A 121,896-nucleotide genomic window follows, 5' to 3' on the forward strand; every position below is an offset into this window, starting at 1 on the left:
CATTGTGAGCTTGCAGATCGTCTACCTTTGTAGGATACTGTCATATGACAAACAAAGTATAAAACGATGCATTGATTTATGAAAAAAGGAAAACATGAAGAAACGAAATATGGAGATACAAGGTTTCTGCCCAACAGGTCAATATATACATTTGTGGTTTATGACTCTTTCACCAGTATAACTCTTGCATCGCTTACAGATAGACAAAACCTTTGGCACTAAATGTGAGCCAAGAGATATTACACAGTCTTAACAGTTAATTTAATAATAAAAAAACACCAAGCCATCCAAATTATTGTGTGATGTTTGACCGGACCATTTTCTCTTTTCAGCCGGAAGAGGATTTACAACAAAATAATATATATATATATATATATATATATATTTTTTTTTTTTTTACAAAAAAGTCGATTATACCGGTGTCAGTTACCTTATGTGGACTATGCGGTCGACACGTGCTGACACCTTAATCCCATGTACAATAAAGTTGTACATGGGATATATTATTTACTTCCGTAATATAATTCTTCCGTAATATAATTCAAAAAGTGAAAAGTTCATATATTCTAGATTCATTGCGCAGAAAGTTTTAATCTTGATGATTATGGCATACAGCTCATGAAAATCAAAAATCCATATCTCAAGAGACCACTCAACCGAAATGTCGACCATCTGAAAAGTATATTAATTCATGCACTCAATACTGGGCTACTTTTGAACAAATGACTTCATCAGTGAGGAGGTGATCAGCCTGTGGCACTGCTGAGGTGTTATGGAAGGCAGCCCAGGTTTCATTTGATAGCAGCCTTAAGCTCATCTGTATTGTTGATCCTAGTGTCTCACACCTTCCACTTGACAATACAACATACGTAGATTCTCTGTGGGGTTCAGGACAGGTCAGGCCAGTTGGTCAGTCAAGCATAGTCAGTAGGTAGGCTACACCAGTTACTAGTAGTGTTGGCATCGTGGGCAGGTGCCACTGCCAAGTCCTGCTGATTTATCATCTCCATAAAGCTTGTCAACATACGGAAGTGCTCTAAAATCTCCTGGTAGATGGCTGTGTTGACTCTGGACTTGATAAAACACAGTAGACCAACACCAGCAGATGACATGGCACCCCAAATCATCACTGACTGGACTTGGTGCCTTTCACTCTTCCTCCAGACACTCTGGGACCTTGATTTCCAAATGAAATGCAGAATCCAAGTAGCTTGAAGGTGTCATGCCATCTGCTGGTGTTGATGCACTCTGTTTATCAAGTCCAAAATCAACACAGCCATCTACTAGGAGATTTTTGAGCACTTTGTGTTTCCGTATGTTGACAAGCTTTATGGAGAAGAAGCTGATTGCCTTTTCCAGCAGGACTTGCCCACAGTGCCAAAACTACTAGTGTACTGACCATGGTATTACTGTGCTTGACTGACCAGCCAACTGGTCTGACCCGAACTCCACAGAGAATCTATGAAGTATTGTCAAGAGGAAGGTGTGAGACACTAGACTCAACAATACAGATGAGCTTAAGGCTGCTATCAAAGCAAACCTGGGCTTACATATCACCTCAGCAGTGCCACAGGCTGATCACCTCCAAGCCATTCCCCATTAAAGTAATTTGTTTGTTGGCCCAGACCAAGTATCTCATTCAGTGCCTGACTTATTTCTGGCAGTTTGGCTCTGAGTACCAGAGCCAAAATTCATTGTAAAAAAAAGTGCTTAGGAGCCGAGATACAGCCTTTTTCAGTAAGAAGTTAAACAAGAAGTGAATGGAGCAGAACATTTTCAAATCATGATATCTTGGGTTCTGAACATTTTTTAAGTCTTAGACGTCCAGTGGCACAGGGCTTATGATACAACGGACGTCTTAGACGTCGAGTGGCACTGAATGAGGTATTGAGTGCATAAATTAACATACTTTTCAGATGGTCGACATTTCTGTATTATACATCTTTGAAATATTTCACTGCGCAATGAATCTAGAACTATATGAAAGGTTCACTTTTTGAATTATATTTACGGAAGAAAATGAACTTTTCCACGATATTCAATTTACTTCAGATGGATCTGTGCACCTTGGTTTGTTCTAGTAAGAAAGAAAGACTCCATTACTCTTCTAGGTGCACATGAAGGAGGTGATGTCTGCAGTGTGGCAGAAGGGCCTTGATGCAAGCTATTTGCGAGAACAGGTAATTATAACCGATGTCATGACGCATCATATTTATTAAAAAAAAGATATTGACACCATGTCTTTGGCCTAATCCCATATTTAAAGTTGCCATTTCTGATTGACATTTATTTGCTTCAAAGACCGCATGACATGACTAGCAAATAGCAATCATGAAATAATTTGATTTCTACATATCTACACGTTTTCCTATAAAGACAGTAAGCTAGGGAAGGACATGTCACGGCTATTGATTGGTGTTTACAGTAGCCAATGGGGACTCAATAAAAAAACATGTTTCACCCGGTGGTGGTGCCTACAGCTCGTATTTTGTAGTCTTGTCATGTAAAACTAAGCAAAAATATAATAATTTAATAACCTAACCTTTGCTTTAACTTCAGGTTAAACCTACAACATCAAGCATAGTTGTAACTTCAAGATATAATGTGTGTTTACTGTTTATGTAAAACTACATATTTTATAGAAATGGGGCATAGAAATTCTATAAAATGATTTAATTTCACACAAAATTTGTTTAAAATGAATAAGTGCAGGATGAGGAAAGACTAAATCAAAAATACCATTAAACTGATTACAGTTACCTAAAAAAATCAACAATTGTTTGGGACAGATACTGCATATACAGCAGCACAAGACATGATGTGAAAGAACATAAACATAGCTTTTGCTGTCATAAGGTCTTTAATGTTGTCTAATTCTGTGGCTAAACCTGGTTCATTTTGCATCTGCTGCCATCAGGCCACGGGAGAACCCCTGATGAGGGAGGTTATCCGAGAATACTGTCTGTCAACACAAGGGGATGCTCAACTACAGGGAGAGGCCCTCCTTGCTGCATTCAAGCCACGAGGTTACTCTGAGTGCATTGTTATTGCAGGGGGAGAGGACCGGAAGTGAGTCGCTGTCTGTTTTGATTGTGCTGTGTCCAATCCATCTCATCTGTCAAACTGTTACACTCCTTCACCACTGGGCAACTTCATGGGAGCAAGTGGAGATTATGTGCCTTGCTTAATTTACTTAAAGGGATATTTCACTTTCAAATTAAATAAACATTAAAAGAAAATATATAAAATAAATGTAAAAGTAATGGAAAAATCACGGGCCCCTCACGCACTAGGACATTCTAATGCGTGAGGGGGCCGTGATATTTTTTCCATTACCCTTTTCATTTATTTTTGATATGTTTAATTTATTTGAAAGTGAAATATCCCTTAAACTACTATAATTTGTTGTACGTCAAATAGCGAAAATAGACCATCTACAATGTCATAGCACCTTGTGTTGTGAGCTTGTAGATCTGCTATTTCTGCAGAATGATTGTCTGTTTTTGCCGCAATGTTTGACTGTTTTTGCTGAATGTTTGTTTATGTCATGCACAGAATAGGGATGCTAGGGTTTATGTGGTTAAACTGCCCCAGTGTTCCATGGGGCAATATAAAAAATTTGTGACACTGAGGAAGTGAAAGAGTGATTTGCTAAAAAGCGATCATGACGGTATTTGAGGCAGAACTACTGTAGTGTGAGTGAGTGCCAAAGTAAGAGGTTAGACAGGCACAAAGTTTCAGAGACCAAGTCTGCGGTTTCAACCAGACCATACTGTCAACTCACATCCTGTTTGATGGTTCTTTCCTCTACAGAAGCAGGAAGCCATGTGCAATGACACGTTGTATGTGTCCGCTCTATGACGCGAACAGACAAGCCTGGATTGAACTTCAACCAATGAGCACTAGCCGTGTGTGCCACGGGGTGGTTGCTGCAGGTTAGTACAAGCATCAACATTTGAAAATGAGACACTTTGTACAAAATGAACCTATGCACTGTTCAAGTGCATAGGTTCAAAATGCAATTGGAAAGTGAATGAATGAATATATTAATTCATCTTCTTTATCTGAATAGAAACCTATTTATTACAACAATGTTTATTGAGTTGAATAACATTATTTTATATAAGATACATTTAATAAATCCCTTTATTATATAAATACAATTTAATAAATAATTCCGTAAATTCACAAATCAACTAATGATTTACATCAAATGAATCCTAAATGGCAACTGGAAAAAAAGAACAGCTCTATATAATAATATCTAAAGTGGTATTGGTAATTGATTATTCTTTCTTCAATCAGAGGGCTATTTGTTTGTGATGGGCGGCAGGGATGAACACAAGAAGCTCCTGGACACTGGAGAGAAATATGACCCTGAATCCAACACCTGGAGTCCCATAGCCCCCATGTTACAGGTATCCTAAACACTGTTATGACTTTTTTTTAGCTGTATCGGAAATTATGCAGCCGATTTGTCTCGGTTTTTAAACACGTTCACCCTGGCGTCCCTAATTTGGGCATGCTGCATGTATTATACGTAATTCTTTTAATAAATAGCAGATCTAGAAGCTCACAATGCATTGCATTGTAACTTACCGCACCTTAAGTTAGTAAATACTAAGTAGGTATCGTTTTTAATGTCTTCCTCATATGCCCTATAACTATTGCAGAATCAGACCAGTAATCTTATGGTTAAAGCAGTCAACTTGGCACAGCATATAATGGCAAGCCTGCCAACATTCCGTAGTGCCAATCTACATGGCTCTTGTTGTGGAGCTGTACTTGGATGATCTTGAGGCCCATTTATTGTATATTTGGCTGCATTGCTGCAGCCATGTTATGTTTCAGCTGCAACATTTTGTAATTGCTGCCACTAGGTGTCAGTGTTATAGTACCAGTACACCAACCAATTATAGAGCCGTATTGATAAAAAACAATTATCATATATATATATATATATATATGAAGACAAAAAACGAATTAGACCTGTAAGGGCTTAGCAATTCAAGCCCCACTCCAGACACTTTTAAAAGTAGGAATAGGTGATTTCTCTTTCTTTAACTCTGTGAATTAGCACGTGGGTCAGGTGTGTGTTCAAGAATTTGCATTTGCTAGTGCCCACTAGTAGCTACAAGTAACCAACCATCCAGGTTATAACATGATAGGCTGACACTTTGAATGCAAGCTTCAATTACGTCTTAATTTATAGGCTTCTAAACTCCTCGAAAAATCGATTGTCTCCCGTTCAATAATACCAATTGGCATTGTATTTTATATTGTTATCGTTGATTAGTCACCTTTACAACCAGGTATAACTTGTAAGGAGTAATCGTGGAATGAGCAACACAGCTAAACGTGTGGGTAGCGCCCCCAAGAAATTTGACAAAATCCCCCAATATACTTCTGCTGCTCTCTGCTGAGGGCAGGTTGCTCTCGTTTTGAGCGATCTGCAAGCACTGTGACTGGCACCTGAGCATGGGTCCTGCAACTTTGTTGAGTTTGTGTATGTTCCGAGCAGCAACTCTTCCCCCATGGAAAAATGCCACGTTTGTCCCTTCAGCATAAGGCCTGTGCAATAGGGCAAGTGGAAGCTGGTGTTCTGTTACGCAGAGTGGCAGCAATATTTGGTGTCAGCCCTGGTACCATTTCCAAACTTAGGACCAAGTTCCGTGGGACTGGTGACGGGCCGCAAAGTGGCTGTCCCAGGAAGACAACACCCAAAGAAGACCCTTGCTTCACTGAGGAACCATAGGCTTTCTTCCAGAGATTTACAGGCAAGATTTGCACAACGGTACCACAGACAGATCTCTGTCAAAGTTGCAGGAACCATGCTCAGGTGCCAGTCACACACCTGTGACTTGCAGAATCAGACCAGTAATCTTATGGTTAAAGCAGTCAACTTGGCACAGCATATAATGGCAAGCCTGCCAACATTCCGTAGTGCCAATCTACATGGCTCTTGTTGTGGAGCTGTACTTGGATGATCTTGAGGCCCATTTATTGTATATTTGGCTGCATTGCTGCAGCCATGTTATGTTTCAGCTGCAACATTTTGTAATTGCTGCCACTAGGTGTCAGTGTTATAGTACCAGTACCAGTACACCAACCAATTATAGAGCCGTATTGATAAAAAACAATTATCATATATATATATATATATGAAGACAAAAAACGAATTAGACCTGTAAGGGCTTAGCAATTCAAGCCCCACTCCAGACACTTTTAAAAGTAGGAATAGGTGATTTCTCTTTCTTTAACTCTGTGAATTAGCACGTGGGTCAGGTGTGTGTTCAAGAATTTGCATTTGCTAGTGCCCACTAGTAGCTACAAGTAACCAACCATCCAGGTTATAACATGATAGGCTGACACTTTGAATGCAAGCTTCAATTACGTCTTAATTTATAGGCTTCTAAACTCCTCGAAAAATCGATTGTCTCCCGTTCAATAATACCAATTGGCATTGTATTTTATATTGTTATCGTTGATTAGTCAACGATAACACACCAGCAGGTGTGTCGCTCAAAACAAGAGTGAATGCCAACAGAAGCATATTGGGGTAATTGGGCAATGATTTTGGGGGCGCTACCCACACTTTTCTGTGTCGCTCATTCCACGATTGCACTATCCTTACAAGTTATACCTCATTGTAAAGGTGACTAATCAACGATAGCGATATAAGATACAATACCAATTGGTATCATTGAAGGGGAGAAATAATCGACCAAAGTTACATTTCTGAACGTTCTGAGTTTTTATGAATGAAGACATTTTAGAGACTTTGTCCCATCTGTGTTTTCTTATGGACGGCAGAGTTGCAAAAATCAAGCAAACTAAACATGACAGTCAGTGTTGGCTTAGCCATGGATTTATTAAGTGGCTACGGTTTTCAGGTGAAGTTTTTCACCCACTAAGAAATGTCATAATGTTTACTATCAGAAAAGGGGTCTATATTCAGTATATTCAGTAAACGAATATCATAGGCCGTGTGCCCCAGCCACCACCACGGCCCAAAGCGAAAGTTCTTTGCACATTGGACCATGATAGGTTTGCAGGATAGGTGACATCACAGCCAGCTCAGATTTTGAGGAAGTACTGTACCTACCTCCAGTGGACAAATGCTAAATGGGCACTCTGATTGGAATATCTGTACATAATTATATCTGTATAATCAAAGTCATGCCTCCAAGCAGAATTAATTGTAGGAAAACAAATTGTTTTTGAGACTTTAATGGGAAGCATGGAGGAGTTTTGTGGCCCACTGACTGCCTCGTCACTTCCTATATCTACCCAGGCCCGTCAGAACTTTGGCGTGGCAGAGCTGGATGGCATGGTCTATGTCATGGGAGGTGAGGACCTCGAGATAGAGCTGCTGACAGTCGAGGTGTTTGATCCTCACTGCAACACCTGGAAACTGTCGACCAGTATGAACATGGTTCGCAAGGTAGGAGACACGATTCTATTTGCAAAGAAAAATAAATCTTAACAGCTGAAGAAATTATTGTACTTTCCATTATGTTTGGTTTTGAATTTGAATTTGAATTTGGTTGAATGACGTCCACAGCAAGTATTATTTCCACTGAGCAGAGGTAAAATAAGTAAAAAAGTTATTAAATGTGACATTCTTGAAAGGCATGATATGATTAAAGAGAACACCCATCTGTCTCGGTGTCGAGTTATAATTTAATATCAGATTGTTACCGTTTCCCTTAACCAATGCCAGTTTGCTAATGTTTTGCATTGCTATCTTTGCCAGATTGGATCTTATGCCACTATGAATAAAAAGATCTATGCAATGGGCGGAGGATCATATGGGAAGCTGTATGACTCTGTTGAATGCTTTGACCCAAAGACCCAGCAGTGGACCGGCATCTGCCCTTTGAAAGACAGAAGGTAAATGATCATCTTTAATTGACTGGCTTAGTAAGTAAGTAAAGTTGTAAGTAAAAAGGTCGGAGAGGCTTATTGTCGGTAGTAGAGTAGTAAGTAGAGTAAATCAAACTGAATATTCTGAATGAACATCGAAGTGATGGCAAGTAATTCTTTCCTCTCCTCCCAAGCTATTCCCTTACATTGTCCATGTATTAGAATTTACTCAATTTAGCAATTTTGTTGGCATCCTTGCCATGGCTATCAACTACATCCTGTCTAACTAGTTGGACATTTTCTGTCGGTGTACCAACAGAATAGTTCAAATTGTCTCTCTTGTATGCTTAGTCACAACACAAATTGCACAGCGGTCCTAACATAAATAACGTCATGCTCAACACACAGGATACAAATATGCATTTTTCCTTTTTGTCTCAACATTCCAGAATACCTCAGAGGAACATTGTTCTATGAGAAAGTATATTTGCTATTGTGCTACAGTCAAATAACAATTACACTGTAAGTGAAGTTGGGGAACAAATACAATAATAAATGCATGGACATTTCTCTCTTTTAAGACGAGGTCATTTTGGTAGCAGATATTATTCAGGGGAGAATAGATTTGTTTTCAGTGTACCTCGGAAAACCAGCCAGTGGCTCTGCTGTCCATCTGTAATGAGAGGATACGTTTTTGCCAGGTGGAGCAAGACCACATGATCACAGGGAAGGGAGAGCAAAGCTAACTGTTAAGTCATAAAAACTGTCATGACTGGTGGAGCCATGACTGTAAGGTAAAGGGATCCAGCACTCTAAATACAGTTGCCTACTCTTCTACCTGCCTACAGACAAAAATGATGGATTCTCAAATGAAATTGGTGTAGATGAAAAGCCTTAAAATAGAGTTTTTTTTTTTTTTTAAAGACTTTATTTTTCATTTTTTTACCTTTGTCATGTGGACAGCAATTGACAGTGCTGTCCTCAATCTACAACCCCACCTCCCCCCGCCCACCCCCACCAAGGCACAGTACAGGGGCTTGGCACATCCATCTACCAAAAAAACAAAAGTAAGCCGAGACAAAAAAAAGAAAACAAAAAAAAAAAAAAAAAAAAAAACAAAGGGAAGCGAAGGAAATAAAATAAAATAATAATAGTAAATAATAATAATGAAAAAAAAACACACATAAGAGGCACAACACCGACCGTGCTACACATACAGTAGAGCCAATATCAGTCTCCGTACTAAACGGCCACAGTCACATACATTTATATATATACATATATATAAGTAAAAATAATTAGGTAGTAAACCCAACCTCCTGGCACTGTCGCTGGCCCAAGATCCCATCATAGGCCACCTAGATCTGTTTATGTCAGGTGAACGTCAGGTTTGTGACATAATTTATAAATGGAGACCAAATGAGATTAAATTTAGTTAATGACCCATATGTAGTATATCTAATCTTCTCCAATGGTAATAGTTTCATCATCTCCTCAATCCAAACAAGGAATGAAGGTGATGTTGTAGATTTCCAATTCAAAAGAATGAGACGTCGCATGACTAGTGAGGCAAAGGCAATAACATTTGATTCATGCTTTGAGGACTTATATTCAATGGGGAGTACTCCAAAGATGGCAATATATGGATTGGGGTTAATAATTTTCTTAAAAATATAAGAGAATGTTTTAAAGAAATTGTTCCAAATGTTTGTCAACGATTGACAGGACCAGAACATATGTCCTACGGTTGCGGGGCTGTGGCTACATCTTGGGCACTTAGAGTCTATGTTTGGATACATTTTAGCCAGTTTCTCCTTTGAGTAATGTAATCGGTGAAAGACCTTGAACTGGATGAGACAATGTCTTATACAAAACGATGAGGAGTGAATACGTTCAATACTATGGTTCCATACAGCATCTGGGATCTCTATGCCTATGTCCTGCTCCCATGCCAACTTTGCACCCACCCAGGATAAGGGGTTCAAATTTTGAATCGTATTATATAGCCTTGAGATGGTGCCTTTCTGTGAAGGATTCCGAATTAAACATTCATCAAACTTTGACTTGGCCGTAAGGTGTGGAAATGAGGGAAGGTGTTGTATCGCAAAACTACGAATCTGAAGATATCTGAAAAAATGAGTATTAGGGATATTATAATTTTCTGTAAGTGTAGAGAAGGCAACAAAAGTATTATCCAGGAAAAGGTCACATAAAAAGTTCAAGCCATTTCTCCTCCAAAGCTGGAATGCAAAGTCAGACTGTGATGCAGGAAAAAGATGATTGGAAACCAATGGGAAGAGATAGCTTATCTGAGTGAGATTAAAATGTTTCCTAAATTGGAACCAAATTTTTATGGACTGTTTAACAATGGTATTGAGGATTTGGGTGCCAGGACCAGAGGGAGAACATAATAGGGACACCGGGGAAATTGTTCTATCTGATTGGAGTTCCATACGAGCCCATGTTGGAGCGTTTCTACTATTTTTAGAAGTAGAAATCCAATATATGCATTTATGTATGTTTGCTGACCAATAATAGAAAAGAAAATTGGGGAGGCCCAGTCCACCGTCGTTTTTGCGTCTTTCTAAAAATGACTTTCTAATTCTTGGATGGGTATTATTCCAGATGAAAGAGGAGATATAAGAATCTAATTGTTTGAACCATGATTTTGGTATAAAGACCGGAATCATCTGAAATAGATAAAGAAATCTTGGTAACACTGACATCTTAATAGAGTTTATACGGCCGGCTAGTGAGATGGGAAGGGATGACCATCTTGTTAGATCTAGCTTTGTACGATCTAATAGTACCTTAAAATTAGCTTGGAACAGATCCTTAAAGGAACGAGTGATTTTAATACCTAGGTACGTGAAAGCCGTTTTTTCTATTTTAAAAGATGATTGTTCCAATTGAGCATCGTCTACAAACTGGGTAATAGGGAAAAGCACGCTTTTCTTCAGGTTAAGCTTATAGCCGGAAATTTTACTAAAAGACTGTAGTATCTCTAAAAGGGGGGGTATAGATTGTAATGGTTCAGCTAGATACAGTAGGAGGTCGTCGGCATATAAGGAGACTTTATGGATGATTTCCCCTCTGGTTACGCCCCTAATTCTCTCCTCAGCCCGTAAGGCAATAGCGAGGGGTTCTATAGCTAAGTTAAATAGTAGAGGTGAAAGGCTGCAGCCTTGTCTAACCCCCCTATGCAGACGGAAGTAGTCTGACGTGTTGCTATTGGTGCGTACCGCAGCCATTGGGGTAGAATATAAAGTCTTAATCCATGAAAGAAAGTTTGGACCAAATCCAAAACGTTCTAGCACCGCAAATAGATAGCTCCACTCAATCCGGTCGAAGGCCTTCTCTTAAAATAGAGTTTTTAATACAATACAAACCGCTGGGGGTTGAAAGTAGGAGGGTAGAGTGTGAAATGGGAAATTCAAGATGAGACGTGTCACTATTTCACTTTATACTCAAGTGTTAAAAAGCGCTAAATACATTTGAGTTATTATTAAGTACCCAAAGACACTTTACATGGGGGGGAGGAGAAAACAACAAAAGAACAACTTTATTAGGGGGAAAAAACAGTGGAATGATGAGAAGGGGTGGGGGGGTGGAGTTAGCGGGAAAGCCGTATTGAAGAGGTGGGTTTTCTGGGGGCTTCTGTGAGAGTATATAATTGGCCCTTGGGAATGCATTCCACAGGGTTGGAGCGGCAAAAGCAAATGCTCTATCGCCCCAGGTAAAAGTGTTGCATTAGTATGTACTGCCCAACAAGGTGACTCACTACAGCACCCACTTGAATTCTTTAAGTTTTTGTTTCAGTCTGACTACCCTAAAATGGGTTATTTTTAGATGTAGTTGTCTCTGAGGAAGTTGAATGAGTTATGATGAGGGGAGTTGTGTCATCATGTCATATGTTTGTGTTAGTCATAGCAAAACCACAGGCTGTGAGACAAATGCGAAGAACCATTCACAGACATGAATCTGCCTGTCCATCATACCCTCAGGGATTAAAGTTGACAGATTTCCATCAATTGGATTCCAGAGAGGCCATTTAATGTGGTGCCTTCCTTGAGGCTCTGTCATTTAGTGCACAGGCGACAGGCCATAGGATCCTAGTGAGCGACTGAGCGCTAGGACCTTTTTCTTTGTCAGTTCGCAATTGCAGTTCATTCAGATGCAGATGGTCGCATCTACTTTACTGTTAATGTAACGCACTGGGAAAATAGAGCAACTGGCTCACACTGAGTTCTTTGACAGTTGTGTGATATCTTAAAATATGTACAGTTGAATTAGCTGTTTTCATGCCCCATGTCCTGTTTTGTAAGGTTTGGCTCAGTAGCATGTGGTGTAGCCCAAGAGCTCTATGTGTTTGGTGGAGTGAGGAGCCAAGAGTCCGACAACCCAGAGAATAGACAGATGACAACCTGCAAGTCTGAGTTCTACCACAATGAGATGAGGAGGTCAGTCAAAACGACCTACTTGTATGTGTATCAGTTAGGTTCACGATTTTAGCACATAGTCCTGTTGATCAATAACCAAACTGTTCTCCTAACACAGACCAATAATTCTAGTTATTAGGTCATTAAGTCATTGAGCAATGACAATACCAAGCCTAATTATAATTGTAGATAGGCTATTTCCACTATTTATTATTTTATTTTAAGTATAATTTATTACATTCTATAAATTATTTGTCATATCTGCCCTGTGCACCTTGTTTACGGAGCCTAAAAGCCAAACAGAAATGTAAATTGTATTCCTAATAATAGTCCAGTGTTCAACCACAGAATCGCATTTAAATAATTAATCGCAATTATTTGAGCGACAATTAATCGTCAAGTAAAATGTCATTATCGTGACAGCCCTAGTGACCAGGTGTACTGTATATAGATGAGGCTTTAATCACAATGGACTTACTTGTTCTCATGTTAAATAGCCTACACATACATGTTCAATCAATTATGAGTGTAACGTAAAAAAGTTAGATTTCACATAAACAAATTGTGGTATGCCATGCATCTTCTGTGCCCAGGTGGATGTACCTGGATGATCAGAATCTGTGTATTCAAACCAGCTCCTCCTTTGTCTATGGAGCTGTACCGATTGGAGCTAGCATCTACGTAGTTGGAGACCTCGACACTGGTCAGTTAACACACTGTGTGTGTGTGTGTGTGTGTGTGTGTGTGTGTGTGTGTGTGTGTGTGTGTGTGTGTGTGTGTGTGTGTGTGTGTGTGTGTGTGTGTGTGTGTGTGTGTGTGTGTGTGTGTGTGTGTGTGTGTGTGTGTGTGTGTGTGTGTGTGTGTGTGTGTGTGTGTGTGTGTGTGTGTGTGTGTGTGTTTATAATCTGTCAGATTATTTTGACAATTGCATCCGTAAACTATAATGTGATTAGGACAAGAGTAATCTAAGCAGATTACAATTATTCATCACTTTATCCCTCTGTCAAGCATAATGTTTATCCCTCTACACCATAATGTTTATCCCTCTACATCTGTACGTGTAGAATATGGAGCGGTTATGATTGATCAGTACTTAGCTTTATATAGAAAACACGTTCTTGGTTGTGCTTCAGAAGCATTAGTATGTGGAATAAATGTTCAAAGAAATCCTATTTAATGTTACCACTACCAGCATATTGGCATCTTTCACATTCTGCAGCACTATATCATGATCGTCTTGAAGCAACGCCCACTGAACTGGCTATCATCTGGTACTAAAGCTAACACAGTCATTATACGATGTCTATTTTAACCTTAAAAAAACACTTTCTGGTCAAACTAAGGTTAGTTAAGGTGCCATGCAGTTGCCCAACATTGATTCGGTTCTCATTGACAACATTTAAACGTTTCTTAATAGCTGAATGTCCTTAAACTATGGGTCTTAGAGCCCAACACAGTCACACAAAAAAGTACCTCCAAGTACCTGGTACCAGGTAATAATGGAAATGGAAAGAATCAGGGTAGTGCCATGGCGTGCCGAGCCGGCACTATTCAATGGAAAGACTCCACTGATAGCAACTTAGTTGTATTGTAACTGTTCGATAAATGCATGTTCCCTTCTTCTTGCGTTCACAGGTACAAACTTTGACTACATACGTGAGTTCCGGCGCAGCACAGGAACATGGCACCACACCAAGCCTATGTTGTCCAGCGACCTCTACCGGACATCCTGTACTGCCCTGCGCATAGCTAACTGCAAACTGTTCCGCTTACAGTTGGATCAGGGCATGTTCAGACGTAGGATAACTCACACTTAGGGAGTCGGGACCCTAGCAAGGGTTCTTGGCTTCCATATTCACACACTTGTACACTTGTACCCACTGTCTACTTCTGGTTATGGGGAATGTAATCACTTTAGTATACGTATATTGAGGAGGGGGACTCCTTTTGGGGACGTTATTGGCTCCCTGGAGATTTGTTATCCTTGTGACATGTAAAGGGGGATTGACACCAGAGAAGACAAGCAATCTTTTTTGAGCGGCGGATATCAATGTTGCAAATATATAATGTAAAGGCGTGACATTGAGCAATATTTCATGTATACGCCTGAAGCGGTCCAAATCATGTCATTTGAAAAGATATTCTCCAAAGCGAATAGAGTGACAGGTAGTGTGTATTTGTAGGACAAATCTCTCCAGGTGAAAAAGTTGTATCCGATGTGAATGCACCTTTACTGTACCTTGCTTTAGGACTGGGTTAGCTTGATGGGATGGTGCACTCAATCTAAAAACGTTTTTTTTTACATCATGGCTCATGACATTTTTATTATATTTTCTATATTATTAGAGTTTCTTGTTTACTTTTGCATTTTTTAAATTATTTTATTGATTCCCAGTGGCTTTCGATGTTTAATAATTGTTTGCCGCATGGTGAATTTTTAGAGGCTGTAATTTGGACTCTTGGTGAAAGAATTATCAAGAAAATGATAATAATAATGACTAGACTAAGCATAATAGAAAATGACTGCTTTAGACTGAGCATAATGGACTTGTCAGAGCCAGAGTAGGGTTGGTTCAAAAATAGATGTAGTTGCGGGTAACACTGTTAAGTTGCTGAATGTATTTTGCTGCCTTCATGGCCTCTGACCTGGCTTTCCAGTCAGTGTGGATGGTTTTGGCATCTGTTCACTCCATTTGTTGTATGTGAGTTCCAGCTGCTGCTGTCTGTCTCTGGCCCAGAGGCAGCCCATACACCCACCTCTCATAATGTCATAAAATAAACACTAACTGAACACATACAGTACATGTATGCACTGACCACACTTAAAGTTTGCACATTCGAGCAACAGGGTTGCACAACAGAAATTAGACAGTTTTGTCAAGCGAACTTTTACACACACGCGGCAAGTCTAAATTAGGATGAACCAAGTAATTTGGTGTAGCTAGCTGCTCAATCTCAGGACACTAGAAAGCAACAAGAACAGTCTGTTTCAGCCCTTCTGTGCATTTAATTGTGTAATAATGTGTGTAGTGCTTCATATTGTTGCATGGACACTTGACATTCCGCAAAGCCTCATCGTTTACTGTAAACACTAGTGTTTCCGCATCACTCTGAACCCCAAACAATGCTCGCTCTCACATGATAACACATTATTAGGTGTGGTTATAAAACATTGTAATGTACTTTAAATACACTCGGTTGGGATTACACTACATTTTTAACTAAAATACTCTTGTGAAAGTTAAAGGAGTTAAAAAAGCTATAGGTTCTTAAATTGATTTAAATGAAGCTTTCTATGGTATAAATGCCTATGAATGTAATTCAAATGTACAAGGGAATTAAAATACAATTGAGTGATGATATATTTGGCTAATTTTGTTTATTCTTTATTGGTAGGGATGCCCACAACAATACTACTTTATGTGCAGATACTTGTTCTACTGTAAGTAGGCTTACTAGACTTTAAGAGCTCGCCTGTACCAAATACAAATACATAATTACTGGCCATTAGCTGGAAGGCTAAAAATTAAGAATCAAGTACCTACTCATAGAGGTGCAAGAAGCTAAATGCAATTTTGTGAGGTCCACAAAGTACTGTGCTATGACAATAGTTATAAGACAAGAATAAAAAAAATAAGAAAAAAATCAGCAAAGCGTAAGAGCTGGGTGAAAATAAAATAATACATATATAAACTATTTTTTTCATGATGAGGTATAGTATCTATTATTTCTCTGTGGAAAAATGCAGAAAATATTTATTTTTTTGTTTTTCTAAAGCTGGCTCCAGACCAATCCAAATCGGCCCGACTTTGGGCCGATTTGGCTTCGGGAAGCGTCGGCCAGTCGGTTAGGGGTCCGTCGGCCAGTCGGTTAGGGGTCCGTCGGGACCTTTTCGGCCGACCCAGAGCCGACCGAACATGTTCAGCTTTTTAGCCGACTGGCAGAGCAGTGGCAGTGACAACAAAGGGCTGTCGGTGTTGCCAGATTATGTGAGAGAAACAAGCGACCATGTCTATGAAAACCTACATTCACTGTTTCTCGTTGTTGCTCCCAGAGAGAGAGAGAGAGATTGATTGATTTGACCTAGTTTTGCGCAGTTTTGGTGCGCAACACAACCCTCGTTTAAGTGAATTGCTTTCACCTGCTGCTGCTGTGTGGAGCGCAGTGGTGGAAAAAGTACTCAAATGTTTTACTTAAGTAAAAGTATCAATACTGCAATGTAGAAGTACTCCGTTACAAGTAAAAGTCCCGAATTAAAAATGTACTTGAGTGAAAGTACAAAAGTATTGGTATCAAAATGTACTTAAAGTACCAAAAGTAAAAGTACTCAAATGTTTGAAAATAGCAGATCTACAAGCTCACAACGCGTCGCTTCGCGACGCGTTGTGAGCTTGTAGATCGGCTATTTTCAAATAGCCTAGGTATAAAATAGAGCTAAAGTGGTTACTGTATGTTTTATAATGTAATAATTTATATCTGCAAAGTAACTAATAACTAAAGTTTTCAAATAATTGTAGTGGAGTAAAAGTAGAATATTTTCCTCAGAGATGTATGGAGTAGAAGTAAAAGTACTGAAAATTAGAAATACTCCAGTAAAGTAAAAAATCCTCAAAAGTGTACTTAAGTACAGTACTTGAGTAAATGTACTTAGTTACTTTACACCACTGGCGGAGTGTGCGCTACAGGGCATATCTCCAAGCCAGGGTGACCTACCCAGGCTCATGAAATTCATATGCAGGCATAGTAGCCAATTAGAATGAAATCCGCAAAAACGGACTCATATACTGATACAGAACCATATATTGGCTATTATATTATGGCTGTCGGGTGGAAATCTTGTATGTTCCTTTTTTATTATTATTTAAAAACAATTTAAAATCGTGAAAATAGCCAATCTACAAGCTGTAATTATTAATAATTAAGAAATACTATATTTTAAAGAGTGAAAAATCAACTAAAGTCATTATTAGTGCAAGTTCATTCACATTTCATTTGAATGAAAATAACTTGTGGGTAAAATACATTCTGTGAATCTAATGTGATTAATGTGACCCCTACTTCAGTCAGTGAAGTCCAGGGCTGAATGTGACATATTGAGACCTATATAACTAAATATTGGTCATTTGCCAACACATTATTTTGTGAAATAAATGGGTTATATTTCACAGATAGTTATACTATTCTTATAATATATTAAAATACAATGATCCTTAACCTTCAAGTTAAATGCATTATTTCCGTGGACTTAAAAATCATTTTTGGACTTAAAAATCATTATTATTTTTTTGGATGGCCTTCCTGCCCTGGCAGGAAGACCGGGCAGGGCCTTTGTGCCCTCCAAAAAATTACAACACCAAAGGCCAAGTGGCCTTGCCCCTAAAATGACGAAATTCCAGGCTTGAATGCAATAGATGTACTCTGAGTCTGTTACAAGTAAAAGTCCAGAATTCAACATTTACTTGAGTAAAAGTACTAAAGTATTGGTATAAAAATGTACTTAAAGTACCAAAAGTAAAAGTACAAAAATGTTTGAAAATAGCAGATCTACAAGCTCAGAACGCGTGCATCGCAACACGTTGTGAGCTTGTAGATCTGCTATTTTCAAATAGCTTATAGGTATAAAATAGGGCTAAAGTGGTTAATGTATGTTTCATAATGATTTATATCTGCAAAGTAACTAGTAACTAAACATTTCAAATAATTGTTGTGGAGTACAAGTATAGACAATTGGAAATACTCCAGTAAAGTAAAAGTACCTCAAAATTGTACTTAAGTACAGTACTTGAGTAAATGTACTAGTTACTTACACCACTGCACGTCAGTGAAGAAAAAACGCTGGGAACATCCCTAAGTGGCTTTGCAGGGAAACAAGCCCAAAGTCGCTTATAATAAGCAGACCTGGCAACGCTGGCACGCTAAAAGTCAAATTAGCACATGAATGGCCAGTCGGCTGACAGACTTAAATGGTAACTTTTGCCAACCGAATACCAGTCTGTTGCAGTCTGGAGTAGTCTGCAATAGTCTGGACGAGTCTGTTTGGTGCGGAGTTGCCTTTACAGAGGATTCTCTCTGAAGCGATACCTTATTTTAGTCTGTTATGACTTCAGCATCCATTACCATTGTTGATAACTTACATTGCTACTTCTTAATCAATATACTGTATAGGCAAGAGCAGTTGTAAAAAAATAAATCTCTTTTATTGATGCATACAGTATGTGGTATTATTTCTCCAATTAAATAAGCAACTAATTTCTTAGCTGAATTTAAGTTTAACAATTTAGTTACTATTTAGTAAGGATTTTAAGTCCATGTGCTGTAAGGGATATTTTTTGGTTAAAAGAAATGTGTTGTAACATTTAAAGGAGCACTTCACCCATTGTCAACCTTGTCACCATAATTAGTCCTCACTAATGCTCATTACAAGATGTCACAATTTCGTTCTGCTCACTCTGCGTCTCATCGGTGGGCTATGCACAGTTCAGAAACCTGTCTTCCGAAACCTGCCTACCAATGACGTCAAGGGGATTCCAAGCTAATGGAAACAAACGACAGGTTTTCTCGGAAAGATAGCATACTGAAATAGAATCCATTGTTAAAAAACGACCAAGCCTGCCCACCAATGATGTCACTTATAGGCAGGTTTGTGAACTGTCCATAGTCCTCTTGTGAGACACATACCGAGTAGACAGAAATTGCGTCATTTTACAATGAGCATTAGTGAGGACCATTTAAATGAACTTGGTTTGAAAATGGGTGAAGTGGTCCTTTAACCTCTATATTCTGATTGTAATCATTTCTATGTTTTGTTCATTAACGGGTCTCTCCAGCTCTTTAGTAAACACAAAATAAATGTTCATGTTGGGATATGAATCTCATCCAATGAGGAGAAAGAACCCCAGAAAGATCATTTATTCTGAGTTTTTGTTTCATCACTTCTGATTTCACTTGTTTATCCTGTACTGTACTGTATGAGTTATCTCTACTGATGAATGAAAAATTATATCCCAAACTGAAAATGTATTTTCAGTTTACTAAAGAGCCTGAGAGACGGGGACTGAATAACCACTCTATAGCAATGATTGCTATATAGGCGAATATAAGAGTTATTTAACATTTATTTTAATGACAATCCTTTTCAGATTCAGTGATAACATTAAATTGTGTTAGCATTTGTCTGCATAATGTTTCATGCTGAATGTAAGGGGCCAGCACAGGACATGACGTGTGTGAGTGTGCATGTTCTGTAAATACATGTGTGGTTAATGTGTATTGTGTGAGATGAGTTTGCATGCATATTTGGCTAAGTGACTCAATGCGATTTAAATTATATTTGGTGTGTGTGTGTGTGTGTGTGTGGGGGGGGGGGGGGGGTGAGAGATTACGTAATACAACAGGATTAATTGAACATAATCAGGATGAGGTTAATTCAATTACATTTAGCAGCTCTCAAGACGTCTCCCATAATTCAAGTAAAGCCTGATTTATACTTTGTCGTACAACTTGCGCTGCTTTGTGAGCTTGTATAGATCTATTTTTGGCGAGCAACACTGTCGTATGACAGAGTATAAATTAAGCATAACACAGGTCTTATGACTTGGGGGAGGGGGGGGGGTCATGGAGCTCAAGCTTGACACTCGTGTGAATGTTTGCTACTGTGTTGACCTGGGATTCTGGTTCAAATGTGAACACACACACACACACACACACACACACACACACACACACACACACACACACTGTATTAGTGGCTGGTTGTTTTGACCAGATACCTAGTTTGATTCTTTCTCTTCCATTTTCTCTCTCACACCCATGTCATCTTTAAAATGGGGATTTTTATCTCAACTGCAGGGGTTCCTGAACTAAACTGTCTTCAGTCCTTACTCTCACACCTGACTATTGTCTTTACTTGGCCATCATTTTTTAAGAAAGTCACACCAAATAATACATTATACAACATGGTCCCTTGTTTAAACATTAAAAAAAAATCATTGGCGGTCTGTAGGCCTACATAATTCATACTGACTGTTGATATAGACATACAGGTATATCCATATTCATTGGAGATATATGTATATTCATTCAAATATTCACTGCTGATAGACTACATTTATATTTAGTGATAGACTGTACATTATGTTAACCCATTATTCAGAGACCCAGTGCATATGTCTTGTGTCCAACTGTTTTATTTTGTTTTGTTTTTATTTTGTATTGGATCTTAACTCTTATTCTTACCTGTTGCTAAGTTTCAGTCGTACTGCTGTTGCTGCTATGACGTCTTAATTCCCCCCAGGGATCAACAAAGGTTTATCTTATCTTTGATGCCATATGAAACAGAGGTTGTGTTGGGTTGATTGGAGTGTTGCAACTCGTCTCTAAGACAGAATTGGCTTTGGCCAGAATGTTGCATTGTTGTGGTCTGAGAACTTGGCTGATGGGGGACTGAGAATGGGGAAAAGGGCTTTCTGAGAACTGTCTCCTCTTCCCAGTGGGAGCACTGGAAGCTCAGTGGTGAGACTGTATTTAAGCAGCCCAATGTTGTTTACAAGGAAATGTCGACCCTAGAGATGATGTGAACCCGGTCCCATAGTCATGATACACAATCAGTCTCACACCTACTGTATGTTTATGTCACTCTTGCTCACTGACACCCCCTGCCTGTTAAGATCATGCTTCTTACCCTTGAACCCACTTTACCTGTATTTCCATAGATATGATGAAACAGAGTTAACTGATCCAGCTCAAATGTCTCTCTCCAGTTTGGTTCATCACATATGATGTGAAGGTTTTTGTTCCTGAGGCAACTAAGCACAAATGAAAGAAAGTGGTTATTAGCTTAGTATTTATTTGACTTTATGCTTTTTATATGCTCATATTCAATGTAGACTTAAATACATAATTGTCCAGGAACACTTAACACATGTTTCATTATGCATGGCATTCCTGTAAACACGAGAGAAGCTTGTGGAGTACATATTGAGAACTTCACCCAGACCTAATTTCACTCAATAAACTTTCCTTTGAACAACAGGTTTGAGGTTTGTGATATTTGTGATTCAGACAGAATCTCCTGCGTACGGTGCAACATTAAACATAATTTCCCATAACCTCGCCAACCTGGCTGAGAGCAACTTGCGTAGGTCTGGCTGTTCTTTGTGAGTTCCCCAAATATGTTTTAAGTATGTCATGTTCTCACCACAATGTAATTGAACGTTACTGTCCGTTTATTTTAAAGCATTAGATTTGACTTACAAGTGTAGCCTTGGATTTTTTTAATGCCATTAACACTTACACAGCTCACTATTCTATTCTCATGAAGGTCAAGGTTCTTTATTGTCACTTCCATATACACGGCATATAGGGGAGAAACATATTGTTCTCTCCAGTGTAGCATACAGACATAGATGTAAACACAGACAAGACATCATCAAAAATCACTAGCTATAAAATGGAGGGCGTTACAAGGCACTGAAAGTGACCTTTGTAAAATTCTAAATACCTAGCAGTTATAAATGTAGAGATAAGCACATATATAAATATATACTATGCTAATATGCCATAATATATAACTTTGTATATTGCATGATAAAGTGATTGGTGCAGTTCAGTCTGATTACAGTACGAATAAATATATATATTGCACTCACATGGCTAGTTATACTCAGAGAGAGAGAGGGGTTTAATGTAGTATCCGGTAATTACCAACTGAGGGCCAATACTTTTATAATATTTATGTGCTTCAGTTAAAATGTACACCGTTTATATTTGTTAACCTGTTGGGTTTTTTATATTAAAAACAAAAAAGAAGTTTACAATTAATGTGATTAATAGGCTATATTTAAATATATGTTCTATTAAAATGTACAATGTAAGTCAAAATGGGACAATTCACAACAAGGAGGCTATCAGTCTGTTTAATTTGACCTGTAGGCTAGCTAGCCTACTTTGGCAAATTGGATACATAAAACTGAAATGTTAAACTGTCACGACAGATTTCATGTTAGGAATACTTGGCCTGCTGATGAACAACGTTGACCTTTTCTACAATGTCGTATTGTTTTTATGCCAAAGTGGTCACAATGAAGCGTCAGGCTGTGAACTATGTGTGCCAATCCTCAGTTCTCGTTTCACTCTTGAGAGATTCCTTTTTACGTACGATCTTATCCCAAATTGCCAAACCTTGGCTTCTCTCTCTAATCTGTACGCACCATCTTGGATTAAAAGAATCAAACAAGCGTTTCCAGATACTGTGATCATTTTACATGGTGTGCCCTCCTCCAGCTATTTAAAAGAACTGTCCGCCCTCCCCAATCACCAGCGTTGCCAGACTTTGTGAAAGAAATAAGCAACCAGGCCTATGAAAACAAGCCCAATAGAAGCGAATATTATAGGCCGCATGAGCACTTTAAACCTATATACTGTATCCTTTGTTGCTGCCCTACATGCCAGCCGGCATAAAGGGCAGTAAGTATCAGTATCAGGCATTGCCAGACTGATGATGTGGATTCACTAAATAAAGTACATCAATCAATCAATCACTCACACATTCCTCCAGTCCACGGTATCCGTCTGGACTTTGGCCCATAGGCAGAGAGTATGAGAAATCAGAAATTGACCGGGCCAATCAGTGCAGGCGCGTATCGTCATTGGGGCCAACGAGGCCATGGGTCTGTAAACCCAGCTTGTCCCTGTGTAGGGGCAAGATCCGCGATCCGCCAGGGGAAAACAACTAAAAATCAACATTAGCAGCACCTCACCCTATTCTGTTGTAGCCGACCACAGAAAGTCGCATTTGTTTTCAAATGGGGCTCATTTGCATTCGGCCGAATTGTTAATGAGTGGCCATTAAAAGCCAGTTTAGCCGTCAAACCGGTTCTGGCCCGGTCAACGTTAGAATCCACCAAACGCCACTGAATCAGTGGCTGCTTTTCACTGTTGTACGGACAGCATTTGAAACACAGTCACTGTTTTACCCGGTCATTTTTAGATTTCTCATACTCCCTGCCTATGGGCCGAAGTACAGACTGCCCTGAAAATAGCCGTTCTACAAGCTCAGCAATGCGTTGTGAGCTTGTAGATCTGCTATTTTAAAAAAAAAGTATTTGGAAGATTTTTGAAACATTCTTCTAACAACACAAATCTGGCACAAAACGTTTTCAGATGCGGTTTTAGGGCTTAGGGGACAAATACATATTCATTTGGGGGGTTCATGACCATGACCACCACGCGACGCATTTTGGGCGGATTTTGTTACCTTTTCCCCGGTTTTTGGTTACTTTATTTCGGTTTTAGGGTTAGGGTTAGGTTATTTAATTCCCATTTTTGCCTGATTTTACCGATTTATTATCAATATAAAAAAAAAAAATCATAAAACGTTTTTTTCGATTGGGTGGCCAGCTTTCTACGTGGGTGGGCCGCGTGGCTATGCCCCTGACCATGACATGAAAATGTTTGAGAGCCACTGGTTTAAACAACAATAAGAAACTAGCCCAAACAAGCAACTACACTTTAGAAGCAAACCCAAAAAATAAACGCAACTGCCAACTACCAATTTATACAGGCAACTTTACCGGAAAAGAAGCCCAAAGTCGCTTATAACAAGCCGACATGGCAACACTGGCAATCGCTCGGCAGACAGTCAAGGCAAAGACGCACAGCAGCGCATCCGCTCGCCTCCCCATTGACGTCACGTCGGTATCACATGAACAAGAAGGGACCAATCCAAATGTCTCTAACCAAGTGCTGCTTCGCTCTTTACACGAAGATAGGGGAAAAGACACAAAAGGGAACCGTGCCAATGAACCTTTAATCACCGAATACGCGCAGAAACGCCATTGGATTTTGGTATTCGATATCGAAGCCGAGTAGTTCGTGCACTGCTCTCACTGTGTGGATCGTGATATTTCTTTGGACTAGTAGAGCTGGCAGAATGGATAAGGCCACAGTCCCAACGTACTGAATAGCTCGTCGGGGGAGAGAGCGAGACGAGACGCGCAGCGGAGACGATTCATGGGGCTTTGTGCGAAAAAAAAATGTGGATTATTTGCATTGTCCGCGATTACAATTAGCGTCCCGAAACGTTTAATGACAGTTAAAGACGGTTTATAATGGCGTTTCGGTGTCTTTTCGCGGCGTGTCCTTTTCGCTCGCACTCACTCCTACAATAATTAAGGTCGTGGTCCCCCAGCTTCAATCCGACCTAATTCATTTATTTTTTTATACATGTAGGCCTCCGGATCTTAAAAACAAACAAAAAAAACGGACCTAATTCATTTATTTTTGTATACATGTAGGCCTCCGAATCTTCAAAGAAAAAACTAAAAAAAAAAAAAAAAAAACTATTATTACCTATCAAGTGGCGTGTTCATCCCTGGTCTAAATACACACAAAGTGTTCGCTATGGATTGCAACAGCAGCAGCGGCGGGGGCAACAACGAGCTGCACAACAACCACCAGTTCTATCAGTCGGAGGAGAATAAACCCTTGCTGGGGGAGATGTTGCTAGGGGAGATGTCTGCGCCCTGCACGGCGCCGGAGGGGAATAATAACAACAAGCTGCAGCAGCAGCAGGGAGCCGGCGGGCCGCCGGGCAGCAACAAGAGAGCCCTGCTCCACTGCAGCAGCGGCATGCGCTACAAACTGTTACAGGAGGGGGACATTCAGGTGTGCGTGGTCAAGCACCCCCGGACCTTCCTCAGCAAGATCCTCACCTCCAAGTTCCTGAGGCGGTGGGAGCCGCACCACCTCACCCTGACGGATAGCAGCCTGGCGTCCGCGACGGTAAGAAGAAAAGCTCCATCCCTGTGTGTGTGTCCTTTAGTTTACATGGTTCTCAAACTTTTTTTTGTGTCAAGGACCCCCCAAAATGCTATGTGTTAGGCCGAGGACCCCCCATCTCAAAATATTTTGTTCCAGGGACCCCCAGAAGCAAAGATTTGAAGTACAAATGTTGGCTTTAAAAATATATATATTCAAAGGTTTGCACAAAATGTTCACGATTTTTTCAAAAATAGCAGATCTACAAGCTTTATGAGCTTGTATATCTGCTATTTTTGAATAGCCAAAGTGTAAAAGCTTAAAGTGGTTAACATTATTGTGATGCTATATTAACACATCTTGCTGGGGACCCCTGGGGGTCCCCGGACCCCACTTTGAGAACCAATGCTTTACAAAATGTTGCATTTTCACACCAAAGTAGTTGTCTGAGGATACACGCACGGAGATTATGCATATGAGCCATTTGACGCAGTTTACAGTGGGAAATGTGTGATTGCTTTCATGTTCCATTTGCCCGGCTGATAATAACAGCATTGTTACTGTGGCCTTCATCCCCATCCGTGACGATTGCAACACCTACACAATCTTTTAACGCCGGGGTCACATATATACTGGACTTAACAGTGGTGTAAATTAACTACAGTACATTTTCTAAGTACAATTTTGAGTATTTCCAATTTTCAGTAGGCCTACTTTTACTTCTACTCCACTACATCTCGGAGGCAAACATTATACTTTTTTACTCCACTACAATTATTTGAAAACTTTAGTTACTATTGTTGCTTTGTAGATTTAGATTATTATTACAAAACATACATTAACCATTTCAGCCTTTTATACATTAAGGCCATTTGAAAATTTACAAGCTCTACAAGCTGAGCTTGTAGATCTGGTATTTTCAAAGGATTTTTATACATTTGAAAACTTGTGAAATGGGACCTTCTGCATAATGAGTACTCTTACTTTTGGTACTTTAAGTACATTTTGATACCTATACTAATACTTTTACTCAAGTACATTTTGAATTCCGGACTTTTACTTGTAACAGAGTATTTTTTACATTGCAGCATTGATACTTTCACTTAAGTAAAAAATGTGAGTTCTTTTTCCACCACTGGTACTTAACACTCCTTCATAGGTTGAGTCGTGGACGGAGACAACAAAGCACTGTCGTCAAGGCAGTCTAACCTCGGATTAGACTGCATTACTGAATAGGCTAGTGTATTACTGGATAGTACAGTCGAGGGAATATGCACTTGAGCCTTGGTATTGTTGATATGCCACTTGGCAGTATTTCAGTATTCCCTGCTAACAGGTTTATCAACCCAACATGCCTATCATAATAATATGATATAAGCGCTTCTGTGAAGTTGCATAAACATGTTAATCTCATGAATCATACTAAATCACCACACTAAGTTATTGCTTATTACTAGTGGTGTATGAACACAGAAACATTGTGATTAGTTATTACTACTTGTCAGGTCTACTACTATACTACTGCTAGTGTCATACAGTATTAAGTATATGGTAATCCAGTTTGAATAACAATAGATTTGACTTCAGGTGAATCGTGACTCAATAATATAAGCCGTTATTTCCCCTCATGTTTTTATCAACACTGTTGACATTTTCCTGTAAGCCATGATGTCCATTGTTTTATCAACACACCTTTTCTTTTCTTTTTTTGAATGGTTGTAGACCTTCTGCAAGAGTTCGTCATGTTGCTTATTGCTCATTTACACAGCAGTACAACTAAATATAAATCAGGTTTTACTGCAGTGCAATGTCTGGAAGACATCATTCTGAAACAGTAAATACGTTGTAATAAACAGGTAGCCTGTGGAAAGTAGCATTATGATCTGAAAGTAAATAGCTCCCAGGGATACCCAGAAAGAATCTAAAACTTTGAAACTTTTTGGGGGAATATATAACGTTCATTCATCATGTCACTTCCATTCTCAAGGAGGACTGTGCACAACACAGCTCCTTTCCTCCGCTCCACTGCATTACAGTACTATAGTATGTATGCTATTGTCAACACACCACTATGCTCATTTCAAAAAGACACACTGCTTACCATAGGCCTACTGTATACTGTATAAGCTGCTGTGTAAACACATACAGGTTAGGTTGAAATACTGCTGCAACAAGTGTCACTCGCGTATATACCTACCCATGCACACTTGCCTACAGGGATGTCTTAATAACAGGCATCCCTGTAATAATGGGTTTGCATGGAAATATTCTTCTGCATGTATTCCTAGTTGTTGACTCTGGTTCTCATAGCCAGTTTCACATCTGAAAAACTGAAAAAATACTGTTTCATTAAAGGTCACATCTGAGGAGACAGGATATATAGTGGACCTCTTCTACTGATGCCATATAAGGTTAAATGTTGGTATACTGTGATTATTATACAAATATATCTATTTAACAGCGTGGCTGTAGGCCTAGACACCTGGAGCAGGGTTTCTCTGTATGTAGAGTACTGTATTTCCCCTAAAAAGTAGACCAATAACAGGTCATGCGGCATTGCGGCATGCCCCTACTAGTTGAATGACGTCTGAAACAGAACCACCTTTGGCCACGAAAACCTGAAATGCCTGGTGAAGTGAAATTTAAACAATTGAGGAGGGGGCCATGAAACCCCCAAGAAAACCACTACTGAAGGTCCAGTATCTTCCCGAGGAGTGGCCTAACGGTGAGGCACGGGAGCTAACCATGCTAGTGGTGGACAAAAACCCTGATACATGTTATTCTTGCAATAATAAAAGACATGACTGAAAAGCTAGAACAAGAAGACCGATTTAACACACTGGTGGTGTCCCATGGATCTCCAGGACATAGACCAAGATCTTTGGAGTCACACAGATGACTCCCAAATATTGCAAAATGTTTTTAACCACTTAAACCCCATACATTGTTGAGCGGAGCCCCTCAGGGCTCTACTAGGGACTTTTCTGTTTTCGCGGAAAATAGCCGATCGACAAGCTGATAACACGTCGCAACGCAAGCTTGTCGATCTGCTATTTTCTCAGAAAATTTTCCGTGAATACCTATGGGGTTTAAATATGAGTAACACAATTCTGTGAAGTTGGCGATCAATTCCTGCGACTCAAACAATATTTTGAAACCCCACGTACTTAACTAGGGACATACACTGTCAGCTCATCACATCAGAGGACAACAAGCATTTGTATCCATGCTATATGGCGAGACTGTAAATTCCAAATTATACTTGCCTCATCCGCATAGCTGCGAGGATACGCTAATGTTTTATGGCGTAAGTTACCTCACCAACTTGTGTCCAACACTGTCCATTTAGTAAGCCGCACCTCCTAGATTTTGTGACCGTGTGTACTTTAGGTCTGTACAAGTACACTGATTGTGCTTGAATTACAGTACCCAATGTGCTTCAATTCTTGGAAAGAAAGTCATATTATGCAGGAATGGGGGAAAACATAGTGTTGTAATGGTACTGTAAATGCAATGGACATTTTATTTAGGAAGAGTCAACATTTTCAGAGATGTAAGTCCTGCTGTTTTGACTGAAACACACAGCTGATTAGAGCAGCAAACTGCAGTGTGTGATCACGTGACCTCAAGTACAAGTCTGTCTCAAACTAGAACGATGCATTATTTGGTCTTATGACAAGTAGGGTACAAACATCCCAAGGACACAAGTTTGTTTTGTATAGAGAAAAGTCCACAATGTATCTTTATTTAGCCTAAAAGCATCTTTATTCACCAACGTGCAACAGGGTGCATTTACAGTATATTTATGATATAATATAAATCTATATTTACGTTTTTGGCCCACTAGGGAAAGTGAGTGTGGGGAGCTAAGGATGGCAATGTCTATTGGATTGCAGGGCTTAAATTAGACTCTTTAGACTAATTTACCATCATAATGCCATGTACCATGGATTGATAATAACAATATTCTTGCTTTATCCCTTATGTTCTTTGGTTTCTTGTAATCACAGTGCTAGTCTTGGTATGCTTGCTTCAAATTGTTGGCAATTGTGTATTGATCCACATTGATTGATGTAAATGAGGGCAACCTGGGAGCTTTGGTCAGCACGTTGCTTAGATCAAGCCATGGATCATCTTTTCATGAGCAGCAAATACGAAATACCCAGAGCTTAAATCAGGTAGAAACTATTCTAAAACAAACCTCTCCAAATGAATTTAATAAACCCTTTTGAAGTGTGCTACCCAATTTCCTGTGTTGAGAGAGAGTTGACTTCCTAGGCAACTTTATTGCTAGCATTCTGTTAATTAAATTTCTGGCAACTATTTGATGGTTCTTTTTCAAGTAATTATTTTCTAAGGATAACACCTCCAAATTATGTGCTTGCTTTATGATGCTTAATTCTTCCATTAACTATGTGCGGGTTGTGTATCTGTAGATTAATCACCTCACAAATACACAACTCTAGTGACATTGGTGAATAATAAATATAGTGTAGAACAAGACACCATATTCACTGATGTCTGTGTTATTGTAAATAACACTTTTGGCCATATAATCCTTGGTTTGTTTCCACTTCTTTAGACAAAAAGAAACATCACATTTGATCACATGTAAATTAATTCGTTCAGTGTCTTTTCTTCCTCACTTCCTCACTAACTTTTGGATTTGTAGTTTGTTTTTACGCTTGATTTATTTGTTTCATAGTGTTTAGGTTAAAATGGTCTACCTGTGGTCTGTTTCATGGCATTTCATTGATTTATTCAGATAGGACAATAGAGAGCTTCAAGGAAACAAGGGCAGAGTCCTCTCTGAGATGACGTGCAACACAGGCCCACAGCTGGGAATCGAACCAGTGGCATTGCAGATATATGGCTGCTTTCTGGCTGAGCCAACAAGGCTCCCCTGGTCCAACGGTCCAACGCCTTAAGTAAAAATATGAACTATTAAGTAAAATCACTCACTACTAACATTTTAACTTCAGTACAATGTTTGTTAATATGCCCATCAGATCAGTATGTTGGTATTAAACTTCAAAACCTTTATCAATGTGTGTACCAAAAAGTAGGCAGTAGGCACCATATGAGTTGCCACATACACTCGGGGGCCTCTTGTGTTCTAGACTAAAATGTTCTTGTTCTACTTCTATCACAAAGCGCAACTCATTGCCTAGTATGCCTACCCTATATTTATGGTAGGAAACTGACTCACTCTCTGTCTGTTGGGACAGTATCATCAGTACAAATCTCAGAGGCTGAAATAAGACTTGGCTTCACCCTCAGCTCACAACTCTGTTTCTAATTGATGTATAGATGGGTCATGTGGGATATTATTTTCCCCAAAAAGTTATTTGTCTCTGTTTGTATGTATGTCGTACACACTAGTTTACATACTACAATTCTCTGTCCAACTGGTGCACACGCATAAACTATGTTGTCCAAACATGTTTAAATATTTTGACTTTGAAGTATGTCATAATTGTCTGTGATGACGAGTGTACTGGAATGAGGAGGATAGCTATGTTCCTGTTTGTCATGGTAGTGTCAGAGCTCGTCTGAAAGAGAAAATGGGAAATTCAGGAAACATCTATCTTTAAAAGGGGTCAGTTTCAATAATAAATCATTTAGCCCTAATAACATTCTTGATGTGAGAAGCTACTGTACTGTGTTGTACTGTATTGTACTAGGATGAATTGTGACTTTTAAGTAATTGTGAGCGATAAATAAAGGCCCTGTACATTAGGCCTTTGTCACCTTCTCAGGTTTGTAGTGCATAGTCATGTCCAGTGTTTGTTGATCAAAGTTAGTATCACTATGACACTATCACAGATAGATAGTTGAAATTGGATGAGGGGAACATTGTTAATCAAATGTGGTGGATGAAATGAGTCTGCTCTACGGAGGGTATAGTGTGAAGGTTTTGTTCTATAAATAGTGGTGTGAAGCTTACCTAATGAATCTTTCTAAATATTTAAATCAATACAATTAATATATTGTTGGGAATATCCAATCGATAGCTTGATGTTGTCATACAAAAGTTAATTCAGATAGTTGTGAAATTCTAGAAGTTGAGATGCAGTACAATTGATGATAAATAGTAAATTGTCAATGTAACAACCATACCAAGTATTACAGTGATACCATGGATTGACAGGATTAAGCATACATCTTCTCCCGATACCCAAGGTAAAGATATGCATAGTTAGAAGAAAACAAGAAAAACAACCGCCCATAGCGACACCAATGCATTGTTTGTCAATTTAATCAGTAAACAAAAACCTTATGAATAATCCAACCTGTAAATTGTAAAATAAAATAATTAGGAGGCAACGTTTCTCTTTTGGACAGTAAAATCTTTCAAAGAATAAACCCTTCTCATGATTGATATTGGTGTAAAGCCTCTGCACATCCATGGTGACCAAGTACTGAGATAGTGACTAAGACCAGCTATTGAGTTCAGTGGTGTTGCCAGTTCAGTTAAAGTAATATTTCCAGAGATAATAGGTCAGGCTGGAGGATTATCAAAAGATTTGTGTATTCTAGGAAGAAGATAAAAAGATGCCAACGTTGGATTCAACTCTATTGAGCTACCGTAGACTTATTTAGGAAGTCTGTATTTTCATATCAGAAATTGTATTACTTGGAAGCTTAATGCAATAATTATAGTCCAGTTGGTGTCTAGCCTAGTAGCCTCTAAAATTATTTGTCTTTGGAGAGAATCACCGTCGCTTCGCCCCCTCAAATTAGATTCAGGCATTTAGTGTGACCCAGAAGTGTCCTGAAACTTAACTTTGCCTATTTATGGATCCCCATTAGCACTTGTGTTGCCTAAGCATGGCTATTCTTCCTGCGGTCCGTCACACCCAAAAACACATCATACACAAAAACAATACACAGACAATAGTTCACCTACAAAAGTTAAGAAATACATTTCAGCAATTTTACAATATTGTACATTTCAAAAGGAGAAAAGGGTTACCCATACCTCTTGCAGGTTTTTGCAACAAATCATACATTTCATTTATTTATTTACTTTTAAATAAAACTGATTTTCAATTTCAAAATAAACCTTTTTGGTGAAAGCAATGAGAGAGGGATTCAATACAATCAGAGAAAACCGAGACTTGCGTCTGAAACTAAGAAAATAATCTGGAGGCGAATAAGAGTCCATCACATGATCAAGAGAAAACGGAGTCCGTTATAGGAACAGAGGCGGCAGCCAGGTTATTATGATTGTGTGTTTGTCCAGATTGATGGTAATACAATGGAAGCTACAGCCTTTCTCTCCCTGGAAAGTTGGCATGCTGAAATAGAAGCCATTGTTCTTGCATAAAAAAAATAAAACAAGTTTTTGAAATCTTGTTTATGATGATGATGATGACCAAAACCTGCTTACAGATGATGTCATTGGTAGGCAGGTTTCTGAACTGTCCACAACCTTCCTCTGAGACGTAGAGTGAGTAGAGATAACTTGCGACATCTTATAATGAGCATTAGTGAGGACCAATTAAATGAATATAGGTTGAAAATGGATGAAGTGTTCCTTTAAGGTTTGCATAGAGGTAGAGATTACAACTGTATGCCTAACAAGGGCAGAACTGGCTTAGCTGGGTGAAGTCAAATGGAACTAATAGAAAGGTAGTTGACTGTAACTAATGGTACCCTCTAGGTCAGTCTTAGGGCATTTCTCTTTATGTGTGCGTGTGTGTGTGTGTGTGTGTGTGTGTGTGTGTGTGTGTGTGTGTGTGTGTGTGCGTGTGCGTGTGTGTGTGTGACTATACCTGTGTTAGAATTTGAGAAATACACATTTCCATTGTCCTGCTCCACACAAGATAAATGGTTGTTTAATGGTTCCAAAAAAGATTTTTAGAGTTAGGCTTACAATTACGTTGGGGTTTGGGTTACAATTAGGCATTTAGAGGTTAGGTTTAGGGGTTGGGGTTGGAATTATGCCTGATATATATTTAGTTGTGCACTGAAAATATCAGTGCACAACTACAAGCTTGTGCACTCACAACTCGCAGCACTGCGACATGTTGTGAGCTTGTAGATTGTAAATCTATTTTTGGCTTTTTACGGTTAGTGTTAAAATTGGCAAGAAATTATAGATGTGTGTGTGTGTGTGTGTGTGTGTGTGTGTGTGTGTGTGTGTGTGTGTGTGTGTGTGTGTGTGTGTGTGTGTGTGTGTGTGTGTGTGTGTGTGTGTGTGTGTGTGTGTGTAATATCCTATGATTAATGATATGTATTTTGACAGTATGTTATTATTCGTATGTGTTGACAGAGCCCTTATGGTGTGACTGTGATCTTGTGTCTAGGAATGAGGTTGTCTGTGATGTCAGTAGTTGTGCATTACACAACTACAAACATCTTCCTCATACTTCTTACTTACACAATGTGTAAGTAAGAAGTATGAGGAAGATGTTTTCATCTGAATCATGATACTTACGCAATGTGTAAGTAAGAAGTATGGGGAAGATGTTTTCATCAGTTCAGTATTACTCATCAGTCTGAGGTTTTATTCATTGGTTTGGGGTGAATATGTAAATGTATATTTGTTTTACTTGATGAGAGCAACTTTGGTATGCAAATTCCTCTGGGATCAATAAAATATTTCTATTCTATCTCCGCATTATCTGTCTGGTTACGAAAACATGCAAGATTTGACACAGGCAATGCGCGAGGTGGGATGCTTTTTGTTTCGTTTTTTTCTTGTCTTATTGTTACGCAAATATAACACTGTTATTTGTATAATGATTACAGCTCTTTTTGTTCAACTAATTTGTTCCTTTTCATTGCGCAAGTCAACCAACATGTTGCTAGGTTTTCCATATAATGAGGATTCATGGGTGGTCTTTTATATACCCATAAAAAAACGTGCAATAGAGAAGGAGCACGGGGCAGGTTCCAAATGTTTCCAAATACGCACATCATGGTGGAGTGCTGTGGTCCATGGTGCTGATTCCAATACATTTTATAGTGTATAACTATATTTACCACTGCAATATCAACATTGCTTTACCAATATTTATAACACCAGAATTGTCCCATGGGGATCAAAAAAGGTCTCTCTATCCATCTATCTGTCTGTCAATGTCTGTCTGTAAAAAACAACAACAAAAGAAAGAACAACAACCGTGTTTAGACAATCAACCAAGCAGAGCACCCGTGTCCACCTGTCCCGTGCTCTTATTGGCGGTGTGATGTCTTTGCTCTTGTCTACTGGTCACAACACATTTCGTACTGCATTATTTGCAGTTGCCGACAGCTCCAGATATCAAACATGGCAGATATCTTGGGTGCTCGATGAGGCTCCTGCGAGTGCTAAAATCCCACTGGTTTGCGTCTTTTGAATCGTTCACACACAGCGAGCAAAAACTTGGGGAGCGAACACAGATTTGCCTCCTCCAAGGTGTGGCTTTGCTAGGTAGCCTCCTAAAAATGTCTGAGTGGATAATTGGGGCTAAAATCGTGTAGGACTGAACTCGGCATAACATACGGTATGTGGTTTGACAGTGCATTTGGCCAAACCCGATTTCAAGGCAAACCCAGTTATTCGTTATTTGAAAATGTTACATAAAGAATTGCGTAGAAGAGGCAGAACCACAGTCACTGGACCTAACCCAGTATTGCTCTAACTTTGAACACAAGGTTATCAAATTACTTGAAGCAAATATAGTATGTAGTATATAGTATAGTGAACCAAACATAATTTGAGTTTACATATGAATAAAATGACTTATATATATGTCATTCACATGAATTCAAATGGAATTAAATTTTTTACTTACAAGTCTTCAAAGATTGGATATATCAATCCAATTGACTCTAACCTTGATTTGAACAAAGTCTTGTGATACATTTTAGGCCTGGCCAGACCAGTGGCCACACACACACACACACACACACACACACACACACACACACACACACACACACACACACACACACACACACACACACACACACACACACACACACACACACACACACACACACACACACACACACACACACACACACACTATGTATTATTAACACTTGGAAATGCCTTCAGCAAAGCAGCCCTGCACATATGAAATGCTATATATCTACTAATCCAGTGACCACTGCAGTTATGTGAAAGTTTCAAAACTGAACATTGCATCAAAGACACCATGTGAGAGAATTTTACTGCTATACTTTTTATCCTATGAAATGTTCTTTACCTACCTTTGAGTCCTATTTTAAGATTTGATTTAATTACAAACAAAAATAGCAATGTGAGCTTGTAGATCTGCAAATGAAAAAAACAAAATGTAAAGTGGTTGTAGCATTATGTACTAGGCTACTTGTGAAAATATGTACAGTATGTCAGGCCTCTTATAAAAATGTTAATGTTAATTTAGATTTTTCTTAGTTTTCATTGATGTACTTCATGGAATCTTTGTGTGGATACTGCTTCATTGCCTTGTGTGTTTGAGATCTCTCTGGTTAACATTGAAGTGTTGTGACTCATCTTTCTTTCCTTGAACAGACCTGCCTGCCACAACTGTAGTTAGAACATAACCTACATCACATTTGCGTAAGAGGGAGCTAATGTAAGCACTTCCTGTGTTACTCTTTTTTCACAAAAGACCTTTAATGAAAGGTGTCTACAGTACTTGCTTCTATGGGCTAAGAGCTCATTTTATACAGAAAAGAGGGTTGAGTGTCTATGTGTGGAAACGTCTGTCTAATGTTTATGTATGGTACTGAGCAATTGAAGACAATGGTGACCCAGCAGACAACTTCAGTTAGGTATCGGTGTACTTTTAATTGTGAATTTGAGTAGACTCCATGTATAAATTGGTGAAACTTCCAAAGAAGCTCCAGGGAGTATGAAAGCACATAAACAAATGCTGTAGATACTGGTCAGACAAAAATAAAGAATTGTATTTGGACCAAGGAACTCTATTGCATATTAATGATCTGTTACATTAGTTTAGTCATAAGAGGTCATCAGGTTTCAGCTGTCAAAAGAAGCATTTTTCAATTATCATATGTTAGCTCCTTTGGCAAAACTTAAAAACTGAGAGCTAACTATAATGTGCAGAATAATGATACTTGATTATATTATACTAGAATGTAACATGTAGCTTTTGTAACAAAAAAAATCATACAATTTTAAACATGATGCAAAATGCATCACTTTAAAAGTCAAGCATTGCCCACAACTTTTATATGTGTGCCATTTTACCATCACGACCCACCCCTAAATGACTCAACTCTGCAATTTGGATATCATAGACAATTCCCAGTTATAAATACCACCTAAACATATAATCATAACACATCTGACATCATGTCACAATGTCAGTTAGACATAGCTTTCCTTTTTTATGAAGTAGGAAATTACTCTGAAGCAAGTCTTTGTTTGCAATTTTTTTTTCATGTGAATACAAATTATACTACTAATAAATGTCACTTGATTGATTTTATTTATTTGACATGGACATCACAATCACAGTGGACAGACCAGATGCATTGCTTAATTGTTCTAATTTTCAACACCTGCCCACAGTAAGATAAAAGATAAAATACATCTAAATAGAGGGATTAAATCACTAATAGTGGGATAGAACAACAAACCAGCCAAAATCTATTAATGTGAATTAAACATAATTTGAGTAGTGACTGGTTGACTAGTTTTACATCAGAGCCCCCCCCCCCTTTCCTGAGAAGACAGACAGACTGAGCAAAAATGAGCCCTGACATCTAAAATCTTCAAAAGTAGAAAGGTTATGTTTTCTTAAAATACTACAGTAGTGCCATCTTGCTGGTTTCTGGTCCATGATTGTTATTGCCTGTTTGTATATTGAAGTTATAGCTTTTAATATGGTTTGAGAAGCTTGCAAGCAATATGACAAGAGTCTGAGAGAATCATTGCATGCATGTTATATTTGTGCAGTTCCCTTCTCCCCATTGAACATACACTGTTGTCTCCCCCATGTACGACTTAAACCACTGTAGAGCTTCTGAAGACATTTTGAAATGATTTAACTTAGACAATAGACAGACACTGTGGTTAACAGTGGCAAATTCCTTTTCTAGGTCCAAGAACATGGTCCTGACAACATGTCCTTTATCCAGTAGACCTTTGACCCTCTCAAGTAAATAGTAATTAGCTGTTTCTGTGGAATATTTAGGTCTAAATCCAAACGGCTGTGGAGCAATTGGTTGGACTCTAAATATTCCATTAGTTGCTCAGCAACGATCTTCTTGAGACTTTCAAGGGATCTACAGTGTTCTTTGTGCCTTTTATCTGTGTGCCTTTTATCTCGTGTTCCTTTTGGGTCCAGAACCTGGATTTTTAAAAGGGTACAAGGGATACAAATAATGGAACAAGCTATGCTGTCAGATGAGTTCTGAAATTAGCCTGGCATGTAAATGCAGCAGAAAGATTAAAATGTTGCAAATAAGGTATACATCTGATAGCCTGATGTGAACCGATGTGATCTAGTTATGGTGGCTCTCATTACCACCCACAAAGATAAACAGGAAAACCCTAACTCTCTCACTTAGTGGTAGTGGTAGTGGTAAATGGTATTGTTTCAAATAACTAGCATTCACATACTGTGAACTGTCCTTATGTCTCTTTCTCACCCTATTTCTCTCACACACAAACATACTGTACACCCACCCCCCCCCCCCCCCCGCACACACACACACAAAGGCACCAGAAAGCTTCTGGGCAGGCTTCCAGGACAGGCTACAGTGTGTGTTCATATTCAAATACTGGATCCTCCCAGTTTTGTTTGAACAATGCAGCCATTAAGCCAATTTCAGTTGTAGTCTGGAATGAGGGTGTTCCCTGGCATATTGACTCATTATACTTGGAATAAATGGGCATTGAGCTCATTCTCCTCATACATTATGTATTCCTAGGAATGTCAAGCAAAACAGAAACAAGAGAATCTTGAATATTGAATATTACAAATAATAATAAATGAAGATTTGTTTCTTCTCTTGACTAGTAGGAGGGCCTATTAATGAGTTTAATGATAGTCAAAAATATACAAACATTCACCAACTTCATTCATTTAAGTTGATAAATAAAAAGCATTTCAGTTCTGTTAAAAAATATATTGTTGTCTTGTCTTTCAACCAAACGATAGAAAAGTATCGATAGAGAGTGACGGTTAGGAGAAAAGTTAGAGAGTATCAGCTGAGGTAAAATGCCCTACTGTCTGGTATCATTTGGCTTGAGGGGAAGTAAATTATCTGCCCCCACATCAATTGAGAGCAATGTTAGAGCACTTGTAGATCAGCTTTTATTTTGATCTCCCTCAGGCTGGAAGGCTGAAGGCTGGAGATTGTTTTCGGCCCTGTCCGTCCATCCGTCTGTTTGTTTGTTTGTCTGTGCATGAGCAAAGTTATCTCCTGCCCGGCTGGGCTTATCTGGAGTCATGTGATCAAGATGTATCAGACATATTTCTATATTCCATTCTGATAGGCTTGGATTGACATCCAACGTTGTTTGTGGGCCCTGGATAGCCAACCCGGCCTGGCGGAGATCTGCACTCCGAGGAGCACACCTTTTGTAGTTGTTTTTTCTTTTTGTTTTGTAAATGTTTTATAAAAATCCAAAATGGAGACGTCAGGGTGTGTGGTTAAAAGTAAGACCTGGTCTGCATTCAGTGTTGACAAAACTACTCTCCCCAGCAGATAGATACATCGATCACTCTGGGTACAAACAAGCACAGATTTGTAGAATCTCAATGCCTGTAATGTTGGCCGCTATATTGCTGTGCATGTGAAAATAAATCACTGTGTACCTTGAACATCTGCTCTGAGACTGTTCTCATGGGGCATTTATCCGTTTCTATAAGATCCTGGTGGAGAACATGACCGTGTGCGTGTATTGTTGAGTGGGTGTCCGCACAATCCGTGTATGTTTTTATATTTTTGTTTGATGAAAATTGCCTGTGACTTGCTACTGGACTGAAAGGTCCATGCTGTTATTTAAATAATACAATTTATGGGCTTTTTATACCACTGAAACAATCCATGGCAATCTGACATATTTTACAGTATGATTTATAGTTTTGTTTGCATATAAGTTTTATTTGTCCTGACCTGTAGAAATGCTATAAATCTTAGTGCCTTTACACTTCTGTTAAATATGTAATGTGCATTGTACAGGACTGACATTACGTCTGCGTAGTTGTTGCTGTTTTTGTTTGCTGTTGCTTCTTTTACATCTACGGGTCGTAACATACTGCCATTGTTCCCATTCTGATTGTTGTGATTGCCCCTACCCCGGCCCCAAAACCATTTCCTTATACTTTGATGTCAGGGTTCACAACCTCATTTTGTCAATCGCGCGGCCTCCAAGAGTTAATCCATAATGTGTTGTATGTCAGCGATGTGGCTTTTTCAAGTTTATGACCCGCAGTATGGTTCCTCCTTGACATGGAGAGAAGTACAGGGCCTTATCATTCGGGGAAGTGACTCTTAACAGCACTGTTTTGTTATGCTATCACGTCATAGATGCCCAGCAGGTTTACACGAGTTAAAAAAATGTGATGTCCCTAAAACTCCAATGCAGCACTTGGTGTGTTTATGTTAGGCTTTGATGAATCATAGTTAAGATCTTTTCTAAATGAAGTGTTATCATATCATCATCAGCCAACCTTAAAATCTAGGCCACCAGTGAATGTTCTTTTGTTTGGTATCTACTGTAGCGTGACTATTGGTAAATAGGGAAAGAGAGACTCAGGATGTGAAATTATAATTTTTGATGACGGAAACAAGATGAAATGTGTACTCAAATTCTCTCCTATCCAAGGCTGTCTGTCTTGCGCAGTAGTTCTTTGGCCTGATATCTATGATGCAAGCAAAATGCTGAGATGTAGAGATTTCACATCAACATATTAGCTAGCTAAAATGTTGCGATGTTAATGTGATTAACTATGTTAATATTGTTAATGTGATATAGCAATGTTTCACCTGTAGTGGGCTGAACTTTAAAATGGCTTCTCATCATTCTCATGCTGCTTGACAGTAAATCTGGCGACCAAATGTGCAAGGGCTCTCCCACCCTGTCAGCAGTATATTATGTCCTTCTCAAGAGCTGGCACTCCATTACTGCATGACATGTTACCCTGAATCACCCTGTGCTTCTGGACCTCTGTCACCTCAACACACGCACACTGAGATATTAGGTTTTATTAGAAACAATCTCTGAGAGATGCATAATTGCTAGGCATCTGTTGACCAACAGATTAACAATTGTATACCACTTTGCTTACACCGAAATTTTCAGTTAACATTTTATGCAAAATATAACAGTGGAGTGTAATGAACTTGAAAATAGTACTTTAGCTTTAATTTACCTTCCGTTGATTTAAAATTACTTTTGTATGGTAAATGTTGCCAAAATCTTCATTTGTGATAAAGGTTAATGTGCTACAAACTTAAAGATGGATTGGTCGTTGCTGGCAGTGAGTGACATGACTTGGAGCAGGATCAGTGCTGTTATATTACAACATAGAATTTTGTTTCCTGTAGGCAGACACCTTGTATCTCAATATTTCATCTTGTTTATGTGTTTTCATAAATTAATGCTTATGGACGATCGAGATATGTCCTGCAAAAGTAGTGAAATAGTCAATCTACAATCCTGCAACACCTTGTAAGCTTGTAGATCGGTAAGCAAACCTTTGTGAACATTTTCTCCTATAATGACATACCCAAAATAAGGACACCAGGTTGAAAGAAAGTGGTTAAGTCTGTCAGGGATCACCATAGGGCATAAAAGGGACAGACAGATTCAGTGATTTGTGCATTTATAGATAGATTTCTGGACAATCACCATTCCGAGCCAAGTCGAGCAGTTGCTCTCAAAATATGAGGGGGACAGACAGAGATTCTGTGCATTTATAGATAGATGTATCCAATGAGCATTAACAAGAGCTTGTGACTAAATAATAACACATTGGATCTACTGCAACACAACCTCTTTTTGACACTTCCTGAAAAGTAATATATTTGGACATACTGTACAGGGTTGCTACCCGACAGTGACCATATGTTTCACCTGAACTCTGTATTTTTCTTTATATTCTGCACTTCCTTCCATGTACTCCTTGAAAACAAACAGAAACGCGCACTGTCTCCATCTCGTCTGCTTGTTTCTATGGCAACACAGTAGTGGGGAGAGTCGAGCAGAGCTGTAGACTACCGCAATCCTCCTCAAGGAAACAAAGCAGAAAATAAAGATAAAAAAGAGAATGAAAAGAAAGAAAGAAAGACAAAAAGCAAGGACTTGAGAGCAAGGAAGCTATGCATGAAAATCAAATCAAGATGGGGAGAGAGATGTCTGAAAAAGAGGCAAGAGGGGTGTGTGGTGGAAGGCAGCAACAGGCAATCACTGCGTGTTCTAGTGCAGGATGTTGTATCTATGGTTACCTACGGTGGCTATCTGAATGTGAAGCCCCTGTTTGCTTGTGTGGACTGTGGCTGTTCTCTCTCCTTCACCTATCTGAGAGTATAAACCTGTTCATCTCCCCCTCGTCACAGCATTTCATATTCCAGTTGTTTATCCCCCCATTTGTGCGCACGGATGTGTGTGTTTGTGTGTGTGGTGCATTAACTACTTAAGACCTGTATACTTAGTCTTACGATGTATAGTGAAAATAGCCGATCTACAGGCTCACAACGCGTCAAGCTTGTTTAACTGCTGTTTTCGCTATTCTAGAAACTTTGGGAAGATTTGGGGATTTTTTTTACATTTTTGGAAAGATTTTGCCTGTATTGACGTGCCTAAAATAGGTAAGGTGGTTGTGATTCGTGTACCTGAGGCCAAATAGTGCAATATTCTGTGGTAGGCACTAGGCAGACATTTGCTATGCTAAGGAGACGAGCCATGTCACCCTGAGACAATATTTACAGCGTATACTATCCGTAATGAAAATCCCCTATGTGTGTTAGTTCACAACGTGGATTGTCTGCGTGATGTGTGGAGTGTGTATGTGGCCATCAAGGAGAGATGAGGCAAAGAGCAAGGGAGGGAGGAGAGGAGAGTGAGAACAGCCAACTCACTCTGTCAGCCAGAGAGGGGGGTGTAAATAAAGGAATAGTGTGTTTGTTCTCTAGTAGGGGGAGGGGAGGTGCGCTGGGGAACTGCATGTTTGTTCTATGATCACAGAGGGAGAGAAAGAGCGAGAGAACGAGGGAGATGGATGCAAATAAAGAGAACCTGTCTGCTTGACTTGACTGCAGAGAGAGGGAAGGACGAAAACAATATAAGCAGTGTTTCGTCTGAACAGAACAGGACAGGACACATGCATGGCGGTGGTGTTCTAAGCAGTTGGACAATGCTGATCCAGAGCTGTTTTGCTGTCTGGGAGCAGAAGTGTGGCAAGTTCAGAACAGAACTCGCTGTGGTACCCCATCGTAGACGGAGACTATAGTTTGAATTCTATTCTAAGCCGTATTGAACCAGTAGGCTTGGCTCAGGTCGGGTTGGAGCTGGGTGGATATATTAGTTTTTATTATGAGTTGTTTGGGTTTGAGTTCACACAAAGCTATTATATGCTGGGTTTTGTACTGTACTTGGTAGTAGGGTTTGGGTCAGAGCAGGCTCAAATCTTCTGTCAGTCAGTCAGTCTTTCAGAAAGAGACTGGGACCCATGTAGTCTGTGAGCCAGGTCCCCAAATTTTTACCATCAGGGGGGAATAATTCTCATAGTGATTTTTGGGAAGGCTATTGACCCGTCTCATTTTCTGGTAGTGTTAAAATACAAGACAGCACATATAGGTAGCCTACCACTGGTGCAATGCTATCACATATTTTCTAACTCTAGAGATGTATACCTGGCCAAAAATCACCATGAGCATTATTCCCCTCAGAAACTGGCTCACGGACTAATGCAGCAGTAATACTGGGGCAAAATACAGACAGTGAAGGGAGAGGGCATGCAGTCTGTGGGCTTTTATTAGAGGTCCAGTGTTCAGTCTCTTATTTTAGATGGACAAATAAGTGGAGCAGACTGTTGACATTTCACACCGTGTGGCCAGACAAAAACAGCAACCCATTCTGATGGAAAAATTGTCTTTTTTTTATCTTCCTTGCTGTCTTGTAGTGTCGGAAATCGTCTATTTTGCGTTGTAGACTATAATCGGTGTATTAGCTGATGAGACTAAATTCACAAATGGTAGTGGCTAATCTCTCAAGAACAGATTCTGCTCTCCGCTTGAATCTGTCGGGGGGGGTTCGTCATAAAGTGTACGCACTGGCCTACAAGTGGGCGTGCCTTCAGATCAGGAAGCAGGCCGCGCTTTACCCAATCAAATGTAGTGGGCGGGATTTACTGTCTGTGCTCTCGCTTCCCACTGAAAACAAACCGAAACTCATTTAACAATAGCGTCCTCGGAGCAGACAAAACCACGGAAAGATATTCACATGTTAACTTGCTCTTTCATCATAGAAACAAGTGGACTTATAACCAAAACGATCCATGTTATCTGGGAGAAGTGGTGTTAGTGTTCCGTGTAGAAATATTGTCAGTGGAAATGAACACATAAGCGCACCACCGGAAGTGGAGCGCTGAGGTCAGACCAAAAACCCCGGTTTCCTTGTGCACGGGTGCTCCGTTCAGCTCCCCCCAGAGCCAAGTGAAAGAGTAAAAAACAGCAGAGAGCGCTGTTTTTCCTTTTTATTTGGCTTTGGGTTCCCAGATTGGGTAGTGGCTGATAAGTATGTATGGCCAGCCCCTTTTAACATATGTTGCCTCACTATATTATCTAATGTTAACATTAGATAACTATCTGTTCCAAAGATCGACTTCTATATTGATGGCTATGTAAAGGAATGTAAATGTAAAGCTTTTCCCTATGCAAAGCAGCCTACAATGTAGGCCAAAATGTCTATATAATTTTTTTGTGCAAGGACACAAGTAGATTGATGATGAAATATCAATAAGCTTGATATCAGCCCAGACAGTCCATATCAGTGTTTTCTAGGATTGGGACGGTATCAGTTTTTTCATATTGTCAAACAGTCGCCAAATATTACCAAGGTATATTGTGTTACTGGGGATTTGATTTGTCTTGGGCAGTTTTTCTTCCAATGACAGAAACACAACTGTTTACACACTATTCCATGTGTCTGGTCTATTAATTAAATGCACCAGGGAAACATCACTGCTCCACAGAAGACAACATCCAGTCGTCCACTGTATCTCAATTTGCATAGGATGGATAGATAGATCAACATTTCCCTAAAATATGTAGTTAATTTCCTATCTTTAAAGTTGTACAATGCAAATTCACAACTAACGATTTTTAGCAACCTCTGCTGGTCACTACCGTCACTGCATACAATTTCCGTAGTCCTCGATTACCCAGAATTCCATTCGTTTTCACCGGAAGCCGGAAGCGTTTCAAAAAGCGATCTTTTAATTGTTTTATACTATCTACGGATCGTTTCTCTTCCAGTGGAGCATTAGTTACCATGAGCTGTGCTTTCTTTTTCTGTTCTTTTTCGATCTTCTAATCCTACATTCTCTTAAAATCAGCGTGAGGTTCCTTTTTGTTATTAGCGCGATAGTTCCTGGCCAAACAGGAAACCGTTGCGGTAGTTCCTGGCCAAACAGGAAACCAGTGCATTTCCACCTCCGTTTTCCGGCCAGATGACGTCATTTCCCCGGGAAAGTCCCCCCAGTCCACGTTCAATATAAAATATATAAATAAAAGGCTTCCGGGGGTGAAATTCATGGAGTGGGTGTTGTGAAACTTTTGCCACTCACAAAAGATATACAATTTAACTTTAGTTTTGTTGAAAACGTTACCTAGTATGCCTTTAATAATTGGTACTAAAATTTGCAGTGACAGGTGATTCATTGCTATTCTGATTACTGACAGACACGACTTATCTATAATACAACGTAGCAGTCAACATTCCCATACTATATACAGCCATGGGCTGTTTAGGTCCTTCAGGGTCTCATCTCATCACTTTTTATTCTCCTTCAGATTTGCAAATGTTTCTTTAATCATTTTTAATCCACTGACTGCACCAGTTAGCTTACACTTTTCTCAGGGCTGGCCTGTTTGTTGCGAATGTGTTTATGCATGTGCATAATGTGTTTCTTATAGCTCATGACTGTATTAAAAAAACTAAATTGTTGATAGTGTTAGTGATGTTACTGTATTTGTAGTCTCGCATAGCCGCTCCACAGCTCCGCCTACTCTCTCCCAAGTGGAGTGGGCGGAGCTGTGAAAGGTCTGGCTATGCGAGACTACAGTATTTGCTTACTCTTAACCTGATCTGCTGCAGTGTCTCAGTAATTAATGACTATTTGCATGAAACTGCAGGCAATAAAGAACAGTCCATGTTGCCATGTGCTATTCTGATATGTTTGGATGGATTTTATTTCCATCCTGTTTGCCCAGGACAGGAAGCCTAAGGATATGTTTCTTTCCATGGTTCCGGTACAGTGACAGTGAAAATAAGTGCAGTTTTCTTCCATGACTGTTTAAATATTCTATATCAACATTAGTAGATTGTAATCCTATGTCTCTCTCTCTTTCTCTCTTCTCCAGCCCACCGGCTATATGGAGTCATCAATGTCCTACAGCACCATAGAGGACCTGCAGCTTCTCTCGTGGGACCATGCTCCTAAATACTGCGTCCAGCTCAGCTTCCCTGGGGGCACTGTCCTTCTGCAGGTACTTTTACCACCTCAACCACCTGTAAACATCATGAGAACCAGCCACAATGTCCAGTGGTATATACTCTCCACTCCCTCCTCCGTACCCAACATATATCCAGTGGCAGTACTGCAAGATCTTCCGAACAGACCAGCTTGCAGTAGATTATAGTCTAATTTAATTATACTTAATCATACGCTGACCACATCGCTCAATTGATTTTAAAATGCATACAAAACATGACATTGCAGCAAATTCTTGGCTTGAAAATCTCTTATCTTCAGCAAGCAACGTGGTCATACAGCGAAGTGTATGCAATGACAAGCATGTAAAAAGTGAGGCCTGCAAAAAATATATATATATTCAAAGATTTGCGCACATTTTCAAGATTTTTCTAAAATAGAAGATATACAAGCTCGTAATGTGTGGCGTTACGAGCTTGTATATCTGCTATTTTTGAATAGCCAAAGAAATCTAAAATGACACAGATGCGTGTGTGGGTCTTAATGGGTTAACCTGTCCCATTCAAAGTGCACATTCCCGACCCATTTGCTGAATTTACCATTTGATACATAATATACGACCCTATATTGGGTGTTGGGGTCTGCAAAGTACGTCCACTTCCTCAGCTCCGTTTGCTTATGTATGCCTGCTGCTGTCTCTTGTCTGGAGTGCTTCCAGAGGCAGTCAGTGTTCGTTATGTGGAACAGTTCCACTGGTCCCTGGTTCCTATGTATAAGGATGCGGCATGCCTTTGAGAGACTTCGGTCTCGTCCAGTCATAAATCAGATGAAAATCTATTATGTCAGCTAGTTATGGGAAAGCATATCGTGCTGGTGCAAGAACAATAACATGACGTATTTGAATTGAGTACAGAAGACAATAAACACAAAGATGATTCTACGGTCTGTCATCCTCTGCAAGATTACCGATAAGACACATCTCAAGTTACTTTTCAAACCATTAGTAGAAATAGCCTTTACAAACTGACCCTGTACTGTATTTTTCTGTCCTACAGCACCAATATGCTTCCCCCCCTCTGTTGATCAATTAGTTTGATGTGAACAAACATTCCAACAGGTGGTAAAAGTGCAAACATACATACAGTACAGGTACTGTATTAGGAAGAATGGTGGCATTATTTTGTGACAAACAGTCGGATCATGGTTCTTTGTTTTAAGACAAACATGGAAAGTTGTTAACTAATCAAATCTCATAACTCCATTTGATCTATTGGAACAGGTTTTACTTTTTTTTCATCTCACGAAAATGAATGGTTTTGGACATAGAAGGTTACCACCTGACAGCGAAGATATGAAAGAGTGGCAAGAGGCAAAATAATTCGTCTCTTTCAAATGTGTGGTTGACTGATTGGCCTGAGTGTCAAGAACTAATGTTACTGTTTACCTCCCTGTGTGTTCTCGTTGTCTAAGGTCACATTTACCTAACCTGTGTGTGTGTGTATGTGTGTGTGTGTTCGTGTGTGTTTGTGCTTTACTACAGGCTGCCAATAGCTACCTAAGGGACCAGTGGTTTCACTCGCTGCAGTGGAAGGTAAGGTTACTGATTTGGCTTCAACTATTAATTGTTTTGCGCCCTCAGTCCTATTACAGAACTGGAAGCGTCCCAATGAGGCCCAGAGCCCCACAAACAAAACATTTAGGTGCACTGGGTACAACTTCCCAAGGAAAATGGTTTAAGTTATTTCGAGGTTTTCAAGCTCATAAAAGAGAACAGAAAACAGACGTTACTACCGGTAGTTGAGTCCTTTTTTAAAGTTCAACCTTTAATGCCATTCAGTGGACACTTTTATTCTAAATGTCTTTACAATACTACCATTACTTGAATTTTATACATTGCATGATGATGCGTTGTGAGCTTGCAGATCTGCCATTTGTGCTATGAATCGAGCTGTGCCTTGAAACATTTTTTACTTGCCCATTGGTGTGACTTGGGCACAAAAATGTGACTGGTCTGCCCACAGCTACTGTATACTACTATACTACTACTGTATATATAGGGTTATAAAGACATTAATTAATTGTATTATTATATTAGTTAAAAAAAAGAAAATAGTAGATATACAAGCTCACAACATGTCGCGAGGCGTTGTGAGCTTGTGGTTCGGCTATTATTGGTTTGGTATTTAAACGTGCAGAAAACAGTCAGAAGACAGACTTGGTTCTTATGATAGTTTTTTTTTGTAGTTTTTTTTATATGTTAGTTTTCCTTTTGAGTAGATTGTGTGTGCATATGTGACGTTACTGTATGTTGTATTCCTTGTAGAAAAAGATCTATAAGTACCGTAAGGTTCTGAACAACCCTAGTCGTTGGGATGTGGTTCTAAAAGAGATCAGATCCCTGGTGGACATGGCTCTGACATCGCCACTACAGGATGAGTCCATCCACCAAGCCCCACTGCACATCATCTCCACCCTGCTGGCTGAGGTATGGACCTGGGGCACACACACACACACCATTTTTCCAAAATAGCAGCTCTACTAGCTCGAAAATAGAACATTTGCCAAAACTAGCCGCGTTTTGAGCTTGTATATCTGCTAGGTTTAGTGAAGATATTTGGTGTAGATTGGGGGAAAAAGCCGTGCAAATACAACTCGGGTCCAGTTTATTAATTCTCTAGAGGCTTTAAGTGGTTAAGTGTTTAAACTGTTCCTCAAGAACCCCTGGGGGACCCGGTCCCCGGACCCCACATTTCAGAACAAGTGAATTAACTCATACTAAGCTGATTACCTTGATCACCTGTCACTTTGCTGGGCTCACTCTGCTCTTCTCATCTCCTCTACTAGAACACCAACCTCAGCACTCAGGACCACGAGAACATCATTGTGGTGAGTTAGAATTTCATAATAAATTCTCACATGTGAAGAATTTTCTTCTTAAGCCTGAAGTTGAGGGGAAAACAATCAAATTGATTTGCTACTCACATCGACTCAACATGATTTTCTTTGCTATATAAGAAGTACCGTGCTAAATGAACGTAGCCCTCTTTCCTCAGGGCTCTCTGATGAAGTGCAATGGAGATTATTGTTTTTTTTCTTGTTGTTACATTTCTCCATGAACACTTAATGAGCATTGTTGCCGTCATTATCTACATTATATGACAGAGAAGCACAGTTCAGTGTGTGAGTCAGTGATGTTTATTGAGCTCATCTTTTACTTGGTTTTGTATCTGACAAAATGGTCCAGCCTTTTGGTCCTATACTGCTGGCTAAGAGCCACAGCAAATATAAGACGAGATAAGGAAAATAGTTGTATTGATCTTTGTGTGTGTGTGTGTGTGTGTGTGTGTGTGTGTGTGTGTTTGTTAAGGCCATAGCCCCTCTCTTGGAAAACAACCACCCACCACCCGATCTGTGTGAATTCTTCTGCAAGGTGAGATTATGTTCTTTGGAATGAAAGTGTCAGATTTCAGATGTGGGACATTCTATGAACCAAACTGCTCAGTTGACAGCCCTAATGGACACAGTGATTTTTATAATCTTCAATAAGAAAAAAAAAACATTTTTACTTTTATCAAAGTTGCCATTTCCTGGTTTTACAAAGACAAGATGTCAGAAGACACATATCATTTGCCAGTGACTGTAGCATGCGCACTTAACATTTTCAGAGTGGACAACGTGACAACGATATGGTGTTGGTCTCAAGCCTTGTTGCCTAGTCTCGCGTGATTTAGACACCTCTTGTGAGAGCTTGAAGTACTGTATCCATAACAGTCATCTTATGTGGGAACAGACACCACACAGATCTTGTCCATAAAGGAAGCCAATGTGTAAATGAATATCCACTGCCTTTGCCGGATGTTTTCCTCAAGCAACTAGAGGTTTGGGCCGCTATGCTGCCCTCACATCTACGTCACACCACCGATCCGACCAATATGCCCATATATGGAGATCTCTGTATCTGTCAGTCCATGTCCTTTTAATGCCCATATATGTAGATCGCTGATGACATCACAGTATCTGCCCATATATGGGCATGCCCCCTTTCGTGCCCATGTATGGAGCTGACTGATTTGTTTGCGCCTAATGCCATGACGACACATTGAGGTTAGACAACACACTCCATATTTGGGTGTAGCTGCATTGGGAACTCCTTATATGGTTATGGCTGAGTCATAGTGACATGAGCGTGACGACGTGGTTCGCCAGCCCCACAATTTTTTTAAAGATAAGATGTGGAAGGATTCCATGTGGGAAAGGGGCTATACATACACACAAGATAAGAAATAGAAGTCTGCACACTGTGACTTTGCAAAAGCTCCCAATCAAGGCTTTATAAAGGCTTATTGGGAGGTTTTGCAAAGTCCCAGTGTGCAGACTTCTATTCCTTATCTTGCCTTAATCCACTGTTGGTCCTGCACCTGCTGTCCAGCGGATGTGCCAGTTTTATTCTTTCTAATCTATACACACAGCCTTATTACCATTGGTTCCACAATTGCTTCGCGCCTCAACATTTTGTTAGTATTCAAATAAGCTGGACTGTACACTCCTTAAAAATGTCCTCACAGTGAAATAGTATAATGTGTACGGGAAGTTCATTTAAGGTACTAGATTTTTTTCATTCTCTAGAAATGAGTAATGCATCACATCAAAATTTTACATTTTTGTCACTGTGACCTGCAGCACTGTCGGGAGCGGCCAAGGTCAATGGTTGTGATTGAAGTGTTCACTCCTGTGGTCCAGAGAATCCTTAAACATAACATGGTGAGATTTCCACAGCCTACCCCTGTCTCTTTTTATTCATTATGTTAGCATTACAAAATTGTTCTTACCATTTTACACCCTGGAACATCTGAATATACGTTCTTCCATCTATTGAATTGAACATAATTATGTATACAGGGCTTGTCCTGTATTGTTAAAAAATACATTTTAAAAAGTCTTCTCTCCACTTTCTTCTGTATTTCTCTCTTCGACCTTACTTTCTAATGCTCTTTTTCTGATATTTTCCCGCATTCCGTCCTTGTCTTTGTCCTTGTTTTGTCTTTGTCAGGACTTTGGGAAGTGTCCCCGACTGCGTCTCTTCACTCAGGAGTACATCCTGGCCCTCAATGAGCTCAATGCCGGGATGGAGGTTGTCAAGAAGTTCATTCACAGGTGAGAATCACAACGCTGTACCACAGTAAAGGCAAAGGCAATATTTTAACATGGATTGCCTGAAAGAGGTGCGCCAATAGGCTTCATTTAACATCTCACTGGAATGTGAATCCTGTGTGTGAGACGACAAAAATAATTTCAAGAAGTGTAGTTGTGCATTTTATAGCTGACTTGTACCTGTGTGCTTTGCAGTATGCATGGGCCAACAGGACAGTGCCCGCACCCACGTGTTCTGCCTAACCTGGTGGCAGTGTGTCTTGCAGCCATTTACTCCTGCTATGAGGAATTCATCAACAGGTCTGTAATCTGTGTGCGCGAGCGCACACACACACACACACGCACACGCACACGCACACGCACACGCACACACACACACACGCACACACACACCTTTTCCCCAGAACACGTTGTTCTGTAGCATTTGAGAGACTGATCCAGTGCATAAGCTCTTGCACTCTTTGTCCACCATCTCATCTCATCTCATCTGATCCTGATGAAAAGGTATCACCTGGTCCTTTGTCCATCTGTCCACATTTGTCTGGACATCTTGTTCAGCTAGTTGGGTACAGTGTGAGCAGCTAGGCTTCATAACACCTGTACACCAGCCTCTGTATGTGAGCTGGTTGTTCATAAGGCCTGATTGCGCACCGAAAATAGCCAATCTACAGTACAAGCTCACACACAAGTATAAGTATAAGTATAAATCGGGTGTTAAGGTTTGATAGATTAGCTGTGTAGAAGAACAATCACTATGATTTCACTTAAATTACGATGTGCAGGTCTCCAATTTCCCCATTAATTTCCTTACAAAAGACAAAACATGAAATAAAACCTGAACAAAAGGCCTTTTCTTCATGTTCTTTACACTAGATTAAACTTTGATGCTATATTATCTTCTATTGTCCTATTTACCTTTTCACCTGCCCTCCCGGCCATCTGTTCATACAGTATGTGCACGGCACGGTTTCACCTTAAAGAGTTTTAAGAGCACAGGTTTATCCAGTGACTCTTTTAGCTGAAGGGCTAGCGACTGTATAAAACTGAGAACTGGATAAAATCTCAGCAGAGCTTTTCAACTTTTGACCAAGCTTTCTTGCTACCTGTTCAGTGACTTTTCACTATCAAACCCTATCAGTATAAACTAATCTGTAATGGATTCTTTTCACATTTTAACTTGTAAACGCAGCTGAAGTTACCAAACTAAATTGTGTGTGTGTGTGTTTACTTTTATTTAGGTATTTCTGTGAGTTAGAAACACCTTAACTTAACTAATAGATCTGTCCATGCTAACACACATTAACGCCTAAATTAAATGCATAATTGATATTATTACCGTCAGCTGTGTTTATCTTTCAAAATTACTGCTGTGAAAAGGGTCTATTGAGTTGTTGGCAGATGATGCGCATATAATGATCTTGTTGATGATAGGTTGACTATCAAGATAAAATTCATTTAGTCTTATACTACTGTAGTCTCTCGAGACCGGCTGTATTTTGGAATGTCCCACCTCCCCCTACCTCATTTCACCTTTGCAGTTCCGTAAATAACTCCTTCTGTAAACCAAATTAGTTGAAGCCTATCTGGCTATCTGGCTATCTGGCTCTAGCTTTTCAACTTTTGACCAAGCTTTCTTGCTACCTGTTCAGTGACTTTTCACTATCAAACCCTATCAGTATAAACTAATCTGTAATGGATTCTTTTCACATTTTAACTTGTAAACGCAGCTGAAGTTACCAAACTAAATTGTGTGTGTGTGTGTTTACTTTTATTTAGGTATTTCTGTGAGTTAGAAACACCTTAACTTAACTAATAGATCTGTCCATGCTAACACACATTAACGCCTAAATTAAATGCATAATTGATATTATTACCGTCAGCTGTGTTTATCTTTCAAAATTACTGCTGTGAAAAGGGTCTATTGAGTTGTTGGCAGATGATGCGCATATAATGATCTTGTTGATGATAGGTTGACTATCAAGATAAAATTCATTTAGTCTTATACTACTGTAGTCTCTCGAGACCGGCTGTATTTTGGAATGTCCCACCTCCCCCTACCTCATTTCACCTTTGCAGTTCCGTAAATAACTCCTTCTGTAAACCAAATTAGTTGAAGCCTATCTGGCTATCTGGCTATCTGGCTATCTGGCTCTAGCTTTTCAACTTTTGACCAAGCTTTCTTGCTACCTGTTCAGTGACTTTTCACTATCAAACCCTATCAGTATAAACTAATCTGTAATGGATTCTTTTCACATTTTAACTTGTAAACGCAGCTGAAGTTACCAAACTAAATTGTGTGTGTGTGTGTTTACTTTTATTTAGGTATTTCTGTGAGTTAGAAACACCTTAACTTAACTAATAGATCTGTCCATGCTAACACACATTAACGCCTAAATTAAATGCATAATTGATATTATTACCTTCAGCTGTGTTTATCTTTCAAAATTACTGCTGTGAAAAGGGTCTATTGAGTTGTTGACAGATGATGCGCATATAATGATCTTGTTGATGATAGGTTGACTATCGAGATAAAATTCATTTAGTCTTATACTACTGTAGTCTCTCGAGACCGGCTGTATTTTGGAATGTCCCACCTCCCCCTACCTCATTTCACCTTTGCAGTTCCGTAAATAACTCCTTCTGTAAACCAAATTAGTTGAAGCCTATCTGGCTTGCACATTCAAAAATATATTTTAAAGATAAAAATATATTTTTGTGAACAGAAATGACAAACAGATGACAGCTTCCTATGTAGAATGTTTTACAGACTCTCTGTATAGCATTTGAAGATGGTGGAAGAGTTCACACCGGGAGCGTTTATTTTGTGCGATTAATTCATATTTATTCACACAGAACGCGAATATAACGCAGCAATAAAGCGGTGCATTTATTTTTGTAAACAAATAAAATCATCCACCTGTATGAAGGAGGTATCACCAAATGCGTCTGTTTGATGTGAAATAATTGCGTCACATTTTCGATTGCGTCACATTTTCGTTTTGTTTATTTGCGTCTCTCCTGTGTGACTTGCGAAACAATGCTTCAACAGAAATGTTGTAAAACAACAATTGGGCAGCTAAATTATAAACAGTAGAAGGTACTGAGATGATTCTACAGTTGTAGAGAGTGAATCATGGTTAGTGTTTTTTTCAACAAATGCTTTCATACTAAATAGACTTATACATTTAGTATTATTGTGATAAAAGCATGTGTGATGAATCGTCTCTAAATATCACTATATTTCATAAGGGTGACCATGTTCTTTCAGGCTGTTGCTTGCTTGTCTATTCTTGCTTGTCCTGTCAGATACTCATCTATCTTCAGAACAATAGAATGCTTTACAATTTTAGTTATTTGTTGATTATGCAATGACAGATGATGTCATTTTTAGTGTCAGACTTAAGATTAATTGTGGAGTATATCATTGTCACCTCTTTCTACTTGGTGAACATTAAAAACAAATCTAAAATAGAAGATCTACAGTACAAGCTCAAATGACCATCTGTCCTATAATGAAGTAAATAGCTATGGCGGAAGAGGTTAAAGGTGCAGAATTCTGCAGATCCCTTTTCACCTGTTATTGGATTGCAGTTTGCAGTTAGTTTTAAGACAGGAAAGATGTGATGTACAAGAAGTAATTATGAGTAGATAAATAGCATTACAGAAGAGACAGAACAGGCCTCAGGCAAGAGCATGCAACATGGATTCACTGGTCATGTTTCATGGTGTTCCGGGGCAATTCATTTATAAATGTTTTTCAAAACTTTGATGTACAAGGCACAACAGCCACACATACAGATACATGCTACAGATAAAAAAGGAAACGGCATTATTCTTTGTCTAGAATTGCTCCTAGAATAGTTTTTAAATAGATTTGAATGTTTTTAAATAGAATAATAGAAGTTTATAACCAGCGCTGGATTTGGTTATCTTTCAAAGACCTAAAAAAGTAATGAATTAAAAGGAAATGTTAAGGAAGCTTTCTGATATTTAGTAAGGCATTGCTCTATCATGATCAAATGATCAAACACCATTAATCACCATTTTACCATTGAATTCAAGGTGTGCTATGAAAATAAACCTGTGTTTTCTAATCATTAACCTGGTCCCTGCTAGGCAGGTCTAGTGTTTGATCATAGCTTTTACAGTTCCACACCATCTCTTCTTCAGTCACCCCCCCCCCCTTTAAGTTAGCTAATTTTTCCGTGTCCTTTGTGCATTTTGGAACAATTGGCAAGATACCCATCTCTGCTGTCCTCATCAACTACCAAGGTCAACTCCCTTGTCTTATGTTCCATTTCTTTGTTACTAGTTGGGTCACTGTGTTCTTACCTTCATCACAACGCCGGTATGTGGGATGAACTGGAACTGTGGTGAAACTATTTTACCGTCTATTGATGTTACTGTTTTATGTTGACCTTGGGGGATTACACCATTCCTCTCTCATAAAATTCTCTCTCTTTGTCTCTGTCTTTTCAGCCGGGACAACTCCCCCAGCCTGAAGGAGATCAGGAATGGTTGCCAGAACGACCGCAAGCCGCCCATGCCCCTCCGCCACCCGCCTCCAACCACCCTGCTCCCCCTCAACGGCAACCCGAATCCTCCTCAACCACCTCCCCCGACTTCCTCCAACCCCACCCCAACCATCCCCATCTCCTCTCCTCCACCCTCCCTCCCCCTCTGCCCTCCCCCCTCCATCGTGAACTCCAGCGAGATCCTGGTGGAGCTGGAGCGCAACAACAACACGGCCAACGCGCGACGGAAGGCCGGCCCTGTTGGGGGCGACAGTGAGCCCAATCTGATTGACTGCTTGCTGGTCAGCCCTGCGCTCAACGCTCTCTCCATCCAACTGCCGGCACAGGCCGACCGTGTGTTGGGCTGCTTTGCCCTCATCCTCAAAATGCTGTGAGTGTAGAGCTGAGAATCAGTTCGTCATCAGTGTAATCGATGACTACGTGCGTACATGCATGAGTGTGTGTATCGTTTGTCTTTCTTTGGTTTTCTTATGTTCTATTTGTGTCACGCCCCATTGTGTTACATCCTGTAATGTCACACCCTGTCATGTTTTGTGACATTGCTTTGTTTTGTTGTGTTTTATTTTACATTTTGTGACGTTGCACTAAACTACTTTACGCTATGTTACGCTACTACTCACAGCACTTCACAATGAGATTAGTTATATTACATACATTGTGACTACACATAATCAATTTGTCAACCGACATGGCTGATGGACATCGTTTGATAACTTTTGGGCCGTTGCAATATCCAGACAATGTTATTAAGTGAAATAATAAGAGAGAGAGACTTTAATTGAAAGTGTTTCAACAATGTAGAAACAGCAATGTATCTGTTGAAATGATGGGGCTGGTCGTATTAGCGACGTAAAAAGAAAACAATGCTAGGACAGGCATTAGCTAACCGACGTCATAATGCTTGCTGGCAGTTGTTACATAGATGGTTATGCCAGGACACAGCGTTAACAGGTTAAACAGGAGCAGAAGAGTCAATACGATGAGACCTGCTGACGATGATATGGGTTGGTGTATATGGCACAGTGTGAAAGTGAAGTTGTGTGTGTGTGTGTGTGTGTGTGTGTGTGTGTGTGTGTGTGTGTGTGTGTGTGTGTGTGTGTGTGTGTGTGTGTGTGTGTCTGTGTGTCTGTGTGACTGTGTGACTGTGTGTGTGTGTGTGTGAATGGGGCCGACCTAAAAAGCGATAGTGTGTGTCTTTGCGTTTGTAGCATTTGCAACAAAACCAGTGTTACTTAACAGCGTAATGGGATCTTCCACTGGTCCCATTACATTAATGCCTTAGGTCTGCGTCATTGCTGCTCACATTTCACCTGAGGGACCTGCACCTCTCTTCTCCCTGGCCTTGTTTTATACACTCTATTCTTTACATGAACTCTCTCCCTCTATATTTCCCTTCCCTCTCTTTTAATGTGTGTCGATGTCTTTCTGTATTGTTTTCTATCAGGTCTGACTATGATGACTGGAGACCGGCCCTGGCCAGCCTACTGCAACCTATCCCCTTTCCCAAAGAGTGAGTCCACACACATCTATCAACACACATTGACACATCATACGCAGACACACACACACACACACACACACACACACACACACACACACACACACACACACACACACACACACACACACAAGCACAAGCACACCCACACTAGAGTAGCGGCCCCTGCAAAGTAGGTTAATTTGCACTACTCAACACTTAAGGTCTATGCTGACACATAGACACTTCATTGCTAACATCCATGTGAGCTTATATTTTTTTTTTTGGTGAGCGACACCTGTGTGCAATCAAGTATAACTCCGGCTTTATCACTACTGTAGGGTATATTATGTCTCTTACGGTGTGTACCTGTGTATCATGTGGACTAGACCACTGCTGTGCGTCTGTTGTAACTGTATCTAGCAGGGTCCCGTAGGGCCCGTGTGTTGACGTAGGTGTACCACCTCACCTTCCCTCCCTGGAGGGCGACGGCTCTCTCTGGGGGGGCAGATGTAATTGGCTTGCCAGCCTCCAGCCACATTCATAATTGTCAAGCTAAGCCAGAGCCTCAGTAATGGCCACCTGTGGAGATCTTGTTGTTCCTCCAACACAGGGACTCACCTGTTAAACACCTGCACCACTGCTGTCTTGCTGATGGGTTAAGTCGTCATTAAGAAAGGCAACAATATTCCCTATGGTCACCAGTGTGGCATAGGATGTTATTGGTGACATTAACACACGCAACCATGCACGCATGAAAACACATTCAAAATGGTATAATGAGCTGTGCAAGCTCTGTGCAACTTGGCTGTATAGTTACTGTGTGTCTTCCTGGCTAAGGAAGTAGTTTTGTATAAGGTTATTCTTAATTGTATCTGCCTCATTTAGAATCAATTAACAAAAGGGTGTATTATTTGTCGCTTACTCATAAAGCAGCTAAATGGTTTGTCGGACATGTAGGACTGTGCTAACACAACAAACAATATAACAATAAGATAATAATAGTAGTAGTAGTAGTAGTAATAATTAATAAAACAAAATAAAAGTAATATTACTGGATGAGATAGAAATAAAGTTAAACTAGGCTACAGGTAGAACAGCAGTATGGTAAGAGACAGATACATAATATTTTGCAGCAGTGTTAAAGGTACAAAAAAGTAGAAGACACTCACACACATATATACTGTACATCAAAAATACGTGTCTATTCCACTTGTCTATATACGGTACATGTGCAAGTAACATTTCGTTTTTTACCTTGTTAAAGTTGTATGGCTTAATGGTGAAAAAATAATTTCCTCTACAGTGCAGTAACTACATTTTTGGTCAAAATAGTTTTTATTTGGGTGAAAGCTCTAATCAGCCGTCATGGTTTGGGAAGATAAACAAACATTTACCTCATAAATGCATTAGTGCAATACCATTTGGCTGGCCAGTTGAAACGCGTATAAGACATTTTTATTATTTTGACCCTTTGCATAGTTACTGCACTCAGGCTTTGTTGGGATTCATAAAGAATCTGTCCACTGTATCTATCTAAAGTTGGCCCTTCAGGCTTTTACACCTGGTGTTGGTATGGAAATTCACACGCACATAACCATAACAAAATAAATAAAAACATACACTCTGCTCAATTGTCTGAATATGCTGATAAATATTGTTCCTTAGCCATATGAACCCTAGCATCCCTCCTCTGCGGATGTCGTAATAGGCAAACATTCGAAAACATCAGATCTACTCGCTCACAACGTCCCTCATTGCGACGCGTCGTGAGCTTGTAGATGGACATTTTTAGCTTTTTGACATGCTGTACACAGGGTTTAAATGGTGAGTTACACTATAAGTAAAAAATCCACGCATTTGAACACATGTACTAAAGTCAGATAGAAGTCGAAAACTAAATAAAAACTAAGCTATGATGACAAAAACTATGACAACATATGCTGACAATTTCGTCAACAGATAAAAACTAGACTAGATGTTAGGGAGGGACTAGTGGAGAAGAGATCCAGTAGAACTAAGACAAGTCATTTAATGCTTGGAATGCGTGCAGGTGTCACGCTGTGATGGGTTGCGAGCTTGTAGATCTGCTATTTTCGGCTATTTTCGGCAAACTAAAACATTTCAGATGACTAAATGTGACAGAAACTGAATGGAATTTTATTCAAAAGACTATGACTAAAACTAAATACATATTTGCTGTCAAAATTAACACTGCATGCCATGGTAGTGTCTTGTTGGTTACCTTCTGCCTCATGTATAAAATGTGTATGAAACCCTTTATTAACCTGTCATTGCTTTGCTTTCTGTAGGGCTCTTGCACATGGGAAATTCACAAAGTAAGTTTCATGTATTGTGTATGCTGCCTGTTTCTTATTTTTGACCCTACTCAAACACCATAGCCATTTTGTTCTTAGCTCATACTTCCCCTCCCGTGAGAAAATGGCTGTTGTGTGAATATGGTCAATTGTACTTAAATATGTATTTAGATTCAGCCTGATATTTCTGTCTTAACCCATTAAGACCTGAGGCCAATTCTACAAATGCCTTCTAAACCAGTGGTTCTCAAACTTTGTCATGCCAAGGAGACCCCCAAAATCATATGTATTATATATGGATATACAGTATATATAAATATATATACATATAGCTAAAATCTAAAATGACACGGATGTTTTCCTGGTTTTAATGGGTTAATGTACAATCTGTGGTAGATTCAGCCTGATATTTCTGTCTTCATGTTTGTCTTTCTAAATAGGGAATTGAAGTATGTTATTCAGAGGTTTGCTGAGGACCCAAGGCAGGAGGTGAGTGTCAGTGATCATGTGTATGTTTATCACTGTGTAAACACAGTTTGTATCAGTTCCTGTGCTTGACGCTGTGTGTGTGTGTGTGTGTGTGTGTGTGTGTGTGTGTGTGTGTGTGTGTGTGTGTGTGTGTGTGTGTGTGTGTGTGTGTGTGTGTGTGTGTGTTGCAGGTCCATTCTTGCTTACTCAGTGTGCGTTCGGGGAAAGACGGCTGGTTCCAGCTCTACAGTCCCGGGGGAGTCGCCTGTGATGATGATGGAGAACTGTTTGCCAGCATGGTGGGTGTACACGCACACGCACACACACGCACACATGCACACGCATATTTAAGCAATAACTCACAATAATATATCATGATTTGGAGTAAGTTGCTGCTATTATAAAATGGTTTATGAATTATTTTTTCCCTAATTCATGGAATTTCTTTGACGTTTTAATTTTATTTATGATTTTTTTTTAACAATTGCATTTGTTTTTAATTTTTGAACAATTGCGTTTTTTTTGTTTGGTTTATTTAAACAAAATGTAGGAAACGAAAAGTAAAGGGATGTTTACTCGTGTTGTGAACAGTTTTTGGGAACCACTGCTTTAGAATGTTATTGTTCACATTAACACATACATACATATAACCTTCTCTTCTCGTTCAGGTCCATATCCTGATGGGCTCCTGCTATAAGACCAAGAAGTTTCTCTTGTCTTTGGCTGAGAACAAGCTGGGCCCTTGTATGTTACTGGCCTTGCGTGGAAACCAGACTATGGTGGAGGTACGCACTTGTGTATGTGTGTGTGTGTGTGTGTGTGTGGGGGGGGGGGGTTATTATGTGATTATTATGGCCTAAAATGTATATCACAATATTTTGATTTTACTCTCCATTTACATAAATAATATAGAAAACTGACTCGGACCAAATAGATTTTTATATTAACCTTTAACATTTATTTTAAGAACTCTTAATTTGAACTATATATGCTGTATGAAAACAGTATTTCTTTTTATGAAGACAGTCATGTTCTTTATTTTTCCCAATTTCAATGTTCTCATGCTCATTTTGTGTGTGTGAAAGAGAGAGAGAGAGAGAGATTTTAATGGAGTAATTTATGAAAGTGTTATTACCGATGACACGGTACAGTCTGTGCCTTAAAAAATGTAATCTTTGTCAGCAGCTAAAAGGCCAGTGTTTTGTGGCGAGGGACTCTATGTTCCCGAGTTTGACACATGTATGGTAACGATACTCAATTATGTGCTCGAACATTGAGGTGATTGAAAAGGTTTGTGAAGTTGCACCCGCTGTCCTTTCACGCACGACAGTGATTTCATCAGTGTTTGTGTGGCTGAAACTGAAGCATTTCCAAACGACAGAAGTTACATGACCTTTTCTGGAACTAATTCAACTGCACTCACATCACCCTATAGACTGCACGTCTAGGATTTTCTCCATGCCTCGAACCAAAAAACAAGGAAGCCCATACAAAGGTGTGGGGTTGCTCTTAAAGGCACAGTAGACAGAGCAGTGCAATGGAGTGGGGGAGAGATTTTTCAAATCATCCCATCTACAAAATATTGAGTGAATTGACGTTGTGCACAATATATCGCCCAGCACTATTGTGCACATTGATTATCATGGTACATATTAATATACAGTACATGTATGTTCTCTCTGTGTGTGCAGATCCTCTGCTTGATGCTGGAGTATAACATCATAGAGAACAAGGACACGCAGCTCCAGATCATCTCAACCCTGGAGAGCACCCAGGTTGGCTTGCGCATGTATGAGCAGCTCTGTGACCGACAGAGAGAGCTGAAAGAGCTGGTGAGTTACTGCTGCTCTACGCTGCTGCACACACAAACACATCTCACGCAGTCACACAAACGCACATGTAGGATCACCATGCGTGTATAAGATTAGAGTATACAAAGACACATGCCTCTAAAATAATTCTAAAATATAACCATGTAGTTATAAGAAAGCACACATATATACTGTACGTATACATACAGTGCAGTGTGTAGACTTACAGTTCAGAATGTGTGTGTTTGTGTGTCCACACACACACACACACACACACACACACACACACACACACACACACACACACACACACATGTGCGTGCTAGCAGCCAAATACTCAAGTTCACACAAATTAAACAATGACACACTTAGAAACCTCCCTCTATCTCTGCGTGTTTATGTGTATGGGACACAGTGTGTATGTGTGCTGTCTGTATGCACACATAATCGTTTACATACAGCAGCTCTGAAAACATAAACGTCCTTTTTGCTCGTTCAACCCTGCATTCAAGAAATGTTGGTATTGAATTGCATATAATGTTGTTACATTTTAGTTTTGTCAGGCTTACCAAACTGCACCACTGATCATATTCATATTCTTTGTCTGGTAAAAGTTTTATATGGGTTACATTATGGCATTTTGGCTAAAAGAAAGGGAGTTTTATGCGTGTGCTTATTTGTCAGCTGTTTTATCTTCAACTGATTGTTTCAAGAGGGGCCTAGTCTTGAAATGTTACCATAGTCTGTTCAAATCCAGAGCTGCACACAGACGCCAGCTACAGTCTGAAATGATACTGCATGACCTTCTTTGAGCGTAGGAGGGAGCCATCTTTTTTCATCTCTCCTCTCACGTACTGTGTTTCTCTCTCTCTCTCTCTCTCCCCCGTTGCTCACTCAGCAAAGAAAAGGAGGCCCCACCCGCCTGACTCTGCCCTCAAAGTCCACAGTGAGTTTTTATGCTTGTTGCTTAGCAAATTAGTCATATGAGATTGAATGATAATTCCACTGTACAAAAACAAAACCTCCATTCTGGCTGAAAAGAAACTGGAATTGTTTTGTGATTTGTATTTTATTTTTATGAATAAGCTTAGTATCTGCCATTAGCCAATATATCAGTAATGTAAATATTACCGTTCTATTGTCATAAGATCATACACAGAATCAGACACAATGCTTCCCAAAGCGTTCTGTGTGCTGAGAGCTCATGCTGGGAAATCGCCGCCAGCCTAGGTGAAACTCCTTGAAACGCATTGTTTTACGTAGGCTGGAGGAGATTTTCCGGCACTGCAAGCTCAAACACATTGGGAAGTGTTGTCTAATTTTCACACAATAGCACAATGGGATTTACGTTAGATGTCGGCAAAGTTCCCCTTAATCAGCCTCACTAATATTATTTTCCATCCATGTCCCTCCCATCATCCATCTGTCCTTCCTCTGACTTCTGCCTCTCTACTTTCTATTCTGCCTCTGCTTTCTCTACCTCCTCATCCTCTCCCTCTCTTTCCCTCCTTCTACCCTGCCCTCTCTGTCCTCCTCTGCCCCTATGTCTCACCCACTACCTTCTCTTTCCCTCCCCTCCCATTCTGAACTCCCCATCTCCTTGCTCTCTCAGGATGCGGATCTGGCCCGTTTGTTGAGTTCTGGTTCCTTTGGGAACTTGGAGAACCTCAGCCTGGCCTTCACCAACGTCACCAGTGCCTGTGCTGAGCAGCTCATTAAGCTGCCCTCACTCAAACAGCTCAACCTATGGTCCACACAGGTATAGACACATTATAATACACACTAAAATATACATGAATGGATGATGTGCACCGGTGGTGGGTGAGATGGTTATGTGGACCATAATGGTTGCAACACGCCTCTCGTTTGATTCCAGCGCCAGAGTCATGTGTTGCACATCTTAACCCCTCCCTACCCATAGCATCCTGTCTCTCTACAGTATGCTCTACTATGTAGGGGCAGCTGTGGCTCATTAGGGTGATTCCTTGCATTGGTTACCTCTGCTGTTTGTGAATCTGTGTGAATGTAACGCATTACATACCACTACGCTATAGTAATGTAGACCATTTACCATTGTCTTTGTCACTCTCTCAGTCTCATGGGCATATCTGGGGCAGATATGCTCATATATGGACTGGACATGTCCAACGTCAATGCAAATCGGCTTTGTTAAGCAACGGTTATGCCCATATATGGACATGCGTGATGTCACATTACACAAATCTGCGTTGTTGGGCAAAGGATGACGTGAGAGCAAATTGCCATTGTTTGGCAACGGTTTCTGTTGTGTGTGACAACATAACGACGCCCTCCGCCTCAGAGAGAGGGGGAGGGAGGTTGTGTGTGACGTCAGGCCAGAGACAGTGAGAGGGGGAGGGAGTGGGGAGAGAGGGAAGTATAGAGCCTATTTCACCCATGCAATAACTTGGCTAGTGCTGGGTACTGGAACCTGAACACACAGCGCAATAACACGGTCAACGGGCAACACGGTCAAGCTGATAATGTGGCGCTTTGTACCGTGTTTTCTGCTTCTGTTCGTGCGTGCGCGTGTGATATAGTACGGTATATATACTACACGTACACACGTAAACACAACACACACACACACACTAAGCTCTAAGCACTAACTGTACACACACAGACTCACAAACACAGATGAGTAGTAATGAGTGCCTAATCTTTCTGTTTCCCAATGTTTCTGTCCATGTGTTTGTTTAACTCTCTTCTTATCTATCTATCTTTGTCAGTTTGGGGATGCAGGGTTGCGGTTGTTGTCCGAGCACCTGGCCTGCCTTCAGGTGTTGAATCTGTGTGAGACACCCGTAACTGATGCTGGTCTGCTGGCCCTCAGCTGTAAGCACACACACACACACACACACACACACACACACACACACACACACACACACACACACACACACACACACACACACACACACACACACACACACACACACACACACACACACACACACACACACAGACACACACACACACACACACACACACACACACACACACACACACACACACACACACACACACACACTTTTCAAACATCTGCCCCGTTCCCCCACACTCATTCGCTCTGTCTCTCACACACCAGGATCTGGCTAAATATTATTTCGCTAACTGTCTCTCTAGTCTTACCTTTAACTTTAGACCAAGTGTTGTCTTTAATCTTAACTCGAGACCCTCATCATCATATGGGGCTGGTCAAAATGGCATCACCACTTCAGCTTTTTGTTTCTAAAACGATTTAATTTAACTCCAGAGTTAGAATATTACTCACTCAGACCTTTTGTCCTCCTTAGTGATCTTCCATTCAGAGAACCCTGATTGCTTACTAACTGAAACCCTTGAACACCGTTGTCTGTTAATTTCAGCCATGAAGAGTCTTTGCAGTCTGAACATGAACAGCACCAAACTGACAGCTGACACATACGAGGACCTCAAGGTAATTGAAGAAACAAAATGTTAATGTACAGTATAAAACTTTATTATATTGACGTGAATCACCAGAGCGTGAACAATTTTATATTTTGGGGCATTTGTCTTGATAGTCGGGTATCTGAAGATGTTGAAATGCACATTTCTGCACTTAGTTAAATCCTAAGTGATAACACTCATAAGGATAAGAAAGTGTCACCATAATTGCTGGCAGACTGAGTAGGTGAGGCCGTCTGGGAAGGTCGACGGTTTGTCCCTGAGCATAACAGCTGCACTCATGCAAATATTTCCAGTGCAGTGGAATACATTTTGTAGTAGAATTTAGTATGCAGTGGAATTCAGCATTTTGGATTAGAAGTACAAGTTAACTTAGTGAAGTTTTCTGCAGGTTGATTTTCATACCGTACTGAAATGAATGGAATCCAATGGCTTCCTTGAAAATAAACAAGCACTTAAAATACAATAAACTGCCACTAGCTTTCGGTTTGTACCTGAAAAGTAGTAGCTTCTACTAGTAGTATAAGTAGATTATACTAACTTGTGTGGTCGTGGCTAAACCAACTACAGTATGCTTTGAAAACTGGTCTCTAGAAATATAAAATATAAGTAAGTAAACCCATCAGTAATTGTGTAATTCCGTGTTCTCTACCGTAGGCCAAACTGCCCAATCTGAAAGATGTTGATGTTCGCTACACTGAGGCCTGGTGATCAATCACACTCACTCACTTTTATAACCATGTACACACACAAACACATACATACATACATACACACACACACACACGCACACACGCGCACACACACACACACACACACACACACACACACACACACACACACACACACACACACACACACACACACACACACACACACACACATGCTGTCATCATCCACATCAGACCAGGAACATGATGACACCATTGAGGATCACCTTATATCATTCATCTCAGACATTATTCCGCCAGAAGAGAAGCCTTCATCCTCACAACATCGTCACAGAAGCGACTACATCACTGGGACGGAACTCTCTAGTCGCCATAGCAACGCTAGAGTGAAAATCACTTTTTTTAAATGGAGAAGACATGGAGGATAGCCTCACTTTCACCTTGTTCCTGTCATTGACATTATAAGGAACTTGTTTTTTCTTTTGTGGCATCATCAGAGGACATGCAAGGACCCGCTATCTTGTGATTACAAGGGGCCCTGTGCCTTTACCACCCTATATCCCTCAAGCCTATTTTCGTATGTGGTTGCTCAGTTTTTCATATACAGTCTGAAGACTGATTTATACTTAGGTGTGTGCCGGTGTCACGTGCGTGAAAATACCAGATCTACAACCTCATAACGTGTGGCGCTGCAATGCGTTGTGATCTTGTAGATCGACTGTTGGTTACGCAACTAAGTATAACTCAGGCTTAATTCTCCTTTTTCTGCCATTGTCTCTTTTCTGTGTTTGTGTCACATGTACACTGAAGACCCCCCCCTCTCTCTCTGTCTGTCTCTGAAACCTGTTTAGAATTCATACCATTGTGTGTGATAATGGCAGGATAAAGCAGGTCACATTCCAGTAGTTTTTGATATTGTCTCTGATCCGATCCAAATGTAGCTCTCTAAAAGACGTGTTCAACTGTCATTATTTTTGGTTGTTGGTCTTTTTGGTTATTTTCAGGTTCAGATTCTGGCCTTTTCAAGTCGTTCATTGGGAATGAGGTGCTACAATACCTCAGTCAATAGAGAGGTGGGGGACTGTGCCTATTCCTCGTATATGATGTTCATGCGCGAAAAAAAACAAACAAAACAAAAACAATTTTTATCAACTTGAATGAACATATTTTTCCAGACATCTGTGCTTTCATATATTGTGTGTTTATATATAAAACATATATATAAATATATTCCCCAGTATGACATTTCAAAAGAAGCAGACATTTCTGGAGCTCTGCTCTGTTGACAAAAACAAACAGTTCATTAGTAATAATGTTCTTCCTATTTAATTTTTCAATGTACATAATGATAAACTCCCTTAATATTTAATAGGACGGTTGCATAGCAGTAGCTTGGTAGTCTGGGACTGCCATATTTATGAGTTCTTCAGAATATTCATACTCTACATTTTGTCATACAGTAATGAAGACACTTTATGTTCTGTGGATGATAGCCCATTGTCTTTTGGGGGGGGGGGGGGCACAAGTGAGCCAAATGAGATGGGGCCCATGCATGGATCCTTCTACTGTGGCATGGTGATGGATCTGTAAAATGTATTCTGCTTATTAAGTGGACCTATAAACAAGACACATCACCATCAAAATGTTTATATCGCCTCCATTATATAGTTGGTTCTGGAAATGATGGGATCGAGAAAGGACCTTTGCCATACGTGTTTATTTCAGTTTGCTTTGTGCCCTTGTTTTTCATAGTTAACAAAGCTATTCAGTCAGTGAACCAATACTGAAGAATAGTATGTTGTGTGTGGAACGGAAAAAGAAGCTTTGACTCAAACGTGGACTGTGAAGCACCGGGGTCAGGAGATACTGGTGTTTGCTGCCACGTCTCCTGTCCTACTAAGGCAAGAATGAGGGGTTGCAGTGCTTCTAGCAAGGCTTACATACTTGCATACTATAAATCCTTGTAATCGCCTTTTCTGTTTACATGGGAAACTGTGGATGCGTTAGTTGTCTTTTAACTTCTTTTTTTTAAATCTATCAGTCCACCTGTTTTGAATCGTTTTGCTGTATTTATTTAGCCCATGATACACGGCATACATTTTCAGGCTGTATTGATGAACAATATTGTCCTTGGCAGTGATTAGGAATTGGCCGCTGGGATAAAATCGATGTAGATATTATAACACGCTATAAGGGACAGTGGTAAAACAGCTTTTAGTCATAATTTTTATAAATTGCCCATCTACACTACCTCAAAATGTTGCCTGTTTATCATGGCAACATTTCAAGTTAATGTGGTAACTGCCCTGACAACCTACAAGTCTGACAGTATCTCTTTTCTATTTTTCTAGAGGTGGTTTGGGTTAATCTGTCTTGTAAAGTGTCCCTTTTTGGTATTGCACATGCACATGTTCCTGTGTGTGTACACACACACACACACACACACACACACACACACACACACACACACACACACACACACACACACACACACACACACACACACGCGCACACACAACACTCTTCAGTTAGCCTTTGTGTCTGGGTCCATCCACTTTTTTTTTTTTCCAGAATGCTCTGGAATTCTGTTGAGGCTGAGGCAGAACCTGGAACAGGAGAAAGATTTTGGTCTCCGTCCACTTTGAGTTTGAATTGATGCTTATGTGTCATATTCTTTGGGTGCCATGACAGTTCTCTGGCTGGCACAGAACACTTCATTGTGTATGTTCATCCTTGGTCTGGGCCTTGCGCTCTCTTTCATGTCCTTGTATAATGTATATACAAATGTATATAATTTTCTCCTACCTTATCTTCACTGCCCAATTTTGCCACCCTCTTCCTCATTTTCTTCTTTTGCCACTTGTTCACCTTCTCTCCTTCTTTCTTATATTTCGCTTGGCCGCCCTTCATGGCCAGGCTTGTGTTGCCTTCATCTTAAGGATGTGTGTGTGTGTGTGTGGGCATTTTTATTTTCTTCATTTTGGGGGTTTTGTTTTTGTTTTCACACAAAGTGCACTGTAATCTAAAATTGTCATTTATTATGTTGGTTAATATCTTTTAATTATTATAATTATTATACTTTCAATGTTTGAATTGATCGTTTAATCAAACATTGTCTCCTGTGTTCTTGTTGTCTAGTTGATATTTCATTTGCATGTACATGTAGCTGCATCAGCTTGTTTTTATTTTATAATTTTACTCATTTGTTTTACAAACGGTTTGAAATATGAAAAGGGTCTGATCACTAGCTCTCTGTGGTTACCCATAGCAACCACTGCACCCCACCCCATGGACTGATTACCCTGATGATCTAATGTAAGCAACAATGCATTAACAGGAAGATGAAGTACATGCAGTCCTGCAGGAGTGTTATCATCTTTATGGACTTAATTTACCAGCAAAACCACGAGGGAGTGGGGGGGGGGGGATGACATTACTGTGTTGACAAATGCTGTGTGTATGAAATGACTGACTCCATCTCATCCGTTACGCACGCAGCCGAGATTTGACTGAAGTACAGTTCCACTACGTATATAGTGGTATATTAGCACCTTCATAATTATTTTAGTTGGTTATATTCTGTGATGAATAAAACCCCATTTGATGGAATCATGTTTTCCATTAGGTTATTATGGGATCTGCTCACTGGCCTTGATGGATACTGTCAGTCCAGACAGGCATGGGGACAGACTGATTTGGTGTCGTCAAATGTGGCTATCAAGTTTATTTAAATTTAATTTTATACTTTCACCAGACTGGTCACCGGAGAAGGTAGCCCTGGTCTAGGATCTAGCTACATGAGACAATTGAATGGTTCTGGTCAATTAATTCCATTGAACTCATCAGAAGTCAAGTGGAGAGTGTTGGCTATGACTGTTGCCTGCCAAAATCTCCTTTGATCTACCCAAGTGTAAGTTTGGACATTGACTTGGGGTTGGGGTAGAGAGGTGCATTGGGATGAGATGGGGAGGTTTTTGTTTTGTTTTGTTTTATTACTGTAGAGGACACGTGATTGTTATATAAAAGACTCGTTCAATTTGTTATCTTTCCTTATCCTGTGGAGCTCACTGTGCTTTGCTTTTGGTTCATGTCATGTCCAAACCCCCCCCATCCCCCTTGCCTCGTTCCTCCCTCTATCCTGCCTCATTCATACTCTCTCTGTTTGATAATCCAAACATGTTCTCGGAGATGTGTTTTTTTCTTCTCTCTCTCTTCTGAATTTGTAAAGAATTTCTACCATTTGAATTTTGTGCTAGAGTCTTAATGGTTGTGAAGGAGGGGTGGGGGTGGGGGGGCATCAACTGTGGCACCACCTGCTGGTGCAGACATGGACATGACAGACAGAAAAAATATATATTTCCCATGATTCCTTGTAGTAAGACTTTTTGGCAGCTAAGAAAAAGGCCGCCCGTCATCTCTCTCTCTCTCTCTCTCTTCTCTCTCTCTCTCTCTCTCTCTCTCTCTCTCCTCTGCATTTATCTGCTTCTCCTGCTGGGTTATTATTGCTGCTGCTGCTGCTCTGTGGCTGTTGTAATAAATTAAAAAAAAATACAAAAGATCATCAACAGGAAAAATAACAATGATGTGAAATAATTTCAATCAAAAATAAAACTGTCTGTGAATATGTTTAAAACGATGGACATGAATGAGTATTTGTGTTTCCTCTCTATGTTAATATTATACAGTAACTGTCATGTCTGATCAAGGATTTAAGTCATTATTGAAAGCATACTAAATGCCATTGCATTCTCAGGAGTAATTCTACAAGTGAAAGAAAATGTATAGGGTAGAGTGGCTGTGGGAGAGTTAGACAGGTATAAGGGCACTGTCCCTCTGAGTATCTTAAATACCAATCCCATTGATATTTTAAATCTGTCTTCTACCCTGAGCCATCCCAAACTATAGCAAAGTGTGTTGAAATGAGGTGGGTCAGCTTTAGGCCGAGTAGTAGTCGTTTGTTTTGGTAGGTCTGAAGCTTAGTTCTTTGTGACGTTGAGGTGTTGGAGAACCAAGAGGTACTGGCAAAATAAAAATGGCATTGAATGAGGGCTCCAGATTCTTTAGTTCACTATTGTTGACAAAAGAGGAAATACTGCCCAAAAACCTTGTTCTTTGATTGACTTTCTTGATCACTTTTTGTGCCATTTTTTCCACCTGTCAGTTTGTTATCAAGAAAGAATACAGCCCAAATAGGTAACCTCTTCTTTACTTGAGATGCACCATAGTAGACAGGGATGCACCATAGATGAAGCACCATAGATGACGGGGAAGCACCATACTGTAGATGACAGGGCAGCACCATAGGAAGCACCATAGATGACAGGGAAGCACCATAGGAAGCACCATAGATGACAGGGTAGCACCATAGGAAGCACCATGACAGGAAAGCACCATAGGAAGCACCAGATGACAGGTAAGCACCATAGGAAGCACCATAGAAAACAGGTAAGCACCATAGTATAAGCACCATAGAAAACCGGTAAGTACAATATGGAAGTACCATAGAAGACAGGTAAGCACCATAATAAAAATAAAAATATAGTTGTATACAGTATAAAATAAATAAATAAGTGTGTGAGTGTTTGTGTACTAATTTTAAATAAGCAATATTCAACAGTCATGACAATATGTTGCAAGAATTGTTATTACAGTAATAATAGGAAAAAGTTAATAATAATAATGATAATAAATACAATTATAAAATCCACTCCTGGAGAAGATATTGAAAGGCTGGTAATAACTGGTAAATCCTGGCTTAATCTGCAATCCAACGGGCCCCAGAGATGTTGTTTCTATGGTTGAGCTTGGTTGACGCTCTCAGGACCAGGGGCCCATGGATCCATGTATCCGGCCCTGCAGCAAGGTCCCTGACCTCTGCCTTGATGTCTTCAGTGCAGTGGCACACAGGGATGAGATGACGTCAGTGGGGCCCTCACGGGAGGTGTTGACACACAGCGCGTAGTTACCTGCTGGCTCCATTGTTTTCAATGTTCACACAATGGCAGCTTTGTCAGTGCAGCAGTGGCAAGGAGGGAGAGAGGGGCAGCTACATACAGATAATAACGGGATGTGTCATGAATAAAACAAAAACAAACAAAAAAATATTGATTGATTTAATTTATTCTTCTGTAGCAGGGCTATGTTTAGCAATGACTACGCCACCCACACATATAGGAGTGAGGGATCCTTTAAACACATTAACCATATACTGTATATATATAGATATATAGGACTGAACAAGGTAAGGTTCCCCAGGAAGGTACGGGTTCAGAATTAACAGAACCAGAGGCTGATGTATCAAAATGTGTCAAGTTTATTCAACAGTTGGTATAAAAATAGTCAGGTTAAAATACAGAAGGGAAGAAAGCTGTTAGTATTAGAGTTCTGCAAAAGGGACTAAACTCAAGAGGCAAAGGGGCAATAAGGGTAAGGGCTTCGGGGCCTCTAAACTAAATATACAGAAATTAAACAAATCAAATCCAAATAATGCAAAACCAAAAGAAAATAAAGTAAATAAGTAACCAAAAGCAAATCAGCAAATAAGCAAATCAAAACAAACTACAAATAAACAAAACCAAAATCAAAATCATGCAATGCTACTTAATGGCCCAGTATAGCTCTGTCCTCAGTCAACTCTATTGCACTCTATTGTCAAAATAGTATATATATATGGCACGGTGGGAAAAACAGTGATGTTAGTTCAGCTCCCAAATAGTCAATATATGCTCATGGCTCCAATTGATAAAGGCCTGCACAGCCACAGGGTACTGCTGCTCAAAGGACCTGGAGGCTTCGAGAATTAGTCTGTACCCCTCATGCCTCCAGGTCTCTCTCACAAACATTCAAGCCAGGCTTCTGGCTAGACAGGAGGCCACAAAGCTGGCCACCCCTCTTTATGCACTTTCCTTAAAGGGCCAGTGCTACATTCGCACCCGCTTTGAAAGGTCACCGTCCCGGTGGCCTGGTGACCCCTACTCTTAGAAACCCATCATACCCAAGGCCTAAATGCTGCCCCTACAGACTGTATTGATGCTACATGTCCTGACCTAACTTGGTTAGCCGACTGGGGCAATCGAAATGGATTTGGGTTGTGACCGGCCGTAGCCCTAGCAGAGCGTCGCTGCACTGCCTCGGATTCTGGTTGACCGATAGGCTGGTCTAGGGGCGGGCTATTTGCCGGGCTAACCAGGGGTGTATCATTATGAGAAGGGGTAGTGGCTGGGGAAATGGGTGCCAAAAGTGTGGGCTCTGGTGGGTTCTGATCAGGCGGATCAGGGGGGGGCAATGGCTCAAGGCTGAATAGGGGGCTTTCGGAATCACTGTCATCTTCCTCCTCATCAGGTCTGTGGTCAGCTGCATACCTTTTTTTAGTGGCAGTTGGTGTGATTCTCACGGGAGGTTCTGATACCCATGTCTTTGGGAGCAACCGCAGCTCTGTTCTGTGAATATTTCTCTCTTCCCCAGCCCCATCTTTGGGTCTTATCTTGTACACTCTGCCATGGTCATCCAGGTGCTGTACAACTTGGTACACCGTCGGACCCCACACATCTTGGATTTTATGGCGCCCTGGTGGGTGGTTTCGTCGATAAACTAAGGTTCCTGGTTCAATGATTTCAGTTTCTGTAGGCTTGTGCTGCCGGGCTCTGTGCTCTGCTGCTGCTTTCAAGTTGTCTCTGGCATATGCATACACAGAGTGAAGGCGATCCTGGTGCTCATCAACCCAGTCCTGCACCGATTTGGGTTCCGAGTGTTCACCTGCCGTACCTAAGAGAAAGTCTACTGGCAGCTGGGCCTTTCGACCAAACATTAGTTCATGGGGTGAGAGGCCTGTTGACTGGTGCTGAGTTGTATTATAGGCAAAGAGAAGTTGTGGGAGGTATTGCGGCCATCTTTTCTTCTTCTCTGGTGGAAGTGTGCGCAACAAATCGTGCAATGTTCTATTAAATCGTTCACATTGGCCATTACCTTCTGGATGGTAAGGTGTTGTCCGGCTTTTTTCGATACCATACATCTGGCACAGGCGTTTCAACAGGTCTCCTTCAAAGCTCCTCCCCTGGTCGCTGTGGATGCGCTTGGGAATACTGTAAGTGTAGAACCATTTCTCTGTTAGTACTCGAGCTACTGTGCTTGCCCGCTGGTCTGGAGTAGGGAATGCCTGGGTAAATTTGGAGAACACGTCAGTAAGTACCAATACATTCTCTCGTCCATCACTGGCTTTGTCAAGTACAGTGAAATCGATGGCCAGTACTTCTAGAGGTTTGGTGGCAACTAAACTGCCCATAAATGTCCTAACCTTTGGTTGTACAGCTTTAGCGGCCACACACCGGTTGCATTCCCGACAGTACTTTTCAATGTCACGCCTCATGAAAGGCCAAAAGCATCTTTGCCTTACCAGACTCACTGTCCTTTCCACCCCCTGGTGGCCATGGTCGTCATGAAGGCTTTTAAGTACTTCTGCCTGGAGGCACTGTGGCAACAGGAGCTGGTGCACATCTCTCCCTTCCCCTGGCCAACGAATGTGTCGATACAGGACCCCCTCCTGCAGTGTGATCCTGTCCCATTGTTGGACCAGCTTATTTAAGCCAACACACCCTGCTTGTTCTTGCTTGGACGGTTGTTTACCCTTTTTCCACCAATGGAGAAACCGCACCAGCACTGGATCAGCCATTTGCAGGGTCTTTAAATCTGCTTTTGGACGTGCTGGGAGGGCATCAATGGCGGAGCAGGTTGCTTCCCCTCTGAGATGCTGGAGTTGAAGTGGCACTGTGCTCCCAGGAGCAATATCACAGATTGGGTCGGGGGCAGTTTGACGAGAAAGGGCATCTGCATTTCTGTTGGAAGAGCCAGGGCGATATTTAATCTCAAAGTCAAACAGGGCCAATTCTGAGGCCCAGCGTTGCTCTATGGCACCAAGGTTAGCACTCTTTAAATAGCTCAGTGGGTTATTATCAGTATATACAATGAACTTATTTCCTAAGAGATACTCACGGAATTTTTCTGTTACTGCCCACTTAAGTGCCAGCATTTCGAGTTTTCGAGAGCTATAATTTGACATATTTCTCTCTGAGGTCCGGAGCCCTCTGCTGGCAAAGGCAATGGGCTTACGCTGACCCCCCTGGTCCTGGGAGAGGACTGCCCCCAGCCCTGCATGGCTAGCATCAATGTCCAAGGTGAAGGGTTTGGAGAAGTCAGCGTAACCTAGGACTGGGGAAGAAACTAGGCGGTCTCTTAATACCTGAAATCCATGGTTGCATTCCTCTGTCCAGCGATCCCCAAGAACAATCTTGGCTCCCTTCTTCTGTCTCTTTTGGCCACCTTCCACTTCTGCCACCAGGCGATGTAATGGGGCAGCAGACTTTGCAAAGCCTTCCACAAAACGTCTGTAGTAGGAGGCAAACCCTAGGAATGACCTCAACTCATGGGATGTAGTGGGTTGCTTCCATTCTGCAACCGCTTTGATTTTGTCTGGGTCAGTGGCCACTCCTGCTGCCGATATTATGTGTCCTAAGTACTTGACCTCCTGCTGAAAAAAGTGACATTTTTGTAGCTTCAGCCGGAGGTTGTGCTCCCGGAGGCGAGACAGGACTACCTCGAGGCGCTGCAGGTGTTCTGTGAAGCAGGAGGAAAAAATGACAACATCATCGAGATACAAAAGTAAAGTCTGGAAACTCTGGTCCCCAAAAATACGCTCCATTAACCTTTGAAAGGTACCTGGTGCGTTACACAGACCAAAAGGCATACGATTAAATTCAAATAAGCCAAAAGGAGTGCAAAAAGCTGTCTTAACCTTGTCCTTTTCAGCCATCGGCACCTGGTTGTAGCCACTCGCAAGGTCAAGGGTTGAGAACCATCTAGCCCCGGACAGGGCGTCCAGCGACTCCTCGATCCGTGGAAGTGGATAAGCATCTTTTCTGGTTTTGGAGTTTAGTAGACGGTAGTCTACGCAGAGGCGGATCTCTCCATCTTTCTTCATCACAACCACAATCGGGGATGAGTACGGGCTGCAGCTTGGCCTGGCAATACCCTGCTCTACTAACTCCTGGATGTGGGCTTTGACCTGTGTATACTGGGACGGAGGCAGCCGACGATAGCGCTGTCGGACAGGGGTGTCGTCAGATAATGGTATCTCGTGCTCTATCAGTGAGGTGCAGCCCAGGTCCCCACCCCCCCGACTAAACACATCCGCATACTTTTCCAGGAGGGCCCTGCCTTCTCTCTCCTCGTCTGGTGAAAGGTTGGGCCAAGAAAGGTGGGAAAGGTCTATTAGATTGCCACTGCTTGCTCTGATAGATTGCACAACCCCTACTTTGCCTTCCTCTTCCATTCCCTCAATAATGATGGAATCTACTGTTTGTCGCTCTACCACATGCAGTTCCCCTAAAGCAGTATGAGGTCGGAGCCAGACATCGTGCACTCCAACGTTGACTACCGGTATCTGAATGAGGCCTCTCTGAACAGTGAGTAGAGCCTTGGACACCAACAACCCTGAAGGAAGGTGAGTTCCATCAGGTAACGGCTCCAGCAAGACTGAGGGGAGGGAAGCGGTGGATAGTCTAGGGCAGAAAGAGGGGACCCACTGTAACGCGCCTGCTGGAATACGGACAACCGGAACCTTGGACCTTGACACGGCCCAAGTAACCTTCTTCCGACAGGTTCTCCATCTGCTGGCAGTGGGCAAAGGCTTGTTGCCAGCTCTTAGCTGCAGTTCGCAGTGAGGGAGACTTTAATAGAGTGGCGCCATACTCCAAATAGAGTTCTGAATAACAGGGGCGGAGAATGTTCATACCGAGCAGCCCAGGCACTTTTCGCTTTTGCTCTTGGAGACTTGGGTCTAAGGGGTCTTTAACAATTAGGACTCCCATCTTTGAGAGGGTTTTGTTGAGGACAGTTACATCTAATTCCACATATCCAACATATGGGATTGCCAAACCATTGGCGGCTGTGAGGCGTAACCAATGACATTGTCGCAAATGCTCCTCTCCCTGTGCTCCAAAATGTTGTGCAAAGAACGCTTCAGACATTGTGGATACCTGGGACCCTGTATCAATTAAACAGGAAACCACCACACCCCCCATGGATACTTCCACTGTGGAACATTTCCCAATTAACCGAGACATGTCGTTTGGCATGGTGTCACTAGAGCCTGAGTAACCCCCCGCTGATGTGTGGCTCATTACACCAGAGGGTAAGAGTTTTCCGATGATTGGGAAAAGTTGGTTTCAGCATCCACCATCTGGCTCTGAGCTTGTGTCCTGGGCCCCCACCCCTTAACTTGGCCCCTGGTTGTACCCAAGTCTGCTCTGCAGAACCGAGCAATATGGCCAGCCTTATCACAACGTAGGCAAATAGGTTTCCCATCAGGCTGGAAACGCAAGGGTTTTGTGTTCCTCTCCTTATCTGTCGCTCTTCCTCTTTCTTCCTGCCTAGGGTTGTCAGGTGCAGTGCCAAGATGTTTCAAAATGGCATCTAATTGGGTCTGTTGTCTGCGAAAGCACTCTTTTAGCTCGGCCATCTCATCTGTGGGTTTGACAGCTATAGAATTTGTGTCTGCCTCACTGCCTGCCACTGCCTGGGTATAAGAATCACAGGAATAGGCTCGTGGTCTTGTCCTCCCTGTTCTCTTTCCCTCTTCTATCCATTTAATGGCTATGCGTCTGAGATCTACAAAAGATATGTCCGACACAAGTGCCACTCGTTGCTTCAGCTCCCTACGCAACATATCGTCTTGAACATGTTCGGAAAACTGGTCGCGCAAGATTCTATCTGAACCTGGAATCCCAACAGGGGACTTGCGGACTACCACGTCCATTAAGGACTTAAGAGCATGGGAGTAGTCTCTCAATGTCTCCCCATCTTTTTGACTTCGTTGGAAAAACTGTAGCTGGGCAGCCACATATGACTCTGAGCAGCCAAAATTCTCAATTAGCAGAGCAAAGATCTTGTCTGGGGTATCTTTACTGGCCACAGGGTGGAATTCAAGTTCAGACTTGGCTCCACCCTCTAAGTGGTCATATAAGAACAATAGTTGTTCCACAAGAGACATATGTCTAACCTCTAGACTCCTCCTTGCCTCTGCTACCCACTGATCTACAGTTAATAAATCAATTGACAATTTGCCAGAGAATTTTGGACATTTTCTTTCTCTGGGAACATAAACGCATCGACTGTGGTTGGCCCCACTTGTGACGTTGGGAGGATAAAGTTCAGCAGTAGATGGTCCTGGTATTGACTCAGTCGATCGAGTACTGGGAGGATGAACTCCGCTTGCAGGTGACCCTGGCACAGTACTGGCATTTGCCTTCAACTGTTCATTTTCAGCCCTAAGCTGCCGTACCTGCTCAATCAGGGCACGTAGCTCCTCCATACTGTCCTCTCCGTCAGTCATCAGTCTCTTAGATGGGACAACACACACCAATACCAGGGCTGTGTTCTACTTGGCGCAACGAGGTCTGCTGACACTCCCGCTGCAGGCAGGTCCACAGCTCTCCGATGCTCCCGGTGCCAATCACTGTTTTTCCCACAACCGTGTGCCATATACTGTAGGGCTACTATCAATAATACTGGGCCAAAAACAAAACACAAAAAAAAACACCAGCCTCTATAAAACCCTGCCGACTACGCCAAATGTAGCAGGGCTATGTTTAGCAATGACTACGCCACCCACACATATAGGAGTGAGGGATCCTTTAAACACATTAACCATATACTGTATATATATAGATATATAGGACTGAACAAGGTAAGGTTCCCCAGGAAGGTACGGGTTCAGAATTAACAGAACCAGAGGCTGATGTATCAAAATGTGTCAAGTTTATTCAACAGTTGGTATAAAAATAGTCAGGTTAAAATACAGAAGGGAAGAAAGCTGTTAGTATTAGAGTTCTGCAAAAGGGACTAAACTCAAGAGGCAAAGGGGCAATAAGGGTAAGGGCTTCGGGGCCTCTAAACTAAATATACAGAAATTAAACAAATCAAATCCAAATAATGCAAAACCAAAAGAAAATAAAGTAAATAAGTAACCAAAAGCAAATCAGCAAATAAGCAAATCAAAACAAACTACAAATAAACAAAACCAAAATCAAAATCATGCAATGCTACTTAATGGCCCAGTATAGCTCTGTCCTCAGTCAACTCTATTGCACTCTATTGTCAAAATAGTATATATATATGGCACGGTGGGAAAAACAGTGATGTTAGTTCAGCTCCCAAATAGTCAATATATGCTCATGGCTCCAATTGATAAAGGCCTGCACAGCCACAGGGTACTGCTGCTCAAAGGACCTGGAGGCTTCGAGAATTAGTCTGTACCCCTCATGCCTCCAGGTCTCTCTCACAAACATTCAAGCCAGGCTTCTGGCTAGACAGGAGGCCACAAAGCTGGCCACCCCTCTTTATGCACTTTCCTTAAAGGGCCAGTGCTACACTTCTTTACTCTTTTTTTTCAAATAATGCCATAGACTGGATTGAACCCTGTATCCGGCCCATTATGGCCAGTAGTTTTACACCCCTGAATGATGGGAGTAAGGCACTTTGTGAATGCTTGAGTATTATTTATTTATTTCTAAATATGCCCCAACAGTAAAGGGGTTTCAGGGGAAACCAGCAAAATGAGGAATAATATAATAAAAGACTGTCTTGCTAATAAAGCGTCATGTCTCTCATTTTTTACAATGTATTTGATATTACCTTTATATTATTTAATAAATTATGCATTTCATCCTCTATATATTGTCCAGCAACCTTTATGATAAAGGCGAAAAAAGATAGTAAACCCGTGGGAGCCAGATTGCTCAGATGCCGAGATTTTTGTGTTGGGATTCGATCCCATGATCTTGTGATCTGAAGTCAAGAGCTCATCCGACTGAGCTATAGATAGAGCAGCTGCATTGTAAGCAGAAGTCACACTTTCGACTCCCACCCTTACCAGGGTTAAAAACTTTATATTTGAAATCCGAACGTTTATGTAGATGAATGAACGGGTCAAAAATGGAGAGAGTGCAAACACCAGATTGAAGTTCATCCATGACGGTCATGACAGATCCAGACTGCACTAGCGATTTGTTTACATTCGACTGCATGGCTCATTTGCATAAGATGTTACCATATTGATTTTATCCCACTGTTGAGGGTTAGGGTTATGTTTTATATATTTTGTTTAAGACTTACAGTAGGCTGCCTTGCCCCACTGGAATACAGTGACTGATATGAATTAATAATATACTAGACCATACGTAAAATGAAGAATACCTTGTGATGTCAGTGACATTTTATTACAAATGAAAATAAAAATAAGAAACAGTGCAATAACAATACGTTTTCGTATAGCAGCAATTTTGCATGTACGATATAAATATTAATATATTGTCTGTCGGGCGGAAACCTCATTATGGCCAAAACTGTTACTTTTCAGCATAAACATTCTAAAATAGCAAAAACAGCAGATCGACAAAAAAAAACAAGACTCGCGCAACATAATTTGGCAAGACACACCATCTCCCGTTTACTTCCCGTATCTGCATAGTCTCGCGTAGCTATCTGTGGGCAGACGCCAACCTGCTTCCGGTCTCCTAAAAAGGCGTCCGCCCACTTCACGCAGATAGCTACGCGAGACGCGAGACTATGCAGATACGGGAAGTAAACCGGAGATGGTGTGTCTTGCCGATTTTTGTTGCTCGAGTCTTGTTTGTTTTTTTCAGGACTTTCAAAAAGCGTTAAGCATTGGTTCTCAAAGTGGGGTCCAGGGACCCCCAGGGGTCCTTGGGGGGGTTCCAGGGGGTCCCCAACAAAATGTTATTATCAAATATGGCTCATTTATTGCTACTTTTAACTTTTTAATGGATCCTATGTAAGTAAAGCCTGATAAAGGTGTCAAACTCCAAAAATCCACCAGAATACTGGAAATTACTTCTACTCTGTTCAAAATTTCCTGGGGGGGGGACCCCCAGCGTGGTCAAGAGACCCCCCCCCCCCCTGGGAAAAAATCTCCTGTTATCGGACGGTCTGAGGTTGGCAGGTATGATGTTAGGGTGGATAAATGGTTTCTTTTTTATGGATGTATTTAATAGCAACAGTTTGAATTCAAGTCTTAAACCACACTGTGGCGCCAAACATCAGGTGATACACAGTATACTAATCAGGAGGACACTTGTACAGCCTGCTTCTGTATTTCCATTATTACATTCATATTTTCACCCAGTATGGTAAGAAGAGTTCACTCCTATGACGCAGGTGCAGAACAGTGAATCAGCTGTTATCTGTATAGTATGTGTGTTTGGATCAACTTTTTTTTAATATGCTTATTGTTTTATTGATTTTTAATTTTGAGAGAGGACAAAGCATCTCAACTATTGTCCAAAGGACAAATAAGGGCAAACAGAGATCTGTCAATATCCTCTCAATCACCCAAGAAACTTAAAAACACACTACACATTCAAAACAAAGGACCATAACATTAACAAACAACAAAGAACAACAAAACCAAGAAACATATCAAAACTCTCCCAACAAGACTCACAGATAAAAATACAACCAGTGGTCCGGGGACCACCAGTGGTCCTTGAGGGGGTTCCAGGTGGTCCCCAGCAAAATGATGGAGAGTTGGTAACCAAAAGGACTCTTATAGATCTTTAACTCTTGAGAGTGTAAAATGAAACCGAATGGACTCTTACGGGTTCATTTGGTTTCATTTTACGCTCTCAAGAGTTAAATTATTGTTAAGAATTTGCATTACTTAATTTACAAGAAGTCTACACAATTAGAGAATGTAGAGGAATTGTTATTTTGATCAACGTTTGCCTGTTATCTCCTATGGTACTACATCAACACAGCATGGAATTGTGGACAAAATCTTATCCAACGATAACTAAATATTCTAGTCTAAATCTCATCAATGGTGGTCTGTGGCTCAAATGCCGAATAAATAATGGACCTTGGTATGAAAAAGGTTGAAAACCACGGGTATAAGTGATCCTTTCCATTGTTAAAGAAGATGACATTTTCTCTTAGCCAATATTCGGCATATTCATATTTTTCCAGTTAGCAATGTTTAGACGTGAGACATAACCCAATGCAAAGGATGTCTTGTGAATTACTTGGTGTGTGTATAGAGCGCAAGGAAAGGGAAGGACACCGGCTTACATAGATTGTCAGAAGATCAGATTTTATGACTTGGCCTATAGTATACAGTCAAAATACACATGCAATGTTTCTTTGGGAAACACAATTAGATAATGAAACAATGCAACACAAACGTTATCACAAGCATACAGTACTTTATTGACTCAATTCATTAAAAAAAAAGGATAATAAAGAAAACATGGCAGGCTAAACATTATAATAATAATCATTCACTGCAGATTCAAGGAAATAACTTACAAACTCTGAAACAGGCCTGCTGTATAGCCTTAGAGCTGAGAAAGATTATTGATAAAAACTTTGATGAAATGCAATTACAGTCTGATGACCTTTCTTCCCTTTCACTGTGTACGTTGCAGCCATGTTTTTTTAATCAATATTTGTATTTCTCTGTCTGCACCGCCCAATACCAGTTTTTATATTCTCTGTAGACAAGAATCAAACATCGATTGACAGCGTTGACAGTGGCTTACTTGAAATGTGCTCAGCAAAACCACGAGTGTTACTTTATAGCTACACTATATAACTTCTTCTTGTGAATCACTTTTTATTTTTGACCAATCTTGTATGTTAATATAACTTACACTATTGGGGTGGTGGTATTTGGTCTCCCTGCTCTTCTATTGAGAAATGCCTATCCTGTGGTCTAGTTTCACCACTCCTGGTTGACACGTGGTACTGCCTGAAGGTCAAAATTACATTTCTCCCCTGAGCAAGCGGGCAGGCTCTATTAGCGCAGTGGTAAAAATGTCAGCAAGGTGTGTGGGGGTCGGTACCTGGGTTCAAATCTGGGGTAGAACATGAAAGCATAGTGTAGCTTTAACTCTGAGAGTGTAATACTCTTTCATTGTACTCTGAGTAAAATGAATACTCTAGGATTCTGCAAAGTGGTTCTCCTAAGTGAAATGTTTTGATGAGGAGCAATACAGTAACCATAGCATTTCACCATCATGCAGAAAGGAAAGAAGGCCTCAGATGGAGCCAGATGTGGGTAGGTGATGTTCTCATGGATAGAATTTACTGTTGTTTATTTTCTTCTCTTTCATTCTAAAACACAAGTGGAGAACAGCACATATTATGTTGAAGGACAACCCAGGGATGGAATGCTTATTATTTCTTGTTGTTGCATCAGAAGATACAGGTTTTCTGCATTGACCATTTACAATGTGCTTACTTCTGTCTCTCACTGGTGCTCGGCTCTCTCGTGAGGTCATTGCGGTGGTGAGGAGGGACAGGGCGTTGGGTCTTGGTATTTGTGCCATACAGCACAGGTTCGTTAGGCTCTGTTTGCCTTTTCCGCAATTGGCTAGAAGATGAGTACAGTTCCTCCTCCACTTTCTGAGTGAAAGCAGCAAGTTAGGATCACAATCACAGAAACGTAGAAGCCTTGAATTCAAACTGGAGGTGAAATAAAAACCTAGCATATTGTGTCTAAAAGTCTGAAGCAAAAAAAAAATCACGGCCCTTGGGTCAGGTAGAGTTTTTCCCATTCAAACTCCCATCAACTTTTTTAAGATCACATAATATAAGAATCGTGTTCCAAAAATGAATCCAGCGGTTTTTACTTATATGGTTACGAAGCATCAACCAACGATGAAAAAGTATACATTTATCCAAAGAGTAAGAAAATAAAAGGCAGCTTAAAAATCAACCACAATTTCCAGGCTTAGAAATGACTACATCTCTCATTACACATGCTGCTGCCCAGCGCCACCGCCGGCACACATAATGAGCGTCATGTCATGTTACATTGGATTTCTTTTACGTAGGAGAGTAGCATTGTCAGTTCTCAGTTCTTTCAAATCAAACATGGTGCTTCAAACAAATCTCAGGAATGTTTTGACCAAGCATGACATCAGTGGGGACGTGATTTCCTACTGTGGTTTTCCAAAGCTACTTCTGGGTACAACTGCAGAATAAATGTTTTTCCCAAACACAGACTGTATTGGATATAACTAAATATCATACATGATACAGAGCCACCTACCTGATTCCTCGCCAGACTCCTTTTATTTTATTTTGGAACACAGTTCTTATATTACATGATTTAAAAAATATCTTCCAGGGGGTCCCCAGCAAAATGTGTTAATATAGTATCACAATACATTTTAACTGAAAATAGAAGAAATAGCAGATCTAAAAATAGCAGATCTACAAGCTCACGGCGCATTACGAAGTGACGCGCTATGAGCTTGTACATCTGCTATTTTTGAAAGTGTTTTGAATGTATCTAGGAGCCAGGTCACGTGTCTTATGGTTGTGCATGTGTTGTTCCTCACCTGCACTTGCTCTATACTGATGTAGACCAAGAGAGAGGCGAGCTCTAAGTTTTCACTGAAGCCATTCTTCAGCGGTACTGAACGATAACCTGTCAAAACATGCAAAACACTAAACAACCTGTAACCACTGTACAGACGTGTATGCACGCATGCACACACACAAGTGTATATTATCACTGTCGGGCAGATCACTGTTGGGTATCTTCATATTTCAACTTTTTATGGGGGTTTTATCCGTAAATGAATGCTCTACTTTGTCATACAAGAGTGTGACGTAAAAGTAGCAAAAATAGCCGATCTACAATGATGCGAAGCGTAGTGAACTCTTAGATGAGCGATTTTCTTTGTTTCTGAACATTTTTTAAAGTGAAAGTTAAAGTGGTTAAGTGTGTCTGCAGGTTTTATGAACATTGAACCAATACAAATTATTAACAAGAGCTTGTGACAAAAATAATAACTACTGTAGGCATTGGATTCATTGGTTATTTTTTCCATTTCCTGAAAAGTTACGCTTTTGGACATACAAGGTTTCCACCTGACAGCAGCGATATACATAGGCTATAGTATATTGGCGCTGTCGGTGGAAACCTTGTGTACATGCACTGCCTATACATTTCTAAGTATAGTGTGTGCGTGCGTGCGTGCATGTGCTTATGCGCATGTTTCCTACCTTTTCGGATGCCTTTAAAAGGAAACGTGGCCTGAGCCAGGAAGTTGGGGTCTGAGAACATGTCCTCTTCACTGACCACAAACCGTAGGAAAGTCAGCTCTGGTTCATACACTGGAAAGGTTACTGGTGCTGCAGGAGCCCTCCACATTGGATTCAGACCATTATCACCTGGGAAACGCCATCATTCAAAAAATCTGGTTATCACTTTAGTGGCGGAGGACAGTCTGAAGATGCTGTGCAGCAAGTGAGGTTTCATCTGTTTTACAGTTTGTGGGACTTGATCATTCCTACCAGCTCAAAGCATCTGGACATTCCTGCTTACTTGGGCCTACATTTTGCTGAAAGTTGCAAAGTGATAGCATGTACAGTGAAACTGATTGGTTACACATTTTCTAAGTTTTAAATCTTAGTCTTAAGATGGTTGCTGTAGAGGCACCATCAGGACTATTAGTCCACAGTGCCAGTTTAGGACGCTTGGCATACGACTGGAACAAAGTTAGTTCTGTCTATTTCCATGACTGGGAATGCAGATTAATAGAATCACAGAAATACAAGGGGGACTGGCAACAGAGCTGCCACCAATAACCCTAACCCTAACCCAATAGCCCATATCACACTCTTTTCTTTGGTACCCATTAATACCCCATTCATCCAACATCCCCTCAACTCACGAAAGACAACAGTCTTGAACTTGCACTCCTCAGTGTGTCCACACAATTCAATCTCTACAAAAGGGCTGGCGATGTTGCGGCCTGGCTTAGGAAGGTGCCTGGCTCCTATCACCTGCATGGGGCAGCAGACAACAAACACAATGGCTGTCACAGAATATTCAGATAATCATGAGCATGACATGCCAAACCAGAGAAATACACGGAAAAAATATTTTAACTCTGATTTTACTGCGTACAGTCACTTAACTTGTACAAGGACAAATAGATTAAAGAAAAGGGGGAAATGGTCATAATGATGACTGCGCCTGTGTCAGTGTTTCTGTGGGTACCTACCCTGACACTGATGTTGAACTTGACCTTCTTCTTGTCCAGTTGAGGGTCGTAGCCGTCCGCACGCAGCAACTCCGGCTGCAGAATGTATCCTGTACGTCCATTCAAACTGAAGATGGCGCTGTTCAGCTGGGTGTATTTGTCTATGCAAACATGAAATGATCCTATATTAGGAATCTATTACCCAAATGTAAACATTGCAGTCAATTCATCACTGGAGACAAATTCTACAATGTCACCAATTTATTGGTTTATGGGGTGAAAATATTGGAGGCTAATGAATTGGTGAAATGGTAGTATTTGTATCCAGCTTTGAATTCCACGGGCGGGTCATAACAAAGACTATACAAATTGGACCCAATGCCTCCCTGCTTGGCACTCAGCATCAAGGGTTGGGTTGGGGGTAAGTCCCTGTGACATACTAGGGTCACGTCCAGGGGGTGTATTTGTACATCAAGCCGCGTCACGATACAGAAACAGGAGATAGGCTCCCGCCCTGTGGGCCACATGGCTCGGCAAGGCTTACTTTGAATTGGGTGCAGCTTTTCACCTCCTGATCTTACTTACTAAAATGTAAAAACAAGTCAAATAGAGGTAAAAATGTTATAGAGAAGGCTAATAACAGCAGAGAGGATTTGACTGAACACTGCTAATTTTGTATGGAGCTGTTGGTTCATGTTTTGTAACCATGTTCATCCGAAGTCCGTCCAATGTAAAGTTCGCCTGTGTGCTTTATCTGTGTGCTATTAGGGGGTACCCATAGCTAAATTCTAATTGGTTTGTGTCTTGCGTAGCAAAACATTGTTATGTGATGGGGAAGAGGGCTTCTTGGTGAAGAATATTTTTTAATTCTTCAGCTGCAGCCATTATTGATAAATCAAAGCGACCAGTCAAACTGCCGTATTATGACCAGTGTGTTCATGCATGTTTAAACATAGATAACTTAGAACATGTGGAACGAGGAAGTGAAGTTGAACTTTTATTACTTCCTTGTGTACCTTGTTTTGCTGCTCGCTAGCCTTACTTTCTGCAGCTGAAGTTCATAGTGTTCAGCCCAGCCCACTGACCTGGAGTCTGGAAGTTCAGTGCCACCATGTGACAACCAACGGCCCACAGAGGGTAAGGGTCATAGTTGGAGGATTCCACTCGTTGGCCTTTAGGGTAAATCCGACTCAGACCCTTGCGGTTGTACTCTAAGAATGCTGGGATCCGGTTCTTTTCTGGGATCTTGTTCTCCACGAAGGAGCGGACCTCTTTGTAAGTGTAGTTGTCTGTGCACAGGGATGACACATTTACAGAAGGCAGGCAGAAGTGAGGGCTGTATGCATACAGCGTGTGAATAGTGTTTGAATTAAGCAAAGAAATTAAAAAAAGAAACCCTTCAATGATTTGTTGAAATTGGTCGTTTTACTTATGGATGAGGCTAGTTGTGAGTATATTTCTGTAGTGCCATTTTGTGTATGCATGTTTGTTGTTTGGTGGTAGTGGTGTATGTGTGTACAGTATGTATACAGTATGTGTACGTTATATGTGTGTGTGCGTGCGTGCGTGCATGAGCTATACCAAAGTTTTCTTTGTCCTTGCTGCGAGGCTGACAATAGACCACCAGGTCCGACATCTCCATGGCAACCTCAGGCCGCTTCTTTGCTTCTTCTTTGGCCTGAAATTGGACAGAATAAAAGACAGTTTAACGCCTCAGTGTTTGGTTATGATCTTAAAGGGATCGTTCACCCAAACAAAAACTTTTTTTCTACCCCATGGAGACTTGAATTCATGGATTTTTTTTTTTTTGTCTCATTCCTAAGCCAATAATTTGATGACCAGCGGACCGGTAGGCAGCAGTTCCGGTAGGAGACACAAAGGAGACTCTTTGTGTCTCCTACCGGAACCGCTGCCGGTCATCAAATTATTGGCTTAGGAATGGGACAAAAACGAAAACATATCCATTAATTAAAGTCTCCATGGGGTGACTAATCGATCGGAAAACAATCATTTTTGGGGTGAACTATCCCTTTAAGTCTATCTTTCTCTGGTTGATGTTCTCATGAATTATACATTATTCAAGGGGACCTTGAGTTCTAGATGCATACATATATAGACACATGGGAAAATAAAAAGCATGACATTTCAATAAGAATATAAGAACGTAAAAAATATAAAACAGTCTTCCACTAATACATCTGTACTAAATTACAAATTTCAAATGAATTTACAAATGAATTACAGCTTACATTACAGATTTGACAACATTACAGACATTAATATAACTGTATATTGCACACTAGTCTACAGATACATGACAGATTAGTGTTCATCTTTATAATTATAATTATATAATAGATATATTGATGGTTGTCAAATGGCCATAGGTTTGGTTTTGGCCAAGCGCTAAGCTTCTGGCTTGAAAAAGTAAGCCAATGCAGACATGTCTGCATTCTATCTAATGGCCAGCATGGGGAGACTCCACTTGATTGCATGGAAGTCAATGGGAAAATGACCCCACTGTTTTAATTACCTCAGTAAACATTTTCCAACTGACTTTATGTATGTCTGTAGTTTCAAGACTTCTTTAATACACAATGTTCATGTAGTGAATTTATGATCCAATTTAGAGTAAAATAAATGATAAAGAAGGGTATGATTTAGGGCGTGCATGTGGCTACGTCGAGATTGACAATTTTCTACCATAGACTACCACAGAGATCAGTAAAGAGGCAGAGGAATGCACCCTCTCTGCACCCTCTCATCCTAATATGGCCACTTCTCGTTGCAAATAGCCATGATGGCAGCATTCTATATCCAACATGACAACGGTCAATTTAACGACCGTAAGGCTTTAAAACGCAACTTCACAAACCAATGGTTGACGTCACAGGTGACTCTATCCATTTTCTTACAGTATATGGTTTTGGCTGATTAGATATGCTTTTATGGCCAGCTGCTGCATGTGTGTGTAATGTGTATAAACCTTTGTCAGGAGTAATATTATCCTCCAATGATACATACAATCAGATCTAAGCAGGTGGAACTGGAGAGGTGGGTGAATAAAGCAGGAAGGATTTAATGCAGGAGTGCAGCCTGATGCAAGCAAACTGCTTGATATCAGCATGTGTGAATCATGATTTGTTTGCTTGTAAATGGTTGGTATTACGTTGATTTCCTGAGTGAACTTCCCAATTAAGAGAGGAAATGGCTCAGGAGGTTGTCTGGGAACCGCAAGGATCCCGCTCCTTTTGCCATCATGTCAAAGTGTCCTTAAGCAAGACAGTGGACCATTAACTTCTCACAACGAGCAGGTTGTGTGCTTTACATGCTGCTTTGTCGGTGTGTCAATGTAATTAATGTATTGTAAACACTGTCAAGTTCTTCGGAAAAAGGCGCTACTGTATACAAAATGCAGACTTTCAAACTTTTAACATACTGCTGCTAATGAATCTGTTTATTACCCTTTTGCGTTTATGAAAACAACCGCGTTAACTGAAAAACTATTTTGTCCCCCCATTACTTAAAAACAGTTTGCAAAGGTAGGTGAATTGTTATTGTTGCACACCATTAGATGTTCTGCCTGTTCATTTTCGCGTATCTGTGTGTTGTAGGAATGGGACCAGGCCACCTGGTACCATTCATAAAGCTCCTCCACAGATTCTGCTGCCAAGTCAAACTGCACACAGTCATTCTCCACGTCCTGTAGAGTCATCACGTGGGGCTTCCCGTTCTTACCGTTCTTCACTGGAAAGAAAGAAAGAAAGAAAGAAAGAAAGAAAGAAAGAAAGAGAGAGAGAGAGAGAGAGAGAGAGAGAGAGAGAGAGAGAGAGAGAGAGAGAGAGAGAGAGAGAGAGAGAGAGAGAGAGAGAGAGAGAGAGGTAAGGAAGGAAGGAAGACAGCAGTAAAGAGGGAAACAGGAGAAGTTAGGGAGTTTTGGGGGGGGAGGCTGTCGAGGTACACTATTGCCATGCTGTTGGGGTAAAAATACTGCATAATCAAATCTTCAGAGAGCTTCCATATGCAGTGGTCAAACACCTTGCAACTTTTACCCCACGCCAGGAATCTAAGAGACAAACCCAAAGTAAAGTTCAAACTTTTATACTGTACCTGGCCAAGCTACGAGCTAAGCTATGAGCGATGCACAGAACCGAAATGGCTTTGGCCTGGAGGAACTGACTGTTTTCCCACAAAGACACTCATACAATGGAGAGGGTCATCTAGAGTAAGTGTGATAGAGGGATGAGGTAATGAATCAAATAAGATGGACAGACAATTTCAGTGTGACCTATAGAAATACCCAAACTCTGGTATAGATGTATGCACACGTTCACACACAATTGCGCTCACACACAGGAGTGTGCATGCGCACTCAAACAAATACACACATAAGCACAGTATACGCACTCAAGCTCACACAAATACATACATGTCCTTAGCAGGGATGTCAATAATGATGGGGATACTAGTTTAATAAGATGTGTAATGAGACATTTAAATATTTTATTCTATGTCTCGTTCAAGAGTGGAGTATTATAATTGAGGCACTCTAATATGTATTTGGATACTGCCCCCTACTAGAATGTGTTTCCGATGTTGGATTTGGATTTGTTTTAGTTGGAGAAGTGGGTATTGACAGGCTGTTACCGTTATTGAATAAAGTAAAAGGCGATATACTCACAGCTGGGTGTTACATGTTGGATTTTACACTTAGGGATGTCCACCACGCCTTTACACAGCTCACCCAAGGGGTTGTCTTCTTCCTGTTTCACAGCATAAATACATCACAGGTTGCAGTGATCTATGCTATTCTACTAAACTTCTATATTAGTCTCAATGATTGTGTGGAAGTTAATTTCCATCAATCGATCAATTTGAAGCTCTATTAAGTTTTAACTAAAATACTGTATACCTTCTGTTTTGTCTCATCAGGCCTGGCATTGTTGGACACTTCCTCTACATAATTCGATGGGAAAAACAGCTGCAGCTTTCCACCATGGTCCCCTTTCCACCTGCAGTAGGAAAGTCGAGAGCAATGTGATTAATCCAATGTTGAGCAGTAGCTTTGCTATAAATAGCTAAGCTACAAGCTTAACTACATTTTCCAGTAGCTTGTGGATAACTTTAGTACTTTCAGAATGATGTGGCTTTCAAATGGCTAAGCAATTTAAGACCCAGCCAAGTATTTTGCTGATGACACTCAAAAGGAAAACAACAGCCCACTCCTGCAAACGATGGAAGGCACTACTTCACTAACTATCGGCCTATCTCAATATTACCGTCTTTTTTATTTTATTTAGAAAAACAATATACTTTACAACCATCAATATGGCTTCCGTAAAAAACACTCATCCTTTCCCACAAAAATGTCAATACCCCACGAAGCGAATCAAGGTCTGCTTATACTCTCCAAATGGTTCCAACTTAATAAACTGTCATTAAACAAAAAAAACTACATTTATAATATTTTCTGGTAGGAAGAAATTATTGCGCGTAAAAATGTGTGTGCTTGCAATACTTTGCCACGCTTTCTCCCTGGATCTATTTATTGTGGTCGCGTTTCCTTTCTTGCTTATTATACATTTTACTTCCTTCCATGAGCTGCTGCAGTGCTGCTATTCAGCCACAGAGAAGAACGCCGCTCTGGTTTTGGACTCCATGATTGGATCGACTTTCATGGTCTTTTATAGAAATACGTGAAGCCTGGCTTCATTATCCTGGCTCGACACAGCCTGGCTTGACAAGGCCTAGCTCGACAAAGTCGCTCCTTTTCAGCCTGGCTTGGCGTTCATGGAACCAAATAAACCAGGCTATACGGACCCGACTTTGTTTATATATATAATTGTTTATATATATAATTCCTACAACACACAGATACGTGAACATGAACAGGCAGAACATCTTTAATATAATAATATATTTATCTATAAAACAAAATACCAGTATATCCACCTCCCAGATCATTTCAAACAGTACTTCCAGTCAAATTCCAGCATTCATTCTTACCCAACCAGGCAAGCGAATCAATTACATGTCTCACTATGTACCACCAACAGGGGGCAGTTCGCCATAAAATATAAAGGCGTTTCACTATGGAATGCCCATTTCCATCTAGTAGCTACCACATCCTCCCTACCTACCTACAAAAGAAGCCTAATATGTAAATTGAATACCCGAGTGGATAACTAGATGCAGTATTTATAATATTTTTGTCTCTTCTGCTCAGTTTTTACTTTTATATTTATCATTTGTCCTATATGTATATTTTTTCTTTTTTGTTGTTTTAGTTTTTAGTTTGTTTTGTTTTGTTTTTAATATTAAATAACTCAAATTATATACTGTAAACGGTGAGGTTCTCGCAAAAGTCCCCCTAGGGTTTCTTACCTCACCGGCACAACAATTAAATTGTCAACTTTCCCATGGAAAGAAATAACATGTCCTGTATATGTATACAAAAACTGTTGTGCAAATCAAAAAAATCAAAACAAATCAATCGTTGCCAATCGGAATGGAAAATGAAAAATCGGACAGATATACAGTATCTTGATAACATGACTACAGAGACAATGTGTACCGATTTGCGAGAGTTTTGGACCAAATCTGTAGGAGAAGTGGCAAAAAAAATCTGCGTGTTATAGTGTATAAGGGTGTGTGTGTGTGTGTGTGTGTGTGTGTGTGTGTGTGTGTGTGTGTGTGTGTGTGTGTGTGTGTGTGTGTGTGTGTGTGTGTGTGTGTGTGTGTGTGTGTGTGTGTGTGTGTGTCTGTGTGTGTGTGTGTGTGTGTGTGTGTGTGTGTGTGTGTGTGTGTGTGTGTGTGTGTGTGTGTGTGCTCACCATCCGTCATTCTCTTTAACCACATTGTGTATCAGAGCTCCTTTACTGAAGCTGAGCTCATCTGGCCTCATGGCCTGGTAGACATACAGGGCTCTAACAGTACTCTGAGGCTAGAACACACACACACACACACACACACACACACACACACACACACACACACACACACACACACACACACACACACACACACACACACACACACACACACACACACACACACACACACACACACACATACATTTAACATCTATTATTAGGGAAAAGCATAGCAGAATACATATGCATCATTAAGTGAACGGTACAGTACAACCAGTCTGAGAGTACATTGCTGTATACATACCATTGTTGGCTCAATCTCATTGGGTTCCACATATGTTTTGATGTCATAGTGGGAAGCACAGTCTTTCTCCTACAGAGACAGAGTTAAGCTGTTACTTTACACTCATTCAAGTCATATTGTGTAACATTCCTTTTAGCAGTCTTTTTGGTGACACCTCTGGTTGTCATTACAGTCTGTCTATGGTCTATCAGAACTGCGATCCACCAGAATTCAGTTTGAAACAAAACCATGTATTGCTCCAAAACCACCATGTCCTAGCACTGAGGATATTTTGGAAAGCAACAACAACTTTGTATTAACTTTATACATTAATACATTAAAATGTATTAACTTTAAGATAAACTAATAAATACATTTCCGGTACATTTCCGGTGCCTGCGTAATTCTGCCGAAGTGTCGAGGGCAGACACACAAAAAAAACACATTTATGTCGAATAGTTATTGTGAAAAATGTACCAGCGAAAGATTATATCAAAAGTTTTACTTTTGTTTAATTAAAAACATTACACAGTATGACTTTAAGTTAACGCTCAGGATTTTACCGTGGATCACGAGTGGCCACACAGAGATACACGTCACCAACAAATTGCAGGCTTTCTCACACTTGCTCAGTCACTCTCTCTCTTTCCCTCGTTACATGCATCCTCATTCCCTGCAGACCTGCGTCGTCACTCACCATGCTGAAGCGGTCCACCATCTCAGGGGTGACGGGATAACGTAATTTGATTTTGCGGTACAGTGGCTTTTTCCTGAAATAGTCGACCAGCTCCACCAGACTTTCAAACTCTGTGGTGGTGCCCAGGAGGTACATGCCGCCCTCTTTCTGGATGCGACAGTGCTTCACCATACCATCTCCTCTGAGAGACAACAATCAAGTGGGTTAAAATGCAACAAATACAAGAACTTATGGTCAAAATCTAATGGTCGTATTCAAAAAATATTAAAAGAGTTCAGCTTTGTAGGCAGTGGGAAGAAGTTGAGTTACAAATACACTGTGAATGTGTATTGTCTTAATGCCAGACTCAAATGATGAATGGATTGTGGCATACTACTGTATGTAAAGTTACTGTACCTGAATGTGATAGCGAAGGAGTCTGGCTCTCCCTCCCTCTGTCTGATGAGGAAAGCTCCATCTCTGGGGATTCTCATTAGGTAGTCCTCCGCCTGGCCTCTGCTCAGGTGACTACTGTAGAACCAACTAACAAACAACACACGTCTAATATTAGGGTTTGTGGGTGGACGTGTTACTTGTGATAATTAAGAGTGCATGTGTTGTTTCGTGTCATTGGTTGGCAACGTGACTGTGTGTGTAGAGGTTGTGTGCATCTGCGAACACAATAATATTGATCAGCCCATGTGCATGTGCTAACATAAGACGGACCCCATTTTTAGGTGTGGATCGGGCTGCGGCACGGCGTCCGTGAGACGTAGTTCAAACTCTTGGCAACGTAGGGGGCTGTCTCGATAGTGCTGGATCAGAGTGTAGACGCTGGGGAAGTGGAGTTGAGGCGTCAGGTAGTAGTAAGTGTGTCCTCCTTCTGAACCAGAGCGAACACGACAGTGTTGGACTCGCCCACTGCGCCTGTACAGGCATGAACACATATAAAAGTTACAATTCAAATCCGTAATAATAGTAATAATAATAATCTCAAATTCATATAACGCTATGTACCCAAAGCCACGAGGGGAGGAGAAAACAACAAATATAGAATAAATAAGACACACACAACGAATTAAACACCATCATCGTACCAGCCAGCATACACACCATTCATTCAGAAAAAACGTCTCCCTCACAGCCTACACAGATATTTTCTGCTAATTCTAAGCCACAGATTTTCAAAGTGGGGGTCGTCAGGGGGCGCCAGAGTGGCCAATTGGAAAGGAGAGGAGAAAGCTCTACAAGCTCACAGCGTGTTGTGATATCACTCATTGTGAGCTTATAGAGCCGTTATTTTAGCTATTTCTTTTCTTTTTGTTAAGCCATTTGGCAATAGGGGACCGCAGCCAGAGGCAATGGCTATTTGGAGGTCCTTGGCATGGAAAAGTTTGGCAACCCCAAAGCAGTTTCATGCTATATATTCATCATTTGTATGAATATTTTGCTCTTGATATCAATCACTCAAATGTTCAGGTGGAGTTGTGCTCTAACACATTGGTTCTCAAAGTGGGGTCCGAGGACCCCCAGGGGTCCTTGGAGGGGTACCAGGGGGTCCCCAGCAAAATTAATTAATTGTCACAATCATTTTAACCACTTTAACCATATTTTATACTTTGGCTATTCAAAAATAGCAGATATACAAGCTAATATCACAGCACAGAGTGCCGCGCTATGAGCTTGTAGATCTGCTATTTTAGAAAAATCCCTGGCACAAAATATTTTTGAGATGGGGGAGGGTCCGCAGCCAAATACATATCATTTTGGGGGTCCTTCACATGAAAAAGTTTGAGAACCACTGCTCTAACATGAATCAACTGGACATAGTACCAGAAGGAGAGAGTGTAGTCTGTGACAAATGTGTCACTCTCCCGGACCAGGAAGGTGCCATCTCTGCCACCAGACTCAGCACAGAACTCCTGGAGCAGCCTCTCAGCCATCTGCCGGCCCTCCGGCATTTTACCGTGGAACCACGGCTCCGAACAGTGGAGCTCCAGGGCCTGAAATCAATAAAAGATACGAAGCAAGATGGAGGGAGGCAGAGAGGAGGGAGAAAGAGAGAGACGAGTTAGAGTGTGGGGAGTGTGACAGAAAAGAGAGTAAAATGTAGGGTGGGAGGGAGAATGGTAGGGTGAGTGAACAGGAGGACGGGGTGAAGAGAAGGAAAGTGTGAGGAAGAGAAGCAGTGAAACTTAATGAGAAGTGAAACAGGTTTGGGAGAGAGATATAGAACAGATGTGTGGACAAAGAAGGGTTTAGTAAAGGACAGATCATTTGTGACGGGAGAGAAAATCATAGACGAGTGGTACACAGAGAGTTACTTTAACTCAGAGACTGCGAGAATTAAACAAATAGGCTACTCATGATTTTTTTCTGTGAACAAAAGATCACTGATAACTAATAATGCACTCAGACATTCTCGTCACTGATTTACCTCTACAGCGTCTCCCTCTTCATCCTCATACTCCTCTGCATAATACAGTTTGCCATTTGAGATTATACAGTAGTGCTTATTCCACCGCTGCGGAGAAAATCCAACAGAGATTAAAATACAGAACTTCCTCTAAAAGCAATGTTTGTACAATCAACATTTTCAACTTAATTTGTCTTGGGAGACAAAATTCCCCTTTCAATAAGGTGTTACAATTGTTTCAGTTTCTGCCATTACTCCTAGAAAAGACTGCAAGACACACCATTCTTCATTCCAATATTTTCATGTTTCTAAAACATTGGAAAAAGACTAACATTCTGGTTCAAATGAGTGAGTTTAGAGGGATCCATACAGTACTAATACTAGTGCTGAAATGCTGAAAACAGAAAAATCATAATTTGGATATGGATAACAATATAATTCATTTTGGGACACATCATCAGTTTGATAAACTACCATTTGAGAGTCCTGGGCCAAATGCTGAATATATCTAGGAATCCAACTGTAAAAACATTGAGACCCCCTTTTCTACAGGAGTCTATCCCTGTTTCACAATGTGCTAGACCCCTGGGAGATGGACCTACCATCAGCACCAAGTACTAACCGCACGACTTGCCGCACTCAAGCCGTGCTACTCAAGGACTATATTATAGGTGTTCATCCCTGGAGGCACTTTGGGGTTCAGAGGTTGTTAAAGATCACTATTTCACAATACCTGGTCTACGGGATCCCAGATCTGCAGGTCTCCCATTTTGTCCCCCTTCTTGAATTCCTTCCTTATTATCCCAGTCTCCATGCATAGCGTCTTGTGCTGCAAGAGGACAACAGGTCAGTGACTCCCTTGACCGCCTGACGTTTGCTTATCAGACAAATATTGGTGTGGATGATGCCATGATCTACCTGCTCCACAGAGCCTACACACACAAGAGACTCAATCAATCCTTTGTGCTAGGAGCCATCAAGCTCAACCAAGACACCACACGTTCTGTGCTGTTCTTAGACTAATTACTTCTGCTTGACTCTGGCACACTTTTGCACATCGACTACTTTAATGTAAGCCAAAGAACCAAAACAGATTTAGGATTTTTGCTGTAAATATTTCACTGTTAATAGATTGAATAATATCAAATAATAGTTATAATCAGCAATTGCTCATTATACTCACTATTGTACTACTCTTGTAGGCTGGCTGAGACTATACATAATCTGCCTCAAATAGTATTCAGTGTTGATAGCCTATATACCGGTACATACAGTATATATCCATTATGGACATATGGTATACATCCACGTATATGTATCTTCATATTTCTGGTGATAGATTGACTAGTGAAGTAAAGACAGTGAGAGACTGAGTAAGAGTCAGGGAGAGATAGAGAAAGAGAGAGAATGTACCTTGAGTATAATCTTGCCCTTGAGTTGTGCTGGAGAGGGAAGTTGATCAGCCATCTCTTCAATAGGTTCCATCAGCAGTTTGTCCCCAAACACCTCCTTAAAGACACGCGCCATGTGACGCTGCTGCTCGAGTTTGCAATGCTCCTCTATGGACAGGATCAGTGGGTAACTGAAATAACATAAGAATAGCAGCAATAAGTCGCTGTGTGTGTGTGTGTGTGTGTGTGTGTGTGTGTGTGTGTGTGTGTGTGTGTGTGTGTGTGTGTGTGTGTGTGTGTGTGTGTGTGTGTGTGTGTGTGTGTGTGTGTGTGTGTCCTGGGCATGACGTTAAACTGCCCCGTTGTAACTACCACCGTTAATATAGTAGGTGCAGATTTAAGATGCATTCGCAACTTCTGGGGACTGTGTGCTTCATTAAGATCGCAAGCTTGCATACAAGAAGGTGCTGCTCACTGATGGAGTATACCGACAGCCGACGCTGCCTGGCGGCCCTTCCCTTGAGCAGCTATATCGGGAAGAGAGGCGGTGTAACTAACTACCAACAGGCGGTGGATAAAGACCCGCCGGCCATCTAGCGGTGTGTCCGCTAGCTGAGGAACAACAATGGGTGGACTTTCGGGCTCGTGGGAGCAGCTACGGAGAGCACTTTGACACCGGGCGGCAGTGCAGGAGTGGACGGGGAACTTTGTTTCCTCTGGTGGTCCAGCCTGGGATATGCCCGTAGACTGGTTGTTAGAGCGGGTTTCGACAACTTGGGATGCCCAGAAAGGAGGCAGGAGGGCTGGCAGAGTGTTGTGCTGTCTCTGCTATGATTGTCAGCCGCCATGCGGAGACACTGCTGCTGGTGCCCATGGAGGGCTGGGTGACATGACATGCTTGTTGTATCATGAGGACATAATGCCTTGACTTTGAGGATGTAACCTTGCTGCACCGTAATATTTGTGTCCTTGTATACATTTCCTTTTGTGTGGACATAAATAAATTGCTAAAATGTGTGTGTGTGTGTGTGTGTGTGTGTGTGTGTGTGTGTGTGTGTGTGTGTGTGTGTGTGTGTGTGTGTGTGTGTGTGTGTGTGTGTGTGCGTGCGTGTGCGTAGGGTGACGATGGGTGCCGCCAATAACATAACATTTAGAGATGATTATTCTGACACTAACTCTGAGGTGACGAAGGCATGCTCATTGATGGCTTTAACAACATCGTCAAACTTGATTTTAGTTGTCCTGGTCCATCCATGGTAGATGATTGGCAGCTCCCCGGGGCCATCCCAGCAATCCACTGGAAGTATACAACAGGTACTTAGTTTAAATCATGCAATTTGATCGCAATTTGATGATTTCTTTTTAATATTTTAACCGTTCCACTGACATTCAACGCAGCGACATCCAAGACGCAGGCAGCGTATGTAGGCTTCTGGGGACGATTCACTACGAAGCTGGTCACCTGTCAGATACCTTCAACACATCAACACCCCAACACAGGGAACATGTGAAATTAAGATAGATTTCACAAAATATATAATATACAGTAGATATATAGACATATAGATATATACACACACACACACACACACACACACACACACACACACACAATATGTGTGTACGTCAGTGTGTAGTACTGACGTGTTGTGCGAAGAGTTGATCCAGTAATGAGACAGGGGGTTGTTCATGTCCAGGTTGCTGATCTCTGAGAACTTCTCATCCCAGATTGCGTTCTCCTTAGAAAACAGGAAACCTAAAAACTGTGAATGATACAGAGTAGAGAAGACTGGTTTCAACTCTGACAATGAGACAGAGAGAGCAACAGAGACAGTGATGGACACCCATTCACAATCATACATTGCTCAACTGCTGAATGACTATTAATGACTAATAAATGACTAATCACTATTATTGACCTCTTGACTCTCCCTGAATGTGATACTGTCCTTTTCACACACACACACACACACACACACACACACACACACACACACACACACACACACACACACACACACACACACACACACACACACACACACACACACACACACACACGCTCTTTGACTTTAAGACACATAAATAAAATAAGCAGCACCTCGCTGACAGTGAACTTGGGGTCATTGGTTTTCCTCATGGTATCATCAATGAAGGTCGTCATCAGCTCTCTGACCTGGTTCTGATCAGTGGCCCACGACTCCTGTGTGTGTGTGTGTGTGTGTGTGTGTGTGTGTGTGTGTGTGTGTGTGTGTGTGTGTGTGTGTGTGTGTGTGTGTGTGTGTGTGTGTGTGTGTGTGTGTGTGTGTGTGAGTGAGTGAGTGAGTGAGTGAGTGAGTGAGTGAGTGAGTGAGTGAGTGAGTGAGTGAGTGGGTGGGTGAGTGAGTGAGTGTTGTGAATGAGGGACATAGAAGAAAAGGACAAAGGCAATCAGACAGAAACGGAGAAAGACAAACAGACACCTGAAATATTATAACAATGCATGTACCTGCTGCTGGTGGAGGAGAAATTGTTGGAAGTCATGGAGCAGAACCTCTGAGGAATCAGCCTTATCTGTGCAACTACAAGATAGAAAAGACCCAATACACTGTCACACCACACTACTCTCACATTCATCTTTTTAATTTGTTCTCCAATGCTAACAACCACATTACATTACATTACAGTCAGCCACAGAAAGGTACAGTGAAAGTCAACAACCTTTTGATAACACTTACTAGCACTTTTTTTCTTTTCTTTTTTTCTTAATTTAGCATGTAGACAGACATGAAGCAGAGGGTTGAGGGGGGGTAAAGCCTGCAGCAAACTACAACCGACATAGATTTGAAGAGACGTTGGCTGAGGCGGTTAGGAGGTACAAGTCTCACAAGCCAACCTCCAGGAAGGTACAAACAACTCTGTAATCCCCCTCTGTGTGACCATAAACCCATGTTGTCACAGGAAATGGCAAAACCTCTGTACCTTTGTGACAAATTTACCACAGCGCATCAAAGGGAGATTCAGGTATTAAAAGCACAGGTACCAGCGCTGTACATAGCTTCAGTGGCTCGAGCGAGAACTGAGTTCTGAGGCAGTATAAAACACTTTAATCCTCTCCGAACTTTCTTCGTTTCCGCCAGCACTACCGAAACCGAAAAAAGTTCTTGTTCGGTTGGAGTATGCTGCAGGCTTAAGACATGCAACACAGCACTATCCAGTCAGCTATCGCAATATCCAGCATGCCCCAGACCATGATGTTTAAGTACATGTCATTTAAAGAATTTTAAGACTATTAAACAGAAACACGCTATCCAATTCAAAGCCACAGGAGAAATCTGCAAATATCACACAAAAATAGGATGCTTACCCCATGATGAAAGCACACATTTCTGTTTTAAACTCCTCAAGGATCTAACATTGAAGAATGACAGCATGAATTATACAATAACAATCATTAGAACGGATGTTCAGTGCTTATTAAAACAACAACAACATAAGGTAATTTCAGACTCACTTCTTTCTGTTCAAACATTATGAGGTTGTACAATTTATGAAACTGCTCAAAGTCCAAATGGTCTTTTGGTGCTCCCACTTCCTGTGAAAGCAACAGGAGGAAACAAAATGCTGTCATACTGTACATCATAGCACATTCAGTGGCTCAATTCAGAAAAGTTTACAATACACTATTTATTTCACCTTATTAGAATAAAGTGAGACATCTGCCAGCTTGTAAGTGTGATCTTGTCTCATAAGTCTTGGGTATCATTGAATTCAATTTCTTCAATTTCTACGCAACATCTACGCTGTGACGTTTTCATCGAAAAGCAGGGTTTTTAAATTAAAACCATCTCCGTCCTCAGGTTAGTGTTAGCACCTTGTCAGGAGTCATCTCCGTCTACACTCCAAGCCTGATTATGCATGCAACATGACCATTCACGTACACTGGGCATGTGTACGGGCATATCACTTTTGATTGAAACACACAATACATTTCAGTCAGCAGAATTGGTACTCTGTACAGGTGAGTAATGGCCCAATTCAAGCACTGTCTGTAACAACGTCATTCATTATCATAATATACAAGTAAGTACATCCACAGGTGCCTTCATTTTTGTTGTTGCTCCTTCCACATGTGGACATAGTGTAATAGCTTGCCTCCTGCATACAGTATGTAGGCAGAATCTAATGGCATAACAAGGTTAGTATTAATGCTGGAAGTGAATAATTTTTCAATTATAATGATATTTTACGACCAGGAAATAAAGATTTAAATACACAGCTTCCCTGAATCCAAACTGAAATATTGTGCCATACATTCAGTGAGGACAAGGTAAAGATAAAGGAAGACACAGTACCAAGAGTTTTTCTTTGAGGGTTCGTGTGTTAGGGGCCTTGTAGTTAAGCTGAGGTAAGAGGGACTTCAGCTCCTTCAAGCTGATGCTGTAGAGGACAGTGTGAGAGAAAATATGAATTATAACTTGCAGCTCTAAGTATGAATTAAAGGAAATTGAAACTAGGATAGAGTGAAGACTTGACTGACAAATGGCATACGGTCTGATTCATGCTTGATCTGTATGGATAGTGTCTCTGGTTTCAGGTTTTCAAATGTTCCAGTCCATATTCAAAAGCAGCGCACACCTTAGCTTAATTTCTGTTGTTGCTTGGTGTGAATTTAGTAAAGAGATTTAGTAAAGAGAACATCATATGGTTAAAATTTATGGAGATTTAGTAAAGAGAACATCATATGGTTAAAATGTTTAAGTGATGCACAGAGCCTCCATACACTCCAGCAGACCCTGCCAGCACTGGAGCCTCCAAAACTGCTGTCCCCTTGCTGGATCAAGGATGAATCGGCCTTAAACAACCATATCGGTCATCTGGTATGTTTAGCACTGACTGACTGGCATTGACTACATCTCACGGTATCCTGGATATAACTGCCGACCATTTTCCAAAGCATATTGTGGTATGTTTGACTTTCAAGGAAGGCACTGAATTCCATTCATTTCAGTCTGGTATGAAGATCAACTTACAGAGGTGTATAAGTTATTATACATTAAAGATCATTATGTAATTTTGTTTAGTGAATAACATGTCATTTTGTCCAATCTGTATTGTAGAGTATGTTAATACAAAATAACTGATACAATTGGGGTGGTTGTATTTGGTCTCCCTGCTCTTATATTGAGATAGCCTCGCGTAGCCAGACTATATCACTGCGTGGATATGAGTCTGGTGCTTCTATGAGGACGTTTTTTTTCCAAGGGGGCGGGATCAAAACAATGGCTCTCGACGCAATTGGTTAGACCTAGGGGTGTGCCGATACACTAATTTCACGAAACGATACGATACGATATTGGGCACACAACTTCGATACGATTTCGATACGATACGATACGCACTTTTTTATTATGAAAATATATGGGGGAGAAAAAAAGCAGATGCAAACAAATATTTCTGTTTTTGCATTATTTAGGCATGCAAACTTGTAGCTTTTCAGCTTCCACTAGCCGTTTTGAATCCAAATAGGGCAATAGTGTGACACCTGACCCGAAAAAAAACAACATGTTGTCACCCTTTTCACCTCGGGGCTGTTTGCATGCCTGATTATTATTATTGTAAAAAAAAAAAAAAAAAACGATACATATCGTCACGAAAACGTATCACGATATATCGCGGGACGATATATCGGCACACCCCTAGTTAGACCTACAACCAACTACCAATTACAGTCTCCCACATTTGAATACTGGGCCCTGATTGGTCACCCCAGACTTCAGGAGCAGGAAATGGATTCACAATGGAGCGGTGCCAGACCCAAATCGCGGAGGGCACATTTTTTTTGCACTGGCAGATTTGTCTGGTCCCAGGCTAATATTGAGACATATAGATCCTGTGTTGGAAACAATCTTTGACACAATCCTATTTCTAGTTTTGCAAAAAAAAATACCTAAAGGTCAAAATTCAAATTCTCCCAAGAGCAAGCAGGCAGGCTCTATAGACCCATTATTTGTTTACCAACATTGAAACTGGACACACAGGTGATTGTTTCATGCAATCAATTCCCAATTTTCTCGGGGTGCGCTGGTTTCAGTACATTCAACCCCCTCTTGTGTGTTGGCTAGTGAGGCGAGTCCTAGCGAGACATGACAGAATGGGTTTCATTTGGTGCCGGCCTGCGCGCGCATACTGGTTCTTATCAGTGTGACGTCATCTGTTAAGGGGTCTATTAGCTCAGTGGTCAAAATTTCAGCACTTGCGCAGGAGACTCGGGTTCACATCCGGGGTAGAACAGGAAGTTACATAGTGCAGCTTTAACTGTGTTTTCAAATGCAAATTGATTAGAAAGGTTAAGCTGAAAATAGTCCTAAGAGAAAATATAATTGTACAAATGAAATTCAAACATCCATTATAAACCATGCAATGATATTTAGCACGTGACGTGAGACTTTAAGTCAGAGACAAACAAGAGGTGTAATACTTTACCTGTTCTTTTTGGTCTGATTGATAGAATACATCTGTTTCCTCAACCAACTAGAAGTACAGAAATAAGTGTTTTCGTAAGATAACCATATCATTCATTGCATGTTCATTAGCATTAGCATTAGCGTGTGTATATGAGTACCTCTCTATGATGTCTGGAGTGGGGGCTGCCAGTGTCTCTTGTCTTAGTAACTCCAGTCCTAACAGCCATTTGTCTGCATCCTCCACCGAATCAGCTGGGAAATCCACAGACGTTTAACCAGCATTTAATCTCAAATGAATTTAGGAAAACTTCAAACTGTAATTTCTTTACCAAGTACTAGAAGCCATTATTGTGCGGTGTGAAACAACACATATTATCCCCGTGTCTGCACACATAAAATACCCACCTCCAAGACTCAGTGTGTTCAGTACAAACTGGGAGCCGTAGAAGATTGTGAAACAGGTATTTTCATCATGTTTGTCCTTGCCGTCTCTGAAGCGTTCAAAATCTTTTGAGTTTCTACCTGGACGAATCTCCCTGATCTCAAACAGGTCCACTGAAAAAGATAATTTGTGATTGCATAATTTGCATTTGTAAATGGGAGAAATATACCCTAAAATCAACCTATCAAAATGTGTTTAATAATACAGTAGCATACAGAATGTGCATTGCTTAAGCATGCTGTTTGTTATCTGAACAACTGTGTGTGACAGCATCACACAACTCTCATTCTTAGGACGTCACCACCATATAATTTGTAGATGACAACACTGTGACAGGTCTGGTCTCATGTGTTGCCTCACTAGTTGACTGGTGTGTTCATGACTACTTAGCAAAGCCTAAACATCTCAACCCAAGGAGACGGTTGTAGACTTCTGCAAAATCAAAAATGAGCTTCTGCCCTTAAAAGTCATCAATTATCAGGCCGTCAACAGCTTCAAATTTCTGGAAGACCATCATTTCTTCTTGTCTTAAATGGAATGTCAAGGTAGACCATATTGTGCAGAAATATCAACATGTTTTTCTTTCTGCAACAATCGAAGACGTTTGATGTGTCAAAGCAAGGCAGGGATGTGTGACTTTTACTGAGCTGTGAAAGTGTTCTCACATTCCGAATCCCAGTGTGGTATGGTATTTAGTCGATTACATTAAGGAGCTTATTAAAAGCAGCATCAAACATCATGGGGTCGTTGGTTTGACCATTAACTTAACTGTGCAGTTTTCTTTTCAATGCATCAGTCACTTGTGTGTATTACTTTATTTATTTATACTGTTGTTTATTTGTATTGTAGTCTAACCAAGCACACACCAAAATAAATTCCAATCATTTGTACATTGAAATGGTAATAAATTATATGCTTATAACACACACTGTATGGATATAGCTATAATACATCAAAAACAGAAATAGTTTTGTTCTTGTGTTAAGTGCATCTCTATTAGGTGTACGAGTTTTGAAATAAATACATTTTAAGTAAGTAAAAGATGTGCTCCTACAGTATATGTTTTTTTGTAAATAATTATGAGAGGGGTGCCCTTATTTTCACCTGAACATCTGCCTCCCAAAATGCCTGTGCACGACCCTATGAGGAAGAGTCAGTGGGCTGAAGCTGTAGAGTTTTGAACAAATTGCTGTTTTTTTTAACTGCAGTCAATGAGGAGGTCATATTTCAAAATGTTATAAAAACAACAGTTTTTAGTATAGCACACATAGTGTCATAGATGAAGTTTTGAGTGCAGGTAAGTAAAGGCAAGATCAGTTTGCATTGGGTACAATGTTCAATATGAGTTCAGTAGCCATGTGGCTTGCTGTTTGCTGGGACACGTGGTCTGACTCACCTGAGGGAGTCAGGTTGGGGGCTTATTTTCATTTTCACTTTGCATCTCAAAGACTGAAGATTTCAGTGGTTTCATTTATCTTCAGCGCCTTGCTGAGTGCACTTGAACTTTAGAGCCCCATTGACAATTTTTTGTGTCTTTATGGGGTTTCTTGCAAGTTAGTTAGTGAGTGAGTGAGTGAGTGAGTGAGTGAGTGAGTGAGTGAGTGAGTGAGTGAGTGAGTGAGTGTTAACACCAACTTAACTCATGTTTACATTCTCAGAATTAAATGAGAATGTGGGGTTTACTGTGTAAACTTCAGTAGAGGTTCAGGCCGCTATGCAGCCCTCACACCTACATCACACTGCCGATCCGACTGATATGCCCATTTATGGAGATCTCTGCTTCTGTCAGTCATTGTCCCTTTTAGGCCCATACTATATGGAGATCTCTGTATGTGTCAGTCCATGTCCTTTTTATGCCAATATATGGAGATCCCTGACATCATCAGTAAATGCCCATATATGGACATGGCCCCTTTTGTGCCTGTATGTGGAGCTGACTGATCTGTTTGCGCCTGATGCCATGACGACACATTGAGGTTAGACTCTAACCTCAATGTGTCATCATGGCATTAGGAGTCCTAATGTTGCATTAGGAGTGTGTTGACTCTAACCGTTAGAGTCAACACACTCCATATTTCGGCATAGCTGCATTGGGAACTCCTTATATGGTTATGGCTGAGTCATGGTGACATGAGTGTGACGACATGGTCCGTCACGCCAGCCGGTCCACCCTTAAGCCAATTTTAATATAGGATGTGTGAGCGTTTTACTCACTGACTCCATCGGTCTTGTCTGCGGTGCGTGTCCACGCCACCTGTCGCGTCTCCATGATAACCTGCACAGTGAGCCGCTCCACCTTCTGGAGGAACACTGTCATGACGATACCCATCTCCAGGTCCCGCTTGATCAGACTCTTCTTGTACTCCGTCATCTCCCCCTGCTGTCCCCGACTCGCCATCTCTGTTGCAGGAGGAGATAGGGAGAAAGGGAGAGACTGAGGGAGGGAGACAGAAAGAGAGCAAGAGTAAGAGTAAAAACAGAATAAGAAGGAGGGAGACAAAAAGAGATGGTGGTTTCCCGTTCACATTCAGGCGGTGATCTTTAAAATTTCATGTCACGGTTATCCTGGCCAAAATAAATGTGATTCACAATAATATCCCGACTAGTAACATGCCCATTCAGGGCATGGCCACTATTCGGAAAGTGTGGCCGCTCAGCTCAACCTATCAAGTTCACACATGGCGGGTGTGTTGCTGAGGTGCAGTGTCGAGTGTGAAGTCATTCGGAAGAGCAGTTTGGTCGATCAGTTGAGTGGTTCACGGGATACGCTTGCCCACTTGGAGCGAGCCGGGCTGGTTCTGGAGAATCACTAATTTGATCGACTTTACACTCGAAACTGCACTGTATTGGGTCCTCTGCAGTACACCAGAGAAGGAAACAACACTGTGGCATTTTTCTGTAAAAAGTACTTCTAGTCTTTACTTGGAAAGTGAAACGTGCCAAATCATGGTCCGAGGTGCAAAAACGTCAGCATGTTCACTTCTTCTGGCTTTAGTTGTGATCCTAGAGGTGTGATAATGTCACTGTGCCCACTGGCACTAAACTGAACTCTTCAAGACACTCGTTCTCACTCATGTATGGATAATAACGTTATCTTGAGTGTTTTCTGTCGCGATAAAAAAAGATAAGATGTTATATCCTCCCATCCCTAGTTCACATAAGTATCTATGCAAAAACACAGGAAACATCTAAATGATATAAATATGATTGCTATTTCTCATCATTCATCTGCTCTGGTAAAAAGTGTAACAAAATGTGGGACAAGGCAACCCTGGCCTACATGACTCAAAATCTTTCATCAAAAAAATCTGTCACAATCATGTAACCTTCTGAGTATGACATCATGTTTTGTCTTTTTCCTTTGTTTAGTCTTGTGGTATATTTTGTATCTGTTAATCTTGTGCTGTTTTGATCCTTATAAATGCCTTTGTATAAGAAGAACTTTCAATAAACAGATAAAAAAATGTCACGATCATGACATTTTACTTGACAATTAATTGTCATACAAATAAGTATGTGATTTAATTGTGTTTTTGGCATCGAACATTGGAACATATTAACAACGTAAACCTTAAAGTTACAACTGTACTTTTTTCAGTCTACACCAAATCTCTTTGCCAAAAATAGCCAATCTACAAGCTCACTGATCAGAACTGATCTGCTAGTTTTGGTGAATGTTCCCCCCAATATAGGGATGCTGGAGTTCTCGTGGTTAAAAAGAATATATTTTAGACTTTGTAAACAAAAAATCAAATCAAAATCAGATCAAAATAATAATATGGCCAAAACAGGCCATATTAAAACATTTCACTTGAGGTGTTTGGAATACTTGCATGGACATTCAGCATAATGTAGGCTAGGATCGGCACCAAAGGCATTACAACCCACTGACATTTGTAGCTCTGGGGTGTGTGTGTGTGTGTGTGTCTGTGTGTGTGTGTGTGTGTGTGTGTGTGTGTGTGTGTGTGTGTGTGTGTGTGTGTGTGTGTGTGTGTGTGTGTGTGTGTGTGTGTGTGTGTGTGTGTGTGTGTGTGTGTGTGTGTACAGTTTCTGTTTTCCTCTGCAGGTGCAGTAATTCAACTAGTAAAGCAGTGCCGCATACAAATATGAAAAAATATTACAGTAGTGTAGGCACAGGATTTGATTATATACAGTTTCAAGAAACCCCTTGTCTCCCCTGGACAGGACACATCTTATAGAACGCAGTTTAACTGCAGTATATAATGAGTGGGCATACAGTATTGGTTAACATATTATGTTAATACCACAAGGTAAAATAAATAAATCAATAAAAAGCTTGAGAGATATAAATTCATTTTACTACCACCAAAATGTCCTTAAAAAGGATATGTCAGAAAATGAAATGACATGTGGAGAAATTAAATCCCCTTGTTAAGAGGCCGCCGTTTTTCCTTTTTTCTCCTCTGTAAATATAACTGTGTGTATTTTTTGATGACACGTATTAATGTGTGAATATTTTATTCTCTGTTGATGAGGACCACAATGGAAACCAGTCATTTTAGTTACTGCAATTCCGTGCTGTTTACATCTTATATTAAGCATTCAATCAATCAAAAAAGGATGTGGCAGTGTTATTGGCAGGGAAGTTGTTTTAATTGTAAATTACCATCAATGTTGGAACAGAGCAGTTTTATAAACCATAAACAGTGCATGCAGTTGAGGTTTTGGCCGGAGGTGGGGCTATGCATGATAGAAATATGCCGGATTTATACTTACATGCGTGCCAAACAGCAGATCTACAAGCTCTCAACACGTCGCAGCAGTGCAAACAAGCTCGTCTGTCTAGCTCTCTACATAGAGGCAGGAGGCCCCTAGCCTGGCATTGGCCAGACTGATAACGTGGATTCACTCACACGTTCCTCCAGTGCGGTACCGTGGAGGAACGTGTGAGTGAATCCACGTTATCAGTCTGGCCAATGCCAGGCAAGGAGGCCTGTGTCAACTATCTTTTAGGGCCCACCCCACGCTACCCAGAACGGGCACAAACGCACCACTAGAGTTACAAAGAGAAGTCCAACGCGCTTCAGCCAAGTTGTGGGTAGAAGGGAACGGTGCTCAACAGTGGGACAAAACTAATATTTAAAAAAAGATTGCCAGGGCAATTCAAACGAGACTACCCCCAAAAAATACTGGAGTCAAACCCTGAAGGAGACACTGGTCGAAATGTCGGTCATCCCTGCAAATCAATAAAGGTGAAGACCCAGTTGAGTGCTCCAGAAGTTGTTTGGGTAGTCTCTTTTGAAGTTCCCAGGTCATTTTCTTTGTATTCACTACTAGAGCTGAAAGGCATGTATGGGTCAAGAAAGCACCTGTACAGAATTTACATTCTTTCATTTTCATTAAAGTTAATTTCATAAAAAATAATAATAGTCAGATGTCAGTCCTGAAGTAAGACAGCCATAATAGTTGGGGCCTTGCCTTGTACTGTATGGCTGAGGGACCCGGCCACATCTTTGAGTGTTTGATACATTTTCGGAAATTGTAGATGGCTGAGGACCCCTGGGCAGTGGACCCTTTAGCTTGGTCAGTAATCCATCCCAAGCATAGGGGAGATAACAGCGGAGTGAATTGTTATAGTTTCTCAAGGTCTTCTAGTGATCAAAATAAAAGTAAAATGTAATCATTCCTCATAGATAATAGAGAGCACTCTAGAAACATGATGCTGTAAATACCACAGTATTTACTTAATTGTTCTTGTTCACAATTTTGTACATTTAAAAAATGTCTCACATCTAAAGATGAAATGGGTTGCCATCACTCTGAAGGGAAGTTAATAAATTACTTAGGCCTATATTATCGCCAATCCAGTGTTTATCTCTCTGAGACCTGTACAGGTAGGCTAGTATGTAATTTATGCTGCTTCCTCATATGCTGACAACTGACGCCCATGGCACATGCACTTAGGAATGCAAGCAAACAAGTGCAAGAAACAACATTATTGTTTATTATATTAAACAAAACTAATTATTAGACATTCAAATGCTTCCTATAATGTGCTGTTGTAGCCTCTTTCAGGCATCAATAATCAAACCCTGTGCCAACCCTGTATCAGTATGTCCTATGACTTATTTATTTTCTCTGTAGTTTGTGGTCCAGGTAGGTGGAATCAGTCCTTCTTGAAGTCATATTGCATAGTTTGTCATTCTGTATCAAACTATGCAAATGATGGCTTAGTCAATGTGAAATGGAAGATTACTGGAACTTATTAGATATGAATAGAACCATCTTAGGAGTCTTCTCTTTTATTTCAAAACTCCCTTTTAGAAAGATTGCTGCAAATAGGTCAATTTAACTTATTTTGTTTTAATCCTACATCATCCTTTTGCAGGATGATGTAGCCTTAACATCTCTAAATGATAACACCGGGTAGGCCTACCATACAGCTGCATAGGACTACATAAACAATGGGATATTCAACACCCAACTGACACTCATCTGCTCTCTGCTGTAGCTCAACAGATATAGCCTGCCAGCAAAAAGCGGATTTCCCCCCCTTGTCACTTACACATTGTCATGTGTAACAACAGGCAGTCTTGACACATTTAGACAATCAAATACAATAAGACAGCCAAATATAAATACTTACCCTATTGAACGTATAAGTCAGCTGCTCAGGCTCCTCACAGGATGGTGTCAATGCATGTTAGAAGAGTTTTCAGATAAACAGTAGTTCCAGTGTAGTTTGAGCAGCTCTAGGCCAGCAGCAGCACAACGGTCAGTTCCTCTATTGGCGTGTTGTATAAGGAAGTAAAAGTTCACTTGCATTACAGACTAGAGGCATGGAGGCAGTAATAAAAACACATCCGGAAGCAAGGATGTTATCTATGCAAAGTCTGGAGGACGGAAAACAGTTTGACAGCATGATGAGCGCAGATGAGCACTTTATTGTATACTTGAGAATTGTTGTCACCTAATAGTTGCTTTGTGATAAAACTAGCTCTGGTCCATAGAAGGCGAGAACTCCTTCTAACGATATGGACCAGAGCTATGATAAAACATACGTTCGAAATGCCTGGGTATACGTATATCTCTGAAAGTAGCGGTGATGTGTATTTAATTGTATTACTCTTATCGCACGTGTCTTGCTTAATATTTTAAGCGAAATCAAATGTATAGTATATACATTGTTGCGAGCTTGTAAATCTACAATTCTTGGAAGTATAAATGGGGTTTTAAGCGGAGGAGTGAGTACAGTCCTATGCCTTTTCTGCCACACAAAGTTGTAATGTGTAGGCTATTTATCTCTCGCTGCCGCAGCACCTGCTGCTCAACACGGTGACGTGTGGAGCGGAGGAGAAAGATGCCTAAACAAGGAAATCCATTGTAGCCTACCTATTGTTCCATTATGTAAAGCTTCTGATAAAGTAATTGTTTAAATCAGAGGTTCTCAACCTGTGGGCCGTGAGGATATTGCAAGTGGGCCGCTACATAATTGGAAAAACACCAAGATTGTATTTTTTTTAATTAAGAAATGATTTTAAAAAATGATAAAACTAAACATGGTAATTTTTCATGGAAAGATGTGTTTTGAATGTGATACCGACAAATAGGAACTTAATGTTAGTTCCATTGATCCTAGACAGAACTCAAACATGCTCTGAAAATGCACGCGGCCCAGGCCCACCCATCTGACCAATCAACACGCGGCTGCTGTAGCGCAGTGCACCAACCTGGGGGGGGGGGCACCAAACGGCGTGGAGAAAGTGAAAGAAGACAGAACTATCGGCTAAGTGCCGAAATTTAGAAGCAGTGGCTGCTAAAGGAGTGCTACAACATTGAAACGCGCCGGTGGGCCCACTGGGCCGCGAACTCGTTTGAGATTTTAATGTGGGCCCTGATTCAGAAAAGGTTGAGAACCCCTGGCCCTGGTTTAAATGAACGGTAGATTATTATTACCGTAATATTGTTATTTTTAGTGGAGAGTCGTCGGACCGACACGGTTGGAAATATTGAAGGAAAATGATGGGCCAAAATGTAGAGCTATCTGCAATCAACTGAGGTCCCCGCGGTGTTCGATGCTTTCCCTACGCAAATATAAGGCTAGGTAGCGGTGCTGGAAGAGTGTCAGTGGTGTAGAAAGTACTCAAATGTTTTACTTAAGTAAAAGTATCAATACTGCAATGTAGAAAATCGAGAAATACTCGGTTACAAGTAAAAGTCCAGAATTCAAAATGTACTTGAGTAAAAGTACAAAAGTATCAAAATGTACTAAAAGTACAAAAGTAGAAAGTAGGCCTACTCATTATGCAGTATGTCCCATTTCACAAGTTTTCAAATGTATATATATATTTTTTAAATAGCAGATCTACAAGCTCACAATGCATCGCATCATGATGTGTTGTGAGCTTGTAGATCGGCTATTTTCAAATGGCCGAAATGTATTGGGCTGAAGTGGGTAATGTATGTGTTGTAATAATGATAAAAATCTACAAAGCCACTAAAGTTTTCAAATATTTGTAGTGGAGTAAAAGTACAATATTTGCCTCTGATGTAGTGGAGCGAAGTAAAAGTTCGGAAATTGGAAATACTCAAGTAAAGTACAAATACCTCAAAATTGTACTCAAGTGTAGTTACTGTAGTTACTTTCCACCACTGCCTACCGTCACACTCTTCTTTTCCCTTTTCTATATGAAACAAGCTTCACGTTGGGAATGGCACGTAGGCCGACATACCATATTTGCATAATATAACTTCACATGCCCAAGTCATTTACATAATGGAGAACAGAGGAGAGTCTACACATCAGCTTGGCATCTAGGGGGATGTTTTGATTACTGTGTTCATGAAGTTCAAAATGTTAAGATTTTGACATTATGGCAATTTATCATTGCCTATTTGACTATTCACTGGCAAGGTTTTGACATCTCTGACTAAACATAGATAATCAAACATCATATGGAAATGAATAGACTACACCGGAATTGAAACATTAATGAGTGGACACTCAGGTGCCCTCTTATTTTAATACAACAAACTTAACATGTTCATAGGCCTACAGGCAAAACTCTTAATTGCTACTATACAGTAGATACAGAACATATTATGCCGATAAATGTGTGCGCGCACACACAATCCCGGCCTTTGAACTTTAAATACCATATGATAATTTAACACACAACAAATACTGTAAATCATTACACATTTGAGAACAATAAACACCATCTGTATCACTAATATCTGTATCATAGAATAAGACATCCTCAAAACCACTCACTATGCCTTTCAGAGAGTTGTCTTTTAGAGGTAGGCCTATTAACAAGAGAAAATAGTTTCAAGTCTTGAAGGGAAAATAAATCTCTAATTAAAGTGATCAAAGTTAATTGTCCTCTGTCTTCATGTTTTTTTTACCTACAGTATTTGTACACACTGTATTAGTGTTTGGCATTGCTTTTAATTGTGTGTTCATTGTTTTCTACTTTCAGTGCATTTGTGTATAGGTTTGGCTCAGGACATAAGAAACAATGTCCCCACCCTGTGATTGCGTTGGAATGTACATTTATGGGGAAATTATAGAGGCAAAAATAAAATGTAATTTGTCAAGACATGGTTTCCCTAAAAGCATTTTCTGAGCGGTCACCATGGTAACACCATGTACCATGTACGCATATATGTGCATGTATGCAGGTATGTACAGTACCTTGTACTGTAATTGAGAGCATAATGCTTTGAGAAAATGTCCCAGGTTCAGTGTGTACCCCCTCACTCCTGGTCTTCCTCTGGTTCCCTGAGACCCTGGCTGTGGAGAGTCTTCCCTGCCATCTCCATCATGGCCTGGACCTCTGGATCTACATCCAAAATACTCCTCTTGTTCTCATCCTGAAAAAATATATTGTCAGACACTCAAATTAATAGGTTATAAACAGAAATGATAAATACAACTAGAAAAAGTGCTCCTCGGAGCACAGGTCTCTGCCAGGTTACAGTAGGTTATTGTGGCCTCCTGGTGGCGCTATAATAGGCCAATGTGAAAAGGGGACCATTTCTTCTTGGGCCTTTCACGACAATCGGACCTTGCATTCATGATTTGAGGCATTTTGTTCCAAAAATGTGTTTTGCTAAATTATACCTGCTGGTGGCGCTATAACAGGCCAATGTGAAAAGGGTGGCATTTCTTCCTCGGCCTAGTGGGAATGTGCGTGTGAAATTGCACGGAAAGCGCAAGCTGCGTTCATGATTTGAGGCATTTTGTTCAAAACGGACCAATTCTGCAAATTTTGGAAGCCAACCTTAGCCAATGAGGATGGAATATGGAAAATTGGACAGATCCGTGTTGATCACATGACTATAGAGATACTGTGTACCGATTTGCATGACATTTGGATAAAATCTGTTGGAGTAAATGGGTTTTGCACAAATCGGCCTCCTGGTGGCGCTATAACAGGCCCATGTGAAAAATGTCCAGTTCCATTTGTATTCTCAGACACTGCACAAAACAAGGCTAAGATTCTAAAAGCCCCACTAGCAGCCTACAGACTGTGCCGCTCCTTACACCCAAATGGAAATGTTGACTGAAAGGTAGCGCTGGGGAAAGAGGTTTGCCAAAATTAGTAGGGTTTATCCTGCAATCCACCTATAAGATTATGAGACAACTTGTGTACAAGTGGAAGGTTTAGCCTAAGGGTGACAGGAAAGGCCATGAATCACCTAAATTAGTAGGGTTCATCCTTGCTGAGTGAATTGGTTTGGCATGGGAGTGGCACCAGGCTAGAGCAAAAGGCCAAACGGTCACCAGAATCAGTAGGGGTCAACCTCTGGGGATTTCTAGACATGTTATTTGGGACCAAAATGATGGACAAACAGTAGTTGTACATTTTATTAAGCATTTTGCAGTGTTTTTCAGATAAATCTGTCTTTTCATCGGTCCTTTTTTCTAGTAATGTTGCCGGTAGGTTGTTGCTGTTGCCTAGTCATGCATGGAATATACAGCAAATAGCTGATATTGCGATAATCATTCAGTTAGAGCAGTGGTTCCCAAACGGTACGCCAAGGGCAAGGCCCAAGGCACACTGGTGTGCCCTGAGACAAGTCCAGGTCTGTCATGGAATTTTGCGACAACCACACATTATTATTGCAAATATACAGCTATACTATTTTTTTCACAAATAAAAATCTTTTAGCAACGATAGCCGATCTACAAGCTCACAGTTGCATCGCTAGAGTACCGTTCTACTCAACGTGTTGTCTATGGCATGGCTGCCACCTAGAGGTCAATAAGCTAATTCCTCTACACTGGAATGCAATGATGTTTATTAATTCAAGTGAAATCATGTGGACCCAGTAACCTTCCAGAGAGCTGGACAAATAATGGTTAAATGGAGGTTTGTTTAAAAAAGGTAAAAGGGGGGGGGGGTGATACTTTACTTAAAGCAAAAAAATGTTTTTATTGCAAATACTCGGTCCAACTGATCTAGGTATCTCCTGTCACCAGATACCTGATGAAGTTATATGGAGGGAAAATAATCTACACAAAATACATAAAATTTACAAAATCATGCCCTCAGCATCCTGCTGACTGCTGAGTTAAGCTAAAGTTCAAGCACTTGCAACTTTATTTTCCTGAATACTTTGTAGCCTTTTATACCTTCACTATCTTTCTCTATGGGCATTGCCATCTCCCTCCACTTTATAGTAATTAATATGCAAAAATATCTTGCACCAAAAATATATATTATACACTGACCTCTTCTGATACTGGGGGTTTGCCAACCCCCCACACCTCCATAGAGTCAATAGTGAATTCCTCATCTCCAGAGAGCTGGGGGCTGCCGTAAGTGGTGCATTTGGGTCGTGCTCGACTGTGGCCATGGCCAAAGTCACTATCCAGCCACAGGCCGAAGTAGCCGTGCTGTCCACCCATACCCTGATCCAGAAAATTCAATAGATAAAGTCAACAATGCTGATTAAAGTTTGACAGTCGCCGTAGCAAGCAGCAGAGTTCTACATTGTCTAATAGCCTCACCAGTCCGTTGGGCATGGTCTGCTGGTTCTGGTTAAGGTACATGAAGTGTTGGTTGTATCCTGTACAGGTGTACACTCGCAGCCTGGGGAACACAGTGAATAGGAAGCATCTGGAGTCTCCTGTGTAGACACAGACATGCATCAGCATTCAGCGACAGAGACATACAAACGCAGTCCACACAAAGCATCCATAAATAAACAGCACCGCACACCCCCGGGTCATATGGGACACACACGGCAAGTTTGAGGCCGCTCGGTCGGACGGCGCCCAACTCATGGCCAAGACAGACAAACAGGCAGACACAGCTATCGTGTATTAATAGATAGATGACATGCCCAAATTAGGGACACTAGGTTGAAAGTGATTAATTGTTGTATTAATCTCAGTCGTATGTCTACATATCACACACTCTCCCATGTTTTTCTTGCTCTGACCTTGGAACTGTGGTTTGAGCTCCCAGGCTTGGGAGGCAAAGCCGCCAAAGATGTTCCCCTTGGTGTCTTTGACCAGCAGCAGGGTGGGCCCACGCTTCGTAAGGCCAGTCACCACCCTGCTAAAGCTCTCTCCGTGCAGTTTCGTGGAAAACAAAAGATTCCAAGGAGCGCTGTAACTGTCTGGCAACTGGAGTGCCAGGGGAGAGAAGTAGAAGAAAAAGTAACCACGTGTCAATAATACACCTGAAATATCACCATGTGCATGAACACTTTAGACTTTTAAGAGACTATGCATGAGTGATAGATAAACAGATTTGACATGTAGTATGCATAACCAAATGAATGCTGCAAAGTTTCCCATAACAAGCAGTCACACTCCATATTATTATTTCTGGTTTTAACAGTGAGTTTTAGTATGTATTTTTAAATCATGTTTCCTTGCTCCTTGCCATCTCTCCTTGAAATACTTTCAGAGGAAAACACTGACCTGTGGTGCCAAGAACATGAGGGTAGGCAGGTCCAGTAGACACCTCAGCTCATTCCAGGATGCCACCTTGCACGGGGGCAGCAGGGTGGGGGATGGCCTGGAACTCAGGCCCACATTCAGGCCCTCGGCTACCAGCATCTCCAGGTACGTTGCTACCTGGGACACACGGAAGATCCAGTCCTCCAAACAGGGAACATCACAGCTTCCCTGGTCTACGATAGGAAAGGAGACACAGGAACAGAAAGGAATGGTACAAAATGGCATAGTCTTTGAACGTGGCCACAAACTTTCAAATAACCTATCCACTTACCTGAAAATGTTAGTTCTGAGCACATCTGCTCTGCCAGGAGTTTTACACCAAGGGACTGGACACCAAGGGACTGGTCGCCCATTCTCTCTGGCTTCCAACCCTGCAGGCGCCCACTATGGGTCAGAATCTGAACTACAGCGGAGACCAGATCTTGTAAAAACTATGGGAAAAGGTAAGAGAGGCAGAGAAAGAGAGAGAGAGAAGGGGGGGGGGGTTATGGAGACTTCTGACCAACTTTAAACATACGTTTCCAGTTCAAATCTGCTGCTGAGACAATCAAATGAAGCTATGGGAAACTGCCACCTTCTAGAAAGGAGAACAACACACACATGCACAGAGTGTGACATCTTATAATGAGCATTAGTGAGGACCAATTATAATATGAAGATATGGTTGAAAATGGGTGAACTGCTCCTTTAAGAAGGTGGATACAATCTCTTCCCTAAAAATGCCTCTACGTTTTTTTTTTTCTGAATAATGACAGTATAGTCAGGGGATATTAGCAGAAAGGTTTCCAATCTTGGAATAAATTCCTTACCAAAAAAAATCTTCACCAATGTGTTTGTAAAGGTGTCTAGTAACACATCTCACAAAGACTGAAATTCAGTTTCCCTAGGAAAATTTTTGACAGCTGCTGTAAGTTTGGGTACCCACCATTTCCCTGCATTTCCATGCAGGGCAAAAAAAATCAAATTTAAATTCTGTTTTAAGTAGCATGTGAGGGGTCAAACTAGGGTGTTTTTATGATTCTGAATCCATTGCAAGCATTTGTTTTGCACCAAAACCACTCCTTGGGCTAAAAACAGCCCAATCTCAATGAGCTTTTTACACAAAAAGTATACCTGGACAAGGATGGCTATGGCCGTTTTTAGCCCAAGGAGTGGTTTCGGTGCAAAACAAATGCTTGCAATGGATTCAGAATCATAAAAACACCCTAGTTTGACCCCTCACATGCTACTTAAAACAGAATTAAAATTCGATTTTCAAAAATCAAAATTTCTCCTAGGGAAACTGAATTTGTGAGATGTGTTACTAGACACCTTTACAAACACATTGGTGAAGATTTTTTTTGGTAAGGAATTTATTCCAAGATTGGAAATCTTTCTGCTAATATCCCCTGACTAGTTGTAACAATGTCTGCTCAATGCTCACCTCAGCTACCTGGTCACTTGTAACACACTTTGACCCTCCTGCCCCTGGCTGGGACATGGCCATGACGAGGGGTGACCGTTCTTCTGCGGTGCCCCGCAGGATGTCTGCTAGGAAGATGATGAGTTGCTCTCGACTCACGCCAGAACCGACGGTGGTACCGGTGACACTGGTCTTCCCTGAGGGCGCAGGTGTTTCCACAGCAGGGTCAACACTACACATGGCCTGGTAGACCCTCCTTATCATAGAGTCTGACACCATGCTCCCCATAGAGAACTGAGAGAAACAAAGACAGGGTGGCCTAGTATGACCTGATCTCATACAAATTCATATTTGTCCTGAAGAGAGGGAGTAACAATTAAGTATGTTTTCAGTTGGGAACATTTTTATTGAACATATTCCTTTGAGGTTACTTGACTCAAGTTAAGTACCTTCAACATTTCGAGAGTTAGAAGCTTCCCTGAGGACCCTTTACCCGGGGGGGCACCTGCAGAGCCCCCGCCACCTTGGAGGCGGTCGAACACTGCCTCGACGGTGGGTCGTTCCTCCGGGCGGAACCGGGACAGCCGCTTCTGCGCAACCACGCTCTCGGTGTTGCCCATGTTTTGTTGTACACTGCACTGCAGTCCGGGACATAAATGTAGTCAGTGGATAACACACAACACATCATCAGTATGTCGACATGGTCTCGCAAGCACTGTTCTTTTGACTTCATCTGTGTTCACCTCAGAACTTAATAGATGCGAGTGTTGTTAGGTTATTATGCCCCCACAAAATCGGTTGATTTGAAAACATACATGAATGTGTTTGCTGCTAACCTGTATAGCAGGAATAGTTAGCTAAAGCTTCCATTCCATGACCAGAGTGCAGTCCAGGGACATGATGAAAACAAATACACTACCTGACTTCCTGTAACAAATAATCGTAAACAGCTATAAACACCAATCAGATTAACGAGATCAGTACATGTTCTGTTCAGTTCCGGTGATTGGTCAAGGAAGCTATCTTCCTTAGTGATTGGTCCCTGTTGTCAGGGAAGGCGGGCGTTGCATTAGGGCTATGTTCAAAGGATGGTTTCAAAGGCTATTCGATTTCGCTATTCAAGATGAGGAATACACCTATTCTATTATTAATTATGTCATTCTGAATAATATTCAGCATGGACAAACAATAGATTCACATCATTGCCTAGCCCTGAAACATGACTGTCTGTCATATCATGACAGTCATGGATGAACTTCAACTTGGTGTTTGCACTTTATTTCTTTACGGTCCGTACATCTACATAAACGTTCGAATTTCAAATATAAAGTGCAAACCCAATGGCCACAAATGTTACAATTCTGTAAGGGCTCACAGAAATACCCATACCTTCTGTTTTGTTCAATAAAAAGCATTTTAATCCGATTGGTGCTCGTTTTCTCCGTATTTCCTCCATATGCTTTCAACTACGCGACCCTATAGGTTGAGAGGTGTGCTGCACTCTGATATGTTATAATCCTATGAGAAAATGGTCACCAATCGGATTAAAATGCTTTTTATTGAACAATACGGAAGATACGGGTACTTTTGTGAACCCGTACACAATTTTAACATTTGTGGCCATAGGATAAGCACTTTATATTTGAAATCCAAACGTTTATGAAGATGTACGGGCTTTAAATAGAAAAAGTGCAACAAACAAACAAACAAACAAACAAGACAGACGGCTAGATCATTGCCCTACCACCACGTAAAAGCTCAAAGCACAAATTCTGTGCTATCACACCTTTCACCAGTAGAGTGTGCACGGGAGCAACTTGAGAGGAACCACTATGCAGCACGCTGTTTCTGTACTGAAACAGTAGGCGATGAAAAACGCCTTTTAAGGGCATGAGATTTTCTATGTGGGTGCGCTGAGGTGGGTGTGTTGCATTGTAATGAAGTCGTAGAGCCGTCCACAGACACACACACAGACACAGACACACACAGCACCACCTGAAGGTGACGTCGGACCTGCTGGCCAGGTGGCTGTTGTCGCACCAATCAATTCACTGAAAGTAAACAGGCGTCATCATCATGGCCATTACTGCAATAGTAGCATTACATCACCATGTTCATCTTTTATGGGCCTGTTATTTATTTATAATTTATAACAAAATCGCAAAGGTATGGATCATTAGCCTACTTCATTCACTGTGGTCATATGAATGAATGAATGAATGGATGAATGGATGAATGGATGGATGGATGGATGGATGGATGGATGAATTCTGTGACAATGAGAGTTGTTTTGGGTGATAGGCAAAATAAGAAAACACAAACAATTTATGAAAATAAACACATATTATTAAGCATATTATTAAACCATATAGGCCTAGATATTTTACAGCTCTGAGCAAGCTCTGAAACATTTAAATATCTCATGTTATCACAAACAGACAGCTATATCAAACCCACAATGATACTTGTTTCATTTTGGCCAGATGTCATAAGATTGCATCAAATCTAGTAATATGCCTAGTTTGTGCATGCACATAAATCTGGAATTTACTACATGTACATTTCTGTGTGTGCGTGTGTGTGTGTGTGTGTGTGTGTGTGTGTGTGTGTGTGTGTGTGTGTGTGTGTGTGTGTGTGTGACGATGTTACTACATAATATCTTACACAACAATATTATTACTTACTTGACTTAATTCTCTTTACCCCCTTTGGGGGCAAAGGGCATCCACCAGAGCTCAACTCACTACTCACTCTCTTCTGGGCCTGCGCTTTTGCTTCCTGCCAACTTACTTCCATTTTTTTGGAAGTAAGGTCTTGAAGTATGAAATGTCACCTGGTATTACTCGGCCTATGTTGTTTCCTCTTTTCCTGTGGATTGTTGTGACGTTGTTTGTGTCCTTCCCAGGGGTTTGACCTGTCCATTTCCACTTTACTATTTTGATTGTGGTAGCTATGTCTTCTTTGTTTGGTATTAGGCTACTCCAAAATTCCTCATTTGTGCTTTTTATTTATGGGCCACCATAGCTGTAGGCTTATAATGTAGGCATTTGTTGACAAACACCAGTATATTTTCTTTTTTTTATCCCACAATTTTGTAACCCATGTTTCACCCAGTGCCAATGCCTAAGCTTGTAATCCTGGGTGCTACTCTCCCTCCACCAGCCTGGGGAGAGCCTCAAACTGAGCTCATGCTTCTTTCAACACATGAGCAGTGAGCAGGCCGCTTCTTATCACCTGACAGGGGGGAGTTTCCCCGGTAGGACGTAGCACGCGGAAGGAACACGTTATTCCAAACAGTTCCTTTCCCCTCCATCAGGCTGACCAGGGGGAAGCAGTACTAGACAGCAGGATTACTACATGTTTTTGTGAGGGTATCTACCCTAGGGGACA

The 121,896-nt window shown here is 40.8% G+C and overlaps 4 protein-coding genes and 1 long non-coding RNA gene across 7 annotated transcripts in view; 2 read left to right on the forward strand and 3 right to left on the reverse strand.

The window, feature by feature from the left end:
• gan (gigaxonin) overlaps positions 1–15,667 on the forward strand; it is a 20,308-nt gene extending 4,641 nt beyond the window's left edge. The window contains exons 5-13 of the mRNA XM_080437635.1: positions 2,112–2,180; positions 2,918–3,069; positions 3,814–3,935; positions 4,306–4,418; positions 7,295–7,444; positions 7,757–7,893; positions 12,192–12,326; positions 12,899–13,008; positions 13,941–15,667. Of these exons, the coding sequence (XP_080293761.1) occupies positions 2,112–2,180; positions 2,918–3,069; positions 3,814–3,935; positions 4,306–4,418; positions 7,295–7,444; positions 7,757–7,893; positions 12,192–12,326; positions 12,899–13,008; positions 13,941–14,122 (1,170 nt within the window). The 3' untranslated portion in view covers positions 14,123–15,667. The remainder of the gene's footprint in view (positions 1–2,111; positions 2,181–2,917; positions 3,070–3,813; positions 3,936–4,305; positions 4,419–7,294; positions 7,445–7,756; positions 7,894–12,191; positions 12,327–12,898; positions 13,009–13,940) is intronic.
• An 8,348-nt stretch (positions 15,668–24,015) lies between these two features.
• Positions 24,016–65,785, forward strand: cmip (c-Maf inducing protein). Its single transcript, XM_080437621.1, has 21 exons — positions 24,016–25,085; positions 45,624–45,749; positions 47,235–47,285; positions 48,018–48,179; positions 48,539–48,580; positions 49,062–49,124; positions 50,375–50,455; positions 50,745–50,848; positions 51,041–51,145; positions 55,325–55,750; positions 56,825–56,890; positions 59,170–59,196; positions 59,616–59,664; positions 59,835–59,942; positions 60,312–60,428; positions 61,335–61,475; positions 62,353–62,400; positions 63,067–63,213; positions 64,202–64,307; positions 64,841–64,911; positions 65,559–65,785. The coding sequence occupies exons 1-21, from the start codon at positions 24,705–24,707 to the stop codon at positions 65,610–65,612; spliced, it is 2,475 nt and encodes an 824-aa protein (XP_080293747.1). The 5' UTR covers positions 24,016–24,704; the 3' UTR covers positions 65,613–65,785.
• A 257-nt stretch (positions 65,786–66,042) lies between these two features.
• Positions 66,043–70,153, reverse strand: LOC308091879. The gene is made up of 2 exons (XR_013933752.1): positions 68,017–70,153; positions 66,043–67,986 (listed from the first exon to the last, which is right to left on the reverse strand). It is a non-coding gene; the product is annotated as an uncharacterized lncRNA (long non-coding RNA).
• Positions 70,154–81,710: 11,557 nt separating this feature from the next.
• On the reverse strand, positions 81,711–110,917 carry plcg2 (phospholipase C, gamma 2). 2 transcript variants are annotated; one of them, XM_080438547.1, is made up of 33 exons: positions 110,772–110,917; positions 106,379–106,564; positions 104,128–104,277; positions 103,881–103,974; positions 103,742–103,789; positions 101,611–101,695; positions 100,770–100,850; positions 100,623–100,666; positions 99,765–99,837; positions 99,378–99,479; positions 98,921–99,039; positions 98,664–98,749; positions 98,453–98,573; positions 97,299–97,467; positions 96,619–96,714; positions 95,907–95,993; positions 95,303–95,472; positions 94,196–94,396; positions 93,887–94,012; positions 93,491–93,671; positions 92,815–92,883; positions 92,472–92,581; positions 90,551–90,650; positions 90,320–90,401; positions 89,207–89,385; positions 87,220–87,316; positions 86,724–86,927; positions 85,660–85,799; positions 85,327–85,438; positions 84,656–84,823; positions 83,986–84,074; positions 82,881–83,044; positions 81,711–82,753 (listed from the first exon to the last, which is right to left on the reverse strand). In XM_080438547.1, exons 2-33 carry the CDS (start codon positions 106,560–106,562, stop codon positions 82,711–82,713), a joined length of 3,774 nt encoding a protein of 1,257 aa, XP_080294673.1. In that variant the 5' UTR covers positions 106,563–106,564; positions 110,772–110,917; the 3' UTR covers positions 81,711–82,710. The 2 variants fall into 2 exon arrangements, with proteins under 2 accessions (XP_080294673.1, XP_080294672.1); XM_080438546.1 differs by having other exon boundaries at positions 106,379–106,598.
• A 2,189-nt stretch (positions 110,918–113,106) lies between these two features.
• Positions 113,107–120,345, reverse strand: meak7 (MTOR associated protein, eak-7 homolog). Of its 2 annotated transcripts, none has more exons than XM_080438549.1 (9): positions 120,293–120,345; positions 118,956–119,144; positions 118,528–118,800; positions 117,376–117,535; positions 117,066–117,277; positions 116,579–116,765; positions 116,145–116,263; positions 115,866–116,045; positions 113,107–114,001 (listed from the first exon to the last, which is right to left on the reverse strand). In XM_080438549.1, exons 2-9 carry the CDS (start codon positions 119,124–119,126, stop codon positions 113,885–113,887), a joined length of 1,419 nt encoding a protein of 472 aa, XP_080294675.1. In that variant the 5' UTR covers positions 119,127–119,144; positions 120,293–120,345; the 3' UTR covers positions 113,107–113,884. The 2 variants fall into 2 exon arrangements, with proteins under 2 accessions (XP_080294675.1, XP_080294674.1); XM_080438548.1 differs by lacking the exon at positions 120,293–120,345 and adding an exon at positions 119,343–119,407.
• Between the last annotated feature and the right edge of the window lie 1,551 nt (positions 120,346–121,896).

The sequence above is a fragment of the Gymnoscopelus braueri genome (assembly GCF_963280865.1).
Source record: "Gymnoscopelus braueri genome assembly, chromosome: 9".
In the NCBI taxonomy this organism is placed as follows: Eukaryota; Metazoa; Chordata; class Actinopteri; order Myctophiformes; family Myctophidae; genus Gymnoscopelus; species Gymnoscopelus braueri.

Coding starts and splice junctions, on each gene's coding strand:
- cmip (XM_080437621.1), top strand. CDS start 24,705: ATGGATTGCAACAGCAGCAGCGGCGGGGGCAACAACGAGCTGCACAAC. Junction 51,146..55,324: donor TATGAGGAATTCATCAACAG/GTCTGTAATCTG, acceptor CTGTCTTTTCAG/CCGGGACAACTCCCCCAGCC. Junction 59,665..59,834: donor CTGAGGACCCAAGGCAGGAG/GTGAGTGTCAGT, acceptor TGTGTGTTGCAG/GTCCATTCTTGCTTACTCAG.
- plcg2 (XM_080438547.1), bottom strand. CDS start 106,562: ATGGCGAGTCGGGGACAGCAGGGGGAGATGACGGAGTACAAGAAGAGT. Junction 100,667..100,769: donor TAATGTTTGAACAGAAAGAA/GTGAGTCTGAAA, acceptor CTTCAATGTTAG/ATCCTTGAGGAGTTTAAAAC. Junction 93,672..93,886: donor TCCTTCGCTATCACATTCAG/GTACAGTAACTT, acceptor GTTGTCTCTCAG/AGGAGATGGTATGGTGAAGC.
- meak7 (XM_080438549.1), bottom strand. CDS start 119,126: ATGGGCAACACCGAGAGCGTGGTTGCGCAGAAGCGGCTGTCCCGGTTC. Junction 116,766..117,065: donor TCATGTTCTTGGCACCACAG/GTCAGTGTTTTC, acceptor CTGGCACTCCAG/TTGCCAGACAGTTACAGCGC. Junction 116,046..116,144: donor AGACCATGCCCAACGGACTG/GTGAGGCTATTA, acceptor TTTCTGGATCAG/GGTATGGGTGGACAGCACGG.